The 121,896-nt window shown below is 45.1% G+C and overlaps 2 protein-coding genes and 2 long non-coding RNA genes across 4 annotated transcripts; 1 reads left to right on the top strand and 3 right to left on the bottom strand.

The window, feature by feature from the left end:
• Nucleotides 1–11,102: 11,102 nt before the first annotated feature.
• LOC135916853 (uncharacterized) lies at nt 11,103–63,972 on the top strand. The gene is made up of 9 exons (XM_070522541.1): nt 11,103–11,226; nt 14,040–14,103; nt 16,959–17,032; nt 24,778–24,869; nt 24,975–25,052; nt 55,258–55,348; nt 58,094–58,279; nt 60,090–60,251; nt 63,877–63,972. The coding sequence occupies exons 4-7, from the start codon at nt 24,784–24,786 to the stop codon at nt 58,154–58,156; spliced, it is 318 nt and encodes a 105-aa protein (XP_070378642.1). The 5' UTR covers nt 11,103–11,226; nt 14,040–14,103; nt 16,959–17,032; nt 24,778–24,783; the 3' UTR covers nt 58,157–58,279; nt 60,090–60,251; nt 63,877–63,972.
• Nucleotides 33,235–40,500, bottom strand: LOC135916844 (uncharacterized). The gene is made up of 4 exons (XR_010569086.2): nt 40,079–40,500; nt 38,982–39,086; nt 36,126–36,261; nt 33,235–33,344 (listed from the first exon to the last, which is right to left on the bottom strand). It is a non-coding gene; the product is annotated as an uncharacterized lncRNA (long non-coding RNA).
• A 22,566-nt stretch (nt 63,973–86,538) lies between the features above and the next one.
• Nucleotides 86,539–100,756, bottom strand: LOC139047876 (uncharacterized). The gene is made up of 3 exons (XM_070522028.1): nt 98,946–100,756; nt 87,724–87,823; nt 86,539–86,561 (listed from the first exon to the last, which is right to left on the bottom strand). The coding sequence occupies exons 1-3, from the start codon at nt 99,909–99,911 to the stop codon at nt 86,539–86,541; spliced, it is 1,089 nt and encodes a 362-aa protein (XP_070378129.1). The 5' UTR covers nt 99,912–100,756.
• Nucleotides 100,757–101,648: 892 nt separating this feature from the next.
• LOC135916841 (uncharacterized) lies at nt 101,649–105,313 on the bottom strand. The gene is made up of 3 exons (XR_010569084.2): nt 105,138–105,313; nt 104,073–104,199; nt 101,649–102,053 (listed from the first exon to the last, which is right to left on the bottom strand). It is a non-coding gene; the product is annotated as an uncharacterized lncRNA (long non-coding RNA).
• Between the last annotated feature and the right edge of the window lie 16,583 nt (nt 105,314–121,896).

The raw sequence follows: 121,896 nt of genomic DNA, 5'->3' as shown, positions 1-121,896 counted from the left end.
TTTTGCACTTGATTACTCTTTGGAGCCTTGATTTTGAGAGGATGATAGAGCGCTGCGTATGCAAGCGCATCAGCTGTTTCGTTAAAGGAGATACCAATGTGGGAAGGAATCCACTGAAACATTACTGTGAAGCCTTTGTTGTTGAGTTCTTTCACGATGGCTAGTGATTTGCGTGGGAACTTGAGGGATGGCAAACCACGGTATACTTGTTGTAATGCGGCCTTTAAGTACGTAAGGACAACCACATTCTGCGGAGGCAAATTCTTTAATTTGCGCAGAGCAGAAGCTATTGCTACGCCTTCCACAACTGTCGACGAGGCTATACAGTCCAGACGGCCAGACCACGTACATCGCAGAGAGGGAATGCAGAATGCAGCTGCGCCGCGGTCTTCGTCTGCCTTGACTTAGCCATCTGTGTATACTTGTAGGCGATTCGGGTAAGTCGTGTTCAGGTGTTCCAGGACTAATGAGTTGGCTTCTGCAGATGGAATGCAGCTCTTTGATTGCAATCGTGGAACACTTAAGTTGCATGTGATGTCCTCGAATGTCCAAGGTGGTTCTATCCTTTCCCTCTGTCTCGAGCAGCGCAATCCTAATGCGCGAAGCGTGTTCAATGTTGCATAAAAATGTGAGCGCGGCCTGTTATCTATACGTCGTAAGATGGCTCTACCGGGCATAGACTCACTCAATCGTAGTAGCTGGATCATCAGAGTATGAGAAGCCTGAAGTCGTAGAGGACGTGACTCAGCTTCGTATAGCACTTTCTTGTTTGACGATGGCTGAGGGACTGCAAGGCAAAGTCGGATACCTTTTCTGTGGATGGCTTTTGAGCGCTCGTATTGGATGTCTGAGGGTGACATCAGAGGTAGCTGATACAGGATTCGACTGGTAACCAACGCTGCATGTAGCCGTAGCATCGACGTCAGGTGGTTGCCCCAGCGTATGCCAGCGACTCGCTTGAGCACATGTAGCCTAGGTGACGATGACGCCACAACGTGGTCAGCACCGCGGCGCCATAGTAGCCTGTGGTCTAAGGTAATGCCCAGAAATCGGACGTTGGTGACTTGTCGAATCTGGTATCCGTCCAAATTCAGCGTCAAGCGTGTAGGTTTTCCTTTCGCTCCAGGAAATAGTACGAATATAATTTCACTGCTGATAGTGGTAATCCAATCGTTGCCATGTGGCCCTGAATGGCTTTTACTGCTCGCTGGGCTATTCGTGCAAGGCGGCGATGATGGTAGCCGGAGACGCATATGCAGATATCATCGGCGTATATAGATATCTTCACTGGTGTTCGATGGTTTAGTACTCTTGGGAAGCTACTCATGGCAATGTTAAATAATAAGGGAGATAAAACGCTCCCCTGTGGCACATCACGAAATATACGTATTTCATCGCTGAAAGCGTCCCCAAGATGAACTCTGATGCGACGATCATTGAAGAACGTATTTATGAAGTGCAAGAGATGACCCGTGATGCCTATATCTTGTAACTGGCTGATGATGGCTCTTTGAGACACGTAGTCGTAAGCCTTAGAAACATCCATAAAAAGAGTAAGTGTTGACAGGCCGTCCGCACTGTAATGTTCTATGTGGGTTAGCAGGTCCTGTACTGGTGCTCTTTATCTCTATCGATGAGATATGTGGCTTAGCAGAACCTATACTGGTGCTCTTTATCTCGGTCTATGAGAAGACGTGGGTAATCGACCAGGTTGGCCACAAAAGTTTCGAATACATTCGGCGTCGATAATTCCCACCTTTGGGAAGACAATGTTATGGTTCCTGTTTCCCACACTAATGCGATCGCAGTATATACAACACCAGATCGATTAGGTGTCGTTTGCAGATTAAATATTTATGTCGCAATACAAAGTTAAAACGGCACTGAACGATGCCGCAGCACATGGAGTGAGACCACCAGGGATCCATGGGTATGCTTTAAAACTACTACCGCCTGCTTCAAGCATCGCTCTTGTGTTTTCTCTCCACCAGAAGACGTTTGAAGACGGACACATGAATTTTCGTCGGAAATATATTTCGTAAAAACTTGATGCAAAATGCATAAAATTGTAAAACGAATGCAACTTCGTCCAACTTATCTAAAATATCAGGATATCGCGATCGCATCGGGCGCATACCATTGCGTTCAAACACAGTTTGGATGTGATACCCCGGTTTCAATGGAGTCATTTGCACTAACTATGGAGGAAGCCAAGCGCAATAAAAAAAAATCATTCCGATGGGGTAAGATCGGGAAGAAAAGTGCTCCGCGAATAGGAGTCATGCCTGCATAGCGAGATTCATGAGACCAGCACCATTATGGGACCTCAGCATTTGCAACAAATTTTGCATTCCAATAAATAGTTTTAATAATGCGTGCCTCTGTTAGTTTATACAATCCCTACTTTAAAACGAAGGTACATTTTTAGCAGATTATCGGAAATGATATTTTTTCGAAAGCGGTGGTAGTAGCGATTTAGTTAAGCAGGCATAGCTTCAATAGTCTTAATTTTATTTTGCAAATACTTATATGGCCAAAGATAGTAAAAATAACATTTAGAAAATATTAAATACTGCCAATTTGAAATTTTTCTCTCTGGTAATGTCCCCTTAACCTCCGTGCGAAAACAGCCGTGGCCTCACAATAGAGTATGTCAAGTGTTTCGCAAAGAGTGAAACACCTTTCACAATTGTGCCTGCCAGTGAAGTTGTGTGCTGCTTGATACATATTAATCATTTATTATCAAGCAAGCTGATACCTGACGGAACATTAATTATTATGTATTGGGTGGATTGCGTTTGTTCATGTTACCACGCCATAGCACAGCATGTTTTGTGCACAGAGGCCTAATCGCGGTGAAATTGCTGGCGAACTACGCGCACGCATACTACCACTTTCCATCTCTCTTTCATCCGTGTATGCCGTACAGTAGCAGGATCGCAAAACAATTGCTGCTGTCCTCCCGCAAAAGCGACTAGCCGCTAAACCTGTTGACCTGTTTTGGTGGGGAACCACGTGTCCTCTCCCCTGGCGGCTTTGGCCGACCGCAGAAGCTGGAGCTCGGAAAAAAGCTTTCGAACGGCGAACTGATATGTACCTAATTCCAATTCTCTCGGTAACTACTCTTGTTCACCAGCCTTGCTGAAAGTCCTCGGCCCGAGGCGAATGCACACCCATTCGCTGCTCCCGTTCTGGAGGCTGCGCCAAATAGACGCGGCTCACTTCACGTGAGTGGCCGTACTGCGCCGGGTAGCCCTCGGAGTCTACACCGAGCTCAGTGAATGTTGCCCTGGTGGTGCGGCTGTTGGGAGCTATCCTCCCCTGTTACGGCGTGTTACAGTGTTCATTTATATTGTTGCGCCACGTTTGATTTGCGGGAGCCCTGGTTACTGTGAACCGCACAAGAAGGGTGCAGCAGCTGATCAACGCCAAAGTAATAGTCGAGAAAACGCCTTCCATGCACTCTGGGCTGCTTCTCCTTACGGCACTCAGTCTCACTCCCAGTAGCGATAGAACGAGCGTCAGCTCCAGGCCCACGTAGAATACGCGGCTGACCTGATCGTAGCACGCAGTGCTCGAGTCCTTGAACACGCACGGTGGTCTGCGTCATTCCTGGCCGAGGGCCGCGAAACAGAGACCACAGTATGAAAGACTAGTTTTCATGTGTCAAGCGTAGGCTAAATTAGTTTTAATAACAAGGATGACTCAGCGGCCTAAGTAGGCGGAACGAAACTGGTCCCGATTGTAAAACTCAGGATTAGCTGGCGCCTTAGGCGAAACATAAAAAAAAAAAATTGCATCGCATTCATAGCCACTGTGCTGTACAATAGTACTGTGCAGTAATGCAGCATTGGCTAGGGTAGCGTACAGACAGATATCACAAATTTAAGACAACAAAACCATAATATCGCTGCTATGAATTTCATGCCATTAATTCTATTATTTATAATGATATCTGCACAGTATACCTGCCTATCTGCGCTGATAAGCTGCTGAAAATATCACGTTATTATACAGAGTGTTCTGGAGTTATATGTGCAACATCAAAATCAATGATCGTTTAACAATGGTTACTTGCCATCTAGGACAACAAACACGGTAAGATTTACCTCGTGGCGTACCTGTGACCGTTGACTTGACCACCCTACGTCACCCACCACAACCAGTCTGAACTGTGTAATCAAAATCTGCAATTTCTGAAAACTTTTTAAAAGATCTACCCCGCATAATGTAGCTCCCTGCATTGAGCGTAGTAATCAGTTATGTTTCGATAGATCGGTCGGTGATTTTTAATTGTTATCAGGTGGTTCAGAAATTACCGACACCAACACGCATGCCGGAGTCACCACTTACTGCGTTTTTTGCTGAGCTAGATGTAACACTAAAACCCAAAGCACAGCAAAATGATAAACATTACCATTACTACTGAACGAAGTTTGACCAGTTACATAACATTTGTGAGAACGAAAATATTCTCTTTTCAAGCTAAGCAAGGGAAAGCCGACCAATCGCAGACGCCGGCACCACCCTCTTCATCCGGTTATCGATTTTCAGTGCACTGGCTCTGCCTCAGTGAATCTCTCTCCACTTGAGCGTTCGCCTCGCCTCTTGTCAGCCAATTAGATACGACAAGTCGTTAAGTGTAACCAATGTTATTCGTTTTTCAAGTAAACAAAAGTGACCTCCTATGAACGAGGAGAGCGTTTGATTGGTCTGTTCAGACAACCCTGCGGGTGACCGCCCGGTGCTTCCGTCGGTGGTTACGCAAATTTAACGTCAGGAAATTGGAATAGAAACATATTGGAATAGTTTTACGTTATAGGGCCCAGAATGTTGTCACCTCACTACAAGGAATATCATAATAGAGTTAAAAAGTAGCGCAACAACAATGAAAACATTCCTGCAGGTTTCGACAAAACAATTCCTATGCATGCATGTGATGCTGGACACAGCGTGTACAGAAAAATGTGTGCCTACTGCGACATCGGTAGACTGAACTCTTGTTGAGGTCTACGTAACATGAACTATGTTTGCTTTGGCACAATATCGTTCGTATAAATGATGAAAGCGTTCTACAGCGAATGGTTTCTGCTGTATTGACGTGTGAATCCAATAGATCTGGTATGTAGGGTGTGTAAAATTAAGCTTTATGGTTTTCTCGAAAGTAGGCACTGGGAGGTACGCGAAGACCACCCGTGTAAAGTAGTCATGAGGCCAGAGGGACACAAAGTGAGATAACAATTATTGATGTCAGCAGCGCAATTAACTCACTGACTAATATGATTTTTTTTGGCCACAGTAAGTGATTATGTTTGCATTGAAAAATTAGGCAGCGTTGATTGTACACTGCATCAGTTGAAAGTATTCTTCTAACCTGTCTCTGATGCGAGATATCCGTCACCAAATATTTATTGCCGTTCGCATAATTACGTATACAAGAGAGTTCGGATGGGCGCAAAGCTCCTCCATGAAATGACGCGGCTGTGGCGTGCGGTGCTTAGTCTGACAATGGGGCGGAGGCATTGGCAAAGATAACTGCTTCCCTTCCCCTCTTGGCTGGCGAAATCAAAATATCCAGTGCCTAATTTTAACCGAACCATATAGCTTAACTTAAAACACCCTATATATATATATATATATATATATATATATATATATATATATATATATATATATATATATATATATTAATATATATATATATATATATATATATATATATATATATATATATATATATATATATATAACAACGAGAAGAAAGTGGGTTAACCAAGGGGCCCGATTTTTATTAGTCATGTCATAAGAAGGCCACAAACACGGAAATTACTTGCGCTTAATAAATGAAACAGGGAAACGCTAAAATTATCGGATATTAAAGTGGATGAAAAAACTTCTCGCAGGTGGGAACCGAACCCACAACCTTCCCTTTTCGCGTGCGATGCTCTACCAATTGAGCTACCGCCACGCCGTTTTCCCATCCACTATCTTGGATATTTATGTGTCCTAGTAGAACCGTGGGAGTGTTAGCCAACGCCACCACTCCCAGAAAGATCACGTTCTCGTGACGCCTGCGGCAAAAAGGACGTTCCACGTCCGCCGCCAAGGTCTGTACTGAAGGTGATCGCTGGCGATGCTTTCAGCCTGCTCATTCACAAAAATTGTGAGCTTTTACACGACGTAATAAAAGAATGTCAAGGTTTTGAGGTGGCCAAGGGCCGCCACATTGCAATGTTGCTTGCACGTCTGCCTTACACAGCTGGGACATCCTCTTATGATGGCAGGCTCGGAGTGCAGCGTCAATCATCATCACCTGACTTGACGCAGATAATGAGGCGAGAAATTGAAGCCATGGCTCCTGAAGCCCTTTTTGCTACCTCAGTGACCCTAACAACTTGCCTACAGCATCATTTGTGTAGGCAATAGTCCGCGAAGAAGTCGCTATTCTTGGAGTTCGTTCTCTATATGTTGTTGCCGCTTGACAGATGTCTCGGTTCCTGGTCTATCGACTTGTCCACGGTATCCTGCACGCTAGCGACATCCAGCCGAGTGACGAAATGCAGACAATCGCATAATCTGTTTTGTCTGCCGGCGTATCGGTCACGTTGTTCGCCATTGTATCAGCCGTACTGTCTCCTCCCCTCTGTGATAGCTATTCACCAGTTATTATCGCCCCAGATTGAGCGTCGTTACCAGCCTCATTTGGAACCGCAACAACCAAACAATGATGCTCCTGCACCTTGAACAGTCCCTCGTCATTATTTCGACGTGACAAGTCTCGCTTGCCATAAGCTCGTTGACAATCCTCCCTGTCACCGAAGGCACGTCGCCCACCGTCCCCGATGCCGCCACGACACTTATCTCCAGAAAACTAAGTGACGCAGCTCCCGGAGGTGACGCTTGAAACCCCGGATAACTTTGCCGACCATACAGAACTTGTTGGACGTTTTAGTCAATGGCGTCAGTATCGCAGCACTCACGACTCTAGTGCGCATGTATCCGTGATGTGGGCTCAATGTAGCCGAATCCTGAAGAAGCTTCACCCTCCGCGTTTCCGACGAAGGAACGCCTACCCTGCTTTGTATGTGTACCACTCGATTTGGCTTCGCGGGACGTATAACGACTGTTTTCTTTGCCGTTTTGCAACAATGCCGTTACGACGTTATACTCGGATTTGATTTTTTATCGTCGCATTCAGCCCTCTTTGATTACGCGTCTATTGTCATTCAGCTTGAACTACCCCACGGCTGTTATCTTCCACCAGTCACATAACCACGGTTATCCTCTCTTGAAGACATCCGCCTGTCACTCCGAACTACTGCGTACGTCGCTCTACTGTCGTCCCCATCTATTCTTGACGGCGTCTATGTACTATGATCCACCGCTGACATACTGCTTGAAAGAAATTTGGCCGTTCCCCATGCCATGCCTACTGTTGGAGGTTCTCAGACTTCGCTCCCGCTCCTTAATTTTAAGAGCTAGAATCAAATTCTTCTCAGAGGCATGTTTTTGGGCGACATCTTGCCTATAAAGGATTGCACGATATCGGCTCTTGATGCCTAAATTCCATCGCACTCTACTGGAACCTCCGATTCACTGAATCTCAAAGATGAACTACGCAAGATCATTGCAACTTATGTTCTTCCTGTAGAAGCTGTTGACCTCTGCCGTCTCTTGGAAACTTATCGCGGCATTTTTTTCCTTGACGGCTGCCCTTCATTCCAGACGTCAGTGATCCCCGATCGTATTTTTACCGCATACGCCAATCCGATACGTCGTACCGTGCTTCACATGCTCAACAACAAGTGTCACAACGGGAAGTCGATAAGATGTTGACTAAAGGCGTTATCGAGTCATCTTGCAGTCCATGCGCGTCTCCTACTGTCCTTGTCAAAAAGGTCGGCAGTTGGCGCTTTTGTGTCGGTTACAGACACCTCAACAAAATCACACGGAAGGCTGTCTACCCCTTAGCGCGTGTTGACGGCGCCTTGTACTGCTTGCGTAGAGCCAAGTACTTATCATCAATAGACCTTGGACCAGGCTATTGGAAAATCTCCGTAGATGACATAGACTGTGAGAAAACTGCCTTCGTAATACCTGATGGCCTCTATCAAACCTAGGTTATGCCGTTCGGCCTTTGTGATGCCCCGCAGCCTTCGAAAGAATGATGGACTTCTTCCTTGGCAGTTATAAATGGTACCCATTTCTGTGTTATCTAGACGATGTCGCAGTCTCTTCACCCATTTTCACGAGTGATCTAACGCATGTATCAGTTGTTCTTACTGTTTTCCGATTAGCGAACGGGTGTTCCTGGCAGTTTCCCTGGCACTTTGGGTAGTTGCCAAATTCCGCCCCAACTTGTACGGTCGCATATTTTCCGTGGTTAGCAATCACCACGTATTGTGCTGGCTCTCCTTATTTAATACCCCACTCGACGATTAGGTAAATGGGCGCTGCTGCTTCAAAAATATTCATTTGCTTATTTATACAAGTCAGGCCGTTTCCACTCCCGTCATCTTGTAGACCATCCTGAATATCATGAACACGAAACTAACTCTTGCGTCCTGGCCATTTCTGATACCCACGACATCCGCACTGAACAATAACGTGATGAATGCTTACGTGCTCTCATCAATCGTCTCAATCCTGGACATTTGGAGCCCACACTGCGCATGTTCGTGCTTCGCGACGACGTTCTCTACCATATCAGCTTACACCATGAAGGAACAAACATTTCACTTTTTATACCACGCCATCTCCGCACATCAGTTCTTGAGCAGTCAAATATCATGGTGACCTGCAGTCCGCTCTTCACGCACGGGCTGCAGGTCACGATGGTATTTCGCGCACTTAGGACCGCGTACGGTGCCGCTTCTAGTGGCCAGGCCTGTACTGCCCTGGGCACCGCTACGTTGCAGCCTGTGCGCGCTATGAGCGCTGCAAAAAAAAAAAATAGCTTCTGTGCTTCTGATGTGCCCTCAGACCTATTCTTTCGAATCGGTCTCGACCTTCTCTGCCCTTTTCCAACGCAAAAATCTGACAATACATGGGTCATTGTCGCGACCGATTATGTAACCCGGTACCCGATCATGCGAGCTTTGCGCACAAGCTGGGGAATTGAGGTGGCAGATTTCCTTTGACATGACGTCATCCTACATAAGGGTGAACTGCGGCAGCTCCTCAATGATCGCGGTGACGTTTTTTGTCCCTGTCCCGAGTAGTTGAAGACGTACTTCGCTTCTTTTCTGCCGAACAACCTTTCCACCGTCTACCAACCGTAGAGAAATGGACTGACGGAGCGGCTCAATCGCACGCTGACAGATATTATGTCGATGTAGGTTTCTTACGACCACAGTGATTGGCAGGGCACGTTAACTTTCGTGACCTTCGCCTATAATTTGCCTCGTCATGAGACCGCTGGCTTTTCACCCTTTTACCTTCTGTTTGACCGCCACCCTTCTTCGTCCTTTGGCACATTGCTTCCTTTCTCGACGAGCGTTCCCAGTAATTATGCTCAAGACGTCTTTGCCCGCGCTCACTGGGTACGCCAGATAGCCGCTCCCGGCTTATTGAGTCTCAAGACGCGCAAAAGATCAGGTACGACCGCAGACATCGGGAAATTCAGTTGACTATGGCTCCGTTGTCGTCCTGTGGACACTATGTCACCGCGTCGGCTTGTCTGAAAAGCTGCAGCCGCGCTACACCGGGGCCTACACGATGTTGCGTCAGCTTGATGATGTGCACTGCGAGATTGAACCGCTGGACTCGCATGTCCCCACGAACGTTGCACATGTCTCCGGGCTGAAGCCTTAGTTTGCCGCTACTTCACCTCGCTTATAGTTAGCTCCGAGACGGCGCCTGTACAGGCGGGGGTTATGCTACGAAGCAAGCAAATTTGGCGCAATTCAAAAGACAAGTTCACGTATAGAGGTGGAATTGGTCTCGACAGCCATCTTGTATGTGCATCGTTGTCTCTCTAGTAAATATTTTAACTACATCTTTATATGTGTCTTGTGCAACGTAAAAATATACAGGGTGTCCGGCATAACTTGAGCAAATCGTTTAAAAATGACCCGCGCGTCGGATTGCGCGCAAAATATTCGCACTCACTCATTAATTAGCTTTAGTTACCTAATTATTGGCTCAGGACCCCAAGAATGATACTCAGGCTTGTAGAGCGCCTTCAGAAACCGCCGATCGAATTGTTTCCTTTACAATACGTCTCACGTAGTCCGTTTTTCCAGGGCTGCAACGAAGTCCGCGAAATGAGAAAAAAAAAACGCGCGACAGAGCGCTACCGTGCTTCTCTCAAGCGTGCGTTCGGTGAACAGGCTCGGCTCCCGTCAAATGACGGCGAAAATGCATGCTGCTGGCCGAGCGCTGCCGAGGAGATAAGGAACACCCTGCCGCTTCACAATCGCCAGTCACGATGCAGCCGACCTTGTTCACCATCTTACCATTACTCTCATTGCTCTGAACAACCACTACTACCATTACTCAAAAGCAATAAAGCATTGCAAAGTCCCATCAGCAGTTGTAGTGGTGGTTTTCAACTGCTTAGCCGGACGTCTACTTTCGCGGGACCGGGATGGCGAGTCAATTTTTTCAAGGGCGAAACCGAATTGAGAAATTGTGTTCAAATGACATCATTCTTCAGGTCACTCACTCACGCATACCTTTCTCTTGCGAACGCCAACTAGCTCTTTGAGATGGCTGCGACGTGTTATGATGATCTTTCCCTGGTATGGCACATGCCCACAACGGGGAATCGGCCAGGAAGCTGCTGCACCGATTCATTGTGAGGATGATCCCAATGCTATTACAAATTAAAAAAAAAAACTAACCAGTCAAAAAGCGATTTCGCGTGTTGATTACGATGATGACGTTCATACTACGACACATACTGACAAAGTAAAACTTGCAAAATATATAAGCGGGAGATACACATCGTCCCTTGAAGCAACTCTATGAAATTATTGTCACTTGCTGGCGATGATTACACTTTTCATAAAATTAACATACAGATTGAACTTTCCATACAGGTTTTTCTCTCTCCCCTTCCGTTTCACCTTATACCACGGCTTCTCGTAAACGCCGCAAGTGAGGAGCAAGCAAGATTTTCGTACAATGGCACATGTATTTAGACAACATACCTAAAATGGTATATAGGACAAGACGCAGCAGGTACAAGTGAAATCACAAAAAAACGAACCTGCACAAGCCAAAGTAAGTAAGCTTTGTCTTGTTGCCTGACAAGGGTCTCAATGCGTTAGGCCAAAGCTTCATGAATAAAATAGGCAAATTGATAACAATTCTTTACCACATGACGAAAGTTTCGCTTCATATACATTCCATATGTTTGATGAATATGCATCATTTTTAAATGGCGAAAGAGTTTCCTAGGCAGTTCCGACTGCTTTTGAGGTTGGCTGGAGGTCTGTGTTGAGTCTATGGTCGGGGTCCGACTCGGAAATGGAAACTTTTCTTTGTTCATACGCTCTCTCGGTCGCTCGCTCAGTTGTTCGTTCATTCGGGCTATTTGCTTACGTTGACAATCATCAACAATGATTCCTGCACATTTTTTTTACTGACATATTTCTTTGTAGCGCAATATTTGCGGCATCAGCCTACAGACACAACCTAGATCCATGCAAGAATGTAGGCAGATTTGAACACAAATGCTTCGCATCAAAGATACATTCCGTTGAAAGTTCTAAAATGTTACGTGCTCTTAGCACGTTTGTAAATTGCGTGAAAACGGCGTTGGTGTAGCCCTCTGTAGCCCTAACGCTGGGCGTGGTGCACAAGGTGGCTCTATTTATGAATGTGCCCGTGAAGCCGCGCGTGATTCCACTAAAGGTAGCGGAATGTTCCTTCATGGTTTCCAACAATATCCAAGCATCCTGCGCAGCGTATCACACCAATTGCGTCCACAGTAATGTGTGAGCTTTGCCACGGTGCAGACGCGCGTCACCTCTCTTTTCGTGAGTCGCTGGTGGTGCAGCCATCTGCCGCAAGGTAGCGTTAACCGGATCGCGCTTACGAGATCAATAGCAGATGTTGCGTGCACGGCGAGCAGCTGCGAGTCCAGGTGCATCACTGTATAATTGAAAAGCTGCCGAGCATTCGAACGTAGGAAAGGAGCGTGGTGGCTCAAACCAAAACACTATGGAACACTATGAAACACCCACTACTTTGAATTTCTTCTCAGTAAACGGGGCATTAATAACACCAGTTATCCGGCGATTTCGTGATCGAAAAAAAAAATGCCTAGCTCGCAGCATCGGTTAAGCTCCAACATTCACGTTACACACTAAAACCATCCGACAGCATATTGCTTCTCTTTTTTTTCAGGACGAGACTGTACCTTCGTTGATATATTAACACATTAGGTTAAAATATGGCTTTCTTACATAGCGGTAGTGTAAAGCCGCGAAAATGGAATTTAATAGATTATGAACAACCCTAGGTTGCATTTCTAACGCACGTGATTTCATCGCCTAGCCCTGTTGTATTCTTGGGAACTCTGAAAGCTGTTTTTTAAAGAAATTCTGCTTCTTTAGGTGCAGCTGGCGTGCCAACGCCAGTTGTCGTGGAGTTTCTTTTTGTCAAAGGCAGCAGGCATTACCTAAGGCTCTCCCGCTTATGAAATGTCGCAGACTTAAAATAAATGTAAACGACTAATCACCACTCTAAAACCCAGTACGTCATTCTTGCACAAGCTATTTGCCACAGTAGTTGCACTTAGAGTCAGCAGCAGGACGATTCCTTTCGCATGACGACTATTGCAGAGCTCGTTTGGTTCGATGTCTCACGGAAATTGCCTAGCCACCCTTGGCATTTCCGGGTAAATGTCAAGGATCACTGTTCAGCTTTACCTATAAAAAACATGTTGCAAACGATGACTCGATCTGTTCTATGGGAATGCGGGAATGTTATGCAAGATCGCGCGCATATCGTCGATCTATACAAGACAAAGCCATAGATATCGAATTACTGCTGCGGATAAGAGTTAGCTCGTTTGTACAGGAGCGAACCGGGGCGTTGGTTTGCTAAGCTTTGGTTATAGCTGTAAAATTTTCCTCATTTTTGTAATATCTTCCCTCATAGTTAATTATCATAAAGAGTGCGGCCACAGTAAGCTAAACTTTGAATTTTGTTAGAGTTGATGTATGGTAGCAGTACGAATTTCTGAGCAGTGTGAAGTAACGGTCTCGATATATTTGTATCTGGCCATAGCAGTGACGCTAGGTGCTGTGCCACCACACCTATTATACACTGCAATTTACTGTTCTTGTTTCTTTTTGAATGCGTAAGCTTTTCTACACCTAGGCAATGACATATTTCTCTGTATATCACGTAAGACGAACGTAATGGCTCACGCGCCATGAACAATGGCTCATAACCTCGCAAACAAGCAAAAAAAAATGCAACGGCTCATACCCACCTAAGACAGGGACTACAAGCGCTCAGCAAAATAAAGTTACGAGTGAATATATTCATTAAAATTACCCATACAGCACGCAGGACAGCACACGTTTCAATCAAGAACAAAACAAGCATATGAACCATCAATAAAGCATTTCACACCCTTGTCAGGAATTGTAGTGGTGGTTTTAGAACAGTTTCGCCAGCATACCGGTTGATAAGGACCAATAAGAGTGGAAAGGGTTTGATCATGTTCGATAAGTTTGATAACGACCGATGAGAGTGGATAACGGTTTATGCTGGTCGAAGCAAGTTTCATAACATTGATAATCATTACCGGCTTCGTGGAGATGAGCAAATGGCACAATGCTTACGCATACTTAACTCCCACAGGAGTTTCTGCGTGAATTTTTTACTTCTGTCCTTACTTATCTGCTATATTACAGTAAATGTGTCCGGTCATTGGACAAGACATTTGATGCGGTTGTCTCCTTGAAATATTCACTTCATCGTGAAAATTCTTGAGTGTTACCAACATACTTTCTTCTTCCTAGACATATTGAAAATTTCATGTTTATAACGCCTTGATATTGGCATTACACCCTATTTAGCACCTGGCCACCCATGACAGAATCTGGACCCGTTACCGCAGTTATGAAAGCAGCACTAACGGAGGTAAGCATGTGTGCATTTACCTCGAAGCAAGGAATCACGGGCGCTCAAATTATTTTTTCACCAAGCATTACGAGGTTGGCCGCACGTGGTAAGTATGTTCATACAACTGCGTTGGTGGGACATGTCGAGTAACTACAAATCAGTTTTGTATCTTAGTTTGAAATCGCGCAGGTAAAGAGCTCATTAGCTAAATAGCTCAAATAGCTAAAATAGCTCAAACGTCTGAATAGCACGATCATTGATATGATCTGTATGTATGTTTATCCTCGGCGTCACGACTGAAACAATGCGCTACCTTTTGTCACCTTTACGTATCAATGATTGCGTCATGACACCTCCGGCTAAACTTCCTTCTATCTTCTGTATGGGCGCGACCCAACGCTCCCTTTTGACATCTTCTACCGACTCCTGCCGAACTGCCTACTGAATAAGCTCGCGAAACCATTGCTACAGAAGAAAAGGCACGTCACGTTGTCCGTCTTCACCCCTCTGCTTTGCAGACACGGGATATGTTATTGTTCATCACCAGCACCGGGACGCCTACTTCAGCGCGCGTAACCTAGCCCTTCTGCGGTCCCCGTCTCAGAGCGCAGGCCTTTCTGAAGGACTTCTTCCGAGATACTCTCGCCCTTATAGTGTCCTGTGTTAAGTCTCAATACGGCGATGAGTGTTCCTTAAACGTTTACCACGAGGCAACCGCCCCCCCCCCTCCCTCCTCTATTCATTATCGCATATCCCGATGTCGACGCAGCGCTGACGCCGGCAGTTGACAAGTCAACACAAGACCCCTGTACCTGAACCTGACAACTTCAAATAATTGATGAAAATGGCCAACATCGAATGCTCTCGTGGGAACAGCTTTGAGCTCGGATTCCCAGATTGGTACGCGCTTGCGCCATATGCAGGGGCAGAGGGGCAACATAGAACGCGGAGTTGGACAGAAGGGCGCGATAACAAGGGCATGCTTCGGCGACCCATACAACGATTGTGATTGGCCGCAATGAAGTAATCAGATTCCCTAGTCTTGCCTCCTAGGGAAGACGGCGATATTTAAATAGGAGACCTTTGGAGCAGAGAGGCGTGCTCACGTGTCCTGATTGGGACTCAGGCATTTAATATGATCTTACATGGAGCTGGCTTCCGTAAGTGGGGCCCGTATAAATAACATAAAATAAACCAATTTTCATCATTCTTACTATCGGACGTACTCGTCAATCGGCTTGGTGTATTGCTGGCCATAACGCCACCTCGAGCTTCAACACCTGCGATAAGTGCAGACGTTACTTTTGAAATAGCGTCGCTCGATCCTCCCTCATCTCCTAGGTTCTCAGACGTCGTGCTCTTGGCACACTTCTAGCCATATCCTTTAGCCACCTGCGAGTAGTGTGACAAAAAGACAATGGCGGCGAGGGGGTGGGGGAGAAAAAGAACTTTGTAAAGATTGTCCTTTCTGGTATCATGGCAGTGTTGCAGCTCGCTGTCGAAAGCTTGTCAACGTATTTGCATTCATATATTTTCCCATGTCAATACTTATATTTCAAGTACCTGCAGCAGGGTTACCAAGATAAATGATGGTTTCTTCGCGAAATTCCTCTTTAATGCCAATTTGCCTCGATTGAAATCAGCAGAAATGAAACAGAAGTATTATTTTAGAAAAAGCAGGGGAAGCCTTCAGGAACTATAATAAAATAATGTTTTAACAAACAGAAGAAATTAACACGCGATAAGTTAGGAACATATAAGAAAGTACAGATGTGTGCGACAAGCCTTGCAATGAGAAATCGAGGCGCAGGGAATGAGGGCGAGATAAGCTTCGGCATCAGGGGAGGGTGGGCAGCTCTGCCCCACCCCCGACCTGCGAAGAAATCTTTGGAGCCTCTCCCCTCTGTAGTCGGCGCATAAGTCCTCAGGACAAGATGTATTCTACCCTAAGAAACAGGCCATCTGTCTTCAGAAAGTTGCTTCCATTTGTAATCTCTGCAACACATCAATTGCGGTGTCTGCAGAAATTTACATAATGGTGAGATTAGCGACTGAAGTAAAGGAGCTGTATTCCAAAGCATTCATCAAGAACAATATGGCTCTTGTGATGTCGCTAGGGTTGCCTAACTCGGAAGCCGCCATGCCAGCTCCTGGGTGCTGCCACGGCTACCTAGCTTGTGGGCGCGAATAAAGAAACAGTCAGCCTTTTTAGAACGCAAGCCTGGGCATTCTCCTAGGCTGTGCATAACACGAGCCCGCCAAAGAAAATATGCGGTGCCAGCAAGCTGGGTAGGAAGCTTGGTCAGGGAATTACATGTTTTATTGAATGCGAGGGTAACAGTTGCTCTCCGTTGGCTTTTGTCCAGGTTCTTTATGATTTCCTTACGCTGAGTGTAAATTGGGGCACCTTCTGATTCCAGGATTCTTTGAGCAGTTAGTTGCTCTAGTCCATTAATTTTTTTATTGCAACTTTTTGGTTGCAATAAAAATTTTGGTTGTTTTTGGTTCTAAACTACATGGGCCCCTTACAAAGCGACGTATTAAGCTATTTCTTCGACACTGCACGAACATTACAAGAAATTATAAGCGTTTCCGAGGCTCCTAAGTGCTGCTTGAATTTCTTGTCTAAATTTATAGGATGGTTTATTTATTTCATTTAACATGACAGATTACCCTAATTTCATTCACACTGTTTGTCAGCAGTGCAGGCGTCCATGGAGTATAAAACATTAACACTGGTGTATGCACACCTGCGTTTCACAAGAAATAGTATTTAGCAAATTGTAGTTTCGTAAAATGTATACTTCAACACTTATGTTTCTCGCAGAGTTCAGTTCTGTGACACTATTTTAATGTGAGCGTACGTATTTCAGGAGGAGTCGGCAGTTGTGTGGAACAATAGCTGAAGGCAGCGATGGACCCATATTAGTAGTTACAAGCAAACAAGGTAAAGGTAAAACAGTGCGCCTTATCATTGCGTCGTTTATGTCGAACTGCAGAACTTGAGTGTATCACAGCAGAGTGTAACTTTAAACTCAAGTAAAGTGCACGTAAGTAGGCACAGATAAAATTAGCAGTGCACAATTTATGTCTATAAAAATTCTTAACATATCAAGCTTTATTTCAGTTTTGCATCATAAAAGCGCTGAGCCTTTTGAATTCTGCATGCACATGGACGTTCGAAAGCGTTGCGAAGGGTAGCTAAGATATACGCAACGACGCTGCATTGCCAGCACAAAGCACAGGTCCAAAGCTGGACAATGTGTTTTTGTTGCTAAATTCGGAATTTAACTTCGAGCTTCCGTTTATACGTGTTTTGTTAGCTTTCGTAATGTTTGGTAGAGGTGTGGAGTATTGCACCATCCTAGAGTTGTGCAGCCGGATGCGACCCGTCATAATGACCACTCATAACAGTACGAGTCCCACCATCACCTCTATCCCAAACCATAGCGCCATGTGCACGCTTTATGAGTGTAATCCCGCCATTATTACCGCAATGGGGATCACAACCTGCAAAACTGGTTGGGACCATACGAGCGGGCGAAAAAAAATTAAATTACAGGGTTGCGCTGTAGCTGGCGGAGATTTCAACATTGACATGGGTTCGAATAGTCAGTCATCGAATTCTTTCAATATGGTTATATTATCGACTGGTTTTGTCAACTTAATCAACACGCCTACTAGGGTCACGCCTCAAGGCCAGTCAACTCTGGATTTATTTATCACTAATTCCTTACAGTCAAACATAAAATCCGGAGTCTTATCTTGTTCTATCAGTGACCATTTGCCGGTGTTTGTGTGTTCTGAAATAAGCGGATTAAGAGGAAAAAAGTTCCCACCATTGTCATACCAATTAATTACAGACACAACTCTGAAATCTTTTTGTGATACCCTTTTGACAATAGATTGGGATGTGATAACTAACCTAACAGATGCCAATGAGGCTTACAATATGTTCATTGATATATTGTCCCGCCTATACCACCACAGCTTTCCTTCCAGGACACGTAGGAAAAGTAGAAAAACCCGGAAACCATGGATTACACCTGATTTACGCAATGAAATGAAAATGAGGGACAAGCTATACCAACATTTCCTCCACACGCGATCAACGGATGACCTTGCCATATTTAAAAAGTATCGAAACAAGTTAACTAAGAAGTTACGGCATGCACGCACAGCATACTACTCATCTTTTCTGGACATCGAAAGCCATAAACACAGTCTACTGTGGGCGAGGTTGAACCAACTTTTGAATCGTAATGATTGCCACAAACCTTTATTGCAGTTACAAATTAATGGCCAAGAATTATCAGGTAATGAACTAGCTGATGCATTTAATATTTTTTTCACAGATATGGCTAGTACTCACGCTACAAACTGTCATGCTAGTAAATATATTTGCACTAACAACGAGAGCACAATATACCTTCAGCCCGTCACACCGAATGAAATTGTGTCAGTTATAAAAACCTTAAACAATAGCAGTAGTTGTGACATTGACGGTTTTAAAGTGCGCCCAATTAAACATGTAGCTGAAATCATTGCCCCAATACTCACCCATATTTTTAACTTGTGTTTGGAATCGGCAATTTTTCCGGTGAAGATGCAGTCTGCGAAAGTAACTGTTCTATATAAAAAATGAGATCGTAATGATTTGGGAAACTACAGGCCGGTATCTATTTTGCCAATCTTTTCAAAGGTGCTTGAAAAAATTTTGCATTCGAGGATGACAAATTTTATTGAGAAACATAACCTGTTAACACCACACCAGTTCGGTTTTCGTAAGAAAAAGTCAGTCGAGTTAGCATTAGTAGAGCAAAAAGAATATATATTAACAGAGTTTGAAAACAAAGCTATAGTTGTTGGTATTTTCGTAGACTTTTCTAAGGCCTTTGACTTAGTTGATCATAGCATTTTATTGGAGAAATTAAACTATTATGGAATACGAGGACAGGCACTATCTCTTGTCAAATCCTACTTATCTGAGAGAACACAAATTGTGAAAATCGACACCTTTACTTCTAAGGCTAGAGCTGTCCATTGTGGAGTGCCACAGGGAAGTATTTTAGGGCCTTTGCTTTTTAATATATATCTGAATGATATCCACAATACTAACTCTCAGGCAAGGTTTATTATCTACGCGGACGACACGAGTATTTTCTTCACTGGTAATAATATTCAAGTTCTTATAGAACAACGCAACAATGCAATGAAATCCTTAGAGGAATGGTCGAGAGTGAATTTAATGAAGATAAATGCAAACAAAACAAAAGCAGTTATATTCAGACCGAAAAACAAGCAAATACCTCCCCATCAAGACATTGTATTAAACTCAAAGACTATTGAAATAGTCGAGACCTTCAAATGTCTGGGTGTCTTCTTTTCAGCGAACATGTCTTGGGACGATCACGTGAAACATGTTCTAAGCAAAATAAGTACAATAACTGGTGTAGTAGGCCGTATGAGATACATTCTTTCCACGCGTATTAAACTCTTGCTGTACAATTCACTTTTTCAATCACATTTAAACTATTGCCAATTAGTATGGGGTAATACAACATCCACCAATCTAGAACATATTCACCTGTTACAAAAGAAGTATCTCCGCAACGCATATAACGCTTCCTACACAGCATCGACAATAACCTTCTTTAATAATTCTGGTGTGATCCCAGCTCACAATCTCTACAGATATCGTCTGAGTCATGTATATAAACTGGAAATCCATCGAAATATCAGCAACCTGCGTACTCTAGCCCAACTTCGGAGAAAATGTACAAATTATGTTACAAGACATTTTGAGGATTGGTTGGTACCAACACCACGTTCAAACTATGGGAAACAATGCCTTAAATACACAATACCAACACTGTTAAATTACTATAATTCCGTCCGATTTGATCTTTTCACGTCATCATCCAAGGAACTGAAACTGATGTATACGGTTTCGATGTAATATCTGGTAGCGTTGTGTATCTGTGTTATTGCATTCTTTTGTTGACATGAAAGTGTGAGTGAGTAACATGTCATTGCAGCTATGTACACAGCTACATATATGTATGTACATGTATGTGCGCGTATGTTATGCTGCCTCCCTGCAGAAACGGGGAATGTGGACACGTCAAGCTGTTGAAGGACAGCTTTTTATCTACAGTTCCTCCATCTGTAAATGTACAGGATGGCAAATAAACAATTTCATTTCATGTGCCGAAACGATGGTCTCATTGTGAGGCACGCCGCAGTGGGGGACTCCTTAATACTTTGGACCACCTGATGTTCTTTATGGTATACGTAAATCTAAGTACACTGGTGTTTTTTTCTTCATTTCGCCCCCATCGAAATTCGGCCGCCGTGGTCGAGCGAGGTAGTCGACCCAGCGAACCGAATGACAACACAAAATTGCACAACCTAATTTTTACAGCGAAGCTATACAAGGCAAACCGATTCGTCCGTCCGTCCATCTGCATGTCGCTTGTAGGCCGAAAACTCCTCCAGTGCAGCCCCATGCGTATGCACGAGATTGGCTACGCAATAGCGACCTCGCTACTCTCCGTCGCATGAGCTTATCTCCGGCTTCGAAATGGGTAGGCCACGCATCATACCTACACCGGAGCAGCCGCCAGCTTTTGATGAGGAACTCCGGGAGCACAATAGGGAATGAGCTCGTTGATGGCGTGCTGATGCTGCAGCTCGGGCACGAGAACAGGCTAGTGCCGCCATGCGCAAGCAGCAACTGCGTTCCGAGGATCCGACAGCATACCAAACCGCCGTTTAATCAGTCATCGGGATTAATCCAATGATAAACAACGGGGCCGTACGTTTGAGCTACGTTGGTTAACCATCCCTGCGTAGTGTTTGGGAGGTAATTTTCTTTGTTTAGCGCACTCGCCAACATCCAGAGCTGAACGGCCTTTAAGACCAACTGTAGCAGTCTTTGCCGTCTTGTGGTTCATAAGCAACGAGCGTTACCGCGTCTGCATTGTTGGGCATGGCATCCCGATGAGAAGTTCCCAATTTATCTCAAATATGGCGCAGACATGTGCAAACATGTCGATCCATAAAATGGTGAGTCGGAAAAGATGACATATGTGCTAACTAACATTGATGAGGACGCCTTTGCAATGCCTACCACGAATAGTTTTCACCTGCCCTGGAACGTACTCATCTGTATCATACCTATGACGAGCTCCGTCAACAATGCCTAGTCAACCGTCTCTCTCATGTGCCAGAAAAGTTAGTGTGTGGTTCGACTCAATACGTTGTACGACCCCTTTCTTCTCTCGCGTATCGAAACGCTTGTGCACTAGGAAGTACGTTGCGAGTTTTCACCAATTTTCTGCACGTCGGATGCAATCTAGTCCCTCAATCCGACAATGCGATAGGTGGTACTGAAGTAGGCGTCGGAAGCATTTTTACTCGACCATGCAACTTAAGTAACAACTTCGCCGACGTACAACGGAGTCCCTTACAATGACTAGAGAGGTAGCAGTGTTTGCTTATGCTGCGCCGTCCTGTTTAATAAGGAGGCCGTCATTACTTCCAGCCATTGAACCCTGACGCACTATCGACACTCTGTCCATATGATCTTTGTGGGGTATACCTAGACATGACACGCACTTTTGTGCCATCGCCATTCACATGAAGACCCACCAAAGCCTCTCTACAGCCACCCGTTGCCTTACGCTTCACATGGTGAGTTGCTCTCTAACCCAGATATGCAACCAACACATGACGAACGCTCGCCTTCTCCCAATCATCGCTTGCTCTCCCTATGCGTTCACGTCTTTCTATATATGACACAGAAATGTAGCTCAGTTTCCGGCTCACGAGCTGTGCTATTGTCTCAAAGCTCAAGCCCTTCTCTATCTCTGAAATATGTTGTCAAAGTTTCTCTCGAAGGTGTTCCCTACATTTGCTCTCATTGCTACAAGAGCAGTTACAGAAGCGTCTCAGTAATTGCCGGTTAACTCTGCCGTTCGGTTCAAAACTTCATAGCGCTCCTGTTTGGTCCATTTCTTCACAATACCAAAGTACAGCTCATAGAGCCTGTTGGTGCGCGCACCGCCAGACACGTGATTCAAGGAGTGCTTTGTACAGTAAAGTTAATCGTGTTTTCCTACTATTCTCACAATGAACGTTGTAATTTTCATTCCCTTCAACAAGCAGTGATTCACGGCTCACGTCCAAATATGGACTTCTCCTCAATTCGCTATGTGAAGTCGCCAAATTAAGTGATGCCGGCATCACTTGTGTGTGATTCCTTTCCTTTACGAAGCCAAATTGATTTAAATTGACACTGACGCATCTTCCCTGGTACTCTTTATCTGTTCCAACATGTCTGATGCCACTTTAGTCTTCGTGATTTCCACTTCATTAGTTCACTGATACTGGCCACCGTTCCGAGCGTGCACGCTTCTGTCACTGACCTATTTATTTTGCAGCCAGTTTCTGTTCCAGCTTACTTTGCTTCGCATGTAATCTGTTGATTAAGTGGAGTATTTTGAAGCTTTCACCGGTTTTGTAATATTGTTTGCTTATTGGAGAACACAGTTCTTTTCGACAGCTCCCTAAATTTATATCTATCGAAATATTTCTTTCATCACGCCATCGTCAACTGTTGGACCTGGCGCAATGCCGAGCTTTCTCCAGCTCCTTGACCAGTTTTGTTCTGCTTATAAGTGCCACAAAACTTCCCGGGGAAAACCGTCGACTGTATGCAACAGGATTGATACTGCGACTTATTCCTTGCTGCGGCAGTGACCATACCGTGTATCGCTGACAGAACGGCGCGTCATACATGATGACGTAGGGCAACATGCTGAAGCATGGCGTCGTTCTGCCGCCAAACAGACGTTTGCCATTTCCATTTGTTTCAGTTGAAAAAAAATTATCTCTAAACGAGCCCGCATAAAGGATTACCAAAGCCTTCACAATTAACCCGAAAAAACGTTTACGCTCTGCCGCTGATCCACAACGCACTCGACTGTTTTCAAGGTACATAGTTATTTTCCTCCCTTATATACGTTCCTGTTATGGGTAAGCTTACCGCCTAAAAAACTTTATTTCTTTCATTGGAGGGCGTCATAAAATTACTATGATGCATTCCAGTCAGTGAAACCGACCCACGACATTTGAACGCCTGAAATACAATACGTGATTCTGTTAACTCGATGGCGTCACCTTCCTCGCGCTAAATTTTGCTACGCACCGTCATCACCCGGACCAAGTTTTGCGCGGCATCACTGAAGGCTGTCTACAATTGAACTTGGAAAACCGAAACGCAAACTGGACCCACGCAAGCATACCATTATGGGAAACACGGTAGTCTTAGGATTATCCATGCACTTTCCGCTATCTATCTATCTATCTATCTATCTATCTATCTATCTATCTATCTATCTATCTATCTATCTATCTATCTATCTATCTATCTATCTATCTATCTATCTATCTATCTATCTATCTATCTATCTATCTATCTATCTATCTGAATTATATAATAGGTAGACCAATGGATAGCTCTGCTCATGAAACATAGCTGGAAACTAACCACCGGACCAATTTTGATAGCTTCTTCTGATCCACTCTTCAACGAACGTATTCCACCGTGGTTGCTCAGTGACTATGGTGTTGGGCTGCTGAGAACATGGTCGCTGGATCGAATCCCGGCCACGGCGGCCGCATTTCGATGGGGCGACATGCGAAAATGCCCGTGTACTTAGGTTTGGATGCACGTTAAAGAACCCAAGCTGGTGGAAATTTCATGAGTCCTCCACTACGGCGTGCCTCATAGTCAGAAAGTGGTTTTGGCACGTAAATATTCATAATTAAAAAAAACTAATGTATCAGAGGCCATTCGATGACTTCGTTTTGACACTGCGTAAGGGACACATTTCAATTCAACCATTTGACCCGAATTATTGTCACATGTTATGTGCCAGAGGGTATGGGCTGCTTTTTAGTAAACATCTTTTCCGCCAACATGAGTGACTGGGCGTGCGCCATTCGGTAACGTGGGGTCCTCAAGAAAACCCTTCAGAATTTCTCCGGTGCCGAGAGGAATCAAACCAACGCCATGTATTTCAGCCAATTTCGTCTTACTATATTCACGCACGCCCCTCACGGTGTGTGGCACTTCGAGATGCCACAACGTGTCTAGATTGAAGCGCAACCACATAGCTTCGATGTATTGACGCCACATGAAGGCTTCCAGTGATGGCAGTATGGTGTGACGCTACATTGGCTCGATACTAATCGCATTACGTCGGTATTCATTGTGAGGTGGACACCGTCGGAATATTTTTGTCACATAGGGTGACCTACTGATTTAGACAATTGAAGCGCCCACCACTTTAATATCCCACTTGCCGCTACGAGAAACTTTCTCTTTACGGCCCAATGTACATGATTTCCCACGTTACGTGATTCGCTACTGCACGCAGTATCCTAGGTCTTGTGTCCTAGATCCTAGAACACACCTACTATGTTAGGTGTGTCTTGATGCATTGTTTTCATACCTCTCAGAAATTTCCCTGAAATTTGTCCCGAAAGATTTAACTATGGTAGATTTGTTTACATAGGAAGGCTTAAATTTTCACCATTTCCTAACTTGCAAGATTACTTACTCGCACAGCTTGTTTTTCTCACTTTTCTCTGGAATGTTCTATTTGCATATTCTCTCCTATGCAGATTAGCATGGCCTTGGTCATATGCAGGCCTCAAACATTTGTTCCTACCAAAAGAAGAGCTTTGCTCTCTTCTCAACCTCGCAGCTACGTTTGGTTAGTCAGCTTTATTTTTACCGAGCAACTAAACATAGCTTAAGAAGCAAATTTAGCTTCCGTGTGGTGCTTCACACAATCATATGTTGCAACTTTTTTTCTCAGGAACACCGGGCGTGAGGTTCACTTTGATTTTCTGGCATCCTGTGGAACACTGCGCCGTTTTTACTGTGATGCACAGAGGTAAGAACAAGGCGATCTGACCACTCAAGAGTGCTCACGAATTTGCCTGGAAGACCGGGCGAGATCTTTCCTAGCGTAGACGTTAATGCAACTTCAAGGCACAAACACTATTTTAACGTTCTTTTACATCCCTCCGGCAGATGTCCAAATGTTTTCGGTGAAACTAAGGTTTATTGCTTCTTTAGGTGGTCTCAATTGACAATAACGAAGCCAAATTAGCGATCCCACGTGCATAGGTGTAATAGAATTACTACTATATTGTTAACGCCCTGAGCAGTGCTGCCGTAGTCCTCTGAAACGACTATTTGGGTATGCGATAAGGGTCGCTTAAACTACTCTGTTTACTATTTATCTATTTATTTATTTATTTATTTATTTATTTATTTATTTATTTATTTATTTATTTATTGTAACGTTTTCTGAAGCGAGGGTCCAATCAGGGCACGCGTACGTCAAAGGTAACACAAAACTGACTTACCTTTAGACAATAATAATAATACATAATTTAGCTTCATACCTTTCTGCTTGTGTTCTTGCCTATCCATATATATGTGTCTACGCCTCTAACCGTTTTCCCGTAAAATGGCATTACTTGGTAGCACATCATCCAATGTGCACAACAGTGTGCTGCTGAGCTGAGAATATCCGGTTCCCGACCAACCATCGATCCAGCTCAGGTCACAATGTATGTACACTGGGCTCTTGATAGAACATTTTGACGCCAAGAGGGGGTCTGTGCCACTGGACATGAGCGGGTGTTTAACGAACATTTTTGTCACCGACTTGAGTCACTCATTATATGCCACAGGGTAGCCGCTCTTTCAAGTCATTTAAACTTTATGCAGTGCTGGACGAAATAACACCCGCAGAACACAATGTTCACACAATTTCTTTTGCATACATATTCACAAATGTGGCACGTAGACTTCACGGCGGTGCTCCTAGATGACGCAAGAGGACCAAAGGGAATAAAACTTATCAATGCATATAAGTAGCGTCAACCACGTCCCTCCTCCTCCACTCACTGCACCGCTCCGCGAGGCCTCGACAGTGGTGCCGCCTATGCCAATTTTGCCGCTGCAGACAACGGCTAACGCGCTACCGCAGGCAATTTGCAGAGAACTTCGTTCGAGCGTTGCGGAGGAGTTTTTGAGGGGAGGTTTTGCTTCGTGACTCAGTAACTGGCTCAATAATGCCGTGTTGTAAGTGCGCAACGGAATAGAGAAGAGGACCATTATTTAAGGTGTAAAGCTTTCACAAGTTCAGAGTTCCTGTTGCTGAAGAGCGACGCACGCGGTGTGCTCAAACACGCGCGAATCATCCATTTTTGAGTGCTGAAATTATGTCAGCGTGGTTTTGTAGATTTATTTACGTCCCTGCAGGATACTCTTATTCAGCCGACGCGCGAAATATGAACTTGGGGCCGGCAATGCCCAGCGACTGTGCAGCTTCCCCTCTGCGTCTTCTACAGATATGTGTAGCTGATTCACGGGTTCCGGCGGCAATGAACAACGTTTTCACACGTAAACAATAATAATAATATGAACAGCGTACCGGTAGTTTTCGCAGCACATGTAACCGTTTTTTTTTTATTTACTGCATATATTACGGTGCAAGAGGCTAGAATTTCATAGCATAAACGAAGGTTATGGCGAAAATGGGCACAGATTCCCAAAATAAACACACCCCCCTCCCTTATAGCAACTGTAATACCTTAGTTGGTACGCTAGTTTTATATATTTATAGTGCGGGCGTCCGTGTTCTTTTGCGTTGTAAGTTTTCGCAGGGAAACAGTGTCCTTCTAAATCGAACATCTCAGACATCAAAGAGAAAATTGATTCTTGGGCTCTCCGTGCCAAGCCCACGATCCGGTTATGATTCACGCCTTAGTGGGAGACGCTGGAATAATTTTGGCGAGCTTGTGTCATTTAACTTGCCTCCAAAGCACAGGACATGTATGTTTCTGCATTGCGCCCCCATATAAATGCGACCACCGCGGCCGCGATTTGACCCCGCGATCTCGTGTTTAGCAGCGCCACATCATAGCCGCTAAGCCACCGCGGCGGGTGCCGGCACATGGAGAACAATATGGTTGTAGGACTAAACAGTCCTCAAATGTGTTTAATAAAGCTTCTTACCGCGCTCTTGCACGTAAGGAATGTATATAGCACAAATACACAAAGTCCAATGAGCTCTCAGGCTCACAAAACCAATCAAACCCGAGAGAAAAGAACGGATCACTCAATAAAACGAATTTCAACAGATGCACTAAATATTGTCGGGGAAGTGGGATGCCAACTTACATAACTGCTCTACGTGCACCTACCACGGCAATTCAGTCCGCACTTAATATTCAACAACCGCGAAATTATTCGTTGCAAAAGATGGAAGGCAACATCCAGTGCATATGAAGCATGCGGTAGCCATTGATTTAATCGGACGGATTAAACCACCAAGATTAAGCAGTAAAATTGTTCGTCCTTATGTGGTCTTTTGCGACCTTTCTCTGCTATGATAACCCTGCGCACAAAAGGAGCGAGTGGCCGCTGCTCATCTCTGCAATACCGAGGACGCGTCCTACAGCAGCCGAGATCGAGGCAATTTCAAGAAGCCCGTGGGCAGATTCTTCGTTGGCCTTGCGTAATTTCGCTTCGCACGGCGGGACGCTTTTGTCGCCGCAACAATAGATGTGTTTTTTAGAAGTACTGCTCCCTAAGGGTGCATGTAACCGGTAAGATAAGCCTCAGGTAACCTGAGATAACCTGATAACCTGAGATTATCAGATAAACCTGAGTTAAAGCAGGACCGCACGAGTGTTCGCGCGCGAAATTGGCTGTGCGCGATGGGACAGCGGACAGTCGATCTTATGCCTTTATATATATTGTAAGCACTATTAACGTACTTCGTCGTTTTCAGTTGTACATAGCCATCATCATCTTCCCTCTTCTTCGACTTCTTCGCGCGTGAGCTGCGGGCGTTGCCTTTTGTGGAATAAACAGCGCTGGACAACTCGATCAGTCTCGGTATTATAAAGTGGTGGAGGTACGTCAAGATCCCGACGTCCTCTCGCGTTCCCGTCCTCCCTGGAGCTCCGTTCCGGTCGCCGCCTGCACCCAGCTACCCCTACAACAATGGACACTTCCAACCCCGGCCCTTCCGGCGCCTCTAACCATACCTCACAGGCGACCCCGCCTGCGGCGCCCTCTTGGACTGTGACGAGCCCTCAGCGCGATCCCCCTGTCTTCGCGGGACTCCGCGGTGATGACGTAGACGATTGGATCGACCACTACGACCGCGTGAGTTCTTGCAACAAGTGGAACGACACCCAGAAATTGAGGCACGTCGCCTTCTACTTGACCGGTGTTGCAAAGACGTGGTATTTCAACCACGAATCCGACATCGCGGATTGGTCCACGTTTACCTCGAAGCTACGGCAAATTTTCGCTTCCTCGTCTGACCGCGCAGAAGTCGCCAAACAGAAGCTGGGAACGCGGCGCCAACTTCCCCAAGAGTCTTACACCTCATACATAGAGGATGTCTTGGCTCTGTGCCGCCGTGCGAATCCTAGCATGACGGAAGCCGAACGCGTTCGCCACATCTTAAAAGGCATTGGGCCTGTCGCATTCAACGCCTTAATCATGCAAAATCCGGCTTCTGTCCAAGACATCACTTCAACGTGTCAACGCCTCGACGAGCTGCAGTCTATTCGTCTTCCACATGACAGCAGCGATCCTCAGGTTCCTCATTCTCCAGATCTACGTGCTCTTATCCGCACCATCATCCGCGAAGAGCTTCAACTACAAGACCTCAGGCGTCCACCTGCTGCCTGCGCCCCAACCCCCGCCTTCGACTTGCGCGAGGTCGTAAAGCAGGAGTTGACAGCGATGACTACACCCACGACGCATCTTGCTCCGGTAGCGCGCTCCACACCTACCTACGCGGATGTTGTTTCGCTAACCACCCCTACCGTGCCTTCCGTGCCTACTGGCGTTTCCTATGACCCTTTGGCTTCGATGGGAACCAGACCACTTGCTGCGCCATCGTACCCTCAGTGGCGTCCACCTCGTCCAGTTTGTTTTTACTGCGGTATACGCGGCCATATATCTCGCTTCTGCCGCCGGCGCCAGCAGGATGAAAGGCGAGGCTATGCTGAGCACGAAAGAGACCGCACTCGCCGATCAGACGACTACTATCCCGGACCGTACTCCTCCCCGCAACAGCGTTCTCCGTCTCCACCAGCTGCTCCCAATCTGCCTCATAGTTCCCGTTCGGCCAGACGTCGTTCTCCATCCCCTTACCGGCGCTCTACATCACCGCTTCGCCCCACTTCCCATTTCGTCGACCAGCACTCGGAAAACGAACTGTTGCAGTTTTTGGAGGGGAAACTGCTTCTTATCGGTCTTCAAAAATTCCTCCTGTTCGCCCGGCCAACATGCTTTTTTTGACTATCGAAGGTGTTCCCGCGTCAGCTCTCATCGATACCGGTGCCGCCGTTTCTGTTCTTCGGAGTGATCTGTGTTCCCGGCTCCGTAAAGTAAAAACGCCTTATCTTGGACCTATTTTGCGTGGTGCTAATAATGCATTCATTCACCCTGACGGACAGTGTACTGCTCGTGTTCTCATCGACGGCATACGCCACCACATCGAGTTTATCATCCTTCCAACGTGTATCCATGGACTTATACTGGGTTGGGACTTCCTACATTCTGCTTCAGCCGTCATTTCATGTAGAGAGGAAGTTGTCCACATCACGGATACAGAGCTTGAGCCTGTTGCGGACTCTTCACTTTCATGCGTGAACTTGACCATCGCTGCCGACTACGTCCCGCGTCCTGGTCACGAAGACGTTGTAGCCGTAACATCCAGTCAAATCGCCGACGGAGACGCCCTAGTCGCCCCTTCTTCCCGCTGTACTTCTCGCGGAATTCTCATTGCCACCTGTCTCGTCCGGTTTTCACGCGGCCGCGCCCTTCTGTCTGCTTGCAACACGACCCCAAATCCTGTGATGCTGCCCAAAGGGATGACTGTGGCAACCCTCGCCGACACTCAACCTATGTCTCTAGTCGCGCTTTGCCCTTCTTCATCGCCAGCCCCAACCTCAGGTTTGGATGATTCTTTCCCTCCTCCAGCCGTTCTTGGTTCTGACCTAACAGCCGCGCAGTCCGAAGCCCTAATGGTGGTCTTGGCAAAACACAAAGCCTGTTTCGATAGCTGTTCCCCTGTGTTGAGCCAAACTCCTGCGGCTACACACCGCATCGAAACCGATGGTTCCGCTATTATACGACGACGCCCCTATCGTGTATCGCCGTCCGAACGAAAGGTCATTGAACAACAGGTTGCTGACATGCTTGCGCGGAAGATAATACGACCTTCATCTAGCCCATGGGCGTCTCCCGTGGTCCTGGTAAAGAAAAAAGATGGCTCAGTTCGCTTTTGCGTGGATTATCGAGCGCTGAATAAGATCACACGCAAGGATGTATATCCAATACCTCGAATTGACGACGCTTTGGACACACTACAAGGGGCGGAGTATTTCTCCAGCCTTGATCTACGGTCAGGGTATTGGCAAATTCCGATGAACGAGACTGACAAAGAAAAGACCGCATTCGCTACACCGGATGGCCTTTATGAATTTAACGTGATGCCTTTCGGCCTTTGTAATGCTCCTGCCACATTTGAGGGCATGATAGACAACGTCCTTCGTGGTCTAAAATGGAAGACATGCCTCTGTTATCTGGACGATATTGTCATCTTTTCGTCTGACTTCAGCCAACATCTTCATCGATTAGACGAAGTTCTACAGGGCCTTGCGAATGCTGGTCTCCAAATCAATACAAAAAAATGCAAATTTGCAAGCAAAACAATAAAAGTATTGGGTCACGTCGTCTCAAAAGCTGGCATCCAGCCTGACCCCGAAAAGATTAGTGCCGTTCTTCAGTTTCCTCGCCCCCAGCAACAGAAAGATCTACGTAGTTTCCTCGGCTTGGCGTCATATTTTCGTAGATTTATACGTAACTTCGCAGCACTAGCAGCCCCTCTACACAAGCTACTGGTTACCGGTGCCTCTTTCACGTGGACTAGCGACTGCGAGTCAGCTTTTCAAGCTCTTAAGCGGCATCTTACTTCCGGACCAGTGCTTCGCCACTTCGATAATCGTGCGCCCACCATACTCCATACTGACGCAAGCGCACAAGGTATTGGCGCAGTACTTCTGCAACGTAATACAGAATCTAAAGAGCAAGTCATAGCATATACCCAGCCGAACACTTTCTCCAGCTGAGAGGAACTACACCATTACAGAGCAAGAGTGCCTGGCTATCGTTTGGTCGATTCAGAAATTCCGCCCATACCTTTACGGCCGCCACTTCACCATCGTCACCGACCATCATGCTCTGTGTTGGCTGTCATCGATGAAAAACATGTCAGGACGCTTAGGAGGCTGGATACTGCGCTTGCACGAATATGACTTCACTATAACATACAAGTCTGGAAAACGCCATCATGATGCAGACGCATTGTCTCGCTGCCCACTCTCGCTCTCTCCCGGTAACGCGCCGTCGTCTTCCCAACCACGCCGTTCCGATGCTACGCTTGCCTCCCACCAGCTCTCGATAACGCCCCTGGACCAAGTTACGCTTTCATCACGCTCTGATTTCGTCTCACTTCAGCGGGCCGACTCCTACTGTCGAGCTCTCATGGATCGCCTTAGTGGGTTCACCGAACCACCCAACAGCCGCTTGCGACGCCAACTTCGACAATTCCGCCTTCAAGGTGGCGTGCTACACCGCTACGTTTACCACCCAACAGGTCACCGGTGGGTCCCAGTTCTACCTCGCTGCCTTCGCTCGCGGGTATTAGAGGCACTTCACGACGATGTATCGGCTGGCCACTTAGGCTTCCACAAGACTTACGACCGCATAAAGACCCGCTGCTTCTGGCCTGGCCTGGCCTATCCACAACGGTGGCCAAATACATTGCCTCTTGTGCGTCCTGTCAGCACCGCAAATGCTCGACATCCCCTCCTGCCGGTTTACTACAACCTCTCCCTTGCCCGGACGCACCTTTTGAATTTGTTGGCATTGATTTATATGGTCCCTTGCCGTTGACACCCTCCGGTCACCGTTGGATTGTCACTTCGGTCGACCATTTAACAAGATATGCCGAGACTGCCCCTCAGCGATCCGGCACCGCTTCTGAGGTCGCCGACTTTTTCTTGCGCGCCATCGTCTTGCGCCACGGGGCTCCTCGCGTTCTTCTCAGTGACCGTGGTAAGGCGTTCATTTCACAAGTTCTCGAGGAACCCTACTAGAAAATCCTATTTGTTTTCAAACGGGTTTCATCAAATAGGGTTATGGAACGGGACCCCGTTTGATCCTGTTCAGTCCTGACCCGTTTAAATCCCGTTTGTTCCTGTTCAAACCTGACCCGTTTAAATCCTGTTTAAACTTGACCCGTTTAAATCCTGTTTAATCCTGACCCGTTTAAATCCTGTTTAATCCTGACCCGTTTAATCCCGTTTAATCCTGACCCGTTTAATCCCGTCCTATCTAACCCAGACCTGTTTGCCCCTGTTCAGACCTATTTTTTGCTACATTCATACCAGGTCCTTTCAGAATGGATTGATGTTGCTTAATATAATTTACTCTTTACACCTATTTTGTACACATGTGTATTTGCGATCAGCATTGAAGAAAAGTAGATCTGCATTAGGTTCGCAACAAGAACGCCACTTTCATATGTAGGTTTGCCTGGTACATTGCTTGATACGAAGATGAACACAATTTTCGGCATAAATTGATTAGCACTACCAACACCGATGTGATAAATCATGAACAAGTTTTGTATGACCCACGAGTACGTTCTTTATGTATGACCTACAAGAAAATGCACCCTGAAGAAGACTGTACCTCATTTTCATATTTACTACAAGTATGCAAATGTAATTCTTGCAAGTTTAGTATATGTTTGATTACTTGTACTCGTCTTAATGCAGTGCTTTTTGCTGTAATGGTTTGTTCACAAATCCACAGTATAGCGTAATTTTGGGGTGAAAAATGTCAGGCAAAGTATTGGCATGTACTTGTAAGTGAAAAAGACAAGTATACTTTACGTAGGTATTTCTGTACACCCACTTGAGCTTTCATTAAGCCTGAAGTCCTCCGGCTTAAATAAAAGCATGTCATAAATGTCCCAAGCACTGTTTATTGGACCTTCTAACGGTATTTCGATGCATCCAGTCTGCCGAGAGAAGACCGCTGGAGTGGGTTGCTTGGGTGAGAGCGAGCAGGCCACCTGAAAAAGTAAAGCCAATAATTTATCTTGACTCATGCAACAGGTTAGCACATAGGCAAATTCGCCTATGTTTTCACAGATAAGAAAGGTTCAGCATTCCGGTCATAGAAGATAATGAATAAATCTTATTGAAATATATGTGGTTTCATGCACTGCCTATGTTTCAAGGGAACATGGATTACTGTGGGAGAATAAGCTGTCATAATTAGCAGGCGATTGAAGCAAGTCTTATAGGAAAAATATGGACACATCGTTTGATTAACAATAATTACTAGTATTGAAGCAACAGAATACAAACATGAAATACCTTTAATAACAACACCGACAGGTTGAGATAATAAATTATTCAGAAACTAAACCCTTCTGCCAGCAAAATACCGTAGTGTACTGGCTTTGACATTGCGCTGCTCAGGCAGAGGGCACGGGATTGAATCCCGGCCACAATGGCGGCATTTAGATGGCAGGGAAATGCCAAAACCCCTATGTAAGGTCTATTGGGTACACGTTAAAGGAGACTAGGTATCCTGCCAACTTGAAGTTATAAAAACTGGGGTAAATTTCGAGATAAGCAAACTTACAAAAGTACAAGGCCCTGGCCATGCGAAGACTGTATAAAGCCTTTTAAGGTAGGTGCCAGCAGCCGCTAAATTTCTTGCAAAAGCCAAATATAGCAGAAGCGGTATTTTTCCGTAGATCACTTTTGCAAGGTATTTTACAATTTGACACCCTACATGTTGGGCATCTACGGGCAACAGCAATTCTGGCACAGATCATAGCAAACACTGTTGCACCTAGGTATACATAGACACATAGGTATAGGTACAGTCGCCGACTGATTTTCCGGACATAATTACTTGGTCTGCTTCACGGCACTGCCATTCTCCCCATGGACCATAATGTATAACAACTTCCGAATATTCGGACGCCTTGCAACCTCTCGTCTGATTTTTCAGACACTCCTTGAGCCAACTTGATCGAGAGCACCATGCACCGACTCTGACTGTTGCATGGTTCTACTTGCTGAACGCCATTTTTGTTTTGAACGGAGCCTCCTTGGTGCCCCACGAAGTGGCGCTACTGCGAATCCCTGCTCATCATCATCGTTTCTGCCTGGTTTGTAGCTACAGCAGTTCTGGTCTCAGCTTAGTATGCGATGTCAAGACAATCCAGCAACTGATTTGTTTGTTTCTTCGTGCACGACGCTGCAAGTAGGCCAGGTTTTTTGTTTGTGCAACTGATGTCGGCGTGACGATGTTTGACGAAGCAAGATGGGCCAATTCATTTCACTAATATTTAGAATAGCTACCTGTAAGCACCACCTACCTTTCAACAACATTTGCAAAGCAAAAAACCTCATCCTGAAAATCTGCACATGAAGACATCGGTAGCATCATCAGCGTGGGGCCTCAAGATAATTCGGCAAGCCAAGAAATTACTGACAGCACGAGTGCAATCATGCCAACAGGAAATCAGTGGCTGAATAATGCACCTCCTACCACTTGGTAGACAGTGCATTTTCGCAAGGCCCTAACTACGGCAGATCATTGTTCAGGAGTTCCCGAATGCACAACTCTATGCCATTTTCACGCTGACTCTAGGGAAGCACCTCTGCACAGTTTTAAGAAAAAAAGCTAGATGCCCCAAGAGAAATGAGCCCACTCAAGCCATGGAAGTTATGTTTACCTTGTCTTCCTACAACTACTCTAAACCTAGGACTGCTGTTTTGCACAAGGGAACAAACGTCAACATTGGTGCCTCGCCCAACACAAGTGGTCTGCGCCGTAGAAGGTGCCATCAGTCAGCCCACAGATTAGGCCCACACCAGTGCTGTCAGTGTGCTGTACAAATTGCAGAAGCACAGCCTACAAGCTTGTCTGCCTTAGTGTGATCGCAATAATGAACGAAAACCAACGAATCAAGTTTGTTTCGTGCTGAGAACAGTTGCCTCATGCTAGATTTTCCTACAATTCTTTCTAAGCACAGATAATGCGTGGTTTGTTGTGTAGGCATGTAAATAATGAAAAGGCCTGCATCACTATCTCTGAAAAAAATCATGTAAGAAAGCACGTACCAGTACAAAGGTGCAGTGTCTATCACATACCATTTCATGCAGTAGAGGCTACATCGGATAAACCGGCCAATGTATATATGACTGGCAGCGTGACCAAGCAAACTTGATGCGAGGGTCAGTTAGCAGTGGTAGTGCACTACTCTCGGTGCACATGCACCTATGTTTGAAAGCTGCTTGATCGTGACAAAATATAAAGACAAAAGCACTGGAGAGATATCTGAGGCTTTTCTTATATGTATAAGGAGGAACCTAGCACTAGCTCCCCATACAGAGAATTACTAGACAGTGAGACTGCTTCTTATCATTGTAAAACAAGTGTCACACTCACCACGTGATGCGTCCTTTTCGTTTCTGTGCGAACAATATGTATTCAGATCTATTCTCCCCCTTTCACCTTTTGCACAATATTACTGTGCGAGCTATAATACTGAACTGTTAGTAGCACTCTGTCCTGTTGCCTCCTTTCTTTCCTTGTGAACTGTGTGCTAAATACGGCTTTTTTTGGTGAAAGAGTGCTACTTTAACGCATAAACTAGCGCCATGGCACTTTGCAATAAAGGGCTGTTATAATTCTCTAAAAATATGTCCATGCAGAACAGTGTCAAAAGAACACCTTAAAGAAAGAACATGAGTGTATCTATCATAAAGACCAATCCTTGCCTTTTTTCCTTAACATAATTTTCAATACTGATATTGAAGTACAAGCTCACCATATTATATCACCTTGTCAATGAAGCAAGGCACAATGGCGCCCAACTGTCGCGGCACCAACTTGGATGTGGAGATCAGCGCAGATCAGCAACATAGCATGGTCTGCTTACACTTCTTCTCCAGGTCCAGCCATACCTATAGCAGTTATAAAACAACTGAGCTTAGAATCACAAGCGAAACAATACAAAAAGTGACACTGAACAAAGCAACTTTCGTTAGGCATAAATAGGATCGAAATGCTGACATTATGCACATAAGTAACTTCACTTTGAGCAACAAAGCATGCAATTTAAGAAAGATTATATGTATGAGCTATCTATGTGAGAAAGATTAATTGAACGCCCTCTATTTGCTATACCCCTCCCCTTATGCATGGATGTCTCCCTGACTGAGTGAGCTGGGCTGATCCCAGGTATAGTGTAATTAAAGGGTGTCACTTGGTGGGCCAATCCCGATACCATTGCATGACTTGTACAATAATTTTAATGTGTATTGTAATGCTGGCCATCCTGCAGGCACTGCAACATTACAGCACCCATAAGGCTAATGGTATTACCTGATAAGGTTAACTAATAAGTGTCCCCAGAAGCATAACTAGGCATGTATACTCGAAGGCCATTATTATAAGAGAAGCAATAGCAGAGGTGAAGCTTTATCCTGTGCCATATGCAAAATCGCCGAGCACGCCCAGCTTTTGGTTACATTCTCACTTGTGACCACTGCAACAGGCTGACTGACATGCGTAACCAGCAGTTTGTAGGACCACATTTTCATAACCTGCAATTTTTTTTTACATCTGAAGAGATCAGCCTCAAGCTCCGTGCTGCGCTGCACTCAAGAAGCATTATAAACTGGCAACATTTAAATGCTATGCTGCATGGTTTGTTGCATGCTTTAGGAATTTAGTTATTTATTATACACATAGCTCATAGGCTCCAGTTGGAGTATTGCATGAGGTGGCAAGAAAACAAATTCTGAACTAACCAGGAGAACGTTCAACAAAACAAGTCAGACCAAAGAAAGAAAAATAACATACTCTCATAATGGGACTATGTATCTGGCAGCTAGCTTATAAAAAAGGCAATTAGGAATGTTTTACTACTGGTAGCGCTTTAGGGGATGGAATGTAGAATTCCAAGCATCATAGACTTTGAAGCCACCTTTCGTGGCTTTTTGTTTTGAAGTCCTATTCTCTGTAATATTATAGAAATGAGTACCCCCTCCCAAATAAAACAAAGAAAAGCATGTAATGCACAGTAATGTAACACAATAATGTAATGCACAACAGTGAATACTTAGAAAAACGTAATTAAGAACATGGAGTCTATGTTGGCACAGATGTTAGAAGTCTACATGAAAGCATAATAATAAAGGTGGGCAGAGCATTTATGCTTTTGTCGGGCAACCGGCAGCAAGACATACAGGTAAAAGGATATGCATGCCTCACAACACAGTCCCTAAAAATATGTCACAATACAGTGAGTAGGTATATCATGCTTATTACAATAGCCCCTAATTATATTTACCTCACAGGGGGCTACCTATGTAACTTGATCAAACTGAAGGTGGGCCAAATTCTAAATATACGATTCAAGTAGACAGAAAATGAACGTTATGAATATGGCATCTACAGCAAAAGTGTTGTACAATATCGTTGTACATTATGTCATACCTGCCAACCTGTGAACATAATATTTTGTAAAAATGCTGCACACACTAAATTCTTTGTTGGGGACATAGCACACATTATTTTAAAGCTTGCTCTCAGCACCCCCATTGTTGCATACACACACACATTATTAATAAAGGGAAAATCGCACATCCACCCACTCGTAGCAATTGCTACAAAAGAAACCCGTACGGATTCCTCCAAAGGAAAGCCTCACAGCTGAAAAAAAGAAACCGTCCAGGTCCGGGACTCAAACCCGGGACCACCGTCTTTCCGGGACAGCCGCTTTGCAATCTAAGATAACCAGGCGGCTAGCAGATGGCTGGGCGAATTTATCGACAACATGAAGCAAAGGCAAGGGTTTGACGTAATAGTTCTGCGGAAACGCGCAAGGTGTAGAGAGGTAATTAATAAAGGGGAAAAAATATTACGTCAAACCCTTGCCTTTGCTTCGTGTTGTCAACTAATTCGACTTCGCCCTGCCATGTGCTAGCCACCTGGTTATCTCAGATGGTAGAGTGGCTGCCTCGGAAAGGTGGTAGTCCCGGGTTCGAGTCGCGGACCAGGACGAATTTTTCTTCAACTGTGCGGCTTTCCTTTTGAGGAACACATATGGGTTTCCTTTGTAGCAAATGCTACGAGCGGGCGGATGTCTGATTTTCCCTTGAATAATTACTTCTCTCCACCTCGTGTGTTTGCGCAGAACTATTACATCACGCACACATTATCAACCATTATTTAACTTGTCGTGCAGCACAAAAAGCAGCAGCGAACTTGAAACCAGTAACTAACAACTTTGTTTTTTTTTAGATTACAGAGCTTTCTCAGCGTGCTTGCTGCTGCCGCTTTACGCTGCTTCATGAATTTATCTGACCAAACTTCCCTAAAGCAAGTGCCCCTCTGATGCTCTTGTTAGAGATATTGCATCGCTAATAATAAACCAGTACAAGTACCATTACAATTAATTTTTTACATGCATTTTAACAATGTCATGCCCTTAATCTCTCAACAGCTTTAAAACATCTTAACCAACACAACTTCATTGTCTTTCTAAAGTGACATTGAAAAAATTGTAAAATGAGCCCACATTTGTAAACCCACGAAAAATTCAGGAGAGTTTCCAAACATGGATGATACGAACAAAATCTGTAGCTCGTGTAAGTGACAGCGACTGCTTTGCACACACCTTGTCACGGCATGCATATCAGGTACTTTGCCGTGCTGTTGAGGCTGCAGAAGTTCCGCAGGTGCATATGTGGAGGTGCCTCTGGTTCACAAAATCTTGCCATCCCTAAACAATAATAAATGCTTAATTTATTGTAATCCCTGCTGAAACTGCAAACTTGTGATATAAAAAGATCACGTCATATTTTGAAAAAAGTCTCATACAACCAGTTACATGAAGCTGCAACTGGTTGTGCAAATATCTGACCGTAACATCACAGGCGGTTAAATAACACGTAAATCGAACTGTAGCAAACATGAATCTACTATGAAAAGGTTCACACAAACGTACAGCTGTATAACGTGAAATGTGAATTGTACTATCGAAAAATTCCTTAGGACATGAAAAGCGTTCCAAAACCTAATTTGTTTATGCGGCGCAACAAAGCACTGCTCCCAAAGGACGATGCGCTCAAAATTACAACAGACCACCTCTGTTTCTGGAGAGACAATACAGGAAAGAGAAAGATTTTTCGATTAAAAAGAAACATTGCTTTTGTAATTTCGGCTTCTCTGCAAGATCGGAACCCTTTACAAGTACACGAAAACACACAGGACACTAATACACGTCATCTGACGACACTCTATAAACAGAAGAATTTCCATACAAGCTGAAAATCTGGCCATGCGTCGACGAAGAAATCGGGTACTATCTCGCGCAGCTGTTAGCTGTGAAGACGACACATCGACGTACTACTTCTGGAAATGCCTATACCATTTCTCAATGAAAAATTATGTACACAAACAGTAACTTTCTCTGCTTGAATTTTTGTGCCCATTTAGATCAAAGAACCACCCGCGCTAGCGTGCTTCATAGGTGAAAGTAAATAAACCACAGATAGAGCTGTTGGTAACATGAATACGTTTTAGGGCAATTTCCATGGAACTTTTTGCTAAATGTGCACTGCGACATGAAGAACAACCATTTGAAAAGCACATTTATAATTCTTGCTGCTTTACTCATTCGGATTCGGTTGTTGTACGGATCTTGCGATACGTACAAGAACGCACACTTCACGAACCATAGACAGGAAGAATGCGCGCAAGCGCCGGACTTACCTTTCTAGGCGTACTCGGAAAACGCTCCTTTTAGCGTCACAGGTGCCGCGGCATCGACTGCACCAACGGTCCTTCCGGCGCACACACTGTTGAATTGCGGATCAACTACAGGACGTAAGAGCACAATTTTCACCAAATTCTTCCGTACAGTGTGATACGATGCGAGAGTGCCAGAGGAGGAGATCCTTTTCGTGAGCCCGGAACAAAGAAAGTGGCGAAGGCTCATACCTTCGACATCGGCGCACCACACGAAGGATACTGCGGGCTACATTACGCGGTCCCAGGGGTTTTGTGATTCTCAATGAATACAAAATGCACCACAATTACTCTCGGCACAGCGTACACACAATTAAACAACTGCATCGGACGGCGTCAATGCAGCGCGCACTCACATGTAGCTAAGGCTGAAGACGGCAAAATAATATCACCTGTAACTTTACCGGCGCTACCTGTGCTGCCATCTGTAGGCCGCCACCGAAAGCGACCGTGCTTTCGGCGATCTCATGGATGGTGACGGCGTTGTATTTCGATGTTATGCGAGTCGTACAGCGTCTTGTACGACGTGTTTCAGCAACGTTGCTTTTAATAGAAAGGACGGCAATGTGCGTATACGCCGTATAGACGTCTCACCCACTTGAATAACACAACAGGAAATTTTCAGTCTGTCGTATTTTGGGACGTTGTGACTGTCGTTCTGTTCTCTGTAGTGTGACGTCTTGTAGTCGAAAATTCTGTAGCTTCTGATCAATATATTTGATTAAAAATTGACAGAGACCTCTTTAAGGATAAGAAAAATTATTAATACAAAAAAAAAAGAAAGTAGAAAAAAAAAAGCTTTCGCGCAGGATTCGAACTGCGGACCTCTCGATTCCGAGACAAGCATCCTACCACCGCACCACGCCAAATTTTTTTTTTTTTCTTTATTGCATGGGATTATCGTTACTGTCAAACCACTACAGTTACATCACATATGATCATACAAGAGAAACAAATTCACAGAAAGTATACAGTCCAATGACAGTTCAAAATTCTGGCAAACAAACACAAGCGTCCAGGTGTGAAATCCATTCAGGGACGGGATCATATGTAAGCACCACACTCCGGACTTGAGCAGTCTCTTCACGGAAGATAGACCTTGTCGAGCGAGGTGGCTCGGCATGTCTGTCGATCATTCGACTTCTCCATAATGAATAAAGTCCTAATAACATAAACAAATCATATGGTGTATTACTGGCTGTCTTTTTGAAAGCAAGGAACCGGATACCATAACATGTGAGAGGAAAGTCTTTTTTGATAGTTCTTTGTAAAATGTCCCAAAAAAGAAATGCGTCACGACAAAGTATAAAGCAATGTTCTATTGTCTCGGGTTGATTGCAAAGCCTACAATTTGTATTCCAGGGTACATAGAGTCCTTTTTCCTGAAGCCACGTTTTAACTGGCAGTGTGGAGGTGTGCAGCTTAAAGAAAAACGTTTTTGCTGCTGGCGCAATGCACATTCTACGGACACGGCAAAGAACATCTTGACCAAATAGAGACAGATACGGCTTTCGGTACAGCGGTTCAGGGAAAAGGTTATCTATAAGTGCTGCATTTAGCGACGTGCGATTAACGGTAAACAAATATTCAAGGTTGAATCTGGCTTTTAAGAAAGAAATAGTGTCGACAAGTTCCTTTAAGAAGCCCCATAACGGTAGTTCTTGAGCGACGTTTGTCGTGACAAAAAGAAAAGGGAGGTGTGACGCAAGACGTGCTCGATTAACTGCGAGAAGGAATGGATGACGGACATTTTTAAGGTAAAATAAGCGCATGACCAATTGTCGCACAAACAAATGCACAAGACCTAGGCCTCCCTTTTCAAGCGGGAGAAAAAGGTTGTCCCTTCTCATGGCTTCCCATGATGAATGCCAAATAAAACATGCAAATATTCTATGAAATGCCTGGACATGGACACGTGAGCAGTGCAAGACCTGCAGAACATAAAGAAGCTTAGAAGCGAGAAATGTATTGCATGCCTTAGCTCTCGCAAAAATGGAGAGATCACGTCCTTGCCAGGTTGTCACCTTTCTACGGATAGTGGTTATCGTGGACGCCCAATGAGGTCCACTATTACGGAAGTTATCGAGAGGTACTCCAAGATATCGCAACGGAGACTGATTCCAATGAATATTCGCGAATACAGAGGGAGTGAGCGCCCACATGCCTAGCCAAAAGCCTCTACTTTTGTCAAAATTTACAGTAGCTCCTGCAGTCTCACAGAAACGCAGGGTAGCGTTTATTGCCTTGGTAATGCTTGGCTTATCGACGCAAAAGAAGGCAATGTCATCTGCATAAGCTAGCACTTTAATTTCCTCATCGGCATACATATATCCTTTAATGCTCGAGTCACAAAGCACGCTTAAGCAAAGCGGTTCTAAGTATATGGCGAAGAGTAACGGCGAGAGCGGACAACCTTGACGAACGGATGACTGTAGTTGTATTATATCTGAGAGGGTACGATTCACAATTAACTTTGTAGTGCAGTGTTTATAACAAAGTGTTATACCATTGTATAATACATCCCCTAACTGAAGATGTCGCAGTAGTTGGAATAAAAATTCGTGTTGAACCTTATCAAAGGCTTTGGCGAGGTCAATCTGGAGAAGAGCTACTTGATCCGTACTACCCCCAAGGCACTCAAGAACTGAACGTGCGATATGAACATTTGTCTGTATAGAGCGGCCTCGAATTCCGCATGTTTGATGATCACCTACTAATTTAGTAATGACTGTCTGCAATCTATTTGTCAGTATTTTTGCAAATATTTTGTAATCCACGTTACATAATGATATCGGCCTATAACCGTTTACTCTCTTTATTGTTTCATCATCAGTGCTTTTTGGTATTAAGGTTGTGTGGCCCTGATAGAAAGATGGAGGAAGCTCACCATATTGATAGGCTTCCTCGAAAAGTTGCTGCAGAAAAGGACACAGGAATTCCTGAAATTTTATATAAAATTCAGCACTAAGGCCATCAGGACCAGGCGTCTTGTTCCTCTGCAGCGTTTCAACGGCAAAATTAATTTCTTCTCGAGTTATTGGCCCATCAACGCTGAGTCGGTCATCTTCTTCTAAGTGTGGCATAAGCGAAATAAACTGATCAGCGTTTTCTTCGTATCCATTCTGAGGCTTAACTGCAGCGAAAAGATCTTTATAGTGAGCTTCAAATAGGCTTATTATTTGGGGCGTGTCTGTGTATACAGACCCACCAGACTCAATTTCTAATATTTGCTTAGAAAGCGCGTATCGCTTCTCATCACCGAGAGCCCTTTTTGTGGGCTGTTCCTCTGTGAAGCGAGTTGTGCGTGAACGAACCATTGCTCCATTGTACACTTCCGTCTCATATTTCTGTACTTGTGCGCGAACTATGTTTATTTCATCGCTATACAACCCTGGTTCCTGGCTTTCGAAAGCGTGCAGCTTGTGAAGTAGATCATGAAGGTAATGCTTTTCAGCTTTTTTTCTTTGAGACAGCTCACATGAAATGGCAATCGCCTCATTTTTTACTCTATTTTTGAACATTTCCCATCGAGCAAACAGAGGAAGCTGTTGACATTGTGTTATTTCTAGCCATAATTCTTTCACTTTGTTTACAAAACTTTCCTCTCGCAAAAGTTGTGTATTAAGTTTCCACAGTTCCCAGTTTGGAGCAAACCTGCGGAATTTTCGGGGACCCCATGAAACAGCTACTAAACAGTGGTCTGTGAAAAATACAGGCTTCACGGCGTAGTTGTGAATGTTAGACCAGAGACTCGTCGAAACATACACACGATCAAGTCGAGCATGGGAGACGCCTTGAAAGTGCGTGAACCGCACCCAAGATGGGGTGTAGGCGCCCACGTCTATTAGATTGTGATCTTCCGTTAACTGATGCAGGGAAGCAGCACTTGCATCATAACGATTAGTTAGGTATGAGTGGTCTCTGGAATGACAAACACAGTTGAAGTCTCCCAACAGTACCAAATCTCCAATACCAATACCAATACCAATACCAATACCACGCCAAACACGCCCATATCTCGACTAGGCTAGCAATATAAATCTCTCTCTGGGTTGCTGTTTACATTTACATTTTAAAAGTCAAGATGCGCTTTCACTTCACCGGTCGCGTCAACTGCCGTATCTCTATATGCGCAAAAGTGTTGTTACCATCGACAGGTACATCGTGGCATGCTAGAACATCAATTTTGCTGTAACGATATCCATATTTAATAAGAAATTCAGAAATAGACAACGGTGACCGGGGACACTGAAGGTTTTTACTGCTAATTTCGACAGTTGTCTCTTGCTCTTTACACTTTTGAGCTCGCATATAATTGGTGCGTTCAATGCAAAATAGCTACATAAACACTCGTGGGTGAGTCTTGATCCGGACAGTATACTGGCTTCTCACGGCAGCGCTGTACCAGATTAATGAGACCCGAGCGAGAAAGCTTTTCACGCAACTTTGTGAAACAATCCAAAACTTCTTTTCCGCTTCGCATAAGCTTGTGCAATATTTCTGGGAAATTAACCAATGTGTCAGTGTAACCGCACATGTAAGTCCACAGGACTGTGTGCCCCATCTTACCAAATAAAACAAAGCGGATACGCAGCCATTCCCGCAGATGGTATGATTTTGATCAGCGGCCGATTTTGAGGAGGCCGGTAGCGCGTTGCTGGTGCCGCGTCGTCACGGCACAATTATAACAATTGGCCACGTCGACTTTAATACCGGTGTCGGTGCTATCAGTATTGCCGGCTTCAGAGAAGCACGATTGAATACCGCGCAAGAGAAAAGTGCAGTGTACACCACCGATGCGAAGCTGACATTTTAAAGGGCCGCAACGGAAAGTGCTTCTGTTGCGACTTCAGAACTCTTGGCCGTCGCGACCGAATGTTTCTGTTGCGACGTCAGAATTGCTGTCGTAACGCCAGAAATGTCTGTCGCAGCTACAGAAACGTTAGGAACTTCTGTCGTACAACAGAAATTTCTGTATTTGCAGCAGGAATTCCTGTTGTCTTTTTCAACTGGGCAGGACCGGGAATCGGTTTGAAATTCGCAGCTATCATATCGCAGTTTGGTCTGTGAATGTTCCGAGGTGTTCACGCAATTTCTGTAGAGCTTGATAATGGCCCAATTTAGCACTAGGGGTTAAATTGTCAGGATGTCGAACAATAAAAAAGCTCCTCCCCAGTTATATTCAAGCATTAAACTGGTATGCATGATGCCATCCAGTATAGTTGCCACAAAGCTCCAGATTAAACTAGCTTTTGTGACAAACAGGCGACCCTATATGGTGCCATTGCGTCCAGTATAAGCCAGTTTAGTTGCAAACAGGGCTCCTGTTAAGACCCATTTCTGCGTGAACTGGTCATGCCTATACCTGCTTGCATGCCAAACGGGACCCCGTTCAGACCTGTTCGTGTGTGAACTGGTCCTGTTTATACCTCTTTGAATGCCAAACGGGACCCCATTCAGACCTGTTCGTGTGTAAACTGGTCCAGTTTATACCTGTTTGAATGCCAAACGGGACCCCGTTCAGACCTGTTCGTGTGTAAACTGGTCCAGTTTATACCTGTTTGCATGTCAAACGGGACCCCGTTCAAACCTGTTCATGTGTAAACTGGTCCTGTTTATACCTGTTTGTTGCTAAACAGGTCCCTGTTAGAACCAGTTTAAACCTGTATAACCCAGTTTGAATTTAAATAGGATTTTCCAATAGGGAAGTTCTTCAAGCCACTAATACCATCCACAAATCTACTTCTACTTATCATCCGCAAACCAATGGCCTTACTGAGCGCTTCCACCGTACGCTGTCTGACATGATTGCCATGTACATCCGTCCTGACCACACTGACTGGGATAAAATTCTTCCTTTTGTGACATTCGCATATAATACTGCTATTCAACGGACTACCGGCTACAGCCCTTTCTTCCTTGTGTATGGACGATCTCCTTCCACCATATTCGACAGAGAACTATTTTTCGCACCTTCTTCGCCTAACGCGTCGCTTCCAGAAGATTTTGCTGCCCGAGTTGCTCATTGCCGTCAAATCGCCCGGCAAAGCACAGAAGCTACCCAAGCTGAGCGCAAGCGTTGCTGCGACAACAAACGCCGTGACCTACGATTTCACCCAGGAGACCAAGTCCTGCTTTGGACTCCAGTCCGCACCCCAGGCCTCTTTGAGAAGTTCCTTCCACGCTACATTGGTCCATACACCGTTGTGCAGCAAACATCTGCAGTGAACTATCTCGTCCGCCCAGTACACTCCGTCACTGACCGGCGCCGCCGGAATGCCGAAATTGTTCACGTGTCGCGGATGAAGCCCTTCACTCCCCGTTTAGATAATCTCTAATCTGCGGCCAGGCTGGCCGCTTCCATGACGGGGGGAAGTTAGTGTAAGCACTAGTAACGTACTTCGTCGTTTTCATTTGTACATAGCCATCATCATCTTCCCTCTTCTTCGACTTCTTCGCGCGTGAGCTGCGGGCGTTGCCTTTTGTGGAATAAACAGCGCTGGACAACTCCATCAGTCTATCAGTCTATATATGTATATATATATATATATATATATATATATATATATATATATATATATATATATATATATATATATTATGCCTCTATATATATCTCGGCGAGCCCGAACGCAAGCACCAGCTCTGGTTCGAGCTTTGGCGTTCCCGTTTCTGCTTTGGTGTTGTTGGGGCGTCGCCAATAATACGAAATAATGACATTGTGTTCCAACCACTAACCAAAATCTATAAAAGAAATACAATAGCATGCAGGCACTGACTTCTGACGCAGCGCTACCGCGTCCGTGCGGAGTTAATTAAAAAAAAACGCCAACGAGGAATTTACCGGCCGTTGCACTGCACGGTCAAAGTGTACGTTAAGCATCCCCAGGTGACCTACATAAATTTATCCGGAACCATACACTACGACTTCAGTTACAGCCACAGCCGCTTCAGAACGTTAAATATGTTAAACGCCGAAAACCAATTTAACACGTTTGGGCGACATTGAAACTGAACGACTGCATTCGTAAGCGTTCGTCAGCCTTACGAAAACGTGAACAATGTGCTAACTTCTGGTGGAGATGAAAAAAATTGCCTGTGTAAACACGCGTCTGTGTCACACGCCCGCTGCAGGTGTGAGCACTTCGAGGCAAATTATTATGAAACAAAACGAGCACCTTCGTAAATAGTCAGCTTAAACGCCCTAAAAACCGCGCACAGCATGGACAGATCCGCAAGCACATTTTTAAAGAGGCATGCGGGAAGTAGGCTAAAAATAATAGGTAGTGAAGAACCGTGGCACTTCACAATGAAATGAGGTTTTTGCAATCTTCGTGCAGTCAGCCCACCTGATGCTTTGCGTCCATAATTTTCTTTGTGCGTCGCGCTCGCCAGATGGTCAATAAAAAAAAAGCCTCTCGCACTCGCCTTGTCGGTAGCGGCAACCAAGCGCGAAGCAGCACGATATCACAATGAAGTTCTCGTCCCGAACACACGTGATTTGGTCCGCGAACGCACTCGATCATTCGACTTGCGCATACTTTCGCCGCACTGGGCCGACAATGGCGGTCGGAGCGTGCTGGAAAGAAAAAAAACGACACAAGTGCGCAACGCGTGCTTCCACATGTCATGGATTCGCCAATGGGGGAGCCGAGGCGGCTGGGGCAACAGGAGGAGGCGACGAGTAAGCGCCGAGGATAGCAGGGTGGCGGAAAGATATAAGAATGGCGCTACTTTGGTAGATTAAGGGGTTTTAAAAGGGAAACGCTCGAGTGAGTCTGAGCTGTATACACGCATACTTTATGCCCCCTCTCTGCGGGGACGCTACAGTAAGCTTCTACAGGGCATCAATTTAAGCGGCATCCCGGCAACGCTTATCGTCAGATGGGTTCTGCCAAAAGGTTTTCAGTTGCAGATGCCAAAGATTTATGATTACTATCAAATTATAATATGCAACTAGAAATATGTATCGCACACCCGTTGAGCTTGGCAATCGAAGGACACCTGCAAAAAGATCAACTAAAAATAAATCACCACCCCCCCCAGTCCGTGAAGATGGTCGAACGGCGAAGGTGCGTTAGTTACTGTCAGTGTTACACCATTACACCATGCAAAGCAAAGTTCGCAAGCAGTACATATTGCAAATATTTAATTTCGACATTGTTTCACGTCATTTTCGCTTTTACTTACTTCGCGTGGTGAGCATGCTTCAGGAGTGTTTTCTTTTGCGGTTCTCCCCGTCTTTTTCTTTTGCGCATGAGGTTTCTGTCTGTGCTTTGATCTATTTTTTTCTCGCGTGCAGTTTCCTCTGCCCCTTTTATGCGCGCCAGCAATTGGAGCAAGCTTTGGCGGATTAGTTGGAGGATTGAAGTGGCTGCCGGCATTTCTTGCTGGCAAAAGGAGAGGCGGCAGCTGATGCACTCTTAGTGTCGCGTTGCAATCGCTTGAGACTGTTCATCGGCCGCAAACCTCCAGCATAACGCTTCTTTCTTTCGAGGCAGCATGGAACCAATCGTCTATAAACGTGATGCCTATCTAGCTCGATCGCGGAAAATACACCGTGTGACAAACGTATTTGGAATTTGTGTCAGTGCAGCCCCTTTTCACCTGTTGAGCTCGTCTTTTCCACTCGTGCTAGGTCATGTGGCCAATTTTTAGCGGAGTCTCAGAACGACGGCACAGGGTAAGCACAAACAGCTTCGCTGTAAAAAGAAAAAGTATTTATTAAGCTCGTATGAAAACAAGTACCGCTGAACGTTACTTCAAAGGAATCAATAGTCGCTATATATACGTTGCACTATTCAGCGGAGTAGCGCGAAGTAGGACAGAAGCTTCGCTGTAAAAAGAAAAAGTATTTATTAAGCTCGTATGAAAACAAGTACCGCTGAACGTAACTTCCAAGGAATCAATAGTCGCTATATATACGTTGCACTATTCAGCGGAGTAGCGCGAAGCAGGACAGAGGGACATGCATAGGACGAAAACGAGCGCTTACTGCCAACAGAAACTTTATTGTTCGATAGGGAAATTTATGCCGAAAACTGATGGAAAAGGAAATGAGAAAATGCGACGTAAGACAGCTAATATGGCGTGCGGGGTAAACAGATAACGCGTCGAAGCGGCTAGCATGGCACGTGAAGGTTGTTCATGCATAAGTGAGCCATCCCGGGCCTTAATGCAAAGGCAGGTGAAATTTCCGGCCAATGTTGCAACGAACCGTGGGTGATGATGGTACCTCTGTTTTACGTCGCACTTTCGAATCTCTTTTTATTTCGATAGGAATTGTATGGACACACAAGGTGAATTTCTGCCGTGGCCGTGATGCTCCGTATACAGTCCTAGGGCGACAACATCGTCCCCGCGCGTCGTATGCTGTACGTGCGATTACCAGCATGCGAGCATGAGCCTACGATGGCGGCTATATCTGGCGAGCGCAAGGAAGGAAAGCGGGAAGGGAGCGCGCCGTCTGCCTTCGCGCGCAAAGAACCAGCAGAGGGGAAGGACAAGGCGTTCCACTTAGGCGGCTGCTATTTATGGCGCGGCAGCACGGGCCCGATCTTGAAAGCGGTCTGCCATGGGAAGAATGTCTACGCTGAGGGCCGATAGCTTCGTTCGAACTCTTTTCGTGCAGCCTAGATCGCGTCGAAGCGAGAGGCAACACGAAGGTAATTTCGCTCGCTTCTGACGCCGCTTCCACACTCCAGCGTATTGACAGCGACTTTCCGTGGTCATCGAGTGAGATGTTTTCATGTTTGCTTCCTGCATGTGACACCACGTCTGTTATTTAGTTAGTAAGCGAATGCTAATAATTTTATACGGCCGTTAACCTACCATCTTTATATCGTACAGCTGTCTACTAAGTTGCTATTGCAATCGATGCTTCGGCTTCCTGGCGAAACTGCGACTTTTTACAGCGGAGCTGTTTATGGCAAGCGTTCCGTTCACTTTTCGTGTTCTTCAACAAATCTGCGCGCGTGAGCAAAAACGATCACCATCAGCAGTGATTCGTGCCACTGCTCGCGCTTTCAGCTGGCTTGTTGGCGCCCCTCGGCGCCAACTCGCCAAAATATAGTCAACCTTAATAAGTAGGCCGACTGAGGCCGACTCTGGGTATTAAGCAGAATCTATGATTGCTCTATACTAACATTCGCAGTCTGATGCCTAAACGGCATTCGTTATGCAGCCTCAAAGCATCGTCGTCCACTATCATTGTAGTACTAACAGAAACACGGTTAAATTCCACGACACTTGGTTGCGAAATCCTTCCTGATCTACCAGAGTCTGACATTTTTCGCAAAGGCAGGTACAATGGAACCCGTGGCGGCAACTTAAGTGCTCTTTCGTCAGAACGGCTCTAGAAATGATTTTGACGTGCTGCCACGTTACTTTACCGCGCACGTTAATCGGCCTTTGCTATCGTCCATCCAGCACTGACAGCTCCTTTCTTTCATTATTTTACGATGCATTGTTTGAACCAACAAAGGCTTATCCTAACACCCCCTATATTGTTACTCGGAGTCTTCAACTTTCCAACTATAGATTGGAGTAACGTTGCGTCATCTGTAATACAAACAAACATGGATAGCGAATTTTTAAACATTTTCTTGCCCTTCGGTCTATCGCAACTGGTTACTGGACGTACGCGAATAACTCAACACTCGTCAAATATCGTAGACCTCACCTTAACGTCCCACCCCAATAAGATGCCTCCTCTTACGTACGTCAGTGGTCTTAGCGATCGCACCGTCATCCTTGCCACGTTTCCTTGCAATATACTCAAAAGCAAATATCAAAGAAAGTACAAACACTATATGATAAATCAGATTATTCGAGTATTAATCGTGAACTTTCTGTCTTTCATGAGGAACTTGCCCTTACGTATCGGCATCGGTGGACCGAGAGTAACTGGGCACTGATAAAGCAATGTTCTCGAACGTCTAAGGTGTCAATATAACCACGAACAGAGCTTTAGTAACCGATAAATTGATGTGAATCAATAACACAACTTGTGATCCCCCCCCCCCCCCCCCAGTGACAATCCGGTACTAGCCCGTTGACGAAGTCACTCCTCATCATAATTTATGTCACTAGTATTCGACTACTCGTATTAAAAATATCATTTCATTAGCTTATAAGGTGGAAGAAAATGCTACTTATCTACGTCTGTTCGATTCTAATAAAAAATAGCATTTTGACGTTACCCTTTAATACTATGGGTGGTCGAAAGGTTTCGTTTTCGCTCGACTCTACGCGCTCGACTCTGCGCCGCGCGAACTTTGGAGTTTCAGTTGTTTCTTTATCGCGTCGTGCTGCACTGGTTTTGCTGGCTCACGAAACTTGCATTTGGAACAAGCAGCGGGAATGCCACGTCCATGTGGTGTGGTGGGATGTGCGAACGGTCCGCGGACCTTGGCCAAGGACAGTTGCAGCGGCGAAACCAACGTTACTTACACTGTAAAAAATTTCCGTAATTTTACGGAGGATTTCTGTCATTATACGGAGAACTGCAGATAAAAATACGGAAAGTATGTCATATTTCAAAAATACGGCAAAATCTGCCGTTATTATACGGAAAGTGCTCTCCGTATTCAGCTTTACGGTCATTTTCACTGTAATCATATAACGGCTATACACTGTTTTGGACGAAACAGAGAGAATTCCGTATTTTTGTTTTGTGAACATCCGTATATTGTGAGAAAATTTAAGCTGTCTGAATGAGCGCTCGTACTCATAAAGTTTCAGCTAACAATACTTTATTGAACACGCAAACTGTACGCATTATGAAGATGCGTACAAAATGTGAGAGCTAGCCTTCTACCAATAGCTGCAATAACAGAGCGTATAAATATATATACGCATCTTCTATTCCGGTCGCATTTTGCCGCGCACATAGGCTTAGTAACGCTGATCATATTCGCAAATATATGCGTGTTCTCGCAATGTTCTCAAATTAAGCGCTTCGTAGTTAATAACACAGCATATATGTTTAAGTGAATGAAGAGCCGGGGACATACGTGCATACGTAAACAAGCTTGCGGCACCCAGGTGCTGGTGCACTGGGAATGACATTGGTGCTCTATACGCCAAAAATTGTGCGCACTCTAAATCAGTACCGAAACGCAGGGAGTGGTATAATGACCCTAACTGCGTTTACATTTTGCAACAAATGGTCTCGAAGGGGACTGGCGGCCAATAGATCCAAGTACAACGGTCGGAGGAAATTTTTGAATGCTGCAAGCAATTAACCCAAGTGTCAAAGGGCACTGCTGAACTGCAATGTTGAACTCATTCCCATGATATTTACAAAATATCTCGTCTCTGACAATAGCTGCCCATTCATTGAGACAAATCGATTACGCATAATCTTCACTGTTCATGTGGTAATTCTTGCGATAAGATGTAAGCGCAAACATTTGGCGCTTCATCTTGAAACAAGACCGGTAAGCGCGCTCGTTCTTGTACGGTAAAATAAAGAACGCGAACATGCACCGACATGCATGTAAACTACTGGAAGGTGACTGAAGATGAAGGACCTATTACCGTGCTAGTACTGTGTATACTGTCAAAAAGAAGAAAAAAATAATACGGAAAGAAAGAATGCCCAGTGCCGAGATGTAACGATTCAAGCTTTATTTCTTTTTGTCCTAGGATGCAACACCATTAGTTCCATGTGCTTTATGCATGGGTAATGTTATGACACAACTCATTATTTACCCGTTCATTACATGCACCAACCAGCCCAAATTATCCCTGTACTAGAGCTTATGGACGCATCGCAGTGCACTGCTTTGCATTTCATTGTAGAACAGGGGTTTGCTATCGCCAGTAGCGAATGCTTTGGTTGACCTCTCTGCCTTTCTGCTTTTTGAATTCTCTCTCCCTTTGTATAAAACGCACTAACTTGTGGGAGAGAAAGCGTTCTCCTCTTTTAGAATTCAAGTAATTGTCAAGCAATTATATTGCAGTTCCAGTAACTAGAGCACAAATGCGAAAACGAAACCGATTCTGTTCGGTTCTCCGCGCTCAGGGTGCGGCACCAGGGGGCAGCGCGCGCTGCGCGTCCGTTAGGAGTGGGAGACGGAGCTGCACATGTGTAGTCAGCCGGCATTTTTAGAGTTGTGTTGTAAATGTTGTTAATTCGCCGTAAATATCTCTTGATTTGTGCTCAAGAGTGGAGCAAGACCCCAAGGAAGAGAGATTGACGCATCGGGAGCGAAGAACAGAAACGATGGATGGTTACGCTGCTTGCGTCTCGGCACGTTCGAATTGGCAAAGTTCCGAATTTGTCGCTGTGTTGTGTACGCTTGTGCGCTCGTCCTTTGCCGTCATCGCGCGGAGATATTTGCGCTGGATGTCTTTCACTTCGTGTACAAAACTCTGCACGCTGCGGCATCGAAGAAGCTGTCCTGTGTTTGGGTGCACGTATGCGCTTGGACACGGATAGCCTGCTTGCTCTCAACGGGTGTTCAACAGTCTACGCGCGCTCGTAACTTGCTCATGAGGTAAGCCCATTTTAATCTTATTTCGTTTGCATAACGTAGGTGTTAAAATGATGTGTGGTAAGGCGGTGTCGCGAACAGAAATATTGTTTCAAAAGACCACTATGCAACGTCTTAGGGCAAAAATGACGCATGAATGGGGAAAGGGATCACCCTATCTTTTCAGATCGATTCCAGTCGTAGCGCGATTGGGTCGATCGCAATTTCCGTGAGGTACTTCTAACCTTTTGTTCACTCGCGTTAAAAGCGTAGAATAAAACTGCGTTCAGTTGAGCTCTTGTATTGACGCTTGTATTGGCTTGAGAGCATACTGTATCCGATACACGAACTTCTGTTAAAAAATGGAGGACGCTTAAGCTTCGCCTTCAAGAGTTGAACGCGACAGCGTTCCCATCGACCCGCCAAGGGGTGTAAGACAAAGCGCTACGGCGCAGGGATCACTTACGAGGCTCCCCGCATCGAACTTTGCGCCCACCTATCACACGGAGAGCGTCGAGCAACGCAGCGTTCGGCGCGGCAACGAAACGTGCGCCTGAGCAAACGGAACGAACCAAGGAACTCGGTGTCGAGGGGGAAACGATCTACGCCAGCCAAACGTCGTGATCGGCACGGGCAGAGAGATAGACAGATAGTAATCTAAAGAAAGGAACGGCGCTTGATTCTCCAACCCGCGTGAGAGCACGGCGAAGCGTCGTCAGGGGAGAGGGGGTCGGAGCCGCAACGCACCTGGCACCGGTCCGCGCACAGCAAGGCCCAATGCGCGCATGGCGCGCCACCTGTCGGGGCAGCGCCGTACATTGAGAGGAGGGAGTCTTCTGTGTTTGCCGCAAGATGGCTCTGCGTGTGCGGTAAGCGCAGAAGAAATGTTGCGGAAACGTACTTCGCTACTCGTGTAAATGCGACTTCTGTAAGTTGCATGCTCATAATCACCGATATACGCCGCAGTATAACTTTCTACGGCACGTTTTTAAGGCAACACCGCGTTCACTAGAAGCGCGTTTGTACCGCTTTCAAGCATCGAACTCGTGGCTGAGTGGTAGCGTCTCCGTCTCACACTCCGGAGACCCTGGTTCGATTCCCACCCAGCCCATCTTGGAAGTTGCTTTTTATTTATGAAGTGCCTGCCGTGATTTATCGCTCACGGTCAACGCCGCGGACACCGACGCCGACACCGACGCCGACGACACCGGCTTTTCTGCGACACGAGCTCCTTAACGCTATCGCGTTAAAATACGGAAATAAACGTTCGAGGCAATAGCAGTCGCTCACTACCTGTGATCGTTACTTTCTTGCTTGGGTGCACGTTTTAATTGTGACCAGAAAAAAAAGTTCTTTGCTCTGGCTGCCCTGCTGTGTTTCCTCGGTGCAACTTTTTGCGGTGCAGCAAGACGTGTTGCTTCGAATGATGTCTGGGCAGTCAAGGCATTCGTGTCAGTAAGCAAGCAGTAAACGGGGTATCAGTGCGAAAAAAATTGGACATACAAGAGAAGCGAATGGTATCATCATAGACTCTTTTATTTGACGAATAATTCAGTTGTATTACTAAAGCGGAGAGTGGATATGCATGAAAGCCAGATTGTATTGATACTCAGCAAAAACAAGGTAACTTATCATTACTAATCAATCCTTTTCTTTTACTGAAAGGCAAGTTGTTGTTGTGCTGGAGCTGAGAAGAGGTCTGCCGCCTGCAATGGGTCCATCTCTCTCAAGTTATTGCAGTATTGTAGCTCACAAGGTGAGTGGATTTTTTTTTGTCTTAGCTGTTTGCCACCTGAATCATGATCATTTACTTAGCTGTGTAGGTGATCACTGTTAGTGACATTGGAGTGCTGGTCGACCAGCACTCCTTTATGATTGCAACGCATATGACAGAGTGCAGCTGTGGCAGTATGCAAAGGTGTTAATCTATAAGCCAAATTAGGTTCTTTGAGTTAATATGTTAATATATTGATGACATTGGATTGTGGTCTAGCAGGCAAAAATGCTAAACAAGAAGAAATTTTAATTTGCACTTGGTAAGTTGTGCAAGCAATTCAGGCTGTTATGCATGAAATGGGACATTTGTAGATGTCTTCTACAGTGCTGCAGTCCTGAATTGCTTCAGAGTTGAGTGATACCACTATAATTTCTCTGTAGAGCATGCAGCACAGTTTAGCATTACGGGAGGCTGGCATCAACAGGGGTCTACTTACTGTGAAGTTCAAGTGAGGTGTTACTGTTAGGGTGACTATATATAATTTATGGTTTATTTCTAATCTTTTGTCAGGCAGACATAGTTTACCCACTTGGTTAAATAATAGAGATGTAATATCTATGTATACAAGTATTACCCATTCATTTATGCCATTTAGACAATGGCAGAAATGCGTGGGTAATACTTGTGTACATAGACAATACATCACTATTGTTTAACCAAGCGGTGCCCCTGCATGCTAAATTTTACAGGGCTATTATTGAGTAATGTCAGCTTTTGTTGTAACATTAAGGCACCTTTTATATTATTACAGATTACCACCATTGTGCACCATCATAGTGTGATATTTACACTAAATGTATTTGACTTTGCTATAAAACCCTGCACAGCGGTGCATCATGAAATTTTTTTTTATAGTTTCTGGCCTCAGAATGCACTTCACGTTATATTCTTGTTTGCAACAAGACTATAATGCAGGTTTCGCTCCTTATGTTTTGTGGCACTTCAAACTGCGGCGAGCTAAACCACTGGGCAGCAATACTGGAATCGCTACTGCGTGTGGAGCTGTCTTCAAACACACACAAGGAATACATCATTGCTTTTTTAGCACAAAACAACGGACACAAGAAAGACGACAGAACAAGGCGCTACTCTCAACTGACATCACTTTATTGCGTCCCTCCTTTGTAGACAGCAGAATCTAGAATTACATGCGCTGTGAACACCATGTGCAGGAACCACCAACATCTGATCAAAAAAGCGCACTCATGCGACAGAATAAAAAAAATAACATATTGAGCACTGTACAAGGTTAAAGAAAGCACACTAATGCACTGTGACCCCAATGACTGTATGAAGAAAACTTCCGATAACTCTCTGGCGGTGGTATCACGGCTCTTTTTCAAAATCGTAGTATCACGAAACATTGCGAACCTAAGCGATCCATACCAACAGGCACAGGTTCCCATTTGGCTCAACATTGTAAAATATGGAAGTGCAAAGCCATGTTTTGTGATGCTACGATTTTGAAAAAGTGCTGTGATACCACCGCCCGAGAGTTATTGGAAGCTTTCTTCATACAGTCATTGGGGTCACAGTGCATTAGTGTGCCTTCTTTAAACTTGTGCAGTGCTCAATATGGTTTTTTGGATCCTGTCGCATGAGTACGCTCTTGTGATTGGTTGTTGGTGGTCTCTGCACATGGTGCTCACTGCGCATGTTCTTCTAGATTCTACTATTTATAAAGGAGCGACGCAATAAAGTGATGTCAATTGAGTGTAGCGCCTTGTGCCGGTCGTCTTTCTTGTGTCCATTGTTTTGCGCTTAACAAAGTATTTATGGATTCACACCAACTAGCCCGCCAACACATTGTGTTGTGGGCACTTCTGAAGTACTGTCTGTCCAATAACCTTGGTGGCATGGAAGCGCCGTCCACTTCTATGCGTTGCTTTCTGTTTCACTGTGGCATCACATCACATTATAATCATAATGTGTGTGTACTTTTTCCAAGAGACCCATATTCCTATCCTTTTGTTATATTTGCTGTGGCATTATTTATGTGCAAATGACCAGTGCTCCAAGCTCCATTTTATCGCAAAGTAAACTACTGGTACCTAAACAGTTCTGTATATCAGAAAACCAAAGCTGAACTGCCGCACAGTACCAAGCAGCAGCCTTAGTGCAGTGTCAAGTAGTCAGGTTTTATTGGTCATGCAGAGGTGCACAGGATAGCTCTTTATTACTTGCTGAATAATTAAGCTGTGTGAAAACTGAGTATTTATGTAGCTTCAACCACATGCTATTGGCCATTGCTCCTGCCCTCATCAAATGTGGAAGATTATCACGGCATTTCCTATTCTCTTTTTCCTTATTACAGTAGGATTACTGCATGCGTAAGCAGGAAACGGATCACATAGGCAATCAAAAGCCAACAATGTGTAAACTTGGAACATTGTACAGTTTGCTGACCCAGAATAAGCAGAAATACACCATAAATGATTGACAATTAACTTTTACTTGACACAGGGCTAGAGCGTACAGTAAGCATACTGTATGCTCATACGGTGTCACATCAATTTAAATTTTAGGGTAGCTTTACAGTGTACGCTTGTATTGTTGCTTTCTGTCAGAGGAATGGTAATGTTTCGCATGTATAGCAACTAGACTGTCTATATACAGTAGTAAAAATGTGTTAACTGTATTTTTTAATCATTTGATAGAATGTGTAGAACAATAAAGCCATACAATCAACGCACAGTGATGTGACTTTCTCTGCACATGTTGCAGGTTCAAAAAAAGTATGGTGGAAGCTGTTGCCAAGGTTCCGGCCAGAAAAGACAGCCAGTATAAAAGGGTCCACGCCACTGATCTCTACTACAGGGGATGAACAGCACATCGAGCGCCCTCAACTAAAGCCGGCCTTGTCCCGGAAGTTGGTGCTTCACAACTTTGCGGCACCACTTTGTTGCACGGGTGTGTGGCATTTCTTCCCCTAAAATGCCTGCCTGATGTGCCATAAACTACCGAAGCAGTGTGTCGAGGTGTCCAGAATTTTTCCATTGTAGTGTCTAAAGTGTCGCTAACATAAGTGGCGTGCAATGGAAACGCTGGTAAATCAGAAAAAACTTGATGTAAGAGAACACTATCGTATACGGGTTCAGATTGTCATAAAAGTGCTTGCCAGACATGTAGAGACCTCCTAAAATGTGAAAAACCACGAAGAAAAGTTTTTCGGCAGCAATATTATCTGATCGCACGCACTAGTTAGTCCACCATATGCCCTGCTTCCAGGACAAGCGACTGCATGACACCGCATTTCCACTGGCTTCACCTGCATCAGGTGCGGTGTGCTGCATCCAGCGAAACATGTTAGAAATCAGTGGTGCACAGTGTTTTCTGTCCCCTTTCTCGACGCCTACTGAACACATGGTAAACTGTTTCCAAAGCAGAAAAAGGGAAAGGGCTCAGAACACATTGCATTTTAAAGTGGCTGGTACTGGGTAACGCAAGTACTGTGGCATAATAGATTTGCAATAGGCAACCTGGGCGCCCAAAAAGGCTGCTGTTTACTTGCAAATGGCCAACGTATTGCGAGCATGTTGAAGTTCTTTTTTTATTCTCATCGCTTATTTAGCTAGTGGAGACAGCTTTCACAACTGGAGAAGAAGCCTTGGAAGCATGAAACACTTTTAAAAACCAGCTTCAATATATCATGTGTCTGCATCACAATTTTACGGCTGCATGAGTGAACCCTCTGGTTAACATGTGAGAGTGTCCATGATGTTTGCCATGCATTATCCACTTTATTTACCGGTCAACCCTATCTTGAGATTTAAGCTGATGTTGCTTTTAGAAAAATTATGGCTGAGAGCCAACTTTTGAGAATGCAGATTGAGCTCGACAGATTAAACGCGAGCACAAGTTCTTGAGGATTTCAGATCAAGAATCTTCAAAGGCCAGTTCATTTAGTGGTGTTAATAATCTGCTCAAAGTTGTTGATTGTTACGTTCACATGGTGTTCAAGCATTGCGGTAACAACTTCACTTGAAGTACATAGCAAGGGTGTATTCGACGTAAGCTGGTGGCTTTTTTCTGTGTTTTCAAAAACTGGTTTCTTGTTCAGTTTAAATTTTCAAATTTCGTATTGTTTATTAGGTGTTGTGTCCTATTTCCTTTTCCTGCAGCTTCTTAAACATCTGAATAGTGAACACAACATGACCTTTTGCTTGTTTTCTAGATTACACGCCCTCGATGCAAAACAATTTCACTTCAAAACTGCTTGTACCGTACTGAAAGAAAAACTTCAAGCAGCCATAGCCTATAATAACACGCAAGAGATGATTATGAAAATTCTAATATTGTTTTATGATCTACAGGGTGTCGTAACTATCATGCACCAAGATTTAGAAATGTGCAAATACGATGTAACTAGACAAAATGAAGGTAACGTTGTTTGCCGTCGCTTGGAGATACTCTGATTATATTTTGCATTCTGCCTAATTACATAATTCTTAATTAGTTAATAAATATATCAAAAAATAAATGAAATGTGTCAATGAAAAGTTGTAGAGCAATATGAAAGCCTCCTTAACACTTTTTTCTAACTGTTACTCATTGTGTGCTACATAAAAGTGTTTTTCCAAGGAATAAGCCTGCGAATACACATAAAGTGTCTTGAGTGGCCAGTCATGTGTGAGTTTTGTGGTGCAAAGCCACGAATACACCTTAAATGGGGTCTTTTAAGAAAAAGACTTAGCTCAGCAAATTATCTTTCTTTGTGCAGCCTGTGGAGACAAGGTTTCTTAGACATGGCCATGGCCCTCAAGGAAGATGCCGAGGCCACAGGCAGTTCCTCCAGTGACCGTGAAAAGGTCCCCTGGGGCACAAGTCTGGTTTGGCACCCCCACCTTTCTCCTGCAGCTTTTCTGTCTACTTAGCTAACCAGGTGGGTCAATGATGGCAAAGGGAAAAAAGAATCAACAGCATCAAACACAGAACTTGCTCAAGCTCAATGCATTTTTGGTGTGAAGTTTTTCCCTTATCATTTATCAAAAAACAGGTAATGGTCTTCATACGGACACCTCTTTCCCAGAGAGAATTAGCAGTAAAAAAAGCAGCTTATGAAGGCTTGAATATTAGCTAGGATGATGTGGCATAGATAGGATAATGATTATGAATGTTTCTAATGAAGGTAGTGGTAGTAGAGTGAATAATCAGAGTTTATATATACATTAAAAGACATTTCGTTCCAATGCCAAAATTTTAAATCATCCCAAATAATTCTTGTGTTTGATAGTCTATGCACATTGAGTGACAGTGCTTCTTGATGCTTGCTTCTTGCTGACATCATTCTTATGCTGCATAATTCACCTGTTATAAGTTCCCTATTTCTCCCGTTCAAGCAACTTTACATTCATCATAAGAAACCTCGTAGATGAGTTCCAGAAACTTGCCGATGAGATTAGGGGGTGGCGTGTACTCCAGGCTTAGATATGCATTCAAGAGCCTCATATCTTGCAAATGTTAGAAATACTCCTGCTAAGCAAGTTCTTGGTGTCATACAAGGTTATTTGCAAATACGAATTTGCCTAAATTTAGAAAACAGTCAATCTAAAACATGTCAAGCGATATCGCTGACGATACACACACATTCCAACTGAACTAAATACAAATAAATATAGCACCAAATGCAGAATCATTGGCATGATGCCATTCTTTCAGTGGAATAAAATCTGTCCTGCGTTGTAAATCTGGAATCCTTTATAATCCAGACTACTAAATACTTATGAGGGTTGTGACGTAAAATATGCATGTATTTATTCCTCGTTTTTTTTACTTTAAGAGCCGATAATGCTTAAACAGCAGTGAAAGAACTGAGATCACAGTACCTAATACTTTATATTGCTCCAGAAATCCGTTTCTCTGCCGATCGCAGCATTCGACACTAACAAGAAGGCACATAACACTTAGGTTGGTGCTATTCACTTTGATTGTTTGAGAACGAAACCCATAATGTACATGTTATGGCCCTACGTGTCATTACGTTTGAACAACAAAAAGTTAGGGGGTTTGCATTTTGCAAAACTGCATGGAAGTTTTTACTGTGTGCAATTAAAATTAGGAACCTTCCCAGCTCATACTAAATGCATTCTCCAAAGCTTTAGGTTTTACAGGTGCACCACTTTACACAGAACACACTCTTTTCCCTCGTCACGGCCCACAATCTTAGGCAAAGTTACACCCTTTGAAGTGCCCCTTCTTCTGCACAACGATAATTGTCATCTGCCTTTATGCATTTCCTTTCTTTAACGCTGCGAGCCCTGTGCTTTCCAGTAACGAACGGCATGAGCGTTATCAGCATGATAGCATTCCCGACAGCAAAGTAGCGGGCGTGGCGTTTTCAAGAAAGGAAACGCATCAAGGCAGATAACGATTATTGTTGTGTGGCAGAAGGGACACTCCAAAGGGTGTAACTTTGCCTAAGAGTGCAGGTGGTGATCCAGATTCTTCAAAGGTGTTTCATTGTATGGGATGGCACATCGCGCTTCACTTATTTGCAGAATATTGCATTCCAATTGTGTCTTATGAGATAAATCCATTAGAGAGCTTTAGCTTGCCGTAAATTTATTACAGCTGTGTACTGGTAAACTGGCCGCAGCTTGCAGTGCTTGTGGAAAAACAATTGTAACTGCCATATTATATGTAACTGCTAGTGCACAGGCATCGGCAGCAGCAATGGTTAGGCTACACTTGTTTCTTCTATTCTAGGGTATGCATCCTCCACCAGAAAGTAGTTTTTTCGTCTTCCTCTTCTACCATATTGGAATGTGAAATGGGGTGCAATTTGTAGGGTATACTCTTGCACAAACTTCATGAGCATTTATTCTTGTCTGTGCCACAGATCATTGTTGCTACCACTGTAAAAGCAGGGTGCCTGTTTACAGCACTCGTAGGGAACAATCTGTGAATCTTTAACGAACAGTAAGGATAATGAATAATCGAATAATTTTTAGTAATTTTCGACAAATTTAGCACTCTTTGCTTTCCACTACGGTGTTTTTCAACCTCTAATGTTGGCACAAGGTTTGACTGCAGGATGTCATTTTGTGTGAAAGAGTGCACTTGTGCGCATAACACTTAATCGTAAAGATTCTGCTGCACAGAATGTAATTAGCTTTCGTATGCATTGGTCACTATATCACAAACCGGTTGCTCCTTTGTTACTTGGAATGTAGCAATTATGTAAAGCACATTTGATGTTCTAACAAAAAGCATTGTGCCCTCTTATCCCCTAATTCTCCTCACTTGATGCCTAGTCTTGTAATAGCATGGTTGACACCATGAGAGTCAGTGTGGTGAATAATTGTGTCTGGTGGGGTAGGGGGTGTACGTTAACTTAAGCAACTTTTCCAGACGACTTGAATCAGCATTGTGGAATGGTGGATTTTTTTTTTCAATCACTGTTACCAAGTTTCACTTTGGTTGTGGCAACAAGTATAATGTAGGCTTGCATTCCTGCCAACACATATAATGTGCAGGCATCTCTGTTGAAAAAAAGACCAGCTAATGGTTTGCCAAGAGCTAAGGTCCATTTAGACCACTAAATTTTGAACTTACACCGGTGGAAATAACTGGTGAATGAAAGCACACCCAGAACTGGCCATAACATTTTCTTCTATATAACACTGCTGAAACTTTGAACTGCATTTGAACTGGCTTGTTTAAAAAATGACCCATTTCCTTGTTCAAGTAAGACAAAGGTTCCACAGGAAGACAGAAACTTGAAGCTGTCAACAGCAGCATGAATATAAACAGCGCTCGACGTTTTGCAATCTTGCACCTGGTTATATTATCCATCCCATTTTTTTCCCACAGGCTGTTCCTTACTGTTTTATGGTCATACCCAGTTTAATTTTAATGTCCCTATTTTTTATTATTTGGTTAATATATCTTTTCTTCATCGGCTTTCAACCAAATATATATTCATAATGCGCCTTCATTTACCACTTGCAGTGATCTTAACCAGATGCATCTTGATACAAAATTTATTTTCCTTAATTCTTCGTTTTCCTTTTCCAAAAGTGCAAACTGTTTATCTTGATACCTATTTTGTCTTCTGGGAAGATTAGGTCTACTGGATTAATGACTGCTTACATGGGTACATCGTTTTCTGTTTTGGTCACCCCTACTCTTGGCAAGTACTGACAGCATCGCTCATACCCGCTCCATCACAATCACCACTGCTAAGCACACCCTTCCTGCCTTTATTTTAACACTTTGGCTTCTCTTGACCTATTATATGCACCAGTTACTTCTCCCCCAATGAGGCTAGGGGCCAGTGAGATATGCAAAATCCAAAACAACACAGCCAAGGAAAACATTTGCTACCCTAATGACAAGCACCTATGTCGAAATGTTGGCTACAGCAACATCCCTTGTTCCAACAATGTTGATCTACTTACATGTTTTTCTAACACCGAAGTTACTGCTTTGTCGTGTTCTGTGATTATACTTTTTTGCCGCTTTCTTTAGGATGGATATTCACGAATACTATTTGTTTCTCCGAGCAGCAGCAAGTTTATCCTTGCAAGCGTTTGGTGTCAAGAACAACTTTCACCAGGAAGAAGTGCGGGACGAGTGATTGAAGAAAATAAAGTTGCTTCTGTGATCTAAGAACTTGAGGACTGAAATGTTGCACCTTTTTGTATATATGCTATGCAGTGCATTCATATCACGAAGTGCAAAGTGTTTTATCTCTGCAGCCATGTCAGTGTGTTGGCAAGACAATTTTCTCAATGGTGACCTGCTGCTTTGACTATGAGCTGCCTTCATGACATTTGCATTAAAGGAGATGTACTATCGTGGACAAAAAAAACCCTGGAAGTGCGAGTGATGACCAAATTGCATTTCTGCTCAAGACCGCTGAAAACAGTGGGTCACGAATGCACATTCTGAACGCAGATGGTGGCACGGCTGATCCCAGCAAATAGCACTCCAATAAAATTCGGTCGACTCTCGCACGTCCTGGGCAATTTTGTCCCCGATGGCACATTCTTCGAATAATGGACATGCTCTGCAAGATGAAATACGGGAAGCACCTGTACTTTAACGGATATAGTACAGATTTAGCATACGGAGTCTTTCGTTTTCTGAATACGGCAAGCACCTGTATTTTAACGGTTATAGTACAGATTCAGCATACAGTGTGTTCCGTTTTCTGAATACGAGAAGCACCGTACTTTAACGGTCATAGTACAGATTCAGAATACAGAGTCTTCCGTTTTCTAGATACAGAAGCACTCGTATCTTGTATTACGGTCTCTCTTTTACAGTTGTCCGTTCTACGGATATGACCGTTCTTAATTTACGTTCCGTTTCTGAATAGGAGTAGCACCGTACTTTAACGGTCATAGTACAGATTCAGAATACAGAGTCTTCCGTTTTCTAGATACAGAAGCACTCGTATCTTGTATTACGGTCTCTCTTTTACAGTTGTCCGTTCTACGGAAATGACCGTTCTTAATTTACGGAAGAGTGTTCGGTCACAAATTACCAGCAAATTTTCTGTAAACTAAGGAAAATTTTTTTTACAGTGTATCACTGTGTGCTAACAAGTGAACCTCTCCGTTCGAAGTGGTTAAGTGGCGTACCTCTGCCACAACGCGTTGGCAAAGAGCCGAAATATCGCATAGTGTGCTCGCTGCACTTTCGTCCAGAGGATTACAAGTTCAACGCTGACTTATTGAAGTCGTGTGGAGTGCCTTTCAAAGCAATACTTTCCCGTAGCGCTGTTCCGTCGGTCTTGCCTGAATTCTCCTAATCGCAAGAACAACTGCAGCATCAAGACGGAGCAGTGAGTGCGGCATTCAGTTTTCACGAAAGAAAAGCTACAACTGTCCGAATATGTACAGCCATGACATACAGTTGCTGTCGTAGTAGCACCCAACGACGCCAGCAGCGCGAGCCCTAAGCAGCAGGTCACGTTCATTTGTGCTTCAATCGCTTAAGTCGAGCCCAGCATCGCGAGCCATTGTGTCGTTGTCAACGTCGTCCATTGAAACTAGCGTGAAAGTTGGCGTCATAAAATAAAGAACCAGCTTATCGTCGTGCTCCTTCCCTTTCGCTAGCCACCATAGTTCAGCTTTCGCGCTGCTGTCGGCTCTGTCTTGGCTCTGTTTCTAGCCGCGCGTTTGCGTTTTGCGCAGAAAAGCCGTAGCGCCGTCTGCGGGCGCCATTTTACTCACCGACGGCACAGCGTCGCTGTGAGACCATGACGTCACCGATCCTCGATCGGAGGACTGGTGATTTGAACTGCACCAAAGTTACGCGGACGCTTCAGAGCACATTTTCTCTTGAAATGAGTCTCTTATTCACATGAAACAACCGTTTCGAGGTTTCTGGTATGGTATTTCAACAGTCCACGTTGGCCTAATATTAACATTTAGTGTAACTTTAGTATGTCTTTACATTCCGACTATCACGATAAATGAAAGAGCGCGTCTCCCCTGGTTCAACACTACTTTAAAGCGTTCAACAGTAAGAAAAAACGATCGTGTAGCCAAATGTTCAGGTTCTCTTTCTGCCTGGGAAAAATATGACAATTTCCCTAAGAAATATAATACCCCTGTCACATGGTAAGATTTATTGGCGTTCGAATCGAATGGCGTTCGCATATAATCCTACTAATAAGAATTTGCAGGGGAAAATTTAATGTCATTGGAATGGAATGACTTTTGCCGTTGAACGAGGTAAGGGAACTCATTAGCATTCGATTTCGAACCGAATATGTACTCTTAACTCCAGATAGACAACAGCGATACGCAACGCGAAAAAAATAATGCCTGCATCAGCAAAGTCAGAAGATATTTCTTTAGACTTATAAAAACGAATAATTGTTTTTGCCTCGATAATATTTTCACCACGGGCTCTGCTGGGTACCCGATCTGTATCCGGAGGGCGCTCACGCTCGAGAAGGAGAGAATCCAAACCGAGGCAAGGAGAACGCTCCTCCAGATCGAGATCCCGGTCTCGCTCCCAGTCCGTCAAGCGGGCCACGTGGGCCGACAAGGTCAAGGGAGTGACACAGCCGTCTGGGAAGACGAACGCATCAAGCAAAGAAACGACAGGTGAGGCACAGCCAGAGCATAGGATCGATCCCCGTATCCAAGCGCTCGAAGCGGAAAATAGGGAACTTAGACGCGAGCTCGCGGAGCTTAAGGAATCCTTTAACAACATGAAAGGAAAACTCATAAACCGGCATGAGGTTAGCAAGAGTAAACCAGGCCCGTTAGCCGGGCAGTCGAAACGCAACGCGCTCAACCCGGAACCTTTTAGCGACACAGAGGAGGAAGAAGAGGGCGACATAACCGAGGTCAACGAGACCCCGTCCGCCGCCTCGGCTTCCCCCGTCAAAAACGAGGGTAAACTGGAAAAGACCCTGAGTAGGATTATGGAAATGCTCTCCGCCATAGAGTTGAGAGTAACGCTATTAGAAAGCCCTAAGGCTCAGTCCAAAAGTAGACAAATAACACGTACCGCACCGCTCCCGACAGGATCAAATCCCGACGGGGGCGCCACAGGTATCTAAAATTTCACAGTAAACAAGATGGCTAACACAAATAACAATACCGTTAAAATTTGGCAGTGGAACTGCGCTAGCTTCCAGAGGCGCAAGGCTCCGTTAGGTCAGCTCGTCAGATCGGTGACAGACAAGCCACAAGTGATATTACTGCAGGAGACGCTCTCAGAGAAGGAGATTACTCTGTCGGGGTATCGCGCAGTAGCGTACAAAGGCGAAGCGGGGAGAGGCATCGCCGCCTTAGTGAAAAAGAGTGTCTCTTTTGTGGAGCACACCGTTCCAAAATATCGTAGCGGACTAGAAGCACAACTGATCGAGCTCGTGCCCAGTAGATCGAGCAACGCGAATGTCTTTATTCTTAACGTCTACAGTTCGCCTGCAGATAAGAACAGAGACTTTGATGCACTATTCCATTCCGCAATCAGGGCAGCCAGAAACGCGCCCCTCTTAATTGCGGGGGACTTCAACGCTCCGAACACGGAATGGGGATACGGCTTTAACAGCAAGAAGGGCACAAACTTAGCCGGATGTGCAGCCGATTTTAACCTCACGCTTGTTACAGATCCTAGGTTTCCCACTAGAAGGGGTAATTCGGACAGTCGAGACACAACGCCAGACCTCACATTCTTCCGAAATATCGAGGGCACGTGGGATAATTTTCAGGAGGACTTGGGTAGTGACCACTACGTTCTCGAAATCGCGGTGCAGGTCAAACCCTAACCTCCGGTCAAATACGAATACGTCGATTGGGATCTTTTCCGAAAAATTCGAGGCGAAACCGCCCCCTCAAGTGAATCCTTCAAAGAACTAATTACGAATCTTAAACAGGCGGTCAAAAACGCGACCAAAGAAATCAGCACAAAACTTGAAGTCCCCAAAATGGACTCTCCGTTAGCGCATCTCCTGGACGCTAAACACGCTCTTGGAGAGAGGTGGAAAATACAGAAATTAAATCGCCGACTACGAGTCAAACTAGCGTCACTAAACAAGGAAATAGAGTACTATTCCAAGCAACTGGCCCTGCAACAGTGGGACGAAACGTGCAACGAAACGGACGGTCGCATGAGAAGAGGCAGTAAGTGGAATCTGCTTAAAAGCCTCCTAAACGATAAACAGTCCCGGAATGCGCTAAATCTCGCCGTCGATAGGCTCATACATAAGCAGGTCAGCTCGGGCCTCACAAACGATGTAACTGTCGACGACCTGGCGCGAACTTACCTACCCGTCAAGGAAGGAGACTCGCAAGGCATAAGCGCGAGAGCGGCTTACACGGGGCTAGACAGGCCAGAATTAGACGGACCTTTTACGGTTCCAGAAATCAGAGACGTACTCTTCAATCTAAATGGAAGATCGGCCCCGGGTCCCGACGGGGTCACCAACAAGCTCCTCCGGAACCTGGACGACAAGGCCATCGAAATCCTAACGGCAGAGATAAACGAGGTGTGGAGCTCGGGGCAGGTCCCTTCAGAATGGCGCACCGCCAAAGTGGTGCTCATCCCCAAACCGGGGAAACCTCCACACATAAATAACCTGCGTCCCATCTCTCTAACATCGTGCATTTGCAAAGTGGCAGAACATGCAGTACACAATCGAATCGTCGAACATGTCGAAAACCACGAACTATTTAGGCATAATTTAATAGGTTTTAGAAAGGGACTCTCCACACAGGACGCAATGCTCCTCCTGAAAAGATCTATATTCGATAACGAGACGCGGGACGTACGAGGTATCATTGCACTCGACCTCGCTAAGGCCTTTGACAAGGTGGCTCATGAACACATATTGAACGAAATTTCCCATCTCAACCTAGGGCGGAAATTCTTTAATTTCACTCTCTCGTTCCTATCGGAAAGGAAGGCGTTCCTTCGACTGGGCACGATCTCGGGCGGTCCGTACGAACTGGGCAACTGCGGAACCCCTCAGGGCTCGGTCCTATCCCCGCTACTATTTAATATCGCCATGCATAAACTCTCTGAAAGGCTGGCCGCACTCCCCAGAATAGGCCACGCAATCTATGCAGACGATATCACAATCTGGTCCCCGGGGGGATCTTTGGCCGATCTAGAGCAATCCCTCCAGGCGGCCATAGATGTAACGGAAGAATTTCTTACATGCACGGGTCTCAAGCTGTCACCGACCAAATCCGAACTCCTCCTCTACAGACAGTCGAGGTAGGGCGTTAGGAACCTCGAGCCTCTGGAAACGCTGCCAGTCGAAACACGAGAAGGGCACCCCATTCCGAGGGTGAACTTAATCAAAATTTTAGGACTTCTAATCAACGCCAAAGGCTGCAATGCAGAAGCTCTAAACAAGCTGAGCGCGCAGGCGAACAATATACTGAGACTCATAACTAGAATCGCAAGCAAAAGGGGGGGACTCAAGGAGGACAACCTACTCAGGGTCTTCCAAGCTTTCTTCATCAGTCACATTACTTACACGGCACCGTACCTCAAGTGGAGCAAAATTCAAAAGAACAAACCCGACACACTCATCAGGTCCGGCGTCAAAAGATTACTCGGTATTCCACAATCCGCTAGCACACCAAAATTACTTGAACTCGGAATCCACAATACCACAGACGAATTAATTGAAGCACAGTTTATTGCACAGATCTCCAGGCTTTCGTCGACTAAGCCGGGAATCAAAATTCTTGACGAAGCTGGTCAACTCCCTATACAGGCACCGCTCAACCGACACCCCCTGTCTAAATTAGCCCGTGAAGGTGTAAAGGTTGAGCCCGTGCCGAGGAACATCCACCCAATATATAACGAAGGTCGCAGAAGAGCGCGGGCTAGAGCCATCCTTCAACGAATAGATCCTTACGCGGCAGATGCATTCTTCGTAGACGCCGCCAAATATGGCAGCGAAGACAGGTTTGCAATCACGGTCGTTGACGCGCGCGGAACACGTATCAGCGCCGCATCAATCTACGCCAAACACGCGAACGAGGCGGAGGAAACCGCGATAGCCTTGGCTCTTCAAGCCGCAAAAGGCCCGGCGTCCATTTTCTCCGACTCGCGCACGGCGGTAAGGGCTTTCTCGTCCGCTGTAGTTTGTAAACACGCAGCCGACATCGTTAACAGATGGTTTCGTATTAATACGCGAGAAGAAACTGCAGGTCATATCACCATAGCATGGTTCCCGGCCCACATGGACGATGCAACTAACCGAGCGGGTTGCAACCCTAACGAGCGGGTCAACTGCCTGGCGCGTGAATTCACGAACCGCGCCAGAGCTAGCGGTCCGGTTCTCCCGCAGGATTGCCCCTTCAAAGATAAACTTACAACCTTTCACGAAATTACGTCACATAACAGACACAGCAGGAGAAAATTCCCTCCCCCCAGTCCGAAACTGAACAGGGCTCAGGCTGTTACTTTCAGGCTTTTACAGACGAGATCGTACCTCACTCCGAGAGCGCTTAGTTGGATAGACCCAAACTTTCCCCAATTGTGCTCCAAATGCGGTCACGCGTGCTGCTCCTTCGACCACATGCTCTGGCTGTGCCCGTACAACGTGGGCTCCGACTTTCATAACAAGTCCAAGTGGGACGCCTTGCTGAGGAGCTCGGATTTCCCAAGCCAACTACAGGCCGTCCAGAGGGCCCGCGACGTCGCGGAGAGTCACCATCTCCCTGTCCCGTTGTGGGCGGAGCCACCAAGTTGATCGGGGAGCCTTCGGTTCCCCCCAATCAAGTTCCTCAGGACAATCCAATAAAGTTCTTGTCACTGTCACTGTCACGGGCTCTGCTCAAGCGCTATTACTCTTTGCATCAGGAGTCTGTTGTGGCAGTCGGCCATATTAGATGTGTTGATCGAAGTGCCTTTAGTTGAGAGTAATTGGCGTCAAAATGTTTTCGTCTTTTTTAAAAGTACTCGCAAAAACTCGTAAACGCGTTTAATAGGTACAAAATTTTCTTGAATTTCACAAATTTTGTTCCAGGTCGTCAATGCTATCATTTGCGAATGACTTTAAATTTTACTGTGTAGCACCGCAAGAGAAGGAATGATCGAATGGCATTCGATTCATCGAATGCCATTCGAATGACAACAGATCTTCCCGTGTGACAGGGGTATCACTCATTAAAAGCACACACAAAACGCAATTTCTTTTCTACTACAGTTCCATACATGATGCACTGTAACCCCAGGCGTTCGTGAAAAAAAAGAATAATAAAACGTGAAAATAATAGCACTATTTCTGTATGTGATGATTCTTGCTCACCCATTTCGGACTCAAATGTTCCTCATGCCTTGAACCTTGCATGTTGTACAATGTTTACATAAGAACCTGCGCAATTAACTTTCAGATTTACCATTTTTCGAATTTACACCAATGGAGGGCATTAATTTTAGGTGAGAAGGTATCGTAAAATGTTATAGATAGCCTGAAGTGCTCATCATCCTGTGGGATCGACGGTATTAATGCCAGAGTTTTAAAAATACGAAGTACGTCTGTAGTTCGATCCTCTGTATCATTTTTCAGCAATCAGTTGATAGAGGCACTGTTCCATGAGACTGGAAAACAGGGAATGTAAGTACAGCCTTCAAGAAAGGTGATCGGTCTTCCCCAGGTAACTACCATCCCATTTCAGTCATCAGTGTGTGCTCCAAAATCTTGGAACATATCATCTACTCTCATGTTGCTAACTTCGTAAATTCAATAAAGTTCTTTCACCCTAATCAACATGTATTTACGAAATATCACTTATGCGAAACGCAGTTAGCTTTATTTATTCGTGATATTCATTTAAATCTCGAGTGTAATATCCCAACTGTCGCCCTGTTTTTAGATTTTGAAAGTGCTTTCGATAAGATTCCCCATTCCCGTCTTTTGCTAAAGTTTTCACGCCTAAACATCCACCCACTTGTGCTTAACAGGATCCAGTGTTTTAACTAACTAAAACAGTTTGTATATGCTAACAACCGTATATCTTCCGTTTCCTTTGTTCTATCTGGTGTACGTCGGAGTACTGTCCTTGGGCCACTGCTATTTTTAATCTACCTAATGACCTGCCATTCACTGTCCCGTCTGTAAAACGTGTTTTCGCTGATGATTGTGTCATATACCACCCTATCGATACCATCGCCAACGTCTGTTCCCTTCAGGAGAACCTCTTTCATATTCAGGACTGGTGAGCTACTTGGCTCATGCGCCTAAACGTCAGTAAGACTGCACACATTTCATTCCATCGTAGACCTAACGACATCCCCCTACCTGCATTAACAACTGTACTATATCTACTACCGACTCCTTCAAGTACTTAGGAATTCATCTCTCCAAACATTTGTCTTCGACAAATTATGTAAGCCACACAATTATTTAAGCTAACAAAATTCTTGCTTCGCCGAAATCCCTTCATGGCACAACCACCCGTGAAATCAGCTGCCTATAAAGCACTTGTGCGACCAAAACTTCAATATGCGTCTGCTATCCTTCACCCTTACCAAACTAGTCTCATCATAGCCCTTGAATGTATTCAGAACCATGCTGCTAGATTCCTCCTTTCTGATTATTCGTATCACACTAGCGTTTCATCAGAAAAATCTAAACTAAACCTATCGACTCTTGACTCTCGTAGTCGCATTTCTCACCTATGCCTCTATCAGAGCTTTTGTTTATTCCACACCTCGCGACAGCCAGCTGGTCCAGCTAGCTTATCGTGTTCGTCGAACAGGCCATCCGAAATCGGTAATCCCGCCACAAGCCCGCGCCACTACGTTCCTGCAGTCATACTTCGTCGGAACTGCCCGAGACTGGAATGGCCTTCCCAGACAAGCTGCACTCATCCGCGATACAGAGCGCCTTAGAGTTGCCATCCAGTATTCCGACTCATCTTTCTAATTTCATCTTCACCAATCCCGCCTTTTACGTACCCACCCTTCATGTAATGTCCTATTTTGACCCTTGGGTTATTAATAAATATATAAATAAATAGTAGTAAACATGATGAACACGGTGGATTTTTTAGTAATTGTTGTGCTTTTCGACGCAGGTAATTGCGTTCTTGTATCATTTGATCCAGTGCTCTGTCATTTTCAATTTACGCATTTCTGCAATTCTAAATAAACTACCTGCAATCTAAAATCTCATGTGCTGTCATTACACATAGCCCGCGAAAGTTACCAATCAAATAACTTCACAGCTATCAAGCTATGGCACACCACTATATTACCAGAAGTAGCTTATTCGCGGCTGGTTCACGCTGCCGTGTTTCCGCACCTTGTATTGCTTATTGTTACCGCTCTGATCGATTACAAATTTAAATTAGGGATCCCTTATTGATCATTTTATTGCGATGGCAATTATATGGACACTCCAGGGGCATTTTAGCCATCGCGGTCGCCGTGATGTTCCGTGTAAAGTTCAAGGGCGATAACATGTTTCCGTGCGTCCTCTGCTGCATGTCCGAGTGAAAGAACCCGCCAGAAGCCGGCCATCGAGGTTCAGTCTAGCTCGCGAGCAGTAGAAAACAGAGAGAAAATGAGTCGTCGTCCGTCGCGCGAAAGGCCGTACGGGGCAAGGAGGGAGGGCGCGAGGGGAAGAGGCGTTGTGCTCCGGAAGCAACTGCGCATTTTCGCGACCGCGCGCAAGGGGAATTGACGATCGAGGCTCAATATGGAGGAACGAGGGGAGGCCGCGGAGGAGGGAGGGTAGCGGCTCGACTCCACCAAGAAGTGCGTGCGTTGCAAGGCCGGGTGCACTAGCGCGCGCCGTATCTTGAGAGAGATCTGCAGACGGCTCATACCTCCCTGTGTGCGGCGTTGTCTCCACTCTTGCGTTGAAACAAACGACCGCATGAAGGTCACTGCGCTCGTTGCTGCTGCCGCACTTCCTCACACCAGCACTCAGAGTTTTTCAGCGAGTGCTCGTGCTTAATGAGTGTGATGTCCTCATTTTTACTTCTGTGCGTAGACACCTTGCTTGATAATTCAATCAGTAAGTGAATGTTTCCAAGTTCTTGCGCTGTTGAAACTACTATCCTTACTTCGACATGTTGTGCAATAATTTGCTACTGCAAGCAATGCTTTCCCTTTTGGATAAAACTGCGACTTTTAAAAAGTAATTTTAATATTACACATGTGGGGTACGCCGGTTGCGCTTCTTCCTTCCCTCTGTTTTCAATTTGTGTTTCCGCGTGATCCCACTCCTGTGTCTTTCTTCGAAGTAGTAGCTTAGCGCGAATAAAACCACGGACTCAAGAAAGGCGGACACGGACAAGCGCTACTCACAACTGAAAACACAACTAGCATTTGTGAGTAGCGCTTGTCCTTGTCCGTCTTTATTGTGTTCGTGATTTCATTCGCGCTAAGCTACTGCTTCGAATATGGACGACTAACTAGCCCAACAGTCAACTCTTCTGTATCTTTCTTTTGAGACTAATGGCAAATGTTCGTGTTCTTAGATTGACCTCTTTCACAGTGGCAATACGTAATGTTTAGCGTGGGAATAACACATACTTAACGAAAGAGCCGCCTTGAAAACACATCCAATTTAATTACGACATTGTTCGAAATGAATCAATACATCGCTCTTGTCTGCTGGCACTGCTGCGCAGCTGTGTTATTCGTCAAAAAGTGTTTGTCATCATACTCCGACAACTCCTTCAATTTCGCATTCGTTGACTGCGAAGGCAAATACATTCTACACGCATCACCTTTACAGACCATAGAGTGTGCGAATTTGAGAGAGGAGTCTGAAAGTATTTTATTTTGCTTTGTTGTATTTCAGCAACTAATGTACCGCAACTGAGTAGGTATTCCAATGCTTTTTGCATTTCGTTCCAGGCTGCAAACAATGCGAGATGCGCGTTTGGGGAGATCGCGTTGAATCACCCGTGCCCTATTGCCAACGTGCATACATGCAGCATTGCAGTTTAGAATATACGCCTTACACAAGCTATTGCATGCAATGACTGAAAAAAATAAACACGCACGCATTAAGCGGGTTGCATTGCTCCTTGCGAATAAAGACGTACAATATCATACAGTGAAATAAATATCATATCGTACAAAAGCGTTTTCTGGAGTGATCTTTTAACACAAGTCAGAAGTCGTTAGATCCGATAACATCATGTCTAAAATTTGTTTATTTGATAGATATTCTGAACGTGAAGATAAATTTTACCTAATGTATGTGCGACTGCACTTGCTTACAGCACCGCTAACACATGAAAATGTATGTGCGACTGCACTTGCTTACAGCAACGCTAACACATGAAAAGCCCTTCTCGTGTGTTCATTGAAGCACCTACGTATGCTTCCCACGTTGTGAAGTATTGATATCTTCCTCCTACACCTCGGTTGCCCTACTCGCCGCATCTGTTTCCAGCCATCTTATTCCGAACTCGCATGTGCATAGCGGTTGAAATCGTCGGGTCGACTGCAGGCGTTTCTGAGTCGTGCTACGTAAAGTAGAGCAAAACAGAAGTTTAAAAGAAAAGCCGGGAAAGCGCAGTATTGCGCTGCTAAATGCAAGGGCAGAATTTTCTGTTAGTGGTTGTCAGCGAAATGCATTGTTCGTGTCTGGAGCTGACAGTTCGGGAGCTGGCACGAATGTCAGCTCCCAGCATCATTTTCAATTATGTGCATATGTAAATGGGGCGCTTAGCAACACAATCCACTTTCTTCTCAACAGCGTCTGGCCAAGTTAGGAACAACACGGCGGCCGCAATTAGCTTCAATATATAAAATGGGTGGGGACCAATTGCATCCGCCGATGGCATCTTAATCAGTTTCGTTACGTATCTTTAAAAAAAAAGAGCACACAGGGACTTTAGTGTCGATAACTGTGTAGCGCGTGTAAAAATAAACAGAAATAGTATACGGCGCACCGCTAAACAATTACGTGCTTGGGCAGGGGCTTGCTGTCTAGATATGTCATTCATACAAAAAACATTCCACTCCATTGAAGGTAGATGACCAGCGAAGCTATTAAGCGCACAATACAGAGGTGGCACTGAATTTTGAACAAAGGTACGAACATCTTTATTGTCATGTTCTGTGGTCATCGTAACAATATTGGTACGCACACAGACTCACGTCTCAATCACCTCTGGTATTAAATGTGTGCGTCACGTTAGACAATGAATGACTCATATACCCTTGCGCAATGGCTCATGCCCCCGTGAACGCGGTCTTTCCGTTACAACGACAGAAAAGTGAAATTCTATGCTGGAATGATGAGCGGCAACGCAGCCAGATGCGGAAGAAGACGACTGTTCTCGCATTAGTGAGGTCGTTATAGAAATCACATTCGGTCACAGACGTTTCAGGTACAGCCGTAATGAGTATCAAGGAAGTCTCATTGGAACCTCGAGTTCGCACCCTTGAACTCAGCCCCGTCGACCCCATGACTCCGAAGGCGCTTCGCGCTATTCTCTGACTCACGGTATCCTGCGTCCGTTGTCGCTAGTCGCTTACATGCTGTCTCACGGGCACGCTCGTCGGCCGCCGCAATAAAGAAACCTCTCCTAGACAGCTTTTCAGTTCTGCGCGTCACACGAAATCACGTAGGCTACGTCACGCCATGCCGGTCGGTTCGCTCCTGCTCAAGCGTGGTGCGTTTCGACTCATGCGTGATACTGCGAGGTTTCATAAAGGCTATGCTGTTTACAAGCAATTACGTTTCTCAGTTGTGTCCCGCACTACCATTCGATAAGAAAAATCTACGCTTCCTCGGAGACTACGTGAATGTCGCTGAGATATTCAATTATGAAAGCTGGGGAGGCTATTTGCAGCATTGAGACTTCGTGCGCTACTTGACTGAAGCCGGATGGTGTCGTTGAGGTATTACTTAATGACGACAATGTTAACTGTCTGAATAATCAACCGAATTTTTTATGAACACTCATATCACGACCGCATTGTGTATCGTTTATTTCGATTATTTGCAAATTTTTACTGACAATAACATCAACACAGTGCAAAAAGACTATTCTAAACGGCGTAATAAGCAAATTAAGTACCGAATAATTAGTTCCCTCAAATCAAGCGTTACATCTGCATCACACTGAATTCAAGATACTTCTTTGTTCAGGTCATACATACAAAGCTCTTCAGATAGGGAGTGAAGATTAGAACATATCCAACATTTACAAGTATACGAAATATAAATTGCATACATAGTGAATCTTCAATGAACGAAATTCAGGTTATCAGTTTGTCAGAGTAACTCTCAAATGGGTTGAGTTTTGAAACACTATAGTCCAGCATAGTAGCGTTCACATAGAATACATCATTACCGAGAGCAGGCAAGAAACAATAGTCCATATACAGGTAAAACGTGAGGGCAGTCGACTGCGCACAATAACCACAGCTTTTAGTTGCCGTCAGCAGCCCGCAATACAGATAACACAAGCAAACAAGCCAGAAAAAAGCAGCAACCACATTAAATTCACAATGATTCTTCTTCAACAAACAAAATGCATGAACTATGTTATTAGCCTTGCGAGACAATGAATTCCCAATAATAACGAGCTTTCGTTTTTTGTGCTCTCTCTAGAAACACGTTGCTACACACATCGCCGCACAGTTTGCTAGGAAACTGGTTTACAACTACACATATACCTACGCAGATAACTACACAAAAGCTACACAGGCTAACTGCCTCAAGATACATGCACAGATAACAATTTGCGTTTCACCGGAATATTTGCTTGCGTACAGAAAAACAACGGGAATAAAAATAGCGATGCCCCGAATGCGATAAAATCGCGATGCTTTGTATCATTTGCTAACTGCATGAATACGAATTACATTCACCTACAAAAAAAATGCGAACTTGGTGAAAATAGTGGCATGAGCACGATTGACGTAAATGTTTTGCCTTAGTGTATGCAGTTGATGGAAAATCCCTTTGGAGAATGGCACAAATCCACTTCGTTCGCGTGTTCCTATCTTTGGGGGAAGAAAGACTTCCACCTTTTATCCAGTAATGAAATTGCCGGTGCATACCGGCGCTACAATATTTGTTCGGAATTGGACGTGCCGTCAGACATGACACTGCGAACAAATATCTACGCAGGAACAAATGTACACCTTGGAACAAATATCCACGCAGCCCAACACACAACGGCGACACTAGCCTTTCAGCGGCAGCAATGAGCCTTAACGGCCAAGCGAAGTGAAAAGATATGCACAGTAGACGCTACTGGCGAAGCACAAGCGCAGCTAACAAACAAGAAAGACACCACGTTTTGATTGGCAGCAACGAACCCAAACAGCCAAGCGAAGTGACATTATGTCCCTGGTAGACGAACAGACGCAGCACATACGGAACACAACACACAACACAAATTTTCATCAGCAGTGACGAAACCAAGTCACCGTGTCAGACCACGTTGAAAGCAAGCAGAGTGATGTTGCTGCTGGAGAAGGCCTGTCAGACAGCGGGTTGTGATGTCAGAATTCTGCGCACAGGCCTGAAAAGCTCTCTAAGGGGTGTTGATTAGAGCCGCCCCACATTTAGCGTTTTCCCGATGTTTTCTTGCGTTTCGTCACCCGGTGTCACTCAGCATCGACGGTGAGGGTGGCGCACTCAAGAGACACCAGATCTCGCCGCCTCCGGTGGGGGCTGCGCGATGAGCACAGACCAGTCAGCGCTCGCCCGTGTGATGCTCATGCGGCTGGACGCTCTCTCTTGCAGCATTCACGAGCCGTAGCTGGGTGACACAGTGCCAGAAAACGCTGGTGAGAACGCTGAATGTAAGACGGCCTTAGTGTCCGCGCACAATCGGCAATCACACTCGTGCCGCTGCTCCTTCCGTCGCTCTTCGTGTGTGCGCTCTTCTGTAGTGCTGATGACGTGACGCCTACCCATTGCACTGGCGGAACGAAACTGAGATCAATTACGTCGGTCACCTGCACAGCCGTGATGTCAGCTGCACTTGAAGGCGCCATTGGTGGTGATAGTTTTGTGCACAACGGAGCCAGCTGTGCAAGAAGACGACGACGACGAAAGCGCGAGCGGTAGCACGAGCGTGTTCGCGCGGTTGCGCCGAGTGGCGTCAACGAAGAAAACGACGGTGCTCGAGCCATTTGATGGAGATAATTTCTGCTCGCAGACGCCACAAAATCATGGATTTGAGCCATACGCAGTTTTGTTCTGAAAATGAGTGAGCGGGATGTCCAGTCCAAGATCGGGAGCCATGGCTTTGTTGACTACAAGAATTGGCGGACGTTAAGCAACAATTAATTGCTACAGGTGGAGGGTTCAGCGCGCTTACTGCCCAATAAATTCATTACAAGCTCAATGATTTGGCAACGTGTGTATAACCAAAAGCTTACCATTTGTATCAAATATTTACGTCCGTAAAGATGCACGCAGAGGCGGGAGTACTCGCAGTGTTCTACATTTTCAAAAAGAATGTTTCATTCTCTCTGCAAATGAAAAGGCATTTTTCCAGGCTGATTGCTTTGAAACATACTTATAACATTAGCAAGTGAATTACGCCCTCTGAAAAGCTGCCCATTGCTGGGCATTATGGAATCCATGATCCTTCATCATGGTAGATGACGGTAACGGAGATGCTGGGTAGCATGCAGGGTGACTGGCACCATGTTGTGTGATGTGTGGCAAGCTGCCTGAATGGGTAGGATGCTGGGTGATGGGTAGCCTGCTGGGCGACGGGTAGCATACTGGGTGGCGGAAGGCATGCTGTTTAATACACACTTGAGCATCAGTGGCAATGCTTCACCAAGTCGCATATGTCATTGTGCTACACTACAGTACTTGTGCAATCATAGCAGAACACCATAGAACACCATAGGCAAAAGACCATAGCAGTGGTCTTTATATTCAACGGTGGAATATCTAGAGCATTAATTCACAGAAGTGGAAGGAAGAAAACAAATACAATTATCCTATAGCAGGCTGTGTAAAAATTACGTAAAGATAATCCTATATCCCTTAAAAGTGTTTCACTCAAAGATTATTTCATAATATGAATTGCATATACAGCGACCACTTGTTGCCATATCAACTCTGTGAAAACTGCGCATTATAATTTGAAGGGACCCTGAAACGATCTTGACCATTTTGTACAAACGTACCGAGTTGTTAGAGCAGGTCCTTCTCATTCATTGACGCATCTAAGTGCTGCGCGTAGAGCATGTAATTTATTATAAGGTTTTAAAAATATACATCGCTGCTGATCGAAGCACACTGCTCAGCGGAATTTTCAGCCTCCCCTACCAATATGACGTAAGTCACCCAATTGACGTCCGTAGGGCAGGCTATCCGATTGGCTGCCTAGGGTACGTCATCAATAATTTTTCCGCTTTTATGGTGAACAAATGATGTTCGTAATAATTGGAGTGTTAGTTAATTTGTTGCTATAAAAAGAAAGTAACAGAAAGATAATGCAGAAGAAGAATTTCTCGCTACACTTAAGCACTTCAGGATCAAAGCAAGTGTCATCTGTTTGCGTTAGAACGTGTTCCATTTTGGCGAGAGCTCCGCGGTCAGAGTCGGTCTCAGTCTTTTCGCGAGGACTATGGTTTGACTGTGTCGCGCTGTGGAATGCAAACGTAGTGATTGGCAATATGTCAAGCTGCGACATCGTGTACCTCTGCAAAGCAGCAGACGAGTGGATTGGCTACAGCGCATCGAACTGCCGCTATCTGAGCGGCGCCAGGATTTGAGCGCTTGCGGCCATCGCTTTACACCGGAAGATTACTAACACAATAGCGTTTCGCGAGTATGGTATTAGGGTAAACGCAAGCGGAAAGGGACAGGGCCTGGCCGTTTAAAACAATTGTGTCGTTTCACGGGATGAGCGGAAGCGCACATGTGAATGGTCTGCATGGTGCAGCCACCTGGTGGCACAGAGCTCAACCACAAAGAGTAGCAGTAACGAAATGTAGTCTTCTTTGCTGCTGGTGTACATTTTCTTCGCAGAGGTGTAATCACTAACACGTTGTTTTTCTAAATGTTTAAAAATGTTTTGGACTTGGTTAGAACAATATTAGCTTTTGTTTCGCTGGTTAGGCTTGCCTGTGGTTACCGGAATACCATACACATTCGGCGCTGCCACAGAATGCTCGCAGCGCACGCTGATATTGATATTCCTATCAGCGCACGCTGATAGGTGATATTCACTCGTTTGTCTAAATTTTTCCATTGTAAAAATATTATATGTGACGCCCAATTCGGCTTCCGGAAAGGGCGGTGAACAGAAACCGTCCTGCTAACCATTAAAAAAATCATTGTGTTGTCCTGAAAATATTCAAGACAACATTTTCACTCTCGGCCTATTTATCGATTTTAGTAAGGCGTTTGACTGTCTCAACCATAATATTTTAATTTACATGCTTTCACTTAGTGGAATCCGCGGAACACCTCTGGCTCTAATAAAGTCCTACTTAGAAAACAGGAAGCAGGCAGGCCTTAACTTCTTTTGTTTGTATTGTTATGTGTTCACAACTATAGATAAAGTTATTGCAAACACATTTTTAAATCATATGCTATTAATTTTTAATTAATTGTCCTTATGCTACTGCATAACTCACTGCTGTTCGCATTTCCTGATGTCATTTAATACGGACACTATCTGTTGCTTTAAACTAATACTGCCTTGTAGAGGGGGTCATGGGCCTAGACAAGCTGTCGAGACTATTTTTAGCTCTCGACCCTTTCCAGGACCCATTATTTCTGAAAAATAAAAATTGAATTGAATTGAAATAATTATTGACCCACACTACTCCTGCTGATGAGGTGCCGGTCGCAGATTGCTCTCAAGGCTACCATCATCAAATAATGTCTTCTATTTGCTATGAAAAAAACAACGTATGTAGCACCTACATACGTAACACTTAAACATGTAATGCATTCGCTACGTACATGTTCTGGTTGCTGAAATCACAAAGTAGAGGAGCGCTCCACAAGAAACCAGCATTTTCAGAACATAAGATAGGCGTCACCTTATTCAATATCGAAGCGTCTATTCACTTTATTCCACCGCCACCGAGGAGTAAGTTCGACAGGCGTGCCTACTTGCCTACCTTCCCATGCACTTGGTGGGGGCACTAGTGTGCAAGAGGTAAAATATGCGCAACATTCCGTCCTGCTCGCTGCCTCCGCTTGTTTCGTCTCTTTTCCTTCGCTTTCTGAGGCACTCTCTTTTCGCTCTTCCCTTGATGCGGATGGTTGTATGGATGGCAGAATGCCCTGAGCGCCCCCCTTTAGAATGGGCCAGTGGGTTGCACCACCAAGCTTTTGTTATTTTTTTTTGCCAAATGTCCTACCTAAATAAAAAAAAAACAATAATTCACGCCGCCTTGACGTCAAGTCACGAAATTAGCACGTGAAAAACCTCCTAACCAGCAAACTTTGAGTCAGGCACAGCGAGATTTTTGCCAGTGTCGTCAAGTGAAACACTATGGCTTTGCGGCACGCTGTTCGTTTGCAATGGCGAATGGAAAAAGCCCGACCACGGACGCTATCGACGATCATGCGAAATGGGAACAATAAAAATATATTCAGTTCAATTAAATTAAAATTTATTTATTTCAAGTCTTGCTGGAGGAAACAGAGGCTAAAGTCTTAAATCGCTTAGAATGGCTTGTACCCCCGTCAGTTCGCAGCAAGTGAGATGCATAAAGAAATCGCAAATAAATTGGTGAGAGCTACACACAACCTACAAATGATAGAAAAGTAATGGGATGATCACACTGATGCAAAGACGTATACATTTCTTCAGATTGGAAGAGTTACTGAAACAAAATGTGTTAGCACCAAAAAATGTATACAGGGTGTGCTAACTAACATTAGCCAGAGTTTAAGCATAGGCCGATGCACTCTCAGACGACGCGACCAAATGCATGTTGCTCCCTTTTGTATTTTGCTTATTCAGATAATTACGCAAGATGAATTAAGAAACATCTGAAGCAAAGAGGTTAGGCAAAAAGAAAATTCCAGTTAAAAAGTTGTACAGTGCTTTGCAAAACGTCCTATTAGAGAGTTTTTTTTTACTTTCTATTTATTAAGTGTAAATGTTTTTCGGATTAGTGCGGACGTCTGCGAAATACGAAAAAATTTCACGCGACAGCCCCTTGCGCGCCGTAATTGTAGCTTTTTATGGTATAGTTATCTAGATTATTCTTCTAGAGAGGAGTGTGCTATCGCATCCAATGAGCTATCTTTTGAGCGAGAAATGGGTTAGTGTGATGTGAATACATTACAAAAGCTTGTTTAATGCCAATATGTGCTATATACCTACTGTAAAGCTGGAACAACCTTGGTCTGAGCATTGAACCCTGCAGCAGACTGGTTGTGACATTTAACGGGGTATTATAATTACACTCGTGGTGCGTGTGGGGTAGTGAAGAAGAATAAAAGCCTGCCACATGAGCAAAGAAGTAGCATTAGACGTGAAAAGTACCGAATGACGGCAAGTCAACGCATTGAAATAAAAATAAAGTTATTTTTTCTTGGGTGCTCTTTTGAGATGAAACGGTGTTGCAGTCACCTACAAAACAGTTGTACGCGATATGTTATAACGACTCGTGATATTTATTGTGCAATAAAGGTTTTCTTGCTGTATTCTAGGTGATTATTTAATTTCGTGTACGGAATAAGATTGATGGTGGTAGTACAAGATGCTGGAATTTTCCTTCGTGAGCAAACAGCCTTCGTGTTTTTGAATATGTAGGGCTCATTTCAAGCGCAAATTACTGAATAGCTGACAGAAATCTTTCGCCATTTACTAGAAATATTCTGGTGAGTAGTGTTAGCATCTTTATCTCTTTCGTTCATTCGCTTGCTCACATAAACCTGTACTGAAGGAAAGGCGGTCAAGATTCCTTGCCGTCAACGTGTTGCACTAAGTTTTTTGTAGTTCTGCGCGCTCGAATAGTGACATATGCGCGAAGCGGCAGGGGCAAGTGCATACAGCGCCGGGCGTGTATTTGCGGCAAGCACGTGCACAGTTCCATTTGCGAGCTGCTGGTCTAGAAAGCAGTCGACTTGTCAATGTCACCACGAGAGAAACCGCCGGAGCTGGCCGCGGCAGTCACCGCTCTAGACGAGGGCATTAAATCAGCGCCATTTATGAAGTTCGTGGTCCTGCTGAAGCCCGTGTAGCGGCTTTTGGAACATGGCTCTCAGCATCCCGAATGTTGGAATGAAGTTTGATTTGATTTGATCCTCGCCAGGAAGTCGCGTTCGCGCTGTACACTACATGCAACGCCTTGTGAGGAGAGTCGGCACTCCTTTCAATTTTACTCTGTGGCCACGACTATTTTACGCCCACGAGAACTAAAGAAATAGGAAATGGAAATCGTAACCGCGATGATGACTTCCCATCGGCGAATTCAAAGAGGTTAAAGAAAGACTGCTGGAGTGGAAATGGTGCCCCGAAGGTGGAACCACGCAGGAAGGGCACAATAAAAGTATAAACAACGATAAAAATGAGGAAATAGCGCTTTTCGTACACTTCTGACGAGTTAATCAATCTTCTTGGTTAGTCTTGGCTTGTTTGACCAGACACATACTTATTTACGTTTTACTCTGTATTACGGGTTTTAGTCTGAAATACGAATATCCTGGCGCATTGTATTGGGAAAAGAAAGCGTCATCAATACTCAGAAGAAAATGACATGCTCGTTGGGAACAACCAGCTTTTATTTTCTAATTACCCTAGCATTACATTAACAGAGTAACATCACCTAATCTTCAAGCGGAGATCAACTGACAACCGGCAGGAGAAGTATGGACAAGCATTCGCTTCACCTTGCCTGGTAAGAAGCTACAGGAGTTTCCACTCCAGTAGTTTTTCTTGAAGCTCCTTGGACGATTCAGACATAACAATCGTTGCGAGCTCTAGTTGTGGGCCCTGCGGCTCAATTTTAGGGAGGAGGGAACAAAAAACGCTCGTTTGCAGAGGTTAGGGAGCTGGTGGAGAGTGATTCCCCACCTATCACTATACTACGCTTTCGCAGAACTGTTGCAGTTAATTTATTAACGTGTCAAAGCACATTGAAGTAAGCGACATGCACTCGGAGCCTTTGTTTCACGCAGCTGCACTCATAAAATGCGTAAAAAGTTCTACGGCAATTACGACACTCCTAATGCAAAATTTGAGCGCAGCTCTGCACGTGTTTTCATTTCGCAATATATTAATTGGCTGGCGTCGACAGTCCGTTTCCTGCTGCACGTTGCAAACAGAGCGAAGCGCGGCGCGACTGGCTCGTTAATCTCGATATTGCTATAGCTAGCGCGTGGGTGACGCGTGGACGCGATTCACAGCATCCACCGCCGACAGGCCTCCCAGACGACGCCGCACTCATCGAGACATTCAACAAGAGCGGACCGTCCCATAGAGACCAGCGGCCGAATTGACTGTAGCGCACCAAGCGGAAGAGAATACCTCCGTCCGATTTTGGTTGTGGGTACGCGCGCGTTCTGAACGCCAGCTGGTGCGCGCTACGCCGGCTGCGACACTCGGCACTTTTTTATTCTTCTGATGCTCAATCGCCTGCGATCTTAGCGCGCAGTCGTTTCTTTATTTAAAATGATTCAGAATGATCTTTACAAGGCTCTGTCCAATCTGCGTCACGTGAAATTTCATAAAGTAGATGCAAAACGCCTTGTACATGAGGAAATGTTTATTTGGCTCAATATAAATGCTCCTTCGGGGCTTTTTGTGAGATCATCCAACGTTGTGGCACCAGGCAAGCAGCAGTAGTTACCGTACTAAGCTCCACAGGACAGCATCAGCTTTGGAAATAAAAGGCATGTGTTACTTTAGCATTTAGTGCATATGAGAATAGTACGTGTAGAGGGGAAACGTGCGAAAGTGGTGAATGGGCGACATTACAAATAAAGGCGACTCGCATTTACATACACGGTGTCGAAATTAACGCACTCATTCCAACCCCTACTATAATTTATGAATAAAACATCCCATTTCCAAGCATTCCGATATTCCCAGGCATTATTTCCTGCACTTTACAAGCACAAATTCACGGGCCACTGGGCGTTTCAAAACCAGCTTGGCCTAAGCCGACACGTGAGAGCGCTACATACACAGAGGTAGCCACAACACAGGCTCTCAGCAAGACCATGCTAGTCGCTTGCAGAATGCCTTCTAGTCGCGCTAAAGAGAAGTGCGTGAATTCAAAGCCATTTTCAGTCGTTCAGAAGACAGAATATTCGAATTCGTGGTTTTTCAGCTCCTCGGCTTTATCTGTTGTTCGTTCTGCCGCTGCAAGCGACACACTACATTGCTATCCCTTTTGGCCATCGCTCGCCGCGTCTTCGACAAGCGCGAGTACCGAAACAACATATATGTTGTTCGCTCCGAGGTCCGCTAGCTTTTCTTCTGCTTAACTTGCTCGAGGCTCAGCGATCGTGCGTCAACATTATCTCCGAAAGTTAGGAAATTAATCGCCATAATTTTGGGAGGTCAGAGAATGCGCCACGAACTCGTCCCAGTAAGATTCAGTACACGCGAAACTAAGTGTATCACACTTTCAGCTGCTTTTCACTAACAGTGCCGCAACTCACCGCGCGGCCTCTGCGCATAAAACTTACCCCCCAAAATTGCGAAATCAGTTACGATAGTGTTATGGGTCAGGGAAAAGGCAAAAAAATGTCACGGTGAAATTCCGTACAGGCGAAAATGCGTCACATGACTGAGGTGCTTTTGCTAACTGCGTCACAAAGGCGGGTGTGGCGAGCCTGCGCAAAACCGCCGAAATAAGTTATAATTGCGTTTTAGGCTCAAAGGGAGCATCGCAAAGATATCCCAGTACGACTCATTTACCCAAATTAACTATGGCAGGACAGCCGAGCTGCTCTTCCTTAACTGAGTCGGAAGTTTTTGTTCCGTGCCGTAAAGGTTGAAATTGCTTGGAATGCGTCTCAGACTAAAACAAATTTATCACCTTGCCGTAGTCTAATAGTACAGTGGTGCCATGCTGAAGTGCAGGAAGAACGCAAGAATACGCTGGGAGCCCAACAAACAGGCAAAAACAAAAGAAACCGGTCGCCGAACAGGCGGATTTCAGATGCGCAAGCGGGCTCGCTGGCTTCGGTGGCGAGCGAGGCCACCGACACACGGGTCAGTCGCGCCTGGCGCGCCGTTAGCTTGTTGCTAGGTGCCGCAAGGAAGCTCAGTCGCAAAGTATACGTTTATTTATACGCTATTCCTTTTAGTTTTAGGGGGAAAGAATAAAAAATAAATAAAACGTGGTCTGTAAGTCCATTTCACATTTTTTCTTGCGTACTCGCGTCAAATAAACGACGGGATTGACAGAAGCCGAGCCGTGTTTCCTGTTGCAAGTTTCGCCCAGTGCCCCTATTAAACACAATGTGAACTAGAAACTACGAGAAATGTTGTACACTATTCTTGCTCCATAGACTGTACGATTTCTTGTCGCCTGAACGATTAGTCGCCGAATGAACGATTTGTCGTACTCCACGTCTGTATGAGATTGCGTTCTTGCCAATGAACGACATTCTCATACATCATGGACAAGTTTGCAAGATCTGAGTGCATACAAGATGAACGACCTTGCACGACCTGCAAGCGCATGAACCCTAAAAAATATTGGCACTTCCTTTACATGTTTATATAAGGATTCAAATAGAATTCTTGTAAGTGGTACTACATGCATGATCACTTGTGCTGAACTTACTGCAGTGTTGTCTTGCTGTAGTGCTTTTTTTCACAATTCTACGCTAAAAAGTTTTTGAGGTTATAATGTGAAATGAAGTAAAGGCTTGTACTTGTAAATAAAAAAGTATATTTTACGCAGATTCTTTTGCACAGCCGATTCAGAAGAGTATTCATTAAAACGATGTCCTCTGAATTTAAGCAACAGCATGTCATACATCTCACAAGTGTTTTTCATTCCACCTTCATATTGTACTATGATACATGCAGACTGCTGACAGATGACCATTCGAATGTGTTCCTTGAGTGAGAGCTTGCTGGGCGCCTGAAAAAGTAAAGAAAAGCCAGCAATTTATTTTCCCCTATGCAATACACAGGTAAGAGTGCTCTAGTGTTCAGAACATATATGATATTGAACGAAATTTAGTAAAAATACGTGGTTTTCTGCAATGCTTATGACTTCTAAAGGAACATGCATTACTGTGGTAGAATAAGCTGTCGCATTAGCAGACCACTGGAACAAGTTATCACCGTAAAAAAGAAAAACACTGTTTGATCAACAATAATTACAAGTATTGAAGCAACAGAAGTAACCAGCCTAAAATATAATTTCAAAACCAGCACAAACAGGTAGAGCATAATAATCTGAAAGAGCGTAGGTTTGGACATGTTGGTGTTCCATAAATTTTAGGTTTTTAGAGCACTAGCAGGGACGAGAGACAGAGGTACGACGCGGACACAGCGCTGTGTCCGCGTCGTACCTCTATTTCTCCTCTCTTTTCGAGCGATAAAAACCTAAAACTTCCGGAATACAAAATTACTGTGAAAGTACCCTCTGTTAGCATAAAAAAACGTGGTGGCGCATTGCTTTTACTTTGCACTGCTAAGCCAAATGGCGCAGAAATAAATCACGGCCACGATGCCCGCATTTGGATGCTGGCAAAATACAAGAACATAAGGAGCATCGGGTGCACATTAAAGAACCACGAGTATTAATTATTAATCAGGAGTCCCCCACTAAAGCATCCGTCATAATCGTACTGTGGGTTTGGCAGATAAAACTCCAGAATTTCATTTGCGTAGGGTAAATAATATGTGCATAAGGACAAACGCTTATGCGGAACCATATGACAGGAGCTACATTTCACGAAATTTCATGCTTCCTAAAATAAGAAATTGACAGCCTACTTGAGCAAATATCTATTTATGCGAGCAATATTGCCGTTAGTTTTATGTGGCCCATTCTGCCTTGCTTTCCTTTTAAGTAAATTATATGTGCAGTGCAGGTGGTCACTACACCCGAAAAAATGTGGCACCACTCATTTAAGTGCATGGTATTGTTTGAAGCAGCAGCCCAAGTTTACCTTACGATTCCTAAACTATGGAAATGTTTTTCACACTTCTTTACATCACGGACTCCTGGGCGGGATCACTTGCCACACCGGGCCTTTCTTCATCTGTTGTCCACAACATGATGCCGATGAAGACATTAACGAGAATTTGCAATCGTTAAGCATCCTGTTTCATAATGACCAATTTATGGTCACTGACCCAAGTCAAGCCTACAGAGCTCCTGTTCTGTCAGGTTAAGTTCATCGTCTTGTCTCAGAATAAGCTTTTTATCCGCACGTTTCATGGTGCAGGTCACTCTTATCAGGGTTAGGTGAAATTCCACAGTGTTAATTCCTTTGTGCAGAATGGCAGCTGCAGGTTTAGTGGGCTTGTAGAAAGACAGCGTTAAGTGGACTTTGTGGTCTCAATGGACTTTTTTGGTTTTAATACATCAAGTTTTGTACATAAAGGTGGTCCTTTAGTGCCGCCGTGTAGATAACATTTCGCTGTTGTTATGCCATGCCACATGCAACACGTGGCTACCACGAGGCGACGGGAGCGGCCATGCTACGTGCACCCCGTGCCTATCATCGAGGCGACGGGAGCTCCTGCTTCTCCACGACAAATCAAGAATTCGACACGGGAGATGACTTCAAGGAGCGCGCAGCCATTTCCGTGACGAATCAAGAATTCTACATGGGCGATGTGATCATCCTGTCCCGCCTGGTTCCTGCCGACGAGGGTCGCCAAAGGGACTAACATGGAGAACCGGTCCATTGTGACAAGAGAGTCACAATGACCTGACTTGGTCAAATGGAATTCTCTTCAACACTTGGCGACAATTATCACCTTATTCCGCACCATCGGGTATCAGCTGAACGAGTCCTACAGCCAATTGGTTTGTCTTTAAACCTGGTCACAATGTCAGCGTCGTCTTTCAATTTTAGGTTGGTGTTTTCTTGTCATTTCTAGCCCTTTCACGTTTGCCAAGATGCCCACATTTTATTCATAAGCATTATTTGGCAAGTACCCAGAAAAATATGTCATACAATATGTGTAATACCTTGTATCTGCGAGAAATGCGTAATTTTTGAAGTTAAGACATTTAAATGGTATAATAGTGTGAATATAGATGATTAGTATTATTATAAGCGATAAGGAACAATTGAAAAAAGAACACTTGGTCAGCGAGAATACCTATAAGATTAGAGTCATGCATATCCTTAAGGATACACTTAAAGTAAGGTAAGGTAAACTAGATAAACAATAAGAAAATGATTAGATAAACAATGACGGCAAAAGTGAGAGAAAGTACGCTGACGCGAAATACGGAATAACTTGGCAGAACGAGGGTTGTTCCTTTTATGAATTGCATTAGCACTTCTTTAATTTCTGCTATAAACTACGCATTTTAAAAATTCGCCATCATAGGACCCTTAGCATATCTCTCTTTTTGTTCCTGTTTAAACATGTTGGCACATTCTGTTGTTAAAGGAATACTGGGAAAACATGTGTACAAGCTTTGCAAAGTGCTTGCTAGCGGTAGAATACGTATTTCACTGTAACGACTGCAATCGGACGACACCATTCAAAGATTTACGCATGTTCTCTAAAACATGACCACTGTCCTAGTAAAAATCAAACTTGCGCCGGCCTGGCGTTTTGCAATGGTAAAATAAACGGCAAAGTCGTGCGTCTAGAAACAAAGGGATATATATATATATATATATATATATATATATATATATATGTGTGTGTGTGTGTGTGTGTGTGTGTGTGTGTGTGTGTGTGTGTGTGTGTGTTTGTGCGGTATCATCGAGTGATGCTCAAGATACGGGCCGCTGCGAGAACGACGAAGAAGTTGGTTGGTAACCTTTGCGTGAGCGAGTGTCGGCCTGGCTGTCTGGCTCCAGTGTAAACAGCCTGTAAATAGCCTCTTTCGTCGGTGTCCTTCCAAAGTAACACTCTGGTGGAGATTAGCGATCCCCGTCCTCACCACGGAACTCCGAAGTGGTCGGCACATGGAGCTTGTGACCATGCCTCTCGGTGACAAACCCGCCTCATCAACGGCTTCGGCTTGTCCGACTGCTCCCATCGTCACGGTGGTCCCAGATAGCGACCCTGGTGTGTTCTCTGGCCTGGAGAGACCGGACATTGACGAATGGAACGAGCTCTATGAGCCCGGCAGTGCTAATACCAGGTGGGAGTCAACGATTATGCTCGCCAAAGTCATCTTTTCTCCTGGCGGCACCCTACGGGTGTGTCACCAAACGCATGACAACGAGATAACCAGTTGCGGCAGTTTCAAAGAAAATCTACGGGAACTGTTCGGCGGCCCCATTGGGCGCAATTTTGCCGCGTAAAAGGCTCTTGCGTCTCGTGTTCAGTCATATATAGAGCCGTACGTTTCATACATCCTCGACGTATTCGCTCTATGCCGCAAAGCTGACGAGAATATGTCCGAAACAGATAAAGTGCCACATGTGGTAAAAGGCATCGCCGACGACGCGTTCAATTTGGTTGTTTTCGGCAATGTCTCGACCATCGACACCATCATAAAAGAATGCCGTCACCTTGAACAAGCTAAGAACTGCCGTATCACACACCACATCACGCGGCTACCCAACACTGCGGCTACGTCGACATGTGAGGGTCTAGCAACTCAGACCAGCACCTGTGAACGACGTCACCCGTATTGTTCGCCGCGAACTCGAGGCCACCTCTTCTCTAGCTTTCTCCGCGACGCCTCCCGATCTGCCAGCATCCACCATTGCGATAATTCAGGTCATCGTCAGACAAGAATTTGAGAACGTAGAATTTGAGAATGTGAGAACGTCTCCAGCCAGTGTTCCTCAGTTCTCTGGCAGTCCTTTCTCTGGCAGTCCCTGGCAGTCCTTTTTTGCCACATCTCGCCGCAACCTGTCTGAATGGTGTACCCCTGATGACAGACTGATCTCAGTCCACTGCTGTCGCATTGGCCATGTCGTCCGTCACTGCCGCCGCATCCGATGGCCACCACCTCCTCTGACATACGCCGCCGCTTATTCTCGCCACTTTGGACCTTCTGTTCCCCATACCAACCACCATGAGCCCACTGCCGCTGATGTTCCGGCTCCGAGACTTCGCTACAGCCGCTCACCCTCACCTCAACGAAATCAGTCTCGTTTGCCCCAACCCCGTCGCTTCTCTTCGCCGCCTATCACCTCCCGGATCCAGCAGGAAAACTTGACACTGAAGCTTCTGGAGGTGAAGCTGCGTTGTCGATCCTGCCCTCAAATCATCTGCTCACGTTACCTACAAAGCAAAACCTTCTTGACGTGGACCTTGACGGTTATCCTGTCGCGGCACTCACCGACACAGAAGCACATCTTTCTGTTATGAGTGCTGCCTTCCGACGACGACTGACCAAGCTCCTCACCCCAGCGCCGGCACACGTCGCCCACGTTGCGGATGGCGGTACTGTGCCTAGCATCGGCATGTGTACGGCACCTGTCAGCATCCCCGGCCGCCACACTCCTGTCTTCTTCACTGCAATAGCTCATTGCCCCCACAACCTCATTCTCGGCCTTGATTTTCTTCCCTTGCTTTCTGCTCTTATTGACTGCTCTTCCAGTACCATTTGCCTTGAGTTGCCAATTATCTGAGAAGCTTCTGACGCACCCCACTGTCGCTTACTTCCCACGGGCTTTCTTCGCCTGCCGCCAAAGTCAATAGCCTATATTGAACTGTTGTCTTCCCCGCCAGTTCCTGATGGCGAGTACCTCATCCCTCCTCTGCCAGACATTCCACTACAGTATGACGTTGCCGTGCTTCACAGTATACTTACTATTACTGCGAACCGCACCCGCATGCCTGTCTTTAACTTTGGATTCCCAAAGCAAATTCTACCGCAAGGTATCTGCCTTTCCACCGTTGATTGTCTTGGCGACCCTCACGTGGCAGCGTTATCGACCGATGGTTTTCGCGAGCTTAGCAGGACCCTCGCGCCAACGTCGTGCGCCGATCCCAACGTAAAGAAAATGGTTGCGACGGACCTGTTCTCTGGGCTTTGCCAAGTACTTATGTACCAGCGAGATATTTTCGGCGGTCGTTGCGCAGCACCAGTGCGCGTGCTGCTGTTGTCGCGGGAGAGAGGGCAAGTTGAATCGGGCGGCGGGGAACACAATAGAGAAGGGGCCCAGAAGGAAGACAGAAGAGTGGCAATATGTGGAAAGTGGAAAGAAACACCGTGTCACAGCAAACATATACAAGACCCGACCCGCTCCGCCAACTCTGTGGTGCAGCTACGGTGCGAAAAGAGATATAGCTCCAAAAACAATATATCCGTGGGATTCGCAAAGCAAGTGTGCCCCTGGGCTTAGGCTTAGGGAGCCGACTGAAAGAGCCTCCTTGTGGTCCAGTTTTTGAACGTTTAACCGACAACTTACATCACGTCAGCACGTGCGGATTGCAAGAAGGGGCAATATGTCACTCCGAATGGCCACATGAGTGGCAGGGCGGAGGAAACTGAATTTATTGGTTTTCCGGTCGCCCCCTTGAGGCGCATGCGGAGGGAGGAGCAAGCAGTGGCCAGCGTGTCAATTTTAGAGTACAGAGCGCTTCCCATGCACTCTCACGGCATATCCCGGAGGCACGTCATCCGCCCTGGACTCTCATTAATTCCTTTACGTACGTTACAACTTTATGGAGGAAAAAAAAAATCTCCCTGCTCTCGTGCACGGGTGTGTTGGAAACCAGAATGCAAGAGCACAACGCGTGAGCGTTGAGCTCTTGCATTTATATATATATATATATATATATATATATATATATATATATACTCGCGTAGTAGTGACGGCGTGAGTAGTGACTTTTTCTTGGGCGAACTTGTGCCCACAAAAGCAACTTACACTCAATGCTCAGCAAGAGCGGCCACCAGGGTACGGCGATCGTCGCAATCTGATCAGCGGGTCAAGCGTGTCAGGTTATGTACATGAGCCATCGAACGTACAAGAATAATCGCTGGAGACCGCGTGTCATAGAGTAACGTGGTAAACGTAAAGAGTGGCCACTCCCAAAGGCACCTGCGGCCGACTTTGCCTCTCAGCGCATCTGGCGGAATCAGCGAAAGGCACCACACACTAAACATTTTAACACCCTTAAGGGTGTAAATCAGTTTGTCGCCAGACGAACACCCTAAGGGTGCTGTTGTCTACACCCTACAGTTGGGGTGCCACTATAGCACCCTAAAGGAAGGGTGTCCAGCAAAATAAATTTAGGGTGTAAGGGTGCTCGTCCAAATTAACACCCATCTGTGTGGGTGTTGGAAGGGTGTACACCCTTTTATTTCTAGCGTGTATGGAAGGCAGATTCGGCAGTACACGCCTTCAATTACTACTATGTACAGCGATCCTCGCGCAACTATTGCGTGTGCCAGAAGGTTCAAGTTCGGCTACCAAACGCACTGTCGAACAGCCGGCCTTGAAGCTTCGATGGGCATACACAACACCTATACGTGTGGATCACATTACATATTAGTAATTCATGGTGCATATTGGAAAACCTGTCTTCGCTGCACAAATACAACCTAGCAAACTTGACACTTTTGAGCATGTATATCAACACCAAGGATATCACGATTTCCATATCCAAATAACATGCATCACAGACTGGTAAGATATATGCTGCATTTTCAAGAAAACGCAAATATATTTATTGCATGCTGCAATACAGAGTACAACATATACATAAATCACATGAAATATAAACATGCACAATCACCAAACACATCGGTAAGTGCAAGAACATGTACATTCCCCACAAAGGTACCTAAAATTTTATGTATTGATCAAATCTGTTATTAGAGAAGAAACTATGTATAGCGGCACTGAAAGAGCCTGGGTTGATTCGCAGTGTTTTGGGCCACATAAAGGAATAAATTTTTAGTATTAGGCTCCAGTGAACGAAAATTCAAGTTTTGATGCGTTAAAAAAAGGCATATTGCAAAGGTGAATTAGGGAAGCAATTGAAATGCAGAGGAAACGCACAAGAAAGGCACGTGTTATTTTGTACACTAATGTAATTGCAAAGCATTATGAAAAGTTTGGAAAGTCGATGTAAAGCCTCACTGGCCAACATTTTTCACACTGAAACAATACTTTCCAAGCATAGACATGCTTTAAGTGAGGTTTATGCCAGAAGCCTTATTGCTAATTTTCTATTTCCAACAAGATTACTTGAGCACAACAAATACGTAGAATTTTTTAGTGCCTACATAGTTTATTTATTTATTTATTTATTTCACGTACTTTCAAGGCCCGAAGGCGTTACAGAAAGGAGTGGAGTCAAAACAAGAAGTACTGCAGTAAAAAATAAAAAATACAAACAAGTATTAACAAAAAATTTACAAAAGATATTAACAAAAGGCATTCTGAACGGCGGTTTTGAAGTTAGTAGGGTCGGTGATGAGTGCGATTGAGGCGGGAAGGCGATTCCAGTCCGTGCTTGTCCTGGGGATGAATGAGTCACTGTACCGGTTAGTACGGCACAATGGCACCCCGATTTTAAGGCTGTGGTCAGTGCGGGCAGAAATATATGACGGAGGGGTAAGAAGGGTCTCTTTTAAAAGGGGGTTCAAGTGAAAAACTTTGTGAAAAAGGGAGAGACGGGAATATTTGCGGCGTGACGAACGATCAGGTAAGTTAAGAGTTCGTTTCATTGAAGAAATACTTGCATAGCGAGAATAATTAGATAATATAAAGCGTGCACTGCGGTTTTGAATACTTTCAAGAGAAGAAACTAATGACGACTGAGTCGGATCCCAAATGGCTGAAGCATATTCCAATTTGGAGCGAACTAAAGTTTTATAAAGGGTTAGCTTCAGGGAAGAAGGGGCAGAGCTAAAATTACGGCGTAAGTAACCAAGCATGCTATTAGCGTTTTTAGTAACATAGTCAATATGCGAGTGCCAAGAAAGGTTATTTGATATGTGAAGGCCGAGATACTTGTAAGAGCTAACTGACGTCACAGGTGCACCATTAATAAAGTAGGTGTGCGTGGCAGTGTTACGAGATATACGCATGGCCTTGCATTTATTTGAATTTAGTTGCATGCACCAATTAGAACACCACTCAATTACGCGGTTAAGGTCGTCCTGCAGCTCTTGGGAATCTGAAGGATTAGTAATTTTACGGTAGAGAACACAGTCATCCGCGAAAAGCTTTATGGAAGAGGAAAGAACGCAGTTCGGAAGATCGTTAATATAGATTAGAAAGAGAAGTGGACCCAGGACTGACCCTTGAGGAACACCTGCTGGTACGTTAGAAAACCGAGAATTACAGTTATTAGCGTTTACAAACTGCGTCCTGTTAGAAAGAAAGTTTTTTATCCACTCGAGTACATTTGCGTCCAAGTTAAGTTGAGACAGCTTAAGCAGAAGTAAATCATGGGTCACAGAGTCAAAGGCCTTCGCAAAATCAAGAAATACGCAGTCAATGTCGGTACCTAGATCAGAAATTGCAAAGAGATCATTAGTAAATGTTAAGAGCTGTGTTTCACAGGAAAAGAACTTACGGAAACCATGTTGACAGGGGTTGAAAAAGGAGTTTGATTCTAAAAACTCAGCCAAATGTGAATATATTATATGCTCAAGAATTTTACATGAAATGCTAGTTAGTGAGATAGGCCTGTAATTGCTGGGTAAGTGTGTGTTACCCGATTTATGAACTGGAATCACCTTTCCCGCGCACCAGTCGTTTGGAAGAACAGACTGCTGTAATGACTGAGTGAAAATGTGTGACAAGATAACAGCAGAAAATACATCAGTACACTTCAAAATTTTTGAGTTCAGGCAGTCTGGGCCGGCAGAGGAGGACGTTTTTTGATTGTTTATTAGGCAGCTAACACCAACCCAGTCAATAGAGATTGGATCCATGGACGAAAAACCAGAATTGGATAAAACCGGTAATCCACTAGGCATTGTGGTAACATGTGAAGAGAACACATCATTAAATACATTACAGCATTCTTCAGGAGCAACAGGTTGATCGTTTGGGTATGTTAATTGGATTATTTTGCTTGGAGTACCGTTAACTATGGTCCAGAATTTACGAGGATTAGTTTGCAAGATGGACGGAAGGGTAACAGAATAAAAATGCTGTTTCGCACTAGCGGCGGCTGTGTTGTAGTCATTTTCAGTGAGGTAGTAAGCGGACCAAGCAACGTCACTGCATGAAGCTTTTGCGCGACGAAACAACCGCTTTTTTTTTTGTTACGTAGCCGCTTCAGAAAGGGGTTGAACCAAGGGGACCGTGGCTTGCAAGAGACTGTTCTTTGCGGTACAAAACGTTCGATTAATGACAACAATTTATTTTTGAAAATGCACCAGTTTTCTTGAACACAGCGCTGATCGCAATTAGCGATGTAAGAAGCTGCGAAATTTTCCATTTCAGTGGTAATGGAAGCCAAGTCGGCTTTGCTGTAATCGCGGATCACCTTCGTAGTTTTCTTTACAGGAGCCCGTGTATTGATATGAAAAGTGAGTGCAAGGTGATCACTTACGCCTTTTATGTAAAGAATTGGGGAAACTGTGTCAGGGTTCGTAGTGAGAATCAGATCTAGTATGTTAGATGAGGAGGCAGACACGCGCGTTGGTTTCAGTACAAGCTGGGTGAAGTGGAAATCCAAACAAGTGTTTATAAACTGGGTACTCTGACTGGGACGTTGCCGTGTCGTTACGCCAAATGATATCGGGAAAGTTGAAGTCACCAAGAAGAAAAAGGGGAGCGTTAGGGTATCTGACAATTAATTTGTTCAATGCGTCGTGAAGGTCATCGCAAAATGACGTCGAAGCAGTAGGAGGGCGATAGCATGTGCAAAAAATAACATCTCTGTTGTCGAGTACAACGCGCACGCAAACAAGTTCAAGTGGCGTTTCTATGGAAACTGAGCTCGATGTGAGCGTTTCAGTAACCGCAATCAAGACACCTCCACCTGATCGCACACCGCGATCGCAGCGATAACATGAACAGTTTTTCACAATCAAAAATTTCGCTATTTTTTATCCGAGCCGAGAGCCATGTTTCAGTGAGACATACTATGTCAGCAGCGCATGAATCAATCAGCGAGGACACCGCAGCACGTTTATTTAGTAGACTTCGCACGTTAGTGACAAAAACAGATAAGGTGTTATTAGATTGCGCATGTGCTAGCTATGTCGAACCATTTCCTTCGATAGCTTGACGCGACCGATCAGAAGAGCGTGCTGCACGTGGCATGCTGACTTCGCATACATTGTCAGTGGTAGAACAGTAAACGTAGCACTTGTTCAAAAATAACTTATTTAGCCGTATTGAGTATGTCTGTCCTGATGCCTTAGCAAAATCAAGCAGCTTTTTCCTAGACTGGCGCGTTGCTCGGCAGAAATCTTCGCCCACAGATACCCCGGTGGATTTGAAATTAGATTTTAGTGCCAGAATTTTATCCTTTAGTTTTGAGCAAGAAAATTTCATTATAATCGGGCGAGTCTTATTAGCAGTATACGAGCCAAGTCGGTGGGCTCTACAAACCATATTCTCGGGGACCTCAAACTTAAGATGACGAGACAAAAATTCACACACCAATTTTTCAGACTGTGCCCATGTTTCTGAGGGAGAGTCAGAAATACCATAAAATATTAAGTTATCCCGGCGGGAGCGATCTTCCAGATCATCGAGACGTGTCAGGAGGGAGGCATTTTCAGTTTTAACGGCGTGAGCTACAACTGCAGGTATGTCAGCTGACGACGGGTTAAGCTCAAGTGAATCAACAAGCGATTCAACTGTCGTTAATCTAGTGGTTAAATCGGAAACTTGATTAGTTAATTGAGCTTGCTTTTCCTTTAATTCGGCGAGACCACTCATTACCTCTGTGTGTCGTGAATCTATTTTTGCTGAAAGGGCAGAAATGGCTGCAAGAAGTTCTTTGTACTGCGCGTCAGTTGCGGGTCCCGGATTAAGTTCAACGTCGCCAGATAGGATCAGTAGCCTTGCAACAAACGCACATTCACACAGTGAGGCAAAAAATACACTTGGGCACGGGAAAAGCAGCAGACAGACGTTACTTGTACGTTTAGAGTAAAGAGACGGAGCTTCACAGACCTGCATGAAGAAGCAAAAAGGGTTTAGCGGCGACTGCATGGTTGCCGCTATCCCGTGCCCACTGAAAGTGGCCGGACGAAGGCAGCTGCTTAAGTAGAGCCAGAAGGGAGATGTCGCTCCTGGCGGCTGTGAATCCGTGTGCAAAGGTATGAAGATGGCGCCCTGGATTACTTGCTGGCACCAAAGATCTTGACTTGCGTCAGATAGCAGGACTGGCAATGGTGTCGGTGAGTCATTATAGATGAGCACTGGTGAAACCGCACATGCGCAGGTCGAGGGATACAGCCATACTCCAAGGAGCACGATGAACTGCATGAAGAAGCAAAAAGGGTTTAGCGGCGACTGCATGGTTGCCGCTATCCCGTGCCCACTGAAAGTGGCCGGACGAAGGCAGCTGCTTAAGTAGAGCCAGAAGGGAGATGTCGCTCCTGGCGGCTGTGAATCCGTGTGCAAAGGTATGAAGATGGCGCCCTGGATTACTTGCTGGCACCAAAGATCTTGACTTGCGTCAGATAGCAGGACTGGCAATGGTGTCGGTGAGTCATTATAGATGAGCACTGGTGAAACCGCACATGCGCAGGTCGAGGGATACAGCCATACTCCAAGGAGCACGATGAACTGCATGAAGAAGCAAAAAGGGTTTAGCGGCGACTGCATGGTTGCCGCTATCCCGTGCCCACTGAAAGTGGCCGGACGAAGGCAGCTGCTTAAGTAGAGCCAGAAGGGAGATGTCACTCCTGGCGGCTGTGAATCCGTGTGCAAAGGTATGAAGATGGCGCCCTGGATTACTTGCTGGCACCAAAGATCTTGACTTGCGTCAGATAGCAGGACTGGCAATGGTGTCGGTGAGTCATTATAGATGAGCACTGGTGAAACCGCACATGCGCAGGTCGAGGGATACAGCCATACTCCAAGGAGCACGATGAACTGCATGAAGAAGCAAAAAGGGTTTAGCGGCGACTGCATGGTTGCCGCTATCCCGTGCCCACTGACTGTCCTTTTTTGTGAAACGAGAGTTCTCTGGGCTAAAGGTGCTGTGTAGCGGTTTTTCTAACTACAATACCAGTTTCTATAAATTTTTGTTTTGTAACTCTAAGGCACTGGTACATATACAATATGTAGTTTGAAAATAGGTTCTTTTCTTACTATAAATCAAAAGAGTGCATATTCCACATCTACTAGTGCCTGGGTGCAAAGTGCAGTAGGAGGCCTGATAAAAACAAACCACTGTTGATTAAACGATTTTGCTGAGCACAAAATGTGGACAGTGTTTTAAAATACATAGTAAATTTCTAAATTATTTGCACTTAGATGCAGTAATTCAAGATTAAGGCATGCTATAGAATGTGAGCATGCACATTAGCAAATATGGTTTAATAAATTAGCCATACTCTGGTTACTAAAAGAACACAGGCATAGGCAGTCATGAAAAAGTTGAAGGTAAATATCACACTGTTAACATTTGCCAGCAAATGGTCGTATCAAACATTATAATTATACTGAACAAGGGTAGTTTCTTGGGATAGTTTGCAATTAATGAGATAAAATTACGTACAGCTTGAATGACAAGAACTGCAAGAGATGACAGACTGCGCTGACTTCCAACAATATTTAATTATGTTGCCACATCATGTGTATTTGTACAAAAGCGGGCATGCGCAGAATATGAGTCACAAGGGGTGTCTAACAGCAAGTGAGTGTACTAAGAACATCGCCATTTGAAAAAAATAAACATTAGGATTTCTATCTGTTGAGATACAAGACTTCACTAGGAGTCAGCACGATAGAGGGGTCACTAACGCACGCACTAACCAGTTTTCTAGTGAAATCTGCTTCTATAGTTTCCCGGATAACCTGTGTCTCGCTAAAGCTTCCGTACCTTCAAAGAGGGGCACGCAGCCGCAGTCCCAGCAATGGATGCCGAAGTGGCCTTGAATAGTGTTATGGACGTTGTTATCGTGCTCTCCTAAATGATTGTTTAGGCGCCTGCCTGTCTGTTCAACAAAGTCAAATGAGATATTGTAAAGCTTTGCCTCCTTAACAGCCTCAATAAATCTTGCTCACACGAGATGCAACAATGGTTGCTGCACAGGCTGATTGCCTTTCTTGGGTTGGCTACCCTTTGGCCTTAATTTCAGGCATAGCGGAACAGCTTCTGAAGTGCACAAAACATGATGAGCGCGCTCGGTCAAGGAACCAGCTGGTTGAAAGACACAGGTTTGCAGTGCTACCGTATCTTCATGATGTCTCCCATAGGCTAAAAAAGATTAGGGAACCTACAGAAATCGCAGTCCTTTTCTCAACCCCGGAAAAGCTGCCAAGGCTCTGTAAGTGTGTAAACGCACCTGAATCACGTCAGAGTTGTTGCTCTGCCGGGCACAGAAAACGTTTTGCGATGTGTGCAACGAATGGTTTCCCAAATTCCCATTTTGAGGCAGTAAATATATTGGACAGATAGGCAGGCGCCTAAATGATCGTTTAAGAGAGCACTATAACAACGTCAATAACACTGTTCAAGGCCACTTGGGCATTCATTGCCGGGACTGCGGCTGCATGCCCCTCTTTCAGATACGGAAGTTTCAGCGAGACACAGCTCACCCGGTAAATTATTGAAGCTGATTTCACCAGAAAACTGGGTTGTGTGTGCGTTAGTGGCCCCTCTATCACGCTGACCCCTAGTGAAATTTTGTATCTAAACAGATAGAAATTGTGATTTTTTTTTTCAAGTGACCATGTTCTTTTTACAATGACTTGCTGTTAGAACACCCCTTGCGACTGGCTTTCATTTTCTGCGCATGACCCCTCTGTGTATACACACACGATGTGGCAACGCAATAAAATATTGTTGAAAGTCAGTGGAGTGTGTCTCTCGCAGTCCTTGTCCTTCACGCTGTACGTCATTTTTTATACTGAACAGCCAATATTGATTCAAAATTAGAAAAATATAGTACACATCTGAGCTGCAAAAATGCAAGTGATGCAGCAAATGGCCTTTAGCTTTCCAAAAGAAAAAGAAATGTTCACGGTTAACCACGAGGTGCAGGGACTCCATTCTCTGAGCATCTTGACCAATAAATGCAGCGCATGGCATTGCTGGAATCTTGCATCCTGCATTAGCAAAATAAGAGAATCATGAGAATTCAGCCCGTGCAATTACACACGTACTTTGCGGAAAAATGATAATTAATGTGACTGGGCAGAATGCACCGCTCAGGCAACTGGGCAAGACAAGTGAAAGGTAGGAGAAGTTTCTATTTTGCAAATTAAGGAATTGCATGTTACTGTGAATGCTAAACCACTATGTCATTGTGAACACAAGGTACATACAGCAGCAAAAACATAAATTTACAGTAGCCTTTTCACCATAGAAAATAAGAGTGAATAAAGTTTAAAGACTACCAATGACATCTCTCAACAACAGACATTTGTCCAAGAGTGTGTATGTGACCTTAATACAAAATTGACATTATGAAATCTGCAATATATCTGCATTACACTTTATAAGTACTGCAGGTGAGAAGCTTACGGGATATGGCACATTAAGAGTTAAATGCACACGGCATTAAAAAAATGACTGTTCTTACACAACATTATTACACTAGGAGACAAAGAGAACTGTTTTACAGAGTGTGCACACAAAATGAAAATGAGGGAATCCCCACTGGCATTCTCATTTGCCCTGAAATACATGCATCCAGCCCAACAATATCCAACTCTACAATGCAGTTTATTAGGCACTTTATGCATCCTAAAATTTATCGTGTATTTCTTATTTACTAATTTAGTAAGAATGGGCATTTTGGCATACTTTCCTCGAAAATTTAGCATGTGTGATCAACTATTTTTCTGAGAGCACGCCCCCTTCTTTCAATGGGTTAGCTTGGCAATGCACTGACAAGTAGTATGCCCTTATTTAAACTTATGATCGTTCCTCATGCTCCCACTTCATGCTCTAAACTGTGATGCCACTCCGATGCAGTTTATGTTAATCTGTGACTATTTACATGGTCGTTCTTTCTGTAGCCTCTCAACTAGTCTGAAATTTCTTGTCTCCTAGAACAACCTTTTTTCTTGCCCAAAACATATTGCACGGTTACCCCTCATAGGGGGTGGGGGGGGTGTACTGTATATGAGTTTTCACATATTCAATGAACCTCAGAGACACAACCATTTCTCATCCTGTGTTGCTACTACCCGCATGAGTCACAATGGTTGTAAATTGGCTACCTGCCCTCTCTCGCTTAAAAGTACATTTTGCATGTGGAAAATAACCACAAGCATCACATTTCATTGAATGAGTGCTCCTGTGCATGTTTTTTTTTCCGTCCTGTAATGGCTAAGTTCAACATGGTCAAGTTGTTTGAAAACTGTCTAGCCTCAACCAATACTTTGTGTAGTTTCAAAATTATGATACATTCATTTTTCAAAACTTGTCCCAAATTCAGCACGACACATTTTCATGATGCAAATGAGGTAAGGTTGTGCTCAGAGACTATGATAGGCCTGCTATATCCTGCAAAACTATGTGAAATGAAATATGCTTGCAATTTTCGTGAGCAGCTACTCAGTACAATTAGGCACATTACCTGCGGAAACGTTTTTTAACGCTCTCCAGAGGTCCTGGTTTCTTGTAATTTCTTCAAATCCCTTGCAGTCTAGATTGCAATCCGGTGCATTTTGATTTTGATATTGTATTCAAAATAAAAACAGCTGAAATTTTAAGGTTTTGATAATTATATGGGAATAAATTAAAGGTAGAAGGGTGTAATGCAATGAGCAAATAACAAGCTCATTGCAGAGAGTAAACAAATATTCCTTTCCTGCAATTGGTAGCAGGAAGGTCATACGAAATTAGCAGTGAATGCACAATAAAGAATATGATGCTACAATGCCCCGGCATTCTGTGAATATTCTTGCACAAAGAAAATCCTCATTATGAAAGACCATCAAGAAAATGCAAATGTATACTTTGGATCAGCAGTCATACCTGCAGTATGCACTGTACCATCGGCAATATTTACAACCACACACAACTGCACATCATATCAAGCTTAGGCGGCCAAGGAGCCTGAGTTTTAAATTATAACTTGACTTATTATATTACACTACACAACTATATCTACTTACAATGTTGTCTTCTCAACCGCTTTCAAGAAGACATTAACCATCTGTCTGAAGGCGAACGCAAGTGGCTTGCTCTTGATGGGGGCGCCAAGGCTGGGCACTGTGAAATTGCTGCTACCATCTGCATGACCTGCGAGAAACGACGCTCTAAGTACAAGATAAACAAATGCTATTAGAGCAAAAGACAAGATCATTGGCAATGAGCCTCGTTTTGGTTTGAACGAGAAAAGCCAAGAACATGGACTTTGTGCTGCTTACTGAAGAAGCAAGCCTCCTTCCAGATGTTGCAGTCATGCATTAAGATTGTCACACAGCTGCATGCTTGTAAGCTGCTGTCGCCAGTACGCCAGTATGCTTTGAAGTTTATTATTTCAAGTTAAATTGATTATTGTGTTTTCTTGCCAATTCTTGGCAAACAGACCAGCAATGAAATAGCTCACACACATACTCCCTTTTGAGGAGAGAATTCACACACACGCACGCATGCATGGGCGCACACACACACACACGCACACACATGCTTCTACAATATGAGCAGCTTCCTGTGCTTGACACACATACATTTTTTTTTATCCTGTGTCATTCCTACTGCTAAGGCATAAAAAATCCTTTGTGTTACCAACCCCAAACTCCTCAACCTACACCACCAGCTTAAACACTTTCTCGAGAGCCAGGACAAGCCTTCTAGCTTCCCCAGTGCTCCAAACTGTAGTTACGAATTTCAATAGGGCTATAGGCGACAGCTCTCGAAGGGCATGCAAATTACTCGGAGACCTAAAGCTTGTATATGATACCTCTAAAGCACAACACTTCAAATTTTCAAAATTCATTAAAGCTCCTGAAGACAATTGCTATATACGTAGAACGTCTCGAATAACCTGCCGCTAACAATTTCAGCGGTTGTCTGCATCAAAAGAAATGTGGGCTAATGGGAAATCCACGTCTTTAAAACACACTACCAGATTTCTTAATCATTTATTTATGCTCTGGATGTACCGTTCCTTTCACAATAAAAAACAAGGCTATTGATTTATCAGTGCATGGGAGGAAAAAGGACGAAGCGTATACTTGGCGCCTTCCCACTGGTCCTCCCGAGAAACGGCGCCTCATACAGCAGTTGTCCAGGGTGGCTTGAAACCAAACTCGGCTTTCAGGCGGGAACATTCGCTGCACCAAATCGGAAGAGTTTTATTGCGAGTAAAACTCTACCAGCCTCATGCAATACACACGCACGCACACAAAACGCACCCACCCGCACGCACAAGTATACGCACTCTCAAAGCGCAGACACAAAAGCGCGCACGCGCACATTGATGAACACAAACAAGCACACATACATGCATGCAGGCAGACACGCTAACACGTGCACGCACACACAGCGACCCACAGACAACACACTCACAAAACACGTACGCACTAGACACGCCGGCCCATACAAACCGGCATGTACTGAACGCGCGCGCGCGCGCGCACGCACGCACGCACGCACACACACACACACACAGCGAGCCGAGCGCACGCACGCACACACACACAAAGCGAGCTGAGCGCACACACGCACGCACGCACACACAAATCAAGCCGAGCGCGAGCACGCGCACACGCACAGACAAAGCGAGCCGAAAAAATGCTGAAGGCGTCCGGCAAGCAGCAACAGCAGCACGCGACCGCATCAGGGAGAACCAATACCGCGCCGGTTCCTTCGAAAGGTGGCTAGGCCAGTCCTTTTTCTACGCGACGCAAAAGTGGCCGACCACATTTAACTGAAGTGCGAACGACCGTATTAAAAGCAGCCGCGCTGAACGCACAAGAGAATCACATCAATGAACGTTCAAGCGCTGAGAAACAAAGCGTAACTATGCAGGCGCACCACGCCCGATGTAGATTTGACAAACATTAGTCACACGGGACGCGATCGAGGTAGTTAACTTGCCCTAGTAGGAGTGCAGCTGCTCTTGCTCTTACATTAGCGAATTATGAATTATGCTACGAGATCACAGTGAGATATTTCTAAAGCGAACAAAACAAATACCAAATAAACGGGCACTTGCCTGAAAGTTTCCATCATGCCAGTACTACCGACCGGGCACGTTGAAACTTCTCGTTTCAGCCTTCGTGGATCTATCTTCCAGTGCGTACGAACGCTTTGCTTTGAAGTGGGGCACGAGTAATACACAAAGCATGGGCCACATCTTTTTCTACCCCGCGCGCAAAACTAATCACACGTTTAAAATTACTTCGCACAGGGCGCGACGCGAACGCACGCGAAAACGAGCATGATGGCGCAGCTTCCGCCTTCCCGTCCTGCCGCGCGCCGAAGTGATGGTACAGCATCGGCCGTCACTTCCGGTCGCTTTTCATTGGGCATGGGGTGGCCGCGCAAATTGAACGTTTATTCTGACAGGTTTTCTTGCTCGCATGGCCGCCTGTTTGCTGCTGCTTCGTTGAGGTCTCTAACTAGAGCGGTGAGGCGGGTAGTTACTACTACGTTTCGTGCGGGGCATTTTATTTTGGGGTGGGGGGCGCAGTCTGTGCTGCATCACTGAGGGTACAGTACACAAATCGGGACCGTGAGCGAGACGATCGGCGCTCTTCTGCTGGTGCGATTAGATTATTCGCTGCGTCCGAACGAAGCAACTTTGCGAGGTCACAGCGTAGTTTCAGTGATATCATGGCTCGATAAAGACGCTCACATCTTGGTCGTGCGACAGCGACGCGTAAACATTCATGAGGAGACTGAAGACTGCGTTTGCAAGTGCGTATGCTCTGGATAAGAAATTACAGCTTTGACGACACCAGCCCTTAATATATAGGCTCAGCCTTACAAGCTGTATTTGAGGATGCACTTAGAAAGCAGATCAGTAGCTTAGTAAGCCTCTGAATGAATTAGGCAAGGTACGTGGAAATTCAGGTTTGAGAACTTCCAACGTGATCTCGCCTCTATAAGTCTTCTTTGTGGATTCACCATGCTAATTGTATGTTGATGCCATTGTACAGCAGAGGCTCGTCCAACAGCACGTCCCTGTTTGTTCAGCAATGTATCCAAACAGCTTCTTCCATTTCACCACTTTTTGTTGGGCTATTAAGGGCACCGAAATATTAGTGCAGAATTGCGCAAGTTGCTCTCGTGTTTTCGCTCTGCTACTGCAGTTTTTCTAGAAGTGTTTAATTGCATGTTAATATTCCTGTGAGCACGAAAAATAATGATAATGGAATTGTAAGTGAAAGGGCGTTCTTTTTCTGGATGATACATTTTTGGAGTGGCCGTCATGCCAGTAACATCATAATCCTTGAAGAAATATCGACAGTCACTTAGGAATGGGAAAACTTAATCGCTTCACGCATCTACACTTGCAATTGTCACGTGACCATGATACGTTAGTTCATATATTGTCACGTGTTCTTCACAATACTACCTTAATCTCCCGTAATCCACCGTGCTGTAGTTTGTACGAACCTTAATGCAATTTATTCCACCCTTATTCACATTATTTCACATTATTTACCCATAATTGCTCATACTTAACGTTGTTGTATTTACTACCTTCTGTATCACTACTGACGTCATACAAGACGGTGATGACTTCAGATTTTGTTTATTTATTACATACATTCAAGGCCTAGTAGGCACAACAGAAAGAAGTGGTGAAAATATGCAATAATTGCAATGCAGCGCAAAAATAGAAAATCAAACCATAAGATAATTTGAACGGCGACCTTGAATTAGTGGTGTCACAAATTGAGACTGTTGAGGCGGGAAGGCGGTTGCATTCAGTGGCTGTTCTTGGCAAAAAGGAAGAATGGCACATCAATTTTGTGTTGATGGTCGATGCGAGACGAGAACTTGGTGTGGTGAAAAGATTTTCTTTACGGGAAGGGTTAAATTAGCATATTCTATAAAAAATACAGAGACGAAAGTATTTGCGACGTAACCAAAGGTCAGGTTCACCTAGTGTTCTTTTCATGGACGTGACGCTGGAATGAAGTGAATAATTTGAGAGAATAAAACGGGCGGCGCGGTTCTGAATGCTTTCTGAATGCTTTCAAGGGAAATGACAAGATTGGCATGAGCAGGGTCCCGTATGGATTGTTGTTGCGGAGAACGCCACCTTTCCTACCTGAAAGGCCATGAAACGCTTTCGCATTAAAAATGTAATACATACACACACTGCTCAATGCGTGGACGTGTACACGTTACTCAGATTTATGCATCAATACGTTCAACACCCTTCAGGCGTCGATTTAACACCCTTGTTTGAGCAAAGTCACACATTATGTGTGGTATCCACCCTTGTGATAGGGTGCTTTGACCGAAAAGGGTGCTAAAAGGGTGTGGGCATGGGTGTAAATGCCGAAAGCACCCCTATTAACACCCATAAGGGTGTAAAAATGTTTAGTGTGCAGCCTCCAAGATGGTAGTGCACGCCGCGGTGTCTCGGAGGCCCGAATTTCAGGTTCGTTTCTTTAAATTTTTTTTTGTGACCCATGCCGTTGCTTAAATCGAGTGATTTCATGCAGACGATTATGCCACTGTTTATATGTTGTGAAAACGTTACAACGAGCGCGCAAAGGTGTTCCACTTCATGTTAGTTTCATTTACATTCATATTTGCCGTTTCAAGCTGTAACTTAGCCCAACAATAATGCCAAGAAAAAGAAAAGCGTTCTACTCAAATTGAGGATGACGCAACGAGCTATTGAAAGAAGAATGATAGGTGTAACGTTAAGGGATAAGAAAAGAGCAGATTGGGTAAAGGAACAAACGCGAGTTAATGACATCTTAGTTGAAATCAAGAAAAAGAAATGGGCATGGGCAGGACATGTAATGAGGAGGGAAGATAACCGATGGTCATTAAGGGTTACGGACTGGATTCCAAGGGAAGGGAAGCGTAGCAGGGGGCGGCAGAAAGTTAGGTGGGTGGATGAGATTAAGAAGTTTGCAGGGACGGCGTGGCCACAATTAGTACATGACCGGGGTCGTTGGAGAAATATGGGAGAGGCCTTTGCCCTGCAGTGGGCGTAATCAGGCTGATGATGATGATGATGATGATGATGATGATGAATGCCAACTGTTGAGGAAGTAGAACTTTATCGCTTATGATATTGTACGTCTAGTAACTCACGCCAAAAGGTGTATCCTAGATAAATGTGTAATATTCCTTCAACATAAATCAAGTTGCTGCACAGTCAAAAACCTGAAAATAGCAGACAACAATTTATTCCAGCAAGATTGTAAGAGGCAGACACATGAAAACGGGAAGAAACAGCGAAATGCAATACGGGGGTCACACGGCGCACTTTTTGGCGCGATCAAGCCAAATCCAATTTGAATTTTCGGTCGCGTTTGGTTCTTTTGCGCAAGCTACGCGATGGCGCCAATAGCAGTCGAGAATTTCGATCCAGATTGGACTTGATCGCCATCGAAAGTGGTCGTGTGACGCCGGTATAACGGAGAACAGTCGGAAATTATTGTCGTGATGGCAATGATTTACACAAGCAAAACACATAGAAGACTTGTTGCAACTATCCAGATGATGAAATAAAAACTGCACATATACGCCACCAATTAATTTGCTCGAAAAGGGATTTTTTCAGAAGCAATAAATATGATGCTTTGTTCTTGTACTTCTGCGAAGCAGGGTCAAATAGGGTAGCAAAATAATGTGAATGGTAGCGTGCCGAAATAAAATGGCTGCACAAATAATTCTGCACGCGCCATCATCCTAATCTCGAATCTGCATGCCAGTGCGTCCGTAATTAAACAGCTGCAATTAAGCACTTTGTGTTGGCGGCCTTCACCTGCTGTCTTCGAAGGCTTGCAAGCGTCTTCTGACACTTGGAATTTTGTCCTTGAGTATGCATCATGATGTCATTTGGCTGTACAATGTACTTTCAGGAAACTGGAGATTCCTTCAATACGTAGGATCACAGACAAAAGGTAAGCAATATTGGAGGCTTCAAAGCTCTTATAATGGAGATAACAGCTTCAAAGCTTTGTAATGGAGATGATGTGTTCATTCATGTAATGCGTATATTTATGGTCAAAGAAGTACGGCTATGAATGCTGAGAAACAAGGAACTTTCTACAGTAACGATTCCATACACAATTAAAGCATGAACACACGTATCTTCAGCCCAATGCAGAACAGCTAACTACGCTCGAGCGCACATAGCCTGCAATAGAGGTTGAAAGAGAGCGCATTACTGCCGTACTGCAAAAATTGCACGTGTACTGCTTTAGAAATTGCTACAGTACAGCACCATACTTTTTCAGTAGTCGCGGTGCGTCACATAGAGCTCTCTGCCCCGAACCGCATGTGTTCAAAGGCCGCATTTCTTAACGAACCATTTTATATTATTTTATAACTTCGTCATTACACCGAACGTGCCTCGCAGCTGCGATGCTGCCGCGTCGCTGTTATCGCTAGCATCAGCGCCCATTGCTGCGCATAAAAAAAGAAGATTGCGAAATGAAATTCAGCGTAGCAAACGGGTAGCAGCAGTTCATGGCTGCAAGGCCGACGTCACTCGTTCATACGGCTAACATGACACAACGAAATGCGAAGAGAATAAGTCGTTAATAACGCGCAAAAAAACTTCCCGTGGCCTTACCATGAAACGGCGACGAAGCAGGCGCTGGCAAAAGAACCCAACAACGATCCTCAGGTGCATTTTACAGAAAGAGCCCGCCAGCGCGGCCTGTCTAGGCTTCGCGCGTGTTGGGTCCTGCCCAGTGGTCGTGCTGCCTAAAAAGCTGCTAGCCGCAGCCACAGCCGCATTTTTCATGATGTGCTCTGCCACTTAGCGGAATCGACGAAGCTCCTTAGCTCGGCCGCGAAATGGCTTGAGTGTCCACTCTTGCCGTTTACTATGTCACTCTATGCGCGTATCGTTCAGGAAGTTCTACACAATTCGCGTCACTCATACATGCAATCAGATTACACAAGCTTCTTGGTGTTAACAGTGCAAAACGTAGACGGGACATAAGAGGAGAGGACTACATCGCAGCGCTTGTGGTGTCGTCTTCTCGTCTCGTGTCCCGTCTACGTTTTGCCCTGTTAACACCAGGATGTAAAGGCAACAAGCCCAAGCTGCTATTCTAGGGAGATTACACACAGTTCGTCGACAATAGACAGCGGATAGAACCATCGATAACGTTCCTGAAACGTCCGATGCATGCAGAGGCCTTCTGCGCTCAGCGATAACATTGGTTATATGGAGAAAAGCGTGCAATCGAAAAAGATAAACAAGCTAACGTGCCAATATGTGATCCATGACTTTCTATATCCGTACTGCCCCATCTGACACGATTTCCAGAGAAACTACTCCAATGGTTTTTTCCGAGGCATCTATTCTTATTCCAGATAACGACCGGAAACCCAGCCTGATGATGCCAGGCCGAAATCTAATCGGGAGCGCGCACAACCTTCTCGCACACCGTCTGTCATGCATCGTAGATCTGAGGTGTTTAAGGCAGGGTAGTTCTTGTTTGATTTTAAAGGCAGAAGTAGACATTTGGGCACATGTCTTTATGAACTGCACTTGCATCATGGAAACGTGTCCAGGAATTTGTACGTTTTATCAGAAGGGTACAATGCGCCATGAATATCTCGGCTCTATTTGTTTCACATTCCCACCCTTCTCTATTTCTTTTCGTGCCTTTTCTCGCCGCTCTTTATCCCGGCTTTGCTTCCCCTTACGCCTCCTCCAGTGCAGAGTTGTTAACCATAATCTCTGCCGGCCAACCTCCATGGCGTTCTCAAACCTTATATATATATATATATATATATATATATATATATATATATATTGTTACGCATGACGAAAACGAAGACCAGTGAACGTGCTTGCGGTCCCGGGTGGAGGAAGGAAGAAGAGGATGACGCTCAGTGGATAAACCAGCTGACCGCTCTTGCGCTCACCTCCGCGACTTCACGTAAACGGTCCCCTTCATCCGTAAGGGTTACAAACGGTCTCCTTCGCACGCAACAAAGTGGTGGAGGTGCCGGGGTAACGCTCCCAACAACGGAACCATCACTGCCGCAGCTTCGTCGAAGCCGTCGACTTGCCGGCCTCCCGCCATCAGCCGTGACCATCTTCGACATGCCAGAAGAAGGAGCCACCCCGAGGGCAGCGCCTAGCAGTCCACTGCCATACTACCGAGTTCCACCCACCTTCGGAGGCAAAGCGGGGGAAGATGCCGACGAGTGGCTCGTCCACTATAAACGAGTGAGCAAATCCAACGGGTGGGATGCAACCGCTCAGCTCACCAATGTGGTGTTCTCCCTGACCGATACCGCCCTCGTGTGGTATGAGAACCACGAGGACGCGCTTACGACGTGGGAACATTTTGTGGACGAGCTAAAGGCTTGTTTTGGGGACTCAGTCGCCAAAAAGAAGCGTGCGGAGCAGACACTGTCACAACGGGCGCAGCTACCAGGTGAGACATGCACAACATATATCGAAGAAGTATTAAAGCTGTGCAAGGTGGTCAGTGCTCGCATGTCAGAAGAAGATAAAGTCGGACATTTGCTGAAAGGAGTGGCTGAGGATGTATACAATTTTCTAATTGGAAAGGAGAGCCTCAGTTCTGTGTCTGACGTCATTCGGCACTGCAGGACTTTTGAAACGCTCAAGATGCGTCGGATTGCGCCAAAGTTTGGTCGATTGGCAAACGTGACGACGGTTGCCAGTGTGGACACGAGTCCCTGCCTCGACCTTCCTTCCACCATCCGACAGATCGTCCGCGAGGAACTTTCCCGCCGCGAGGAGTTGTATTCAACTGCTGACCACCATGGCCTGTACACGTCACGTGAGGCTATGACTACGCCACATTCGGCCCCTTGGCAACCGATGGTTACCGCAGCGGCCGTAGAGTACAGCGCAGCCCCACAGCCGAGGATGACAACACGCCCTCCGACTCCGCGCTATGACCAACGCGCTCAACGCACGCCTACTCGACGCCCGATGTATCGTCGTGACACACGCCACGAACCAACCCACTACACGCGGGAAAACGATAATATCCGCTTCATCGACGAACAACCAAGGTTTCGACCTCTCCCGGTGTGTTATTCCTGTGGTGTCCCGGGTCATATATCGCGGTTTTGCAACCAGCGTATGACTACGTGGTATGGCCAGCCCTCAGAGTTTTCTCGGCCCTCCGAACGGTCACACGGTGCCCCGTGGCCAGCACACGTATCATCTGGCGACGAGTATTGGCCGAGAAGCTCCCGGAATCGCTCCCCGGCATCTGACAGGAGTTTGACACCCCCACCGCAACGTCGTGCTCCCCGTTCTCCCTCACCGCGGCATCGCACCACGTCCCCTTCGTCACCGGAAAACTAGCTAGCGCGGCCGATGGAGGTGAGGTCGCTGGAGACGTGCTACTGACAGAACTACCTCCTGTATTGATGCTGAAAAACAAAGTGCGCGTGCTTGTAGATAATGTCCCTGTGATGGCTCTGGTGGACACAGGCGCAACAATTTCCGTCATGAGTGTCTCGTTTAAACACGTGTTAGGGCGAAAGGTTTTGTTTAAATGGGACGAAGATTCAAAGTTCTGTGGAGTGAGTGGTGAGCCATTGCGACCTATTGGTGTGTGTAGTGCTGACGTATTTTTGGGAGGCCATGTTATTACGACAGAGTTTGTAATTATTCCTCGGTCGACTCATGATGTTATTCTCGGCATGGACTTCTTGCGGGAGTGTGGTGCTACTGTCGACTGCCGCACAGGAAAAGTATTCTTAAGTGGTAGGATTCCACCAGGACTCCTGGAGAACCCTGGATCGCGAAACTGCACTGTGTGTTTGTGGTGATACGGTCATACCTGCATCATCTACAGTTTGCGTTCCCGTTGTCTGTTGCGGCGCCGATTCCGACTGCTTCGAAGCTACCGTAGAACCGATGCACTTTAACTGTATGAAGAAGAATGTGTTAGTGCCACATTGCGTGGTGTCGATCAAAGGTGGACGCACTGGCTTATGGACCGTAAACTGTTCTAAGGAGCCCGTTATGCTATCAGATGGCATGAAATTAGCCTTCGCCAGGGAACACGCGTCCTTATCAGTGGCTGAACTTACAGATGTGCCGGAAGAACCTGATGGCCACAGTTCGGAAACGGCCCTTTTGTCGATGGTAAATAAATCGCTCAGCACGAGTGAACGCCGAACGTTAGTGGGTGTGCTTTCGAAGCACGTTTCGGTATTCGACTTTGCGCAGAAGGACAATATACCTGCAATCCCTGCGTCTCGGACGCGCCATACCATCAACACGGGTTCGGCAAATCCGATTAGACAAAAGCCATATCGTGTTTCACCATCAGAGCGCCAGATTATCAACGAACAAGTGCAAGAAATGATTAAAAAGGGAGTCGTACAAGAGTCAGCAAGTCCGTGGGCAGCTCCAGTGATTCTTGTTAAAAAAAAAGATGGATCTTGGAGATTTTGCGTCGACTATCGCCGTTTGAATGCTGTAACAAAAAAGGACGTGTACCCACTCCCACGTATTGATGACGCAATAGACTGCCTTCATTCCGCCTCGTACTTTTCCTCAGTAGATTTACGATCCGGCTATTGGCAAATTCCGATGCATCCTGACGACAAGGAGAAGACTGCCTTTGTAACCCCTGACGGGCTCTTCGAATTTAATGTGATGCCATTTGGATTGTGCAACGCTCCGGCTACTTTCGAGAGATTTATGGACACTGTATTGCGTGGCTTGAAGTGGAACATCTGCATGTGCTACCTCGACGACGTCGTCATCTTTGGCCGCACCTTCAGCGAACACAACTCGCGTCTGGATATTGTCCTGAACTGCATCAGAAACGCTGGTCTAGTGTTAAACTCTAAGAAATGCCACTTCGGAGACCGCCAAACCCTTGTGCTTGGGCACATCGTCGACAAGGATGGCATCCGCCCTGATCCCCAGAAAACAGCAGCCGTTGAAGCGTTCAGTGCACCGCGCTGTGTCAAGGAGCTCCGTAGTTTTCTGGGGCTTTGTTCCTATTTCCGCCGATTTATTCCTAAATTCGCCGATGTTGCGTATCCGCTGACATGCCTGCTACGGAAGGACACCCCCTTTGAGTGGACTCCGGAGTGTGACTCTTCTTTTCGTCAGTTGAAGTTCCTGCTGACGTCACGACCGGTTCTTCAACACTTCAGTCCTTCAGCTCCGACAGAACTCCATACAGATGCCAGTGGCATAGGTATTGGTGCCGTCCTAGTTCAACGCTACGGTGACCGCGAACATGTGATCGCATATGCAAGCCGCTCATTAAGTAGGCCCGAGCAGAATTACACTGTGACGGAACAAGAATGCCTCGCGGTAATATTTGCGGTTCAGCGGTTTCGTTCTTACCTGTATGGACGCCCCTTTACAGTGGTCACCGACCACCACTCATTGTGCTGGCTTGTGAATCTTCGTGACCCTTGTGGCCGCCTTGCGCGCTGGGCGCTCCGACTGCAAGAATACAGCTTCACCGTCTCTTATAAGAGTGGTCGACGACACGCTGATGCGGACTGTCTCTCGCGTATGCCACTTAGTACTACGGACTGTGACGCCGACGACTTCGATCACCTCGTGGCTTCTGTGTCGCCGCGTTTTCCAGACGTCGACTGCTTCAAAACCGAACAGCGAAAAGACGGTAAATTAACACCGCTCTTCACCGCTACGACCGCCTCGACGACAGCAAACCATTTCTGTGTACGTGATGGACTCCTCTATAAGAAGAACTTTTCCAGCACTGGCGCACGTTTTCTCCTAGTGGTGCCGGAGAGCCTTCGCACAGCGATTCTGAGTGCTATGCACGACGACCCTACGTCTGGCCATCTAGGTTCGGCGAGGACGCTCTACCGGATTCAGGAACGCTTTTATTGGCCTGGAATGCGACAATCTGTTGAGACGTATGTGGCCAGCTGCATGCAGTGTCAGCGCCACAAACGGCCATCTACTGCTCCAGCAGGTCTTCTGCAGCCGATCCCGCCTCCAAGCACGCCTTTCCAACAAGTGGGCATTGACTTCGTAGGCCCATTTCCAAAATCAGCCAAGGGAAACCGTTGGATAGTTGTTTGCGTCGACTACCTCACACGCTACTGCGAGACGGCGGCAGTGCCCTCCGCAACTGCCACTGACGTTTCAACATTCCTGCTGCAATATGTGATCCTGCGACATGGTCCGCCTCGCGCGATCATCAGCGACCGTGGACGACAATTCACAGCAGACGTCGTAGAGGAGCTGCTTCGTTTGTGTGATTCCCACTTGCGTCACTCGACACCATACCATCCACAAACGAATGGGCTTACGGAGCGCACCAACCGAACAATTGTAAACATGCTATCTATGTACGTGTCATCCGACCACAAGAACTGGGATGACGTACTGCCTTTTATCACGTACGCGTTCAACACCGCCAAGCACGAGACCACCGGCTATAGCCCTTTCTTCCTGCTGTACGCACGGCCACCCCGGTACTCAATCGACACTGTTTTCCCCTTTTGCAGTCACGAAAATCCCACTGTCGCCGAGACTCTCTGCCTCGCCGAAGAAGCTCGTCGTGTTGCTCGTTTGCGCACTTTGGCATCGCAGGACAGATCGAAAGCACGCTACGACATTCGCCACCGTCCGGTAACCTATCGCCCTGGTGATTTAGTCTGGCTGTGGACTCCAGTAAGGAAACGCGGGTTATGCCAAAAGCTTTTGGCCACCTACGATGGACCGTTTGTGATTATTGACAGACTCACGGAAGTCACGTATAACATAGCTCGCCTCACGGCGAGTGGTAGAAGAGCTGCCAAGACACAAGTGGTCCATGTCGCCCGCTTGAAATTGTTCACGTCAAGACACATGGATTGACTCGCCCGGCGGGCTTCGTCTGCGACGAGAGGAAACTTTGTTGCGTGCGAAGGAGACCGTTTGTAACCCTTACGGATGAAGGGGACCGTTTACTTGAAGTCGCGGAGGTGAGCGCAAGAGCGGTCAGCTGGTTTATCCACTGAGCGTCGTCCTCTTCTTCCTTCCTCCACCCGGGACCGCAAGCACGTTCACTGGTCTTCGTTTTCGTCATGCGTAACAATATATTTAAATTTTAAAATATATAAAACATACTATATCTATATAAACATATATTCTGTATATATATAGAAAATACATATATATGAAAAGACGGGACATGCGTGTCTTGCTGGTGTTTCACGTCAATTAGGGATTAAAAAGTAGCAAATGTTCGCTTAGAACTAACATCACCCAAAAAGTTATGGGGTTTCACGTGCCAAATCCACTTTCTGCTGACGATGTAGGCCACAGCAGAGGACTCCAGAAACTTCGACCACCTGTGTTTGTTTAATGTTCACCTTAATCTAAGTAAGTACACGGGTGTTTTCGCTTTTAGCCCCCATTGAAATGTGGCCGCCGCGGCCGGCGTTCGATCCAGCGGTCTCATGCTCAGTAGCCCAACACCATAGCCACTGAGAAACCACGGCGGGTTCACATCACCCAAGCATACTTTTATGGAAAGGCAGTTCATTGTTTAACCACGCGAGGAAGTGCGATTGCTGAAGTGTCCCACTGATACCGTTCCGAAGGCCTGCGGTAAATAATCGAAGCCGTATGTTTTTTTTTTGTCGGCATGAGTGACAGAAATCAGCGGAGTGGTATACTATTATTTTATTTTTCACCGCGGAATCGCAAACGCAGTGAGTAACGCACGGATGCCGCGGCCACCAAAGCTGGAGTTTCGCGCTCTTTTTCTTCTAACAATCAGGCTGCTACTCAAGGAGTTAAAGCATATATTATCCTTGCATATAAACGACAGCATGATTGCCAATAGACTGGGTTGGCTCGGATATGCTTGGCACAAGGCCGAAGACGGCACCCTGTCTTCTAACGGGTTACTATGTTTGCGTTCGTGTAGATTAAAGTCCGTCTTGAACGGACGCGTACCATAACACGCTGCAAAGGTGCTTGCGTTAAGAGCATGTAAGGCGAGAAACTCTATTCCAACCTGTATGTTCTCTAACTTGTGCAGTAAACTCATGTTTGTAGTATCCCGCAATCGCAAGGGTCACGAGTATGGCCACAGTAACGGCAAGAGTTACGGTATGGTCGCAAATATCGCGACAGCGCAGTTCTAATCCAAACAGCCTGCCTCTAAAAAATACGTGACGGCGGATGGCCGATAAATAAGTAATTGTCAAGATTGCTATTTAGCAAACGTTTATCACGAAGAAAGGCGGGCGCCTATTGCACTTCGAAGTAGCCGTGCTGGGCGGTGGCTCCAATCATTTGCTCGCCATATCACACATCTGCACTGGAATTCAACCGGTTTCACGAACTCTCGCTTAAATTCTATCAACCGTGAAGTGCGATTTCACCTGGCGCTTGGACTCCTGTTTTTCCTCTCTTCCTCCCCCCTCTTTTTCAACGTGCTGAGACGTGCTGCTCCGATGTTTATTCCTTTTTTTCTCAATAAATAAATTCGTTCATTCGTTCGTTCCTCGATTCATTCATGAGTTCTTAACTTGCCGCCAAAAACAGGGTATCTTCTCCATAAACACCGTCCCTCTCACCTGGACTCTCCTATCGCAAAACAGTCATACAATCTTCCAGGCATGGCCAGCAGCGCGGTATGTCATTCTCGGGGGCGGACGAGACAGTATAGCAAACCTTCTCTGCTACTTCCACCGTCAGCGCTCTGCTTCGTGAGCTACTATTAGCCGCTTCGATGGTAGGCCACTATCAGAGACACAAGCTTGGCAACTGCGCTTAAGAGTTATTCGATACACAAGGCCACCGAAGACCAACCGTGCTTCTTGAAAGTGCCTGGACAGTGTGTACTGCAGTGTTTCCTCTCCGTACCTCTAATTTTTTCTTAGCTTTCTTTTTCTTAGTCCTCTGGTTTCCTTTTAATGCAAACCTTCAGAGTGTCAAAGCGGAAAAAAACTGTGAGTGCGTGAAGTTTCGCAAACTGGTCACATGGGAGAGGTATATAGGGAATGGAGCTGCTTAGAAAAGCGCATATAAATATATATATATACATATATACGCTATTCTAAGTTTTCTAAGTCTATATATACATATATCTGGGTGTGTGTGTGCATGGTGGTTCGCTCCAGATACCTGCCGGTTACACTTCGCTCCTTGAGAAGGCCAGATGTGTGTCTAGTGAGTTCCTGAACAGCACTTTGCTTTGTGGTGAACGTGGTATCCATCATGGATCCAGGACCTCACAGCGGTGCGTCGTAATGCCTACGGCATTTATCTCGCATTTACCGTTAAATTACAACCATTTTTTCCCCTCTACATGTGTAAGGTAGCCAAACGGGCTGGTCCATGGTTAACCTGCCTGCCTCTCCTCTTCCTTTCTCTGTCCTTTGCTCTATAATGCTGAGCTTTCTCTTTTCAGTGGTCTGCCTGATTTGAAATATACATTTCTTGTCTAACCCTAAATGAGAGCGATATAGGCGGCGTGAGTTACGGTAGCTCGTGGGTTTAGACTGATGATGCTCTTCACGCAGCACTTTCTTTTTTTGCGTGGTTGCGAATCGGAGTGAAAGGCAGGAGCGCAACACGCCTTCCTGACATATGAAGCATTCGGAATAACTCTTTGTCGGACGATCGTACATATGTCAAGGATACAAGATGCGAACTACCAGTAAGTTGTTATGAGATCGATTGGGGAAATTCAGAATAAACGTTCTTAAGCGGATAGGGTTTTAATTATTATAAGCATATTTCTATTGAAATATCCTTTCGTTCCATGAGGTGAAAGCTGACCAATAAGCATTTAAATTTTCTTCATTCTTGAGACCACTTGTTAATATAAAGTTGCTGTATTTTACAGACTCCGAAATTAAAAAGTTAAGAGTAGTAAATTCTTGCTTCAATTGTGTAAATGCACACGCAACAGAAGTCTAAGTCCAGTTCCCACTATGCACTCAATGAATACTGAAATGAAAGGGAATGGCACGTCTATACTGTCACATTGTAGTGATGTGAAAAACAAGGCAAATTTAAAAGAGTATGTCACGAATCTCACTCATTATAAGGATAACGTATAAGGACAACGTATAAGGATAACGCTTAATGCACAACGATGGCCGTGCGCAAACTAGCGCTTCCTCTGAATGTGGTCTAAGTATGAAGTCCATTGCTTGATCCGACTGGAATGCTCGCACAGTGCAGCGCAAGCTCGGGCGCTCAAATGTCGTAGAATGTATGCAAGTTTTCGGTTCACGTCCGTAATCTGATTACGTAACCCTCTTCCGCTATTGGATCTTTGGCAACATTGTAGACATTAGAAATTCATGCAGGCACATCTAAAGCTAACCGACAACTTTGGAACAGCGGTTTGACACAAAAGAAAGCTCACCCAAATAAGGAGATAGTGTGCAGTTGTTTTAAATATTAGCTTCAACATAGAGTTCATGGTGAAAAAGGCCCCCAGGACTGCACGCCGGCGAAGACATACAAACAATTAAAGATTTAAACACTTTCCGATTACTAGTATTTATGAAACTAGCATTTCGAGGTTCAATTTATCCCTGTAGCCCAGGGCCCTATTCTTCGAGCGGCACTGTCGCAGCTTATATTTCACGGGGCTGCATGTACGGTAACGTTAGTTGTCGCAAGATCACTCTATATTTTCTTCTATAGGTCTTAACATTACACGACCAAAATGTATGCAGCAGAGCCCCATTCTTAATACTTCAGTACTTTTCATATTAACGTACATGTCCTCGCTGCTCCATACGTTAGACAGTACTGGAAATATATGAAATACTTTCCAGCAGGCCGCTGTTTTTATTCCGGATGATGCCAGGAAACCGAGCTTGATGCCATCCACGCGGATAAATCTAATCTGGAGCGCGCACGTAACCAATAGTGTTATCTACCGTAGCGCTGATGTGGTTCTTGTATAATATAGGTGCATCCGTTGTAAAGGCAAAAGTGCATCATTGGGCACATGCGTTTAGGCCCATGAACTTGAACTGCGCCAAGATAGCCTATTCAAGCTTCCACATTTGCTTTATATGAAGCCTATTGCAGAGTCAATATGCCAGCTGCTTTTAACTGCACCAGACGAAACTAATAAATAAATGCAAATATTTGTGCCGTCCCTCTATCATTCCCTTTCTGATATTGGTAAGCTCTAGATAGGGAGGAAGTTTAGAAGTTCTGTGCGTAATTATCGAAGCTACGTTAACTTTTCAATAATTGGTCTGAGGAGGCCAAAGCACATGGGTAGTGGGAAGCCCGTCCTCGAGATTATCCAGCCGAGCTAACCAATCTTGATTAAACATGCTTCTATAAGAACAATGCGAACAAATATTTTACAATTAAACCCCCTGGGAAGCTTAACTGACGCAGAAAAAGAACTCATGTAAAGTGAACCTGACCGCACGTAGTCTTTTGTGATCTCATCATCAAACGTATGGCTCTGAGCAATATTCTTGTGGCCAGTCCACTTTCAATTTGTATTCGCGCATTTTTTTCCAAGGAAAGCAGTTTAGTTTTAATATAAATGTAGCGGCAAAGGTGTACCGCTGAAAGCTTCCTCTGGTCGCAGAAGCAGTGTATCACGCAATGATGGTGCAGATTTAGCGCTTAGCTTGCATCAAGTCTAAGCGCTGCCACCGACTGAAGGGAAATAATGGAAGGGAACAGCTGGGTACCTGTGGCGGAATCATGCCGATTACGAGCGTTGCCATGGTGAGAAAATCTGGGGCGGTGATATTGACGACTCAGGCGGTTTTTATGCGTTGATTTTGCTTACAGCCAGCGATATTGTTGTGAAGGCACTGTTATTCGTTGTTGACTTGGATCAAAATATG

The sequence above is a fragment of the Dermacentor albipictus genome, chromosome 7 (assembly GCF_038994185.2).
Source record: "Dermacentor albipictus isolate Rhodes 1998 colony chromosome 7, USDA_Dalb.pri_finalv2, whole genome shotgun sequence".
NCBI lineage: Eukaryota > Metazoa > Arthropoda > Arachnida > Ixodida > Ixodidae > Dermacentor > Dermacentor albipictus.
The sequence above is the reverse complement of the archived record's forward strand: the minus strand, read 5'-3'. Positions and strand labels throughout refer to the sequence as shown.

Excerpts from the sequence above, each read along its gene's own strand:
- LOC135916853 (XM_070522541.1), top strand. The coding sequence starts at position 24,784 with ATGGCCTTGGTCATATGCAGGCCTCAAACATTTGTTCCTACCAAAAGA. Across the intron at positions 24,870-24,974 it reads CAACCTCGCAGCTACGTTTG|GAACACCGGGCGTGAGGTTC; the intron begins GTTAGTCAGCTT and ends TTTTTTTCTCAG. Across the intron at positions 25,053-55,257 it reads TTTTACTGTGATGCACAGAG|GCAAGTTGTTGTTGTGCTGG; the intron begins GTAAGAACAAGG and ends TTTTACTGAAAG.
- LOC139047876 (XM_070522028.1), bottom strand. The coding sequence starts at position 99,911 with ATGCAGTCGCCGCTAAACCCTTTTTGCTTCTTCATGCAGTTCATCGTG. Across the intron at positions 87,824-98,945 it reads CTTTTTGCTTCTTCATGCAG|GCGCCCAGCAAGCTCTCACT; the intron begins GTCTGTGAAGCT and ends TTACTTTTTCAG. Across the intron at positions 86,562-87,723 it reads AGGTGGAATGAAAAACACTT|GCTCGCCACACCCGCCTTTG; the intron begins GTGAGATGTATG and ends GGTTTTGCGCAG.